Raw genomic sequence first — 144,179 nt, forward strand, 5'->3', positions numbered from 1 at the left:
AGGTACTAGTGTTTTTCTGTCACTTACAGCATGGTTTATTGTGCCTTTAGTTGATTCTCTTTTCATCCTTTCAGATTATTTCACAGAATGCTACAAATAACTATCGAACACAACATGAAGTTCATGAAAAGAGCATACAGAAATGGATCCGTGCAGAACATTGCTGATAACTTCTCCAAAAGTTTTCTTTATTTAGCGGACGTGTGACATGAAATAGATAACGAGGGCAGTTTTCATTGGGAATACTTTGCTAAATAGAAAATGTTCTGTCAACGGATATTTCTGCCAATTGTGCAACGAAAATATCTAGGTTGATAGGTGAATCACCATCACATAATGTGTTCGTTGGAAACAAGTCATGAGCTAAAATATTTTTAATACATTATCCCTTTTCTTTCGTTATTTCCATGTCACTGTATCCTTGTTAAAGTTGATTCTTTCCCATTAACTTAGAAGTGATATTTTGTGAACAATTGTGTGCATCAAAGCATGATGGTAAGTCGACTTTCAAAAGTAAGTCAGACAATCTTTGAAACAAATGTCTCCTGTTTAAACTGGTGGTACTGTTCTGATACTGAGAAAGCAAATCTTGACACTACCATTCACAAGTTGTTTAGTGAGAAAGCTGTCAAGTTGCACTGTTTTAGAAATCTCATAGGACATTCATAATATACATAAAATAAACAAGTCTTGACATTTGCATCAAAATACTGGTTACGATTGCCTATAAAGATAATGATGCGGGACACTCTCACAGTGATCCATTAAATGAGAATAAAAAGACCCCGAAACACATTGCATATCATTAAAATTCCATGATCCTTTAAATGCCACTCGGCTACATACTTTTTCTCCTCTGCCATGCGATTCCTCCGGCACTTTTCTGTGAGCGCTGAATCGTTTGTTCCAACTTTATATCTGGCTCACAGCATTGAATTTACCATTATTTTTCTTTTAACAACAAATTTACCTTGAATAAATATTTTCTACAGGTAGGGACACTCATTTTCTAGCGTCCTTATCCTCTCTATGTACCATGTTGTATATAGTAGATAACTGATGCAGTGAAATTCACGAAAGATTGGAAACAGTAACTCAACAGTTTGAACGTATAATTTGTAATTTTCTTCGCGATCAGCAATAATCAAGTGTTTTACAAGTGACACCAGTGAACGAAAAACTTCCCAATACCTGCACTGTTCCGATTTGTCATTACACCCCTTAACAAAAACTTCAAACATTGTTTTCAAGCTTTCAATATTTGTGCGTAGCGATTAAATCATTATTTGACTTTTTCCCTCATCCTTTGAGCCAATAGCATCCTGAACCATCTTTACTCAGGTCGCAGAACTTCTCTTGTAGTCTAAAATCAAAATCTATGATGATTCTCTCAAGATGCATTCTGCAGTCTTCACAGCTTCTTGTGAGCGAATTGCAGCAGCAAGTACTTTTGGAGATAAATGACTAGAAAAAACCAACAAAGGTTCATTCTTTCTGTCGGAAGCACAGAATGGAATCCTTTAATTATACGTTGTTACGAGAAATAGTTTTATTTCACTGATATAAACCAATGCATTTTCATCTACATTGAGCATCAATTCTTTTATTTCTGAAAGAATAAATCCATGCCCAGCATTCAAAAGAGAATTTTAATTATTTCATCTGCCTTTTTACACAGTTCAAATTTTGAGGATAGATGTTGCGCAGACTGTGTATTGGTTTCTCGCTCATGATTTGATTTGATGATTTGATTTTTATGGCGCAAGAGCCCTTGAGGGCTATATTGCGCCAAAGGATATTTTATTGTATGCCATTTATTTTTCATTCAAGAGTAAAGTAAATAAAGCATATTCTGAAGAAGAAAGCATAACACTTCAAGTACTAGTATTAAAAATGTGCAGCCGATAAAAACATATAAACGTTAAAAACATTTAAACAATTTGAAGATAAGGACAAAATGGATGAAACAATATCTTGAAAAATAAGGAAAGGACGAAATCACATAACGACGAGACAAACACTAAATTAAAAAGGAGAATCCAATCTCCTGGAGGAGTTTCTCGCTCATAGTTTCGAATATAAGAACTTTTACAGTTTGTATGTGCATTTAAATTCACAGCAGAAACATTCATATCGCTTGAAATACACCGCCAACTCAGTCATTCCAGCCGAGGACTGTAGTTTTGTGCTCATTAGCACTCGTCAGCCCGGCATAGAAAGTGACTGAGCTGGAGGTGGAAAACCTCTTAAGGAAGCCAAGAGAGCCAGAAATTGGTAGCTAATATAAAATTAGCACAGGTTTTCCACCTCTAGCTCAGTCACTTCCTGTGCCGGGCTGATGAGTGCTAATAAGCACGAAACTGCAGTCCTCAGCTGGAATGACTGAGTTGCCGGTGTATTTCATGTATTTCTGCCTTAGCCCTAGCTATAGGGCGGTAACTTACTGAAATTCCTATCGCTGTTAAAATCTGCTACTCCGTCAAAAACTTCGTCTTGATTTGGACCTCCTTCAGTACTTTCTGATTTTTCTAAAACTTTTGAAAGTGAAAACAAATAACTTTGCTGTTCACAGTTTGTTCCATATATATATTCCACCTTCTTACGACTTGAGAAGCGTGGAGTTGCAGACACTGGTTGATCAACTTCCTCCCCCATTTGTCATCTTGGGGGATTTTAATGGCCATAATCCTATCTGGAGGGAGTTCAGACTCCAACAGAGGATTAATAATTGAAAATTTTATTGAAGACAATGATCTATGTGTCATTAATAACGGTGAAACCACTTATTTTCATCTTCCTACCCAGACTTACCATGCCATCGATCTCGTAATATGCTCACCTTCTTTTCTGCCAAGCTGGGATTTCCATGTGGAGGGTGGTCTCTACACCAGTGGCCACTTTCCGATCAGGATAACCTCTACTGAACGCTGCGGCCATCAGCAGCATCAGCAAGCGAGACTTCGCATTGATCGAGCCGATTGGGCAGCATTTACCCAGTTAACAGAAATAACATCGGAAGATGTGACTGATATTGATGTAGCGGTAAAGCGAGTAACCGACATTATCTTAAACGCAGCTAACGCTGCTATACCAAAAACCACTAAAGGTAGGATCAAATTTCCTAAGCCTTGGTGGAACTTTGATTGTCAGGAGGCTCAACAAACAAAACAAGGCATGGAACACGTTTCGTCGTTATCCAACCACACAAAATCTCGTGGCACTTAAACGAGCTCGTGCTGAAGCTCGAAGGATTTGACGGAAGAGCCAGCGGGACTCGTGGCTGGCCTATGTCAGCACAATCACGACCTCCACCCCAACCAAGACTGTATGGGGTAAAATTAAAAAAATCGCTGGAAACTACAATACATCTTGTGCACCCACTCAGGAGAATAATTGTCAACATTTATCTGATCACAAAGAGGTGGCTGACTACCTGGCGACTCATTGGGCAGAAGTCTCCAGTGCAAATAACTACTGCCCAAAGTTTTTAACAATCAAATTACGCAAGGAACTAAGAGTTCTAGATTTTAATTCAAACATTTTTAATCAATACGACACAAAATTTACCTTTCAAGAATTAAATATTGCCTTCAAAAATAAAAAAACACATCACCTGGCCCTGACGAAATGCACAATAGCATGTTAAAAAATCTAGGCCGGTCTTCATTAGAAAATATTCTGCAGCTTTTTAATAGAATTTATTCTGAACATAGATTTCCAAAATCCTGGAGTCAAGCAATAGTTATCCCTATCCTTAAACCAAGTAAACAATCTGATAAACCTGAGAGCTACAGACCTATAGCTCTCACTAGTTGCCTATGTAAAGTCATGGAAAGGATGGTAAACGCCAGACTGATACACATTCGGGAGTCACACCATCTCATATCCTCATATCAAAGTGGATTTAGGCGTGGCAGATGCACAATAGACAATCTAATGCTTCTCGAAACATCAGTAAGAGAAGCATTTCTTAAACGAAAACATCTTGTGAGCGTATTTTTCGATATTGAAAAAGCATACGACCGTACCTGGAGGTATGGGATCCTCAAAACCCTGCGAGGGTATGGGTTGCGAGGTAAATTACCCATCTTTCTCTCCAATTTTCTGAATCATCGTTCTTTTCGTGTACGCGTCAAGTCTGTTCTGTCGGATACCTTCATTCAAGAAGAAGGAGTACCCCAGGAAAGTGTACTAAGCGTAACTCTATTCACAATAGCAATCAATAGCTTAATTGACCCATTGCCTCCCGCTGTAAAAGGTACCATGTTCGTGGATGATTTTCAAATTTCTTTTTCATCAACGAGCATGAGTATCGTTGAAAGACAACTTCAAATTGCAATCAATAAAGTAACCCAATGGGTAGAAGAAAATGGCTTCACTTTCTCTGCTCAAAAAACATTCTGTATCCACTTCTGCCGTAAAAGAAGGCTTTACTCTGATCCAAATCTTCTCCTCAATAACCAACCAATAGCTGTAAAAGATCAAGGAAAATTCCTTGGTCTCACACTTGATAATAAACTTAAATTTATACCACATATACAAGAGTTAAAAAAGAAATGTTCATTAAAATTAAATATCCTTAAAGTCTTAGCGAACACTTCTTGGGGTGCTGATACAGAGTCTCTGTTAAGAATATACAGGGTTCTGATACGCTCAAAACTTGATTACGGATGCCAAATTTATGACTCCGCTGCAAAAACCTATCTGAAAAGTCTGGATCCAATACATAATCAGGCACTGCGCATCTGCACAGGAGCATTTCGAACTTCGCCTATCAACAGTCTTCATATCCTTGCACACGAACAATCTCTAAACAATGGACGCCTCAAACTTTCTTTAAATTTTTACTTCAAATTAAAACCTTGCACCAATCACCCACTGCATCTCCATATTTTAAATCCATCTAATGTTACTTTATTTTTACACCGGCCTTCGATGACCCCAACATTTGGGATCCGAATGCGTCGGGTACTCTCAGACCTGCAGCTATCAGATTTCAAAACCGTCAACACAATAAAACTAACTGAACCATGGTGCGAAGTCATACCTTCTATGATCAATGATTTCTCAAAATTCCCAAAACAAACTACTGCTCATACAGTTTATCAACAAATCTTTCATGAGATCAAAAGCAATTATTCTGACTATAAACACATTTTTACTGACGGATCAAAAGCAAACGATCACGTCGGCTTTTCAACAATAATTAATGATCAAGTTACGGCAGAAAAATTAAACACATCTTGCTCAGTATTTACTGCAGAAATAAAAGCTATATTTTCATCTTTAGAATCAATAGCCCAATCCAGTTATAGAAAGTAGGTGATATTCACTGAATCAAAGAGTTCAGTGGAAGCCATCAACCATTGCGATAGTCATCCAGTCATATCTTTTATTCAAAATAATTTTCAAATCACCTTTTGTTGGATCCCTGGTCATGTGGGCATTGCTGGCAATGAGGCAGCCGATTCAGCTGCCAGAGCTGCAAGTATCCTGGTCGATAATAGTGTCCCTTTCGGTGATATCAAAAACGCCATCGTTGTAAGCCTCAACACGTATTGGCAGGGGACGTGGAATTCAGAAATCCAAAATAAACTGCATTCGATCCAGCCCTCCACTAGAGGTTTCGGATCATTAAATAACACCAGGAGAGAACAAGTCTTATTAGCTCGACTTCGCATTGGACATACCAGATTCACCCACAAATATCTCTTATGTCATGAACCAGTTCCAACATGCATTACATGTGATGTAAATCAGACAGTGTTGCACATTTTATGCAACTGCCCAAATTTTAATCTAATTCGTTATAAATATTTTAATAATTTTAACCCATCTTTGAAGGAGTTGCTGGGGGAGCCACCCCATCGCAATTTGTACTCCTTCTTCCACGAGATTGGATTCTCCTTTTTAATTTAGTGTTTGTTTCGTCCTTTCCTTATTTTTCGAGATATTGTTTCATATACTTACTTTTACTCTTTTAGCTTATACTTAAATAAAAAATAAATAATATATAACAAAAAATCGTTTGGCGCAGTATAGCCCTCAAGGACTCTTGCGCCATTAAAAAATAAGCAAACCAACCGACCAAAAAATCGTTTGGCGCAGTATAGCCCTCAAGAGCTCTTGCGCCATAAAAAATAAACAAACCAACAAACCAACCAAAATAACTTTGTGGCAAAGGGGGGAAGGGGCTTAAGAATGTGACATTATATATGTACATCCCCTTAGAAGATGCTGACTTTCAATTTCATCGTGTATTCGTATCGTGGTTTGGTTTCAGATTTCGTTTTCTTTTACCACCTTTCGTTGATTTTTAACTTTTCACCATCGAGTTTGCTGTAATGAGCTGCCAGTTCTAAAGCTCTGTATTGCATAATAAGGAAACCCTTTATGTGTTGATGCCCTTATTCTGTTCTTTTTGTTTTCTGATTTGTCAGAAGTTTCGGTTTGGTTCTACTGTATGATCTAATTTCAATGCTAATTGATGTTGAGGTCTTAATGTTGAAATTCAAGAAAAAATGATCTATGATACCTTATCTTGTGTCGATAGGTTTTATAACTGTGTATAACATATATTTAATGCTCAAAAGTTTACTTTTCACTTAAAAGTTACATTGCCTCTTTTTTTTTTTAAATGGGGCATTTAACATAAAATGAAAATGATTATTTTTTTGAAAAAAAATTCTGTTCTGTTTCATTCAAATAATCATGCTTTTAATTCTGTCCCTCTCCCCCCCCCCCTCCAGTTCTTATATTATCAAAATTAAAAACCAAATTATGGCTCAATGTTTCTGATTATGAGCTCAAAAATAATTTCAAGAAAAGATCATCATTACCCTTATCAACTTAATATAAATAAATAAAAAGGCAAATTGAGAACCAGAAACTGGTATTGGATTGTAAACTACTAACCAAGCTGGTCTTATTCATGCAATCTGTATGCATATCTGCCAGACAGCCTGGTTATACCACCCAGAGGCTGCTGTTTTGTCCTTGTTATGAACTCATCAGTTTGGAACAGTCAATAACCATGCTGGAGGCAAATATTCTCTTATTGATGCTCAGGGTACCAACAGACTGGCAGTTAAATTAAATTTAGAAAACCAGCGAGAAACCCCACTAATGGTGTTCTTGGGTATTAAGGAGTAAGTTAATGCCTTAAGTCAGAGCTAAGGCAGAACTAAAGTTAAACCTCTTGTTAAACCGTCCCTCTAAAAACAACCACAGTCGTAATTCGCCAAGAAAGATTATTTAAAAAAAGTTGTGTTAGAAATGTAATACAAATTCTCTCATTAAATTGCCACCCCGCTGTCCAAGACTGGACAACACCACAGTGTTGTTTTACCACAGTGTTTGTCCCAGTTATCTCTGGATGAGATAACTGGGCTATTGGTATATTGCATGTAGCACTCTTTCGAGATTTTTTTTATGAAAGCTGCTGAAGGATTTCATGAACATATATTAATAAACATATTATATATACATTTAATTGAAAGTAACTTGCCTTTGTATTGTAATTGTCCATTTAGCAGTGCATCCTGTATGCTTTGAATGACCATCCCCAGAAACTCTTCTGTCTGTCTTATGCACACAGCGATAGCTGATTTTATATTTATTCAATCCCTCTGGTTTTGAAACACGCCACGTACTTTTTGTATCTTCACTGTATTGCTGTAACCAGTTCTGTGTATAAAATAAACAAGCACATTTAAGTTAAATCTGTATAAGCCATTCAAAAGAGAAATTAATTCAATTTCTATTGAAACACAAATACAATCTAATAAATCTTTAACCTAAAAGGACCCAACATAGCAATTAAGTAAAGAACATGTAAGTACTGGTGAAAAAAACAACAAAACTTAACGAACAAACTAAAGAGAAAATTAATTTTAAAAAATGCTGCAAAACATGTGTAAATAAAACTAAGGTTGAATGTGTTCCCCCCTCCCCCCAAAAGGAAGCGATCACACCCCCATCACCAAAAAAAAAAAAAAAAAAAAACATTGGCATATATATATATATATATATATATATATATATATATATATATATATATATATATATATATATATATGTATGTGTGTGTGAGTGGTGTGTTTTGCAAAAATAAATAAATAAATAAAAAAACTAGAAAGCCTAGTGGAGTACTTTTGTAAAAGAGCTGTTCTGACATACATTTTCACACTATATATATGTACTCTCCTCCCCCACCCCCCGAATACTGCATATAATGTTATCTAATTGATATAGTTGTATCAATTAGACGTTGATTAAATTATTAACTACAGCGTAAGACCTATAGGCACATGGATTGTCAAATTTTTTTAAAAGTCCAACAATTTAAATCGGCTGTTCTGTCCCTTTAATAACATTTTTTTTCGGGATTATCCGCAATTAAATTAAGAAAAAAAAATTTAAAACTTACATTTGCAGCATTTTCTTCAGTGATTTCTTTTACTCTGAAAGTTAAATTTTCATTTTGATCGTTTGTAATATTAATATTTGAATAAGTAAAGCCGGACAAGAAAGTGCAAGTTATGATTTTAACCACTATAATTTTAACACATTAATGTTTGCATAGGAAAGTTTTAGTGCTGCCATCTAGTGTAGTATACAAAAATGAACAAACACCAGAAGAATACTGCTGCCATCTGTTAGTAACAATTCGTTCTTCATTTGTATATTACTGTTTGACCATGGATTGTATGGAATTGGCAAACATCCAGCTAAGGCGACTCCATCTGAATGAGGGGAAAAATAAAAATTTTATGCGAGTATTCCGTTCATTTGAATGAGACTCTGCTTAATTTAGAGGCTAACATACATATGCAATATCTGACATCCCTGTAAACTAATAGATGCTTCTATTTCCGCGTGTAAACCGGATGTTTGCCTTTCCATACAATCCGTGGTTAGACAGTATTTTCATTAATATTTTAGTGCCGGTTTAAGTTTTAAAGCAATGTTAGTCTCAATCAACAACAATTAAAGCTGCATTTGACGTAATCTAACCATTTTACTCCGCTGAACTTTCAGAATGTCAAATTACCTATTAAAAATCTCTCTGTATGAAAAAAAAAAAAAGAGAGAGAGAGAGAGAGAGAGCATAATATAGAGCAAAAATATAGAGATATGCAAACTTCAAACTTGTGTGTCCGGAGTAAACTCATCGAACCGATTCTATTGGTATTTAATGAGTTTGTCATTGTTAGTGCTGGGAAGGTTTATAGGCCGTTTCGAAATATAAAAAAATGCTGAATATATATATATATATAAACATATGTTACCGTTAAAGTGGGTAATATGTTATTAATTTGGCACTTTACCTAGTTATTCTATGAAATAACTAGGTATTCTATAAATTAACTGATGAGAGCCAGTTAAAGTGTAAAATAAACAAATTATCTAAAATGAAATTACTATATATATATATATATATATATATAGGTATTCTATAAATAAACAAATGATAGACAGTTAAAATGAAAAAGAAGCAATTTATCTAATATATGCAGCGTATAAACGGTATTTATGGAAACGTACCATAAAATCATTGTTACAACAAGGATTACGAGAATGACTCTTGGAATTACAAAGAGCATTATTTCTAAATCAAAAACATTTTTTGGCACACTGGGTTTTACACGAACATTTTTTTAATCCCTGATTAATACCTAATATGATATAAATTATTTTACACTTTAACGGTAACACACACACACAGACACACACACACACATATATATATATATATATATATATATATATATATATATATATATATATATATATATATATATATATATATATATATAATGAATGTTTGTCTGTATGTCATCCATGAACTCAAAAACTACCCGGCAGATTTGGCTGAAACTTTCACCGTTTGTTATTTTTGGTACTGGGAATGTTTATAGACTAGTTCGAAAAAAATCCGATCGATAGTTCCCTTTTTATTCCAATTTAAGTCACAATCCATTGGATAAATACGAATAAAATTATCGGCTGCAGAAATTAATTCGCGTGAAAGATCTCATTGATAAGAAGTTAGCTGTTGCCATTTTTCTTGAGTTTGAACAAATAAATTCTTTCTTTATCGTTTTATGGCTTTTCATGCAACGGGGGGATTTAAAACTTTTTCTATTTGATTTTTTAGCGATTGATTGATCTTGCAAACTGCGTGAGTACAAAATTCACTTGATACCTGGACCGATTATTATGAAAATTGCTATATATATGTATTTTTCCACGGAGAAGGTGCATAATATGCTCATTGAAGCCACTCGCCACCAGGTGGCACTGCAGAGTAGCAACTTCTGCCCCGTTCAACCAATTGTCATGAAAATCAGTATAATGATGTATTTTTTTGTTGGTGTAGCAACGCGCGTCAGGTACAGCTAGTATGTATGTATGTATATATATATATTATTCAATATTTAGTTTTAGGACTCAAAAAAATAGATTTTTCTACTCGAAATAATCATTTTATCGTCTCGATTTTAGTTTCATTACAAAACGCGGAAAAATACCCCTATGAACATGTTCTACCAACGGTGTAAAAGAACAGGGGTATCTCATTGACGAGGGAAGATATTACAAGGATTTTAAGCATGGGAAATCATCAGTTTTGAACCTGGCATTTGGATGGTTGCATTTTTGCTCAAATACGAAAAAAATGAAATGCTTCAACTTTTTTTAGTCTTCTCTGAAAAAGGGAATTTAAGAAGTTCCCCTTTTTATCTTTCTTTATTATCAAATCATGGTTTTTTAAAAAAATTATTTAACATCTATTTATTTGTTTGTACACAACCCAGAGAAGTTCGCAAAAAAAAAAAATTTTTTAAATGCATAATTGAAATTTTCATTTACTATTTTATTTAATGTAATCGAGACCTACAATTTATGGTTTTAACGTTATTTAAGTATAGCCTAAGCTGATGCAGATTTTCGATTTTGAATTCGACATTTGAAATCGTCTACGCCAGATATTGCATTTTTTATGCAGTGAATTTAGCTGAATACTTGTCATATTGTTGTCACTTCTGCTCAAATGTGGAAAAATAAAACTGTTCTACTGTTTTTAGGCTTCTTCCATAATGAGGGATTAAAAAATTTCCTCTTTTGATTATTTTTTGCCACATAAAATCTTTTTTTTTAACCTAGCAACGGTCGCCAAAAAAAAAAAAAAAAATTAAATTCGAAATTTCGTCATTGTTGTACCTTAAACATTAAAAGTCTTAAACATCCATCTATGTCATTGTCATTACTATTCCTGGTGACCAACATAAAACTGAGTATCGAACCAGGAATCTTTAGATTTCTTATTTTCCAGGCTACTTGTCCCCCCCGTGTCCGTTTACCTTGTCGTGGTGGGGGGGGCTTGCGGTGTGGTGAGTTCGGGGCGAGCTCTTGGGAGGAGTCGTGAACCCCCAGTTGCTCAAACAGAATATTGGCGGGAGGGGATTTTTTTCCCTTCCTTCCCTCATCACACTTGCCAAATTCGGACGAAAACCCCTAAGCCAAGGTGTGTCAACCGTGCCGATGGCTGCGTGGTACCGGGGGTAGTCGGTGCTTCAAACGGGAGTCTTCAGGGATAGCAGGCGAACCCTGTCGTACGCAGCCTTACCTCTGTGTAGGGGGGCTACACAGGGGCTAGACCCCACTTTTCCCCCTAGTTCCCAGGTTTATTTATGGATGATAATATAAATAACCCTTCTCCCCCCTGCGGGGAGCGTCAGAACGTTTTGTCGAGCACAGCTAAGTTTTTTCTTATTAAACGCAACGATCCAAACCTCAATTTAAGCAAAGTTTCCCCCTTTTTGATAAATAAAGCGCTCACTCATTTAATAGGAGAATATCAATCCGTTAAAAAACTACGCAGCGGTGAACTTCTAGTTGAAATTAAAGATACAAAACAAATTAAATCTATAATGGCAATCACACAAATTGGTTCATATCTTGTTACAACTTCAGAACATAAAACTCTTAATTTTTCACGGGGAATAATTTCCGAACCTGACCTTCTCTTTACACCCGAGGAGGAAATCTTGGAGGGAATGAAGGATCAAAACGTACATTCAGTCAGAAGGATCACCATCAAACGGAACGGCGAAATAATAAACACCAAACATGTCATTCTGACATTCAATACACCTGTCCTCCCGCAACGTGTTAAAGCCGGCTATCTCTCTTGCCCAGTTCGCCCCTATATTCCAAATCCGCTCCGGTGTTTCAAATGCCAGCGGTTTGGACATTCGAAGTTTGCGTGCCGTGGTACTGACACCTGTGCCAGGTGCGCAGAGCCCGGACACGACAGTAATACATGTAACAAGACCTACAAATGCGCAAACTGCAAAGGGGACCATCCTTCATACTCCAGATCATGCTCAAAATGGCTCACAGAAAAAGAAATTCAGATAATTAAAACAACACAAAAAATATCTTATCCAGATGCAAGAAAACTAGTTGAATCCCGCACACCAACAACAGGTGTTTCATATGCTTCAGCCGTTAAGAAGGTACTGAAGTCTGTATGCACACAAACAAATACCCAAACAGATGCTTCTACTAATGCCAAAACTGTAAACACAACCAAATCAAATAAACAAAATTATAGCCCCAAATCTTCTTTTAAGGAAACTAATCAAAATCAAAAACAAATACAAAAAACAAATACTGTATCTGTTACTGTTAATGAAAAGAAACCACTCACACAGAATTTGAAAAAACTTAGTGAAAAAAAGAAAAATATTCAAACGCGCGCAAAAATCGGGGTAGCCTCTAAACAGAGACCCCCAAAACTTTATAATTTTAAAAAAGAGGACTTTTTACTCTCTAGTAAGAAAGTAAAATTAACCAAGTCCCAAATTGAAAAATTCCAACAACCTCCTCCCCAGGAGGAGGACGAGGATGTAGATTTTGAAGATCTTCCGACATCCGACGATGAAGGGTGGACGGACCATCCTCCTTCATGAGCTGCTTTTTCTTCTTCTGGCCGTTTCTCCTTCCTTTTCTCTTCATGGCCCTGAGCATTCTTTCTTGGAATTGTCAGAGTTACTCGCATAATGTCACAGACATCAAAGATCTTGTCGAATATCACCAACCGGCCATATTTTGTCTGCAAGAAACTTTTCTGTCCCCTGCTGATAGACCGAGGTTGAAAGGTTTTGACATATACCGCAAGGACTGCTTGTCAGGAGACCGTCGTTGTGGAGGAGTGGCATTGCTGATCAACAATGATTATGCATCTAGCCAACTCAATATCAACACATCCCTACAAGCAGTAGCTGCGCGCGTTCACCTTCACTCGCTGTTCACAGTTTGTTCTGTGTATATCCCACCTTCTTATGACTTAAGAAGCGTGGAGGTGCAGACACTGGTTGATCAACTTCCTCCCCCATTTGTCATCTTGGGGGATTTCAATGGCCATAATCCTCTCTGGGGGAGTCCAGACTCCAACAGTAGAGGTTTAACAATAGAAAATTTTATTGAAGACAATGATCTTTGCATCCTTAATAACGGTGAAAACACTTATTTTCATCTTTCTACCCAATCTTACCATGCCATCGATCTCGTAATATGCTCACCTTCTTTTCTGCCACGTTGGGATTTTCAGGTGGAGGGTGGTCTCTACTCCAGTGGCCACTTTCCGATCAGGATAACCTCTACTGGACGCTGCGGCCATCAGCAGCATCAGCAAGCTAGACTTCGCATTGATCGAGCTGATTGGGCAGCATTTACCCAGTTGGCAGAAATTAAATCAGAAGACGTAACTGATATTGATATCGATGTAGCGGTAAAGCGAGTAACCGACATTATCCTAAACGCAGCTAACGCTGCCATACCAAAAACCACTAAAGGCAGGATCAAGTTTCCTAAGCCTTGGTGGAACCTCTATTGTCAGGAGGCTCATAAGAAGCAAAAAAAGGCATGGAATACGTTTCGTCGTTATCCAACCACACAAAATCTCGTGGCACTTAAACGAGCTCGTGCTGAAGCTCGAAGGATTCGACGGAAGAGCCAGCGGGACTCGTGGCAGACCTATGTCAGCACAATCACGACGTCCACCCCATCAAAGACCGTATGGGGTAAAATAAAAAAAATCGTTGGCAACTATAATATATCTTGTGCACCCATTCTGAAGAATAACGGTCGTATTTTATCCGATCACAAAGAGGTGGCTGACTACATGGGGACTTATTTGGCAGAAGTCTCCAGTGCAAATAACTATTGCTCAAAATTTTTAACCATCAAATCACGCAAAGAACAAAAAGTTCTAGATTTTAATTCAAACATTTTTAATCAATACAACACAAAATTCACCCTTCAAGAACTGAATGCTGCCTTACAAAAATCAAAAAACACATCCCCAGGTCCAGATGAAATTCACAATAGTATGTTAAAACATCTAAGCAGGTCCTCTTTAGAACATATTCTGCATCTTTTCAATAGAATTTATTCGGAACACAGATTCCCAAAATCCTGGTGTCAAGCAACAGTAATTCCTATCCTTAAGCCCAATAAACCATCTGAAAAACCTGAGAGCTATAGACCTATAGCTCTCACTAGCTGCCTATGTAAAATAATGGAACGGATGGTCAACTCCAGGCTGATATACATTTTGGAGTCGCATCATCTGCTATCTCCATATCAAAGTGGATTCAGGCGTGGTAGATGCACAATAGACAACCTATTGCTTCTCGAAACATCAATAAGAGAAGCATTTCTCAAACGAAAACATCTCGTGAGCGTATTTTTTGACATTGAAAAAGCATATGACCGTACCTGGAGATATGGGATCCTCAAAACCCTTCACGAGTATGGGTTACGAGGTAATCTACCCATCTTTCTCTCTAATTTTCTAAGAGACCGAATTTTTCGCGTACGTGTCAAGTCTGTTCTTTCAGATGCATTTATTCAAGAAGAAGGAGTTCCCCAGGGAAGCGTACTAAGCGTAACTCTTTTTGTAATTGCAATCAACAGCTTAATCGAACAACTGCCTCCCGCTGTCAAAGGTACCATGTTCGTTGATGACTTTCAAATATCTTTCTCTTCATCGAGCATGAGTATCATTGAAAGGCAACTTCAAATGGCTATTAATAAAGTAACACAATGGGCGGAGGAAAATGGCTTTACTTTCTCTGTTCAAAAAACTTTCTGTATCCACTTCTGCCGTAAAAGAGGTTTTCATCCTGATCCAACACTTCTCCTTAACAATCAACCAATAGCTGTAAAAGATCAAGGAAAATTCCTCGGTCTTATACTTGATAACAAACTCAAATTTATACCGCATATACAAGAGTTAAAAAAGAAATGTTTACTAAAATTAAATATCCTTAAAGTCTTATCGAACACTTCCTGGGGTGCTGATACAGAGTCTCTCTTAAGAATCTACAGGGCTCTAATACGCTCAAAACTTGATTATGGATGCCAAATTTATGGCTCCACGGCAAAAAGCTATCTGAAAGTTCTAGATCCAATCCACAATCAGGCACTGCGCATCTGCACAGGAGCTTTCCGAACCTCACCTATTAACAGTCTTCATATTCTTGCTCATGAACAATCTTTAAACAATAGACGCCTCAATTTTTCATTGAACTTCTACTTCAAAATAAAACCTTATACTGATCACCCTTTACACCTTCATATTTTTAATCCATCTAATGTTATCTTATTTCTTCATCGTCCTTCTGCAACCCCAACATTCGGGATCCGAATGCGCCGGGTGCTTTCAGATTTGCAACTGTCAGATTTTAATACTCTCAATACAATAAAACTGATTGAACCATGGTGTGAAGTAGTTCCATCTACCATCAATGACCTCGCTAAATTCTCTAAAGAGACTACCTCCAATACAGCCTACCAACAAATATTTTATGATACAAAATGCAAATATTCTGATTATCATGACATTTTCACTGACGGATCAAAAGCAAACGATCACGTCGGCTTTGCTACAATAATAAATGGTCAAGTTACCGCTGAACAATCACACCCATCTTGCTCTGTTTTTACAGCAGAAATAAAAGCCATATTGATATCTCTACAATCAATAACCCAATCCGCTCACAAAAAGTGGGTGATATACACTGACTCAAAGAGTTCAGTGGAAGCAATCACCCACTGCAACAATAACAGCCATCACATAGTCATTCAGTCTTATCATTTATACAAAAGTCTTACACAAAATAATTTTCATGTACTCTTTTGCTGGATCCCTGGTCACGTAGGCATTGCCGGCAATGAAGCCGCTGATTCAGCTGCCAAAGACGCAAATATCCTAGTTGATGACAGTGTCCCTTTAGTTGACATTAAAAACGCAATATCTGAATGTCTTAACACGCATTGGCAACGGACCTGGAATCTCGAAACACAAAACAAATTACATTCGATCCAGCCATCGACTAAAGGTTTCAAATCATTACAACTTACCAGGAGAGAACAAGTTTCGTTAACTCGTCTTCGCATCGGCCATACCAGGTTCACCCATAAATACCTCTTATGCCGAGAACCAGCTCCGATTTGTATTAGATGTAAAGTCAACCAGACAGTGTTGCATATCTTATGCAACTGCCCAAATTTTAACCAAATACGTTTTAAATATTTTAATAATTTTAATCCATCTCTGAAAGAGTTGCTGGGGGACCCACCCCATCCCAATATATACTCCTTCCTCCGGGAGATTGGCTTCTCCTTTTTAATTTAGTGGTTGTTTCAAACCCTTTCATAAAGTTTTTAATGTTTACAGGTTTTTTATTACTTGTTTTAAACTACTGTTGTTTATACCTTTTTCTCCAAAACATTTTTACTTTTATCATACCCTGATTTTTTATTTATGTATAAATTTTAAACTAAAAAATCGTTTGGCGCAGTATAGCCCTCAAGGGCTCTTGCGCCATTAAAAATAAGTAAACCAAACCAAACCAAACCAGGCTACTTGTTTGGCTAGGTTGCATAGCTATAAGTCGTCAATTAGCGGATGTATTAATTAAAAACCTCTTTTTCTTCCCGCTCCGATCTTCCGTCCTAAATCTGGTACAGTGAAACCTGTGTAAGTTGACCACTTGCGGTGCAGTCCTTTGGTGGTCAACTTAGACAGGTGGTCAACTTATGGAGGGAGTAATGTTTTTTTTTTTTTTTTTTTGGCATTTCTTGTACCATGTATTCATTTTTTTAATGATTGACACTTACTCTTTCTGTTTAACTCACTTTCATTGTTTAGCATTACTTTGGAACAATATTTTAAAATGTTATTCAAATATTTTTAGAGATTATTTTCTCAGAATGACGTATAATGTGTCATGCAAATTTAAAATTTCAGTAAATTGATCAAAAAAAAAAAAAAAAAAACTTATTGTTTTTGAAAAGTTACTCATTTGATATTAATAGTTCCTAAAAATTCATAGCTTCTCAAATTGCAAATTTTTCTCATATACATTTATAACTCCATGATGATCTACTTTTCAACAAAATAACTCCTTATTGAATTTGGCGCACTTACTAGACACTAGTTTTAGAATATTACTTGATGATTGGTTCTATTAGGTTTTTTGGCGCTAGATCCTTTATAGGCGCCAAACGATTGTTAAAAAGTAGAAAAGGGTGACAGAAAAATGATATTTATTAAAGAGCAAAGATTATAAAACTTCTAGAATTTTGAGAAAATTGTCGAAATAAACCCATAAACTACGTTTAAAATTTTGAAATAACTTGGTTTCAATTTGTCTTCTCATGCTGCTAATGAGTACCCCCAAGAAAACGAAATCATACTGGACGAACTTAGGACCGACGAGAGACCATGTCAATCTAACGGAAACTAGGACCAAACTGACAACAAACCAATCCGGAGACCAAACTGACAAGGAGCCCGACTTTGCTCTCGCCAGCCGTGAATGATCTAATACTATTGTTTGCCAAAAAGGGGAGGGGGCAGGGGGAGTTGAAAAAATTTTATGTATCTCAAATTTAATGTCAACTCTCATCAGAAACTAAAGTTTTAATCGAATAAAAAAGAAAAGTAAATATTTGAATCATTTGTTACGGCGACCATTTGATCTAAAGATACCCTAAATAAAATTCTAACTGCGGTTGTCATACAGTAACTTCATTGTTAAAAAAATCTAGTAATTAGAAATATGACAACTGAGCTATTACAGTTCTCATAATATCGACTCATAACGTAAGAGTCAATATACCGCGTACAGCAATAAAAGACAATGGGCTTTCCAAATATTGACATAGGTCAAAGTCACAGTTAAGAGGTCGTTAGTTTCCTCCAAATCTTAAAGTCCGAAGAGCTAGAAATAGCAAGACTTGTCAGTATCCAGAAAGTTCCATTTTAGACGATTTCGCGCGGATTCTTTTCTTTTCCCTCTACTTCTGATAGGGACTTTGTTTGAACAACTGTTTCCACATCAGTTGAGCTAATGTTTTCCCAATTGTGCATGACGTAGCTGGGGTTTTCCGTGAGAAAGTTTCATTACAACTGCGATTACGAAGTGTAATGAACTGATACTATTTTGAAAAGATAGCAATTGTTTATTTTAAATTTTGGGCGAAGTAAAATAAGTGCTTCCAAGAACTAACATTAGACAAAACGGTTGCATTTGAACTAAAATGCAAAATATTTCTCCTTAACCCTGTTCAAACCCCTCATTTCAATATCTTCAAAGGGGGAGGGCAAGAATGTTTACTCAACGTAAACTTTAGCGGAAAACAGTAAAAACCAAGCCCCCTTATGTGTAAAATCATCAATTTTTCAAAATTAGGGGGGGGGAATGGGGCTTTTTTTTACTCTCCAAGGTCCCCCCAGTGGTTAACCATTTGGATGGGATCAGGAAGACAGCTCTGATTTTTTGATCCAGATCAGAAGCCGAGCAATCCCTGGTTCAGCACCCCCCAGAGTTGGAGGACTTTGACCACGAGCATATTTAACGTCCCCCAGTCACCATCGTTGAAGACTGGAATTTCGATCGACTAGGATCGAAACCGGAACCCTCCGGTCACAAGTATGATGCCGGGGAATGGGGCAATTGCCTTACCCCCCCCCCCCAAACCCAGAGATGATGAGCCTAACTTTTTCATAACCTTTTAAATGCTATTATACAGCAAATGGAGGCGACATAGTTGACAGAGACTGAGATTGGTGCTCACAGGCCTTGATCCCATCAGACGCAGTTCCCCATTTTGGAAAAATGTATCATTTTGCATTTTAAGCTAGGGAGCAAAACTTCCCCTCTTAAATTATACTGAGGCTTTTGCAAGTTTCTGCAAGCAATAAAATATCATTTATATCTTACTTATATAGTTTTACGAATTAAGTTTCTGATGTTATAACTAAAATTGAAAATTCTTTAACTATGCAATATCGGTTTATTACTTCTTATTCTGATTTAAAATGCTGACATTTCTTTTCAATCATTTTTTACATTTGCTAATTCGAGGAAGAAAGATTTAAGGTTTATACAGTTTGCGGTTTGTTGTCTGATTTATTATTGATTGAATGTTATTATATCAATGTTACATTCACTAATAACCGAGCTGTTCCAATGAATGTTAATTCCACGTAAAAAAACAATCGTTTTTGAAGTTCACATATCATAAAGTAAAGTTACTCTATACTTTGGGCCCGATGAAGGAAAAAAGTTCAACTCACATTGGTAGACGAAATAGAGCCGCTATATAAGTTGCCTCCTCACGAAATTTCTATGACGTAAATGGCGTCATGAATTGGAAGCATTTGACGACAACTTTGAAATATTTTGAAAAGTTTGAAGCAAAAAATATTGCAAAAAATTCAGTGACTAGCGTACATAAACACATGAAACCATGTTTTTGCTTTCTTTTACACTTTTCTCGAAAAAATACAGTTGTTGTTGTAAAAACTGCTAACCAACTGCTAGTTGTATTGCTAAATTTTTAAATTTTGAAACCTGATAAAATATGCAGAGAGAGAAAAAAAAACATACCCATCATAGAAGTTAACTGGAAATATACAGGCAAATCAAATGTCCTTTTAATTTTCTGACGCAGATAAAGTAGTGCGAGCACCGCTAGTATGAAAATAAGATATTTGTTTGTGTGTCAGTTCAGGGTTAGAAATAATTATATACGCTGTTGTAAGTTATGTTAGGTATATAGCGGTGCATTAATGTTGAAACAGTACAAGGTTATTTCACATGGAGTAGTCTCTAAAGAGAAAGTTAGATAAATAGGGAGAGAGGTATATGGCTAGATTCAGAGACAGATATAGAGTGTTGGATAGAAACAGAAAATGTTTTCTTGAAATTAATAGAGGGTGTAGATTGATTAATATAGAGAGATAGACAAACATAGAGAAAGATGGACACGGATACAGATTAGTGATGTTCCGGATATCCGTATCCGTGGATATCCGAAGGAAAATAAAGATCTGTATCCGTATCCGTTACTTTTTTGACGGATCTTAAACGGATCTTTTCTATTCTAAAAATTCTTAAATACTTGAATAAAAGACTTAAATTCCGTTTAAATTAGGTTTTATTCGCTATATAAATCATAAGGTATCGTTTCAGAAGCCAATTAGTACCTCCCGTCGTGAAAAGGAAGGGGTAATAAGTTTTAAAAGTGTGTATCTGTGTGTCAATTTGTGGCATCGTAGCTCTTAAACAGGTGAACCGATTTGGATAGTTCTTTTTTCGTTCAAAAACTGTCTTTATCGAAAGTGTTCTTAACTTGGCCTCGATTTTGTAGATTTTTAACAACCGGAGATATTGATTAAAAACCGACTTAACGTTTTTCACAATTAAGGTAGTAAAAACTTACCCGTGCATTAAAAATATGGGCGCTAATTCATAGAACGAAGTTTTCTGCGTTTGATATTAGTTTGGAACTTCCAAGTTATACAGTAGGATCTACTATAATCTTGTTAAGTAAATTTTAAATGCAATTCTGAGCCTTTTTCACGCGTGATTGGTAGCGATTTCATAGTCGAAAGATAAGGAGAAAAAGCTCAATGATTTAATATTTTTATCTGCTGTTACTTCATATTTTTTAACAATGTGTGTTCTGACCGGCGAAATTCATCTTCATATGAGGTTCTTTTTTATGATGTTTAACTTAATATTACTTTTTGTTATTGATTTGGGGTTTCTGTTATTCTTCATTTTGGTTTTTCTCGGAACCTTCAAAAAAAGTGAGACTAAATACTCTATTTACTGATTGTAAAGGTGTTCCTGACTCTGTTATATCGTCGGTCGGAGTAAGTTGGGTGGATTGGGTCAGCACTGCATTTATGCTGAAATAAAATGCGAAAAATTATTTCTAGCCTATCTAGTAGCAGCTTATTACCACTCTTGCTCCTGTATCCTGCATCTACCGATCAAGCTAGAAATAATTTTTCACATTCTATTTAAGCATTAATGCAGCGCTAAATCAATTCCTTCCAGCTCTCCCTCAATTTTTACGGAGATTTCTTGAAAGAGTAATCTTGACTATATTTTCGCCGTAGATGACATTTTTTGAAGACACAGTGCCATTATTCTGACGGGAATACCCTTCCGTAACAAGCTTTACATTTGGATAGTTGAATTGGGTATTTTTTTAGATCCGTATCCGCGGATCTTGGCACTAATGATCCGTATTCCGTATCCGTATTCGCGGATCTACTTTTTTAACGATCCGGCACATCACTAATACAGATATAGTTACTGGTTGATACAGTGATAGATAGAAACAATAGATGCACACAAATATAGATATTGATTGAAATAACTTTTATACCGTCGCCAATTGTATTTAATTTGCTGCATAAATATAGTTGCGTAAATGGCGAATTGCTCAGAAAAGCGAACCGTTTGGCCACCGAAGGCGGCTAGTAATAAAAATAAATTAAACTAACTTCCTATAGTAATTTTGTGTGTAAGAATGAATGATAAACAAAAGCTGTTTATTTTTTACGGGCAGTCCATTTCGTAATGAAAGTTTTGTCACTGAGTCCTTTACAAGTTTAGAATAAAATGTTTATATTTTTAGCCAAAGCGTAAGCTCTTATTTGCATAATGATTGTTCAATCAAAACAGCTTTAGCACGTTATCGCAAAACGAACGCCAGCCCTTTATGACTGTTTAGATTTCACTCGATACTTGAAATAGTATCAGTCCGCCAGAATTTTCCCTCAAACATTACAGTTCTCGGCACAAAATAGTTTACACTCCTTTAATGGAGTGACGCAACATCTAAATATTTCTTCAATTAAATCTACAAAATAATAAATACATAATATTGACTACTCAGGAAATACAATAGAGCAACCTGCTACAAAGTGTGCTTCCTACAGCGAATGTCTCCCTATATCGAAACTTTGAAAGTCTATGTACACGGTGGTATTAATAGCACGGATGTCAATCGGGGCGGTAATTTGTAGTGTCACCCCTCCTCAATGTAAATAACTGAATAAATAAGTAAAATAAGTAGTTTTGTGTGAGGAACACATACATACACAAATGAACCTCCAATTTTATACATAGGGTAATTTTTTAAGCAGAAAAATCTTTCAACTTGGACGGTTAGAAATCTGATGTTTTGGCGAACCGGTGTCGGTTTACCGGACCACATGCTGGAATACCTGATGAAAGAACCAGTAAAATTTGCTCGTTGTCGGATGTTTCAAAATGGTTCTTAAGTCTTTTTGAGCAATAACGATTGCTTATTGTTCTCATTTGACAGTCCTTGACGTTACTGTTCCTTTTTCAGTTTGGACCAGGGCTGCAGCACCCATTGAGCTGTAACACTAAGAGGAGAGCGAACTAATCAGTCCGTTTTTTGCCCAAGCGAGTATGGCAAAAGAATCGCACTTTTAACATTTAAACTCAAGTTTTATCATGTAAAGTCTTTTGCCATGCAATTTTCAAATCCTTAATGTGTTCAAATCGTTGTGGCAAAAGAACCGGTCTTTTGCCATTAAACAAGATGTTTTATAATGCAATTGGTTTTGCCAAACTCGCTCGAAATTCAGACCGTGATCCTCAGTGTAGAAGAAGGGGAAGTTCTCTCTCCTCTTAGTGTTATAGCTCAATGGCAGCACCACCGTCCACCGGCGCGGCGGCGGCACGGCTGGTCCTGAGCACTGTCTACCGGAATCCACTTTTACTGGGCGGTGGCGTCCATGTCCCTCACACGCATGCTCATACACACTCGCCTACGCGCGCACGCCTTTACACACGCCTACGTGCACACACGTAAGCCTACACACACAACTATACACACGTAACCACCCAGGAGGAGGGAATGCTTGGGGGGGGAGCCATTTCTGGAAACAATAACTCTAATCAGTAGGGTCTTGTCGCAACTCGTGATTGCGAAAAACATAATTTAAAGTTTCCGGAATTCAATATAGAGTTATTTTTTTTCTTTCTTTTTTTTATTTCTTTCGCAAAAGTCAATGTTCATTTTAATTTTATAAAAAAGTTATAGTTGTTAATGATTGAATGTAGTATCACTTTCGTGCTCAAGTGGATATCGTATTGGCAAAGAGATGCCATGCATCCCAAATATATGTGTGCAGCATTTTTTTTTTTTCAGTTTTGCAATTAATCCTTCAGTTGTTAATTAGTGTTGAAATGTGTGTTCCTTGAAAAATGTATTCGAAGCTTATATTTGAAAGCTGTGTTTCAATAATTCTCGATTATCTGAACTAATGCACGTAAAACTTAAAAAAAAAAAAAAAAAAAGACATTTTTTCGACCCACGGATCGGCACAGCACAGCTTTTTGGAAAAAAAAAGAAAGTAAAAAATCGCGGACCGAAGTTTTTCCCCTTTCCTCTTTTAGTTTCTATGAAAAAAAAAAACGTTTCGACTCGAGAACCGCTAAAAACTTTTGAATGAAAAAAAAAAAAAATGGGGGAAAGGGGGGTTATAGAGAGGGTTTTTTGTAACAAAGAGAGGGGGTCCAAATTTGTTGAAAAAACAGTGTGACGTCATTTATGGACAGCGCCTCAAGTGATTTTCGCTTTGATCAACTAAAATATAATTCTATGAAACTTTTTCTTATTGGAAACCAATTGCAATGTGTTACGTTGCACCGAAGATGCCTTTGCGGGTCAAGGCTGCGAATCTAAAAAGCAGTGCTCAGTGTTTTTTTTTAAGACTTTTTTTTCTGATGGCAGCTTTTTTTTCTTTTTTCGCACAAGTCATACTAGTATTGATCTGTATTTAATCCAAGAATGTTTTGTTAATTGTCGGTGAACTACAAATAGAGTGAAAATAAAAAGAAAAGAGCAAACATTGCAACATATTTTGCTGAGCGCATCATCAGTGTTGCCTTTTGTCAACAATGAAATCCAGTTTTCGTCAAACATGCAAAACAAAAATCCGACCGATTCCAGGCGAATGTTCTGCGGTCAGATCTTCGATATCGGGGTGGACTTTCAGACGCCCGTTATCAGTCTGATTTCACTGTCGAAGTGAGGAAACCGACCCGAGGAACATAAAACGTTTCTGTAGCAGACGACAATTTTCATACGCTGCCGGACGTGTAACAAAATACAGTGAAGCACCGTTTATATGTTTCTCTTTTATACGTTTTAATCAAATACACGTTTTTTAATTTGGTCCCTGCAGAGTTTTAATACATTTTAATGTATCCTACTATACGCTTTTTTCATTTGTACACTTTTTTCATACAGTCCCTTCAGAAACGTATAAACGGTGCTTCACTGTACTATTCTTTTGCTACTCAGCAACCCTGTGGCACTGCCAGGCCTGTCAGACGAGGAGAACGTTCGATCCGCATTAAACACGCATAACTGTGTAGTGAACTATGTGAATTTTTTACTTAATTGAAATTAGTCCCATCTGGTGAGTCAACACCACAAGAAAGCGTAGCTGCAATGGATCCGATGAAATTGGAAGTGGTAACTGATGAAAGCACTCCTCTCCTCAGAACAGACAACGCAAGATGTTTCTCAGGTAGGCATATTTCACATTATTTCCTCAAGAATGATTCATTTTACTATGAAACAACATCTACAAGCATAAATGTTACCTAAGTAATTCAAAAATACTCCAAGTAATGTTTTAATTTCGGACAACTGACATGAAACCATGTACCATTGAATCACCTAAACGTTCATTTGTTTTAGAGGTCTCCAATCTAAGGCCTGCGGGCAAAAACTGGCCCTCGTGCAGATTTTGCCGGGCCGCAAAAAGCTTGCAAAATAAAAAAAAATCCAATTCTTTAAAAAAAAAAGATAAATTTTCTTTTACGCAATTTTAAGCAAAATTGAGCCCTGAAAATCTCAATAACCACCAGTCAGCGCTTAATTTGAAAAAAAAAAAAAAAAAAAAAAAAATGTTTGTAGGAAGCAGCTCTAACTAAACCATCTGAACTGAATTACATCGTTAGATTGTTGGCCCACTCTAAGACAAATTTACATGATGGCCATCGAGTTTAAAAAAATGGAGACCCCTGGTTTTGGAGACATCAAACAAAATCCAATTAATTTATTCTTTGTCAGATTTTGTACTTGGTGTTGTTTGACATTCAAGTAACGATTTTTTCTGCTTTTCTATTTGTACAAAGTTTAGGAAGTATTGCTTTCAAGAATTTACAAAATTTTCCTCTGAAGTTTCAAATTCAGTTTCTATTTTATGCAATCATGAACAAATTTTGAGTTTTTTATTTTGTGAAGTCTGCCTTTATAGCATTACTAGAAAATCGCCCGTCAAGGTATGACGGGTGAAAAATGCTTCATCATTTGGAACGAAGTAACTGCCCGTTTGATGATATTTTAATAGTTGAAATTTTAACCCTAACCCAGGTGGATGAACCCTAAACTCCAGTAGGTAGCGTTCATTGTTGACCACTTTTCCATTTCTTCATTCTCCTAAAACGACTGTTCTACCAGTAAAACAGTTAGTATACTGGATCCAGTTAAGCCTCTTCAAAATAAAGCATTACCCTGAACGTCAAACATTACCAAAAAACACAATCAAATTATCATGTCGTGGTGCGAGTTTCATTGCTGATGACGTCAGGAGCGTTACTCGATCATTCGCTATTATATAAGGATTGAGTAAAGAAGTTTTATAGTCGTAAAAAATTTCGGTTTACAGATTTCGTCGATAATCATTCTTAGTTATTAAAGAATATGCAACCGAGGAATTGTTCCCATCTGGTTGTCGAAATGAAAATTAAATGTGTGATATATGCTTTTGAAGTCAAGTACATCTCGATAGTCTGAAAAAAATTGTTAATTCCGGTTACTATGATTACACTCATGAAGCAATCTCTGACAACAGATTTTTTTTTAAATGTGTAGCTTAATGTGTTCCAAACTGCAGATAACATTTTTTAACTCAAAAATAACTACATTTTTCTCAAAAGAATTTCTTTAACTCTGTCTTCAGACTACAGATAAGGAAATGTTATTTTTATGGAATTACATTTTCGTCATCTCTAAAATTATCTTTGGCAACAGAAAACAAATTTCAGTTTATATAATTACATTTTTCTCCCCAATTTCACTGACACGAAAATTCCTTCCGCCTGTTTTTCTGTTTCCATCTAATCTTTTAATATATTTAAGGGGGGAGGAAATGTTCAATGTCGGCGAAATTGGGGGTAAACTGTCTTTCCATGTTTTCAAACAAATAAGAATTTTCAATTTAAATAATTACATAAAGTCTGAAATTAATGAACTTCAGACTTTATAGATGACAATTTTTTTTAAAGAATTAAATTTCCCTCATTTGTCTTCAAATATCTTGAGACTCTAAAATAACTTTTTTCGCATCTGTTTTTCGTAAAACTCTTGCTTCATACTAGTAATAACACTTTAAAATTAAAATATTTATTTTTTTCTCATTTGCCTTTCTTTAAATATCTCCAGGCTATACATTTTTAATTTTATTAAGTAAATTTTTTCTCAAGTGTCATTCTTTAACTCTGTATTTACACTAGAGATGCCAACTTTCTTACGTGCCTTTCTTGCATGCTTTTTTTTTTTTAATGTCTTAAGACTACAGATAACAGTTTTTATTTGAAATATTTTCATTTTTACCATGAATCGTTTCTAAAACATCTTTTCCATACATGTTTTCAAACAAATAAGAATTTTTAATTTAAATCATTAGATAAAGTCTGAAGTTAATGAACTTCATACTTTATACATAACAATTTTTTTTAAAGAACTAAATTTCCCTCATCTGTTTTTCGTAAAACTCTGGCTTCATACTAGCGATAACACTTTAAAATTAAAATATTTATTTTTTTCTCATTTGTCTTTCTTTAAATGTCTCCAGCCTATAAATTTTTAATTTAATTAAGTAAATTTTTCTCAAATGTCTGTAGACTACAGGTAACAGCTTTTATTTGAAATATTTTCATTTTTACCATGAATCATTTCTAAAACAACTTTAGATAGCAGTCAATTATAAATTTAAATAATTCCATTTTTATTGAATGTCTTCAAACTATAAATAACCGTTTTTAGTTGGAATACTGACATTTTCCTCATTTGGATTTTGTTAAAATATTTCAGACTATAGGTGACTTATTTTTATTTAAGTAATTAGTTTTCTCAATTGTCCTTAAATATCTTCAGACGGTAAGTTTTTTAATTTCAATTATTTTGATCTACATATCGTTAACTCTACCTTCAGACTGGAGAAAATAATTTCCATCTTAAACCTCTCCATTTTCCTAACGAGTCTTTCCTTTAGTATCTTAAGGTTATAAATAACAATGTTTAATTCAAATTAATGAGATTTATCTCGCCATTAAATGACTACAGATAACAAAGTTTTACTTAAATCATTTCATTTTGCTTATGTGTCTTTCATTAAATATCTCCAGGCTAAGATTTTTTAATTTTTAAAGTCCCATTATTCTTCAACATTTCACAGATTAGGATCATTGTAGAACTATTTTTTTGAGCCAAATGCTTTAAACTATGAAAAAAATACTTTTAGAAGTTATGATTAGGAATTCAATGAAAGAGATTACATTTGAAATTAATAACTTGCCTTTCAATCTGAATTAGAATAATGTGTGAATTTTGATAATATTAAAGCATTCATTCTTTAGAATAGTTGTTAATTTTTTTCTGAAGCAGGTAAGAATTTGGGTTTTACGCTAGACAGCTTTGTATTTCTTTCGTAGTTACTTATATATGCTAAACGGATATTTTAATTTAAGTCAAATGTTTCTTGGTCCATTTAACGTGGGGTTCAAAAATAAAGCTTTGTGTTAACTGAACCTGCAGGTTTAAACAGAGAAATGTTTTCAAACTGAAACTTCTAATTCATTTAATTCAAAAAATTTAACGAAATATTGATTAGCAGATGGCCCAAAACATATGTTTATTTTGAAAACTAAATAAAATAAATAAAGCAAATAAAATAAAGAGCAAAAGAAAACAACATTATATCATAAAATAGTAACACATTATTGATTACGTAAAAAAATATTAAAGTCTTAAAATCAGTTGGGTCTGGTGGGGGAAAGTGGTCAATGGGGTAAAGTGGTCATACGTCAAATAAATGGCTATAGCTTGGAAATGAATGTTTGAATGAATGTGAAAATTTTATTTTAGAGTAAGGCAGTTAGAAACTACATTTTGAATACAATATTTTACAACTGGCAAAATTTTGTTCGGTAAAAAAAAATATTTCGCGTGAACATGAAAATTTTTAAAATCTAAACACCTATTTTGACATCCTTGGGAAATTTTGTTTGTTAGAATTAGGAACAGATTGACTGTACAGGAAGCTTCCTACATGTCTCAAGAACTCTTACTCATTAGCAGTTAGCTGAATCTATTTTAGATAATTTTTTAGAACAATTTAAGTAAGATGGGGTAAAGTGGTCATAATATTAGGCTTAACGAATATTGTTCTTCTAATGTCACTTCATCTTTAGGTATGAGGCAGATACAAATTAAATATTAATTTTACTTAATATGTATTGTTTTTACAGTAAACGGGGTTAAATATACGAGTATATGCGTATATATGCGCATATATACTCGTGTAGACATGTACATAGACGTATTCACGTAAATGCGCCAATAAATACGTATATGGGTATCTGCAAGTATTTTTTATCAATACAGCCATACATTCTACTATACACGTATATGCTCGCTTATACTCGTAAACACGTATATATAAGAACACTTACGTACTTAGGTAGACACGTCTATACGCATACGTACTCGAGTAGACACTTACATACAAGCATATGATATAAAAGTATACAGGGTGAGCTTACATTCTTGAGCAAATTATTAAAAGGTGTTAGAGGAGAGGATAAGAAGTAGGAATCAATAAGGAACATGTGGTCACAAACACAATGCTGACGCGCTACATGCACGCAAAGTCAGAAATTGATGGATGCAAAAGGAGTCAAAAAAAAAAAAAAAAAAATTATATATATATATATATATATATATATATATATATATATATATATATATATATATATATATATATATATATATATATATATATATGTTACACAAATACAATTTTACACAACATTTTAGGACTTAAGAAAGTTTTAAAGCGATTGATGAAATTTGCGGCCTTCAACTGTAATACATGCGTCGCATTCACAGATCTCTCTCTGTTGCAATAACGAGACTTTTGAAAAACTTTCATCAGCCGCTGCGCCTTTGTTGCGATGCGTGTATTAGAGCTACTACAGGCCGTAACTTTTATCAACTGCTCTAAATATTTCTTAAAAACTAAAATGTTAGATAAAATCACCTTTGTGCAACAATTTTGTGCCCTGCTTTGCATCCATCAGTTTCTGGCTTTGTGTGCATGTAGCGCGTCAGTGATTATAACTTCCTTATGATTCTTTGCTTCTTATCCTCCCCTCTCACACCCCTTTGATTTTTGTCCAAGAGCTTAGATTCACTCTGTAAGCCGACATGTATATAAGCGTATATTCTCGTGTATACATACATATACTGGTGTATACACGTACGGCTGTATATACGTCTATACAGCTATATAATCGTATTTACACGTATACATGCGCATATACTCGTGCTTCCATATTATATGTACGTGAGTAGACACGTACCCAAAGACGCACTAGATGTATCCACGAATTAACTCGTGTATACCGTATATGTATGTATGTACACTTACATATGCGTATATACGTCTACTATACACATATATACTCAAGTATGCACGTATTTTCTCGAGATACAAGTGCATACGCGCATATGATGTTCGTTTATACGCATATATACTCGTGACACTTACATATACGTGGCACGTATATACATGTGACACCTACGTACTCATGTAGACACGTATACACTCCTGTAGGTAATCACGTATACACACGTATATACTTGAGTAGGCATATCTAATTTATTATGTATCTACTCATATAGGAACGTGTTTACTCGTGTATAACACGACACGTATATATTCTTGTATACACGCATGTACTCGTGAATATACTTGTAACTATAAAAACAACTGAAATATACAAGTATTAGGGTTCTTTATAATGGTTTTGCATCTATTTTTAACTATGACCACTTTACCCCATGCTATGACCACTTTCCCCCACCCCATGGGGTAAAGTGGTCATAAAAACATAGGGAAAAGAAAGTTCTATAAAACTAATAAAATCAATATTTTTCTTCCTAAAATTTAATGTACCGTGTTCTTTAATAATGCAATGTAAAATATCAACAAAAAAAGTTGAAGTTTTTAAAGAATTTGTTGCATTTATTTTCCACCTAAGTTGAAAACCTACGATTTTATGACCACTTTACCCCACCAGACCTAATGTTTTTGTACAAACTTTTATTCTAATAGTTTTTTTTTTTTTTTGCATGATCCATTGTACCATTTCTTCGAGGTGGTCAAAGAGTCGACACTCTTTACAACTAAACTTTAGCTTTAAAATGGTCGAAGACTAAAGCTCAGATAAACCAAGATTTAAAATATTCTTATTAATAAGTTATGGACGTCAAAAATGATCTATATTTATTCGATTTTTGACAAATTAAAATATTTAGTAGCTACTAATCTCTGAGAAATTATTTCATATTTCACATCATAGTTTCATAGTTATCTGATTATAATTTGTAATGTGTGAGTGGTCGAATAATTGATATGAATATGCAAAATGACTCATTTTTCACACGTGTGTGATGGAGAATTTATTTGAACTTTGATGTTTTACACCCTTTAATTTTTTACGTGTGTTTGGATCTTAATGATTTACACTAAACAAATTTTGAGATGGTTCGAAGGAAAGAATGAGGATATATTCTCATACCATATCAAGTAAAGGTCAGGCGTATGAATTGTATTATAATTAATTTTAAAATGTTGTCAGGTGGACACAATCACAAACCTCACAAATGTTTGTGAGGAGGACAAAACGGGGCGACATACCAGAGTCATGTCACTGGTGGAGCTAAGACTGATTCTTAAAACTATTGTAATTTAAAAAGAAAAATAGTTTCATATTCTTTAACTCGAACGAATAAGGCTGATTCTGGGTCCCTCGGATCCTGGGTAAATGATCAACTTATTTTTAAAATTCTTACTTTGCTCACATACGAATGGGTTCAGTAATTCAAGATTCGTTTCTATTTTAGTATTTCTCCAAACGAGTCCCGTTTCAGTTTTAATTTGTATTATAAGATAAAAAAAAAAACTTGCTGTGAAAGCTGGTATCGAAAACATGTTGAGCTTAAATTGGGACCTTGAAACATGCATGAAAGAAAAAAAGCACTAACTTATGTTAACACTTTTATGTCAACTTGCATTTTGTATTCAGCTGTCTGAGGAACTGAATGAAGTACAAGATTTCATTATAATGGGTTTCATGAAAATTACAATTGAATTTTTACTTAACTGCAGCATTTCAGTCAGTGTACGTTGACTGACACAATGTTATGACTACTCGAAGCCAAAACCAGTGAGCCTATACGGAGCCAAATGTATTCTTCTGCTTCGGCAAAGATTTGGCTACGCCCGATAGTGCCAATTACATAATTCGATGACAAAACATCACAAGATTTTACAAATCTTTGTTATTAGTTAATTTTTTCAGCATATTATTTTATATAAGTATCATAATGTGGTTTTGCTCTAACTTTTCATATTCCATTGTTAGAGCATTCAATTCTATGTTCGCTATGTTGATGACTGTTTTGTTCTTATGAACCACGATCAACTAAGCATTGATGATGCTTTATTTTAAATTCCATTGATCCTCATATTCAATTCTCTTGTGAAAAAGAACAGAATAATTGCCTTCCATTGCTGGATGTTCTCGTTTCTTGAACTGAGTCCGGTTTTGAAACTACGGTTTATCGCAAACCTTTTGCTGTTTCCTTACCCCCACATAGATTATCGTCTCACCCTCCTAATCAAAAATATTCAGCTTTCAACACATATGTTTATCGTGCAATGAATATTTGTTCTTCACCTGAGCTTCTTAATGCGGAACTTAACTATTTAAGAGCTGTTGCTGTTGATAGAGACTATTCGCCCACCTTAGTTGATTCCATTTATAAAAAACTTTGCAAAAAATCTCAAAATGTTGTTCAAAATAGAACTTTTAACACTAAGAATTTAGTTGTTCTGCCTTTCTTCCCTGGTATCAGTTTTCAGGTTGCTAAGATTCTGAAGCGATTCCAATTCCAAGTGGTATTTTCTCCTATTAATAAACTTTCTTTCTCTTCTCTTAAAGATTCTATTCACCCTCTTAATTGCTGTGGGATCTATAAAATTGTTTGCAATTACGGACTCGGATACATCGGACAGACCCGCCGTTCTTTGAAATTTCGGTTAAAAGAACATCAAAGCTATGTGAGAAAACAACAGCTGAACAAATCCAGTATTGCTCAACACTGTTGGGAATCGAATCACTCTTTTGATTTTAACTCTTATCAAATTATCCAAAAATGCCCCAATTCGTTGGATCTTGATTTTTGGGAATCTTTCCACATCCTGAGGAACCGTTCTAATTTAGTTAACGAGCTTACTGCAATTCCCTATTTTTCCTCTGTGTGGACTCCTTTGTTAAAATTGGTTTAGATTTTCTATTATTTTTATGTAAACGTCGTACATTTCTTACTTTCATTTTTTGCTTTCTTATTTCGTTTTGTGATTAACTAATTCCAATATGTTTATCTTTCAATCTGTTTTTTTTTTCTGCATTTCTCCCTTTGATACATTGCTTCCATACATAGTTTTTTCCCGCTGGTAAATTTATTGCTAATTTATTATGAGTGGTTTCATTTTTGGACTTTTTGCATTGTTTATGGGTTTTCTTTTAAAATTTATTACTTAACGGTTTTTTTTTTCCTGATGGAATTATATAATAAATTTTGTCTCCAGGTGTCATTTTATCTTTTTTGTTTTGTTTAATTTCTATTTTTTGATATTTATACTTTCTCCTGTTCCACCATGTTGCTTTTCTCGGATGACTTTTCATCCAAAAGCTCACACTTCTTTGCATTGAAAAAGGTGTTCCTTATAACACCGAAACACGTGTCTGCAATCATTTGCAAGTTTTGTGCTTAATAACGTTGGATTACTGACTTTTTAATTCTCTTCATCTATACTAATTATATAAAGCTGTAGAGTTTGTTTTTTTGAACGCACTGATCTCAGGAACTACTGGTTCGAATTGAAAAATTATTTTTGTGTTGAACAGTCCATTCATTAAGGAAGGCTATAAGCTATGTAACATCACGCTATGACTAATAGGAGTGAAGCAGCAATAAAAAATATTATGAAAACTGAATTTTTTTTTATCTATATATATAAAAATCAATGTCCTGAGATAACATATATATATCAACGCACAGGCAATACCGCTGAAGCCTCAGACTTGAAATTTGGCAGGCATGTCCACATGATTACGAAAGTTTCCACTAAGAAAGGATTTTTAGAAACATAAATTAGTTCGGGAGAAATTAATTAAAACCGCATAATTACTGTGAAATTAAAACATGTAATTGAAATTTAAATCCCTTATTTTCGAAGGCTTTCCTCCATTCAAATCTTTAATCAGTACTTCATCTCAACTTTTGGTCGATAGCGAATTTTAAATTTGATATTGTTTTTGTTTCCCACCTGATTCTTCGTGGCTTTTCTCAAGTCAAATAATAATGTTTCTGTCTTTTGCTTTCAATTTTTCAAAACTGGAAAAGAAGTTTTTAAGAACATCACAGATAAAATATGTAAAGCATTTAAGTTTTATTTCACATCGTAAAAGTAAATGAGTGATTTTTTGCAGTTTGTTTGCATAGTACTGATTTAGAATGTGAATTTTAATGTCCTCGGTCCTGTAAAATAGCCGCTTAGCTGGCAGCTTAATAATTTTAACACCAGAAAAAACCCACAAAAATGTTGTATACAAAGAAGTTCTTGCTTAAACATAGGTATAACAATTTAATGTGGATGGCCTGCGTTTGCAAAGAAAATCAATACTTCAAAACGATCGTTAATGACAGTTAAGGATCGGTTAAGGACAAGGGCACATATATAAGGAGTCCTGTGGCCCCGGGAGCCTCCGAAAATGAGAAAAAATATAGGTAATAAGTAACTATTATGAGGGAGTTTTGTAACTAGGTGCACCAAGCACTGTTATCCCCTGCTAATTCTATTACCCAAGCAATGCCGGGCACGGAAATGCTAGTTATAATATAAAATGCTTGGAACGCAGAGTATGTGTAGCTACCATGGCTCTACCTAAAGGTCGGGCTTCGCGATCCAGTGGGCGTAGGTTCCATCCATTAGGCAAATCTCGAGGGTACTTTTCGGAGAAAATCCTAAACGATGCTAAAAATTATTTGTGAAAAGGAAATATATATATATATATATATATATATATATATATATATATATATATATGCGTATTACTGTCTTATTTTTATTATTAATTAATTAATTAATAATATAAAGCTGAAGAGTGAGTTTGTTTGTTTGAACGCGCTAATCTCTGGAACTACTGGTTTGAATTAAAAAATTCTTTTTGTGTTGAATAGTCCAAATCATTGAGGAAGGCTATAGGCTGTGTAACATCACGCTATGACGAATAGGAGTGCAACAGCAATAAAAAACGTCATGAAAACGGGAAAATTTATATCTTTTCTAATATTATAAAGCTGAAGAATTTGTTTGCTTGAACGCGATACTCTCAGGAATTACTGGTTCGAATTAAAATTTTATTTTGGTGTTGAATAGTCCATTTATTGAGGAAGGCTATAGGCTATTGTTTTAATCAGATTGATAGAAATATTTGTAATTGCAAATTAAATGCTTAATTGTTTAGTTCTATGAATTCCTAATAGATGGCGTGGTAAGTTTAGTTCTATGAATTCCTAAAAAATGGCGGGGTAAGTTAACTCTTGGAGAGGGCGCTGGCCGACAGTGTCGATAGCCGTGAGGAACCATGCCCATGCTACGCTGTTGTGATCAGCGAACAGATTTTTGAATACGTTTTTTTTTCCTGTTCATGTACATAATTTGATTTTGTAGGATTTTTCTAATAAGTTTTGCTTTCCTTATTTCTTTATCGTTTGTTTTTGTTCTCATAGTTGAAGATAGTTACTTATCTAAGTACATAATTTGATTTGTCGTATTATTCAATTGTGATTGCTCTTCATAACGTTTTTATTGTAGCATTGTTTATTTGGTTTGGTTTGTTTATTTTTTATGGCGCAAGAGCCCTTAAGGGCTATACTGCGCCAAACGATTTGTTGGAATAAATTCTATAGATAAATATAAAAGTAAGCGTGTTTTCAATTGAAAGTTATAAACATGGGTAGTTTAAAATAAGTATTAAAAATCATGCTGGCATTAAAAACATTTAAATAACGCATGAAATAATATGTTGATAAAAAAAACCTTGAATAACAAGAAAAAGACAAAAATCACATTTTGACGGCACAAACACTAAATTAAAAGGGAGAATCCAATCTCCTGGAGGAAGGAGTATAAATTGCGATGGGGTGGGTCCCCAAGCAACTCCTTCAAAGAGGGGTTCAAATTATTAAAATATTTAAAACGTATTTGGTTAAAATTTGGGCAGTTACTTAAAATATGTAACACTGTCTGTTCACATTACATGAAATGCACGTTGGAGCTGGTTCGCGACATAAGACGTATTTATGAGTGAACCTTGTATGAACAATGCGAAGTCGAGCTAATAATACTTGTTCTCTCCTGGTAAGTTGCAAACATGTGAAACCTTTAGCCGAGGACTGGATGGAATGCAATTTATTTTGTGTTTCAAGATTCCACGTCAGCTGCCAATGCGTGTTAAGACGTTCAGAAATGACGTTTTTAATGTCATCAAAAGGGACAGTGTCATCAACCAGGATACTTGCGGCTCTGACAGCTGAATCGGCTGCTTCATTGCCTGCAATGCCCACATGACCAGGGATCCAACAGAAGAGAACATGAAAATGACTTTTTATAAGTTTTTTGTATAATTGATATGATTGCAGGACTATAGGGTGGCTGTTATTATTGCAGTGAGTGATGGCTTCCACTGAACTCTTTGAGTCAGTGTATATCACCCATTTTTTCTAATTGGATTGGGTTATGGATTGGAGAGATGTAGATACGGTTTTTATTTCTGAAGTAAATACAGAGCAAGATGGGTTTAACTTTTGTGCCGTAATGTGACCATCAACTATTGAAGAAAAGCCGACGTGATCGTTTGCTTTTGATCCGTCAGTAAAAATGTCTTTATAGTCCGAATATTTGCTTTTTGTATCATAAAATATTTGCTGGTAAGCAGTATTTGGGGTTGTCTCTTTAGAGAATTTAGCGAGGTCATTGATAGTAGATGTATTTACTTCACACCATGGTTCAATTAGTTCTATTGTATTGAGAGTATTGAAATCCGACAGCTGAAAATCTGAGAGAACATTGCGCATTCGGATCCCAAAGGTTGGGATTGCAGAAGGACGATGACGAAATAAGACAACATTAGATGGATTAAAAATATGAAGGTGTAAAGGGTGATGAGTATAAGGTTTTATTTTGAAGAAGAAGTTAAGGGAAATTTTGAGGCGTCTATTGTTTAAAGATTGTTCATGAGCAAGAATATGGAGGCTGTTGATAGGTGAGGTTCGGAAGGCGCCTGTGCAGATGCGCAGTGCCTGATTATGTACTGAATGGAGAGCTTTCAGATAGCTTTTTGCCGCGGAGCCATAAATTTGGCAACCATAATCAAGTTTTGGGCGTATAAGAGCCCTGTATATTCTTAACAGAGACTCTGTATCAGCACCCCAAGAAGTGTTCGCTAAGACTTTACGGATATTTAATTTCAGTAAACATTTCTTTTTTAACTCTTGTATATACGGTATAAATTTAAGTTTATTATCAAGTGTGAGACCAAGGAATTTTCCTTGGTCTTTTACAGCTATTGGTTGATTGTTAAGGAGAAAATTTGGATCAGGGTGAAGCCCTCTTTTACGGCAGAAGTGGATGCAGAAGGTTTTTTGAGTAGAGAAAGTGAAGCCATTTTCCTCTGCCCATTGTGATACTTTATTTATAGCGATTTGAAGTTGTCTCTCAATGATACTCATGTTCGATGAAGAGAAAGAAATTTGAAAGTCATCAACGAACATGGTACCCTTGACAGCGGGAGGCAGTTGTTCGATTAAGTTGTTGATTGCTATTACAAAAAGAGTTACGCTTAGTACACTTCCCTGGGGAACTCCTTCTTGAATGAAGGTATCTGACAGAACAGACTTGACACGTACTTGAAAAGTTCGATCTCTTTGAAAATTAGAGAGAAAGATGGGTAGATTACCTCGTAACCCATACTCGTGCAGGGTTTTGAGGATGCCATATCTCTAGGTACGGTCATATGCTTTTTCAATGTCAAAAAATACGCTCACAAGATGTTTTCGTTTGAGAAATGCTTCTCTTATTGATGTTTCGAGAAGCAGTAGGTTGTCTATGGTACATCTGCCACGCCTGAATCCACTTTGATATGAAGATAGCAGATGGTACGACTCCAAAATGTACATGAGCCTGGCGTTTACCATCCGCTCCATTACTTTACAAAGGCAGCTTGTGAGGGCTATAGGTCTGTAACTCTCGGGTTTATCAGATAGTTTGTTTGGTTTAAGAATAGGAATTACTATTGCTTGGCTCCAGAATTTGGGGAATTTGTACTCAGAATAAATTCTATTAAATAGTTGCAGAATATTTTCTAATGAAGACCTGCTTAGGTTTTTTAACATACTATTGTGTATTTCGTCAGGGCCAGGTGATGTGTTTTTTGATTTTTGTAAAGCAATATCTAGTTCTTGAAATGTAAATTTTGTGTTGTATTGATGAAAAATGTTTGAATTAAAATCTAGAACTCTTTGTCCCTTGCGTGATTTGATAGTTAAAAATTTTGAGCAGTAGTTATTTGCACTGGAGACTTCTGCTAAATGAGTCGCCAGGTAGTCAGCCACCTCTTTGTGATCCGACAAAAGTTGACCATTTTTCTAAAGAATGGGAGCACAAGACGTATTGTAGTTACCAGATTTTTTTTTGATTTTACCCCACACTGTCTTAGATGGGGTGGACGTCGTGATTGTGCTGACATAGGCCTGCCACGAGTCCCGCTGGCTTTTTCGACGAATCCTCCGAGCTTCAGCACGAGCTCGTTTAAGTGCCACAAGATTTTGTGTGGTCGGATACCGACGAAAAGTGCTCCATGCTTTTCTTTGTGCCTTATGAGCCTCCTGACAATCAAAGTTCCACCAAGGCTTACGAAATTTGATCCTACCTTTAGTGGTTCTTGGAATTGCAACGTTCGCTGCTGTCAGTATTATGTCGGTTACTCGGCTTACGGCTACATCGATGTCGATGAATGCGAAGTCGGGCTTGCTGATGCTGCTGATTGCCGCAACGTCCAGTAGAGGTTATCCTGATCGGAAAATGGCCGTAGGAAGTATTCTGCGTAGGAAGATGAAAATAAGTGTTTTCACCATTGTTAAGAATTCAAAGATCATTGTCTTCGATAAAATTTTCTATTGTTAAACCTCTACTGTTGGAGTCGGGACTCCCACAGAGAGGATTATGGCCATTGAAATCTCCCAAGATGACGTATGGGGGAGGAAGTTGATCTACAAGTGTTTGCAATTCCACGCCTCTCAAGTCGTAAGAAGGTGGAATATATACAGTACAAATTGTAAACAGCGAGTGAAGGTGAACGCGCGCAGCTACTGCTTGCAGGGATGTGTTGATATTGAGCTGGCTAGATGCATAATCATTAGCGATTAGCAAAGCCACTCCTCCACAACGACGGTCACCTGACAAGTAGTCCTTGCGGTATATGTCGAAACCTTTCAACCTCGGTTTATCAGTGGGCGATAGGAATGTTTCCAGCAGACAGAATATGGCCGGTTGGTGATATTCGACAAGAACTTTTATGTCCGTGACATTATGCGAGTAACTCTGACAATTCCAAGAAAGAATGCTCAGGGCCATGGAGAAAAAAGGAAGGAGGAACGGCCGGAAGAAGGGAGAGCGGCTCATGAAGGAGGATGGTCCGTCCACCCTTCATCGTCTGATGGCGGAAGATCTTCGAATTCAACATTCTCCTTTTCCTCTTGGGGAGTAAGTGGGATTTAGTAAATTTGACTTTTTTGCTGGAAAGCAAAAAGTCCTCCTTTTTAAAATTATGATATTTTTGGGGCCTCTGTTTAGTGGCTACCCCAATTTTAGCGCGTGTTTGCATAATTTCCTTTTTTTTAATAAGTTTTTTCGAATTCTGTGCGATTGGAATGTTTTCATTAAGAGTAACAGATACAGTATTTGTTTTTTGTTTTTGTTGTTGATTTTGGTTAGTTTTCTTAAAAGAAGATTTTGGACTATTAATTTGTTTATTTGATTTGGCTGTGTTTACTGTTTTTGGATTAGTTGAAGTTTCAGATTGGGCATCTGTTTGTGTGCTTGCAGATTTAAATACCTTTTTGATGGCATATGAAAGGCCTGTTTTTGGCGTGCGAGATTCAACCAATTTTCTTGCGTCTGGATAGGATATTTTTTGTGTTGTTTTAATCACCTGAATTTCTTTTTCTGAGATCCATTTTAAGCATGATCTGGAGTATGAAGGATGTTCCCCCTTGCAGTTTACGCATTTGTAGGTCTTAGAACATGTATTACTGTCGTGACCGGGCTCTGCACACCTGGCACAGGTGTCAGTACCACGGCACGAGAGCTTCGAATGTCCAAACCGCTGGCATTTAAAGCACCGGAGCGGATTTGGGATATATGGCCTAACTGGGCAAGAGAGGTAGCCAGCTTTAACACGTGGCGGGAGGACGGGTGTGTTAAATGTGAGAATGATATGTTTGGTGTTGATCATTTCGCCATTGCGTTTTATGGTGATCCTTTTTACTGCAATTATGTTTTGGTCCTTCAATCCCTCCAAGATTTCCTCCTCGGGTGTAAAGAGAAGGTCAGGTTCCGAAAGTATCCCTTTTGAAAAATTAAGAGTTTTGTGTTCTGTTACAGTGACAAGATATGAGCCTATTTGTTTTATATCCATTATTTGTTTTATTTGTTTGCTGTCTTTTATTTCAACTAAAAGTTCGCCGTTGCGTAACTTTTTAACAGATTTATATTCACCAATTAAATGCGTTAAGGCTTTGTTTATTAAAAATGGAGAAACTTTAGTTAGATTTAAATTTGGATCATTGCGCTTTATTATGAAAAATTTTGCAGCATTTAACGATACGTTCTGACGCTCCCCACAAGGGGGAGAAGGATTATTTTTGTTATCTTCCATAAATGAACCGGGGAACTAGGGGGAAATGTGGGGTCTAGCCCCTGTGTAGTCCCCCTACACAGAGGTAAGGCTGCGTACGACAGGGTTCGCCTGCTATCCCTGAAGACTCCCGTTTGAGGCACCGACTACCCCCGGTACCACGCAGCCATCGGCACTGTTGACACACCTTGGCTTAGGGGTTTTCGTCCGGATTTTGATAAGTGTGATGAGGGAAGGGGGGGGGGGAATGAGACAAAAGTCTCTCCCCGCCGATATTCTGTATGAGCAACTGGGGGTTCACGACTCCTCCCAAGAGCTCGCCCCGAACTTACCACACCGCAAGCCCCCCCCCACCACGGCAAGGTAAACGGACACGGGGGGGGGGGCATTGTTTATTAGCACGTTAAGCCATAAACCAATGTAGTTGAAGAATAATTTTGGGTTTTAAAGCTACTGTTAATATTTTTATGTGTTTTGGCGAATAGTTTTAAATTCCAAAGAGGCTTTAATACGTTTTTTGAAAAGGTGTGTACGCATTTTAGTTGAAGAAAAATGACACTTTCACATCAAAAAGTGGGCGGGGGGGGGGGGTGTGTGGATTTTTTTTTTTTTTTTTTCAACGAACTTTTAACTTCTTAGCACGGGCATCGCCATGCAGTTACTGCTAGTCAGTGTAAAAACGTTCGTAATCCATTCATTTAATTATCAAGCACAAAGGTATTTATTCGTGTTATATATATACTCTTACTCGTTTTTATACTGCTGTTAGAAACTTTAGTTCTTATACCCATCATGCATTGTTTTTTTTTTCTTGAAATTATATTTTCACAAACCATTGTACGTTTCTTCACACAGCGATTTCTTGTTCACTACGTCTTTCACACGATTAAAATATTCTTAATACTGTGCTATTTTTACTATTAAACTTAACCTTTGTTGATGATCTTTTTTGCATTTTTACCCTCTATCCGATTTTTGAAAATAACATTTTAGTTTTCATCTGTCATTTTAGCTTCCATGTTTTCTAGCAATCCCAGCGAGGTATATCATAACAGTGTGCGGCTTCTTGGGCAACTTCCTCTCCTACGCCTTGAGGATGAGTTTGATCGTCGTTATGGTTGCCATGGTACGCAAGACTATTCTAGATTCCCGCCCTGTCGTTCCGTCTGAAGGAGGGCCAGAAGTCGCCTGCCTCAACCTCCTTACCCTACAACAAAGTACAAACTATTCCAATGTAATGCTATCGTCTGTAAGTACACAATTTTTTGTGTGTGACACCTTTCCTTCCTTAAAAAGGTTCCCAACCTTTTTAAGAGTATTACCCATGAAGTGGGTAAAATATTTGTTATAGTTTAGTCTAAAAAAATTAACTATTGCATTTTTTAAATTAAATTTCGAAAAAGGAATACTTTAAAACAAATTTTAATCATTAATACAAAGACGCTACTTGATTTTTAGCAACTTGTCACGAAATAAAGAAGTAGCCAATAAGACGATTGATGTTGCTCAGTTCTGAAAACTCGTTTAATATTTGGTGCAATTTCGGTTAATGCACATCATTAAGTATTCGAAGTGCATCGCCTAAGAATTTCAATTTTCTAATGTAGGGGAATGTGGGGCAAAGTGAAATAGTTAGGTTGATTGAGCTTTTTTAACATAAAGAAATTGGAAATTTATTTTGAAAATTCCAGTACGTAAAAATGAACATTCTATTTTTTTTTATAAAACTTACATTTTTTTTTTTTTTTTTGCAGTAAATTCGCGCCTCCAAAAAAAGTGTAAAATTTTCGTTTTTTTTTTCTATGAGGCACAGTGAAAAATAAAATATTTTTCTAATAAAATATTTTCTATTCAATTATAGAGAATATTTTTGATCAAGTGAATCAGTAAATAAAAGGTTTAATGAATAAATGAAAAGATGCTGAAACAAGCTGAAAATTAAATTAATTAATTAATGTATGAAGAAAAAATAAGTGACCTAGTAAAAGAGTGAATGAATAAGAAAATAAGTGAATGAATGAATAAATATCATGGAATTACTAAATGGAGGAATGGAAATGAATGAATAAAAATTCAGGGATTTTCAAAGGGAATTCTGTGATTAGGAATTGGTACAGGTCAGTCCTTCCGATGGCAAAGATGGGTAATAACCGTCTAAAAACTGTCCTAATACAGGGTAATAATAACTTAAAATAACTGTCTCATTTATAAGTCATGATCGTGACATTATGGAATGCAAGTTTCCTTGGGAAATATGGCCTTCTAGGTTGACTGTGGTTTTAAACGTTTTATACTTTTTGCGGAAAACCCGACTGTATTCTGGCTGGTCTACTGTGGCATATTTACCATGTCGCAATTGCAAGGGGTCCTCACGAACAAAGGGGGCTCGAACAATGAGAAGGAATAATCTTGTTGCAAGGATCCCAAGTCATGTGATACATCTGAAAGTAAAGAATGAGAAGAAATCAGGTTTCCTCCATTCGTTTCATGTAAAACGTGTCTTTCATTTGTCAAAGTTGAACCATGTGCTTGATATCTTTGCCTCACCTTTTCCTAAGATAATGATTGCACTTACCTCCTCCAGTTACTAATACCAGCTTTAAGGCCTCGAAGGTATTCAAAAACGCACATGATAAATATTTTACATGGTTCTGTGTAATAGATTTCTGTGATTCTGTGCGTGGAACAAAGGGGTCTCCACAAATGTACTGTGACGAGCCCCTAAATCCTTAAACCCACCACTGCTGATCTATAGAGCTTTGAATAGGCGTGGCCTTGCGGCCAAGAAGTTTAATGCACATAATGAATTGGGAATGTGAAAAGAGATTGAATGTACGTTTTTTCTTTTCCTTCCAGATTCGCAAGGAATTCGACTTGGACTCGGACACTCAAGGACTGATTCTGAGCTCCTTTTTCTACAGCTACGTTGTTACACAAATACCTGGTGCCATTGCTGCTAAAAAATGGGGCGTTAAGTGGCTGCTGTTCGGAATAGGGATTCTCTTAACTTCCATCTTCACTCTGCTCACCTTTCTGGCAGCCCGGTGAAATATCTACGCACTTATTCCTGCAAGGTTCATACAGGGACTGGGAGAGGTATGTTATTGTATGAGTCTCAAATGATAAGTTCTAAGTCAAGTAAGCGTCGCACAGAGGGTTATTTAAGCCAAAACGCTGGCCAAAAGTCGAAATGTTAACTTTGCTGATTTGTGTCTGCCTTAAGTCTCAAAATAGTTGGATAAACATGCCATTATGTGGAAGTGTTCTTTTTCATTGAAACTATCCATAAAAATTTGCCAGCAGTCGGAACTTAGCACATTGATGATTCGGTTGTCTTTGTTTACTACATTCGAGATTTTCAATAAACAGTTAAAGTCTTATTTTTCGCGTTAAAATTATATCAGGAGAAAAATTTATCATGGGTGCGCTTGGGAAAGCTTTGTATTCAATTATTTATCAATTTTTACTTTTTAAGACTAAGTATTTTTTAAATGCAATTCTTGAAGCCCCACAAAAATATCATCCATTTTTGGAAATTTTTTATGTAATGATTCATGTTTTTAAAAACTGTACTCATTTGCACTACTTCTAAGCTACACCATATGTTACTTTACAATTTCTACTTTGATAATCTGCAGCAAAAGTTTGCCCGAGTTTGCCCGAAAAAATTATAAAGCTATAAATAGAACACATTATTATTTTCATAATTTTGAGCTTTCTCGATTATTTTTAGATTATATGGCTTCAGTCATGAGTACTACTCAAAAGCAACTACACAATATTATAAAAGACAGTACATAAAGGCTATTTGATGCAAAGTTCAAGTAAAAAGAATTGGAACTAGCTGAATTTATGGATTTCTCTAGAAAATATCGAAATTGAAAAATATCACCCAGTTTCATTTCTGGGTCTGACTTTGAATTCGGTCAGTAGCATCAAATTGTCTTTCTATAGTCTAATTTATGATATCCTGTAGTTGTTTTAATTTATGCACCAGACTGAAACTTGTGAACCCAAAAATAACCGAAAAAAGAAAAATTTATGAAATTAATAGTTTGCACAGAAAAATAATAAAGCTAAAAATAGAGCAACCTCGTGCAAACTTTTGCTGCAGTTTGTCAAAATAGACAGTATTATAGGAAAAATTGGCAGTAGTACAAATGAGAACAGAATATTTAAAAACATTGTCTTACAAGAAAAAAATTGAGGCTTGAAGAAAGGCATTAAAATAAAAAATAAAAATATATACATATAAACTGATGAACAATAGAGTACAAACCTTGCTCGAGCCCTTCAATAGAAAATGTTTCGTCTAATATCACTTTCAACGTGAAAAATAAAACAATGAAGGTTTGTTGAAAAGCTTGAATGGGGGGGGGGGATCCCAAACAAGGACAATTGAATCATAAAAATGTTAAGTTCTGACTGCTGGTAAATTTTTATGGTTAGTTTCTGAGCGAAAAAAAGAACGTTTTCACATACTGCCATGTTTATTTACCTATTTTGATGCTTAGGACCGACAATAACCAGTAAAGTTTGCAATTTCGATTTTTGGCCATCTTTTTGGCCCAAATACCCGTTTGTGCGATTACACTAGTTTAACTGGCAACAGATTGAAAAAAGAAAACTGAAAAGGCAATTAAACATATTAACTGTCCTAAAAATAGCTGTAATATGCCAGTTTAAATGTTATTAGGGCTATCATTTGAATATTGAAAAGCCTTAGTATAGTATGTATGTTAAAAATTAAAAACTTTTTTTAAAATAAGAATATTGCTTTCGCTTCGTTTTCTACTCCAAGATTTTTACTGATAAATATTATCGGGACTTACTACAAAATTTAGACAAAGGTAACAGAATACTAAATACTTCCCTTAGCTCAGAATTTCCTTTAACTGTTTTTGTTGCTGCATATATATGTCTTAAACCTTAGTCCATTTTCTATCTAAATGGCTGTAAATCTCCCTCCAGATTGTATCGTTGTTTGTATATTTAAGTTATTTATTTTCCAGGGTGTAACATACCCCGCCATGATTTCACTACTAGGACGCTGGGCTCCCAAGTGCCAGCGAAGCTGTCTCGCTACCCTAGTCTACGGTGGTGGACCTATGGGGACCGTAGTTGCCCTAGTTTTTTTAAGGTTACCTTAGTTCCTCAAATTTCCTTAGCGGTTAGCCTTCTGTCTTTTACGTCTTCGGTTAGTTCATTAAATATTTCAAAAAAATTATTCATAGTAAAATATTCTTTTCAAACATTTTTATGTGCTAATTAGGTAGAGATATAAACTACTAAATTTATTGAATAAACACACTGCAGACGTCTTTAACAATATACTGTTGCTATGAATATTAAACTAAATATTCGACTTTTAAGGAAACGTAAAGCTCCATATTACTACCTCAGGCATACCTGAAAATTTAGGTTTTTAGTTAGACGCCAGTAGTTGGAAGACCTTTTTAGTTTGACTGACAAAATAAGTGGCAACTAAATTATCCAGAATTTTTTTTTTTTTTTTACGAAACCAAAAAACATTTTCTAGCTTTTGCTTAGATGTGCAGTAGAAGAGTGACGTGAATATAGTTGATTGGTTTGGAGTAGAAATGCGACGAGCTACAAGGAGTGACTTTTTGATCAAAGTTTTTGTTTTTCATAACTAAGATTAAAATAAACATGATAATGGATTATGTCATTTGAAGGAAAAAATATCTGGTTTTAGTATTGTAGAGTATAGAATGTATAGTACCTTTAAAAAGTTCTATAAATATGTTTTATAAGTTGAAAATTGGCCTAATGAAAAATTCACATCAGTAGCATATCACATCACTTCATTTGCTTGTTTTTTTTTTTTTTTATTATTATTATTCTTTGGCGATACTATGTGATCGTTCAGAAACGCTTCTACGTCAAAAACTAAGAAAAAAAAATGAAATGACTTGTTTTGAAAAACAAAACAGTGAAGTGGTAATTTATCTGTGGTCGGTTAGATTTTTAAAAAGTGGTGGTTTGACTATTTTATTTAGTTGCCAAAGTAAGACATGCAGTAGAAAGTGGTAAGGGTTTATTTTCAGGTCTAGTGTCAGACCCCTCTGTCATCACACGTTCTCTAATCTTCGAAAAAATTCCGACATTTTTCTTAAAAATGCAACATACTCAAAGTATTTTTTTTTCATTATAAAAAAGTGACTGTATGAATTTTCCTTCCAAAATCGAATAAAATGAGTGTGCATAGTCAACAGAAGCTTATGTCAGTAATACTACATTCTTAGAACCAGCGGATATTTAGGTCTCGATCAAACTTTAAACAGCACAGATCAAGACGTTCTTTTATTAATAAATCCCACTAAAATATAATTTAATTCCTTGATAATTCCATGTTTTGTGTAGATAAGTTTCTTTAAGATCCTGATTTATGTGTAAAGAATTTTTCGTGATTTTGGTTAGAAAAGCTACATCTCCGTTGTTGTTGCGCAGGTACTTTAGGATGTTTGTGGTTTTTCTTGTGGATCATTGTTGCCTACGAAAGCCCAGATCAGCATTCTCGCATATCAAAGGAAGAACTGAGGCTGATTCGTTGCGGACAAGACAGACAGGAAGGTGTGGTGAGTTTGAAGGCATGAAATTAATATGAAAGATAAAATACAAATAGCCACGGGCGTATCTGGGGGGGGGGGGGGGTCGGACAATTTGATATATTTCCAAATATAACATGACTTTAGAAATAGCCATAACCTCTACCTGAGTCCTAAAGTCTTCAGACTTGCGAACCCCTTCTCGTAGCAATTCAGCTTGCTTGTAAGAGAAAGTTTTGACTCAAGATCTCTTGACTGGATCGTAAGGTCTGTTGGTGGGACTCCTGTTATAAGATAGAGTTCCAGGTTCAGCAGTAGGCTCCAGTCACTGTTAGAAGAAAAAGTTTTTGTATTGCTTTGATATTCTTTAATCTTTAAAGCTCTGCTGTGCATCCAATTCACAAAAACTGGCACTGTGTTGAGAATTGAAGTTTCTACTACGTTGAAATAAATCAACCTTAAATAGTTGTTAAATGGATCTTTTAAGACAATAAAGCTCAAAATCCAGGAATATTTCTCGAAATAACAAAAATTCAAGATTTCTGTCGAAATCCCGAGATCTTGGGGGCGGGGGGGGGGACTCAAGCTCTAGAAGCTCTGCACAAGACTTTCCATAATAAAACTCTTTGAAAATGTCAAATTGTTAGGTTTGACTAATTCTTCCCTGACATGTTAAAAACCCTTCTTCAAAATCCTAAAAAAATTCAACCAGAATTCCTGGACTTGTTTTCACATAGCACACCCGTAGACGAATAGGGGTATATCTAAAAAATTCAGAATTCTGAACACTGAAGATTATTTAAGAGGGCTTGAGATTCAACTAGGTTTGTTTATTTTTGGGATACTTAAAATGAAACTGAGCTGGAAAGTTCCTAATTAACAACTAAATAACTTCTTATTAACTTGATGTTTCTTATTGTTTCAATTAACAGTTCCTTTCTCTGCCCAAACATTAGTTCATGTAGTGAGAAACAAAAGGATGTAAGTGCCACTATTAAAAAATTTGGAGATGACCAGTAAAACTGTTAGGTGAACCTCTCCCCTGTTTTGGGGCAAGAAATAGTACTAGTAGCCCTGGTAGGTGCTACTACGTAGCCCGATTTAGAAAAACTTTTAAATGAACGCCTACTTAGGACCGGAACTTCAAGCGCCTCAAGACCATTGAAAATATCCACGTGCATCCCTTTGCTTCTCTCTGCCTCATTTGTCATTGAATCATAACGGTGTTCTGTTGAACTATACATATTCGTGCTTCTCTCATCTGAGCACTTTGCTTGTTTTACAGAGAGCACCTGTTACTTGGAAAGCAATCTTGTCTTCAGGACCGGATTGGGATCTAGCTATCACACATTTCGGAAACAGTTGAGGCTATTACACTCTCCTTACAGAGCTTCCCAAATACTTCTCAAACATTTTGCATTTTGATCTTAAAAAAGTAAGAAACCACATATTATATTTTGGAAACTTATAAAATGTTAGGATGCTTTGATAGTGTCCCAGCATTCAGCTTTGTCTCAATAAATGCAACTGGACTTTTGCATTTGATAAAAGATGAAGAAAATATCCTCTTAAATTTGCTTAATCTAATTTTTGAGGACCATTTTGGAAAAAAAAATTCCTATAAAAGAAAACTTCACTCTTTGAAAAGCCAAATATTTTTTTTTCTTCTACAATTGTAACACATTGTAGGAGAATTTTAGCACCTTTATTTCTGATTAGACTTTTACTTGTGTTCAGTTCTGAGTAGAGACCTAATGTGCATTACGCTATAGGCTTCTATTTATAAGTCAACATTTTTTTTTTTTTTTGGTTAAACGTTTCTCAAGCCACATTTTTGTGGGTTCACGAATATCGCATAACTGAAGCGAGTGGCTGAACAACGGAGCTCGCGTTATTTCGACCCTCTTTGGTCGACTTCGAGTTTCCTGTCTCCTTTATCGACAAATGAGACAGCAGGTTAAATGTCTAGTAAAATTAGAAAATTTTAGTCGAAAATTAGAAATCTCACTTTTTACATACGTTTTACGCTAACTATATTACTCCTTTACTACATTCTTAAAGAAAAATATAACCAACAAGCCTTACAGTAATCTGAGTTTTCACACTCTAAAAATCTTGTGTTTTACATTTCTAAATATAAATTTTTTTCAGTTTTCTATAAGTGATTGTTTTCATCTTTTTAGAATGGAGGTCTCTTTGCCCTTCCCTACGCGACGCAAGCAGCTTGCGGTATGATTGCTTGTTTACAGCTGACAAACTGAGACAGCACTCCAATTTACGCATTACCACCATTCAGAAGATCGTCAATTCTGTTGGTGAGTTTTTAATGTCAAGAAATACTCATCATCCCTTTAGTCACATCCTCTATCCGCGTTTTAATCCATCGGACCCCCTTCTTTGAGGATGTTCCCTTTTCCCATTTTTTGTTTTGAGGAACATCCCCTTCGATGACGTTTTACTTGGTTTTCTGCATTTTCGCATACTGGTTCAGCGTCCTATGTATTTTTCTAGCTATTCTATGCAATTCAAGGCTAATAAAATGCAAAAGAAAATATTTTTGTTTGAATTAGCTTGAAATCGGGGTCCGATTAGAATATTGGCCAGAAACTTTCGCTTAAAATGTCAGATGTTAACTAAAACAATGTTAGCCACTTGGCACCCCTCAAAATCAGGGACCCTAGGCCACGCCCTAGTTCACCTATTCAGTAATCAGGCTCCGTTTGAAATTATGCTTGGAGTGTTAAGGCTAATTAAATTTTTACGCACAACGCTACCTAAAACAAGTAAACCATTATACCTGCATAAGGCACGAATGTTTCATGTCAGGGGTTCCGAAAAAATCCAATTCATGAGTTAGTACTTGATGATACCGAGAAATTTATTTCAATTTCCTATAATGTTTAGTTCAGTATTAATCAAACCAAACCCAGTAGCACGACAGCCCATGGGCACCAAGGCCTACTGTGCCCATCTCAGTCTTCCTGACCAAGGGTTCTGGGGTGCTAGGAATATGATCCGGTTAGGTGGTCAGATAAACACGGAACCCCCAGTGTTTAGTTCAAAAGCACGCTTGATGCTCATTTTACTGACCCACTGAACTAAGGGGGTGATGGACTGAGTCCACAATGTCCGATCCGGGAATAGAACCCGTGCCTGCGGCGTGGAAGCGCAAAGCACTACCACTGAGCCACTGGGATTTACTATTAATCGCATACAATATTCTATTCAGTAATGCTATAACGTTATTTATATTTAAAAAAAAGCAAGTACCTTGTTTAAATATTGGGGCAAATCCCAAACTGAACTTTTGAGAGGGGTCAAAATAGTAAAACCATCCGTCTTATGCTGTGGGAAAACTTATTGTTTTTCAAATTTCACTAATTTAGAAAATGTATCAAATGTTGATTATCCCCCGTCGGCCATTGATAGAAAGTAATTGAAATGTATGAATTGAAGTGTATGAACAAAATTGATAGTATTTTCTTTGGCTTTTATAGTTAAAATTTTCACATTTTTTTGAAGATTTTTGGAAACTTTTTAGCTATTAATTTTTTTGCTATCAAGTTTTGAATCTAATTCGTACATGTTCTTGGTCGTAGTCTTTAGCTTCATTTATTTGCACTAAAAAAAAAATAATATTTGTACCTCTGAAATGTGCACATAAATTTGACTGAAATTTTCAGGATTAACGAAATTTGTCAATTGAGAACGGGGACTCTAGGAATTCCACCGATTCGAACACACGAATCAGTTTCTAAAACAAATTTCAAATGGCAAAAAAGTACGCATTGATGTAGTTTAATACTTCTAATACACTCATGATTGTGAAAATTGCAACAACATGCAGGACTCATTGGAAAGGTATAAAATTTATAGCACATATTACTGATAGTGCTACTAATAAACGATCAAAATTACAGATCAATGAAATGAAAATAACTGGCGTAAATTAATATCGAATGTAGCTACCCCCGCGCAGCTATGCGAGGCTGTACACGTTTCGGCATCTAATCATAAAGGTGCTGAATGTCACGATTATGAAAAGCATCCCATATGGCTTCAATCTGAAGCCAAAATTCATCCATACCAACTGCCGGACGAGACACATGGGGGAGTCACCAATCAATGCAAAGCGAGACATGGTTGACGGGCGTCATATCCGGAGAACGGGCAGACCAAGGAAGTAGCGTAACCTGTCGTGAACCGAAGAACATTTGTACGTTACTTGCCGCATGTATGCGTGCATTGTCCTGCTGAAACACTGCAACAGGAATGCTCTCAAGAAAGGGTAGTACCTAGGGCGTCACAGCGTCCCTGAAGGAGCGCTCGCTAATGAGTTTACCTGTAATTCGGACTAGATGGGACTGCGCTTGATATTCAATAGCGCTCCCAGACCATGGCGCCTGGCGTTATGCCGGTACGACGTCGGATTACACAATCTGGGAGGTGACGTTCCCATGTGTAACGTCTGACGCTTACACGTAGATCGTTAGTTCAAATTAAGTCTGGATTTCTCCAAGAAGACGGCCTGTTGCTAGTTCGCACGCCATTGGGTGTGTTGGTGGGCCCATTGAAACCGGAAGTGACAATGGTTGAGGGTAAAGGGAATCCTTTCATGCAGGGCTCTGACGCAGCAGACGTCGATCAACCGAGGATGCAGCAAGTGTGACCCTGTAGCCATACTCCAACATTCTGCTAACGCACGAGAGGACGCTATACGATCCATCACAGTTAAGGCGGGTGCGGTGTCGATAATCTCGTGGCGTCGTTCGGTTGCTTGCGCAAATCCTTCGGCTAATTTCATCATCCTCTGTCCATCTTTTACAAATACGCATCACAGTTGAGGCATTACGCCACGTGCGGGCACTGATTTCTCTGTACGTAAGTTCACCCTCACGCATGCAGATCATGCAGCCCCATTCGAACTCCGTTACTCGTCCGTCAGACGCTCTGCGTTTTGGACGAGGCATATTGCGTACTAGAGAAACATCTACCATCCGCAAATAATCATACAATGATTCCAAAAAAACTTTTACGACGCTTTATATAGAGTCTACGTCGCAGTTCAGAGGGCGTAACTCGGTCCGCACATGCCCGACGTCTCTAATTCTAATCATTTGCATATCTTATCCTGCTATACATTTCCTGTGAATTTCAGTTCATTTTCATAATTCCTTCTTGGTATTGCAATTTTAACAAACATGACTTTTATTATTGGTTTTGTGCCAAAAAAGTTACTGCTGGCTTTGTATTTTTGAACAATTTTAAGCGCACTGAAAGTTAAGCACCAGGGCCGGCTCTAGTAGTTTCGCCGCCCCAGGCGATGTGAAGTGTTGCCTCCTTTGTCTTAATACTATATGTATATTTTTGAAATTTTCGAACATACTTTCTGGTATTGCTACACTTACAGTTGGAAAAAGAAAAACTGAACAAATTTGTGTTTTTCTTTTTTTTCCCTCCTTTTGTTTCTTTACATTTCGCTACTCCTAAAATCTGCTACCCTAGGCGGTGGCACAGGTCATTTACCCCAGGAGTCGGGCCTTTTAAGCACAAATGAGTAGTTATGAAATGTTGCAACCTCCTGGTCATATGAAGTGAAACTAGAGTCGACGAGTAACAGCAACACGAAATTAAGTAATCTCTAGATAAACTGACGAGTCAACTTCAAGACTGATTGCAAACAAGAGCAATTAAGATTTTTAGATCATTGTCGTTTGATAACAATTTTGTAAGCAGTCTGTACAGTTAACTGGGGTAACTCTGGCATATTTTGAGTAACATTGGCCCCAAAACAAAAATTCAATTAGTATTTGCCGTCAACGATTAAGTCAAGTCGGTGCTGCTGTGACTGGGCCCTTGAAACGAATGAGTGATAATCACTCTCAATTGTCTCATAGTTTAGACACTCTCTTTTCGTTTGTTGGGTCAAAGTAACTGGCAAAGACCAAAGTTACTTCATTTGACGGTATGTAAAATAATTGGCTTTTGTAGTTTGCCGAGTGCCAAAAATAGTTCGAGACGATAAAATTAACGAGCAGATCGTGGCTATTAAAAAAAGAAAAGAAAAAGAAGTGCAATCTAAATGGTGGTTTGTTAGAATATCATGAGTTACCGCCATGATCCTTTTGGCAAAATGTAGGAAATGGCAGTAGCAGTAGGGAAGTCGCTAGGGAGTGGGAAACGGGGACACATCACCCTTTGAAAAATAGAAAATTTTCTTTTTGTGACCATAAAAGAGAACTAAAATCAATCTTATGCGCAGAGGGTTATGGTTAAGCTTCGGAGAGCTCTCCGAGATTTACCTATACCTATATCCAATTTTTATTTTCTGGCAAAGTCACTAAGTTGCATCACGTGTGCATTGAAATAATGCACAAGACATGGGACTTCTGTGTACCTTGAAGAAACAGACATCGCCGAAATATTAGAATATTGAACAGTGTTGTTTCGTTTTAGCATTCTACGGTCCCGGCTGGCTGTCGCGTTTGTGGGTTGCAACCTTGCAGTCATTGTAGCTCTGCTCGCTTTCTCGGTGGGTTTCAACGGGTTCATCTTCTCGGGATTCAACGTGACCGACGTTGACTTTAGCCCAGAATTCGCAGGTAAGCTCGATTCATTACTGAAGATTATTCTAAATTCGATTGAACTTTGAAATCTTTAATCTACTCTAGACATTTATCTACTGTGTGTCAGCTTTTCAATATTATCAACTTTACGCTTTGTATTTCCAACAGCATTTCAGAAATTGACAGCGACGAATATTTTTTTCCTGAAGAATTTAGAAAATATTGTATTTGAATATTTTGTTACGTTTTAAATACAAATTTTAAATTATTCTAAATGTCAAAATTAAATCAATACGTATCTTTTTCGTGTTAAAAATTCTTCCTTTACTATGTAAAAGGAAGTAGTAAAAAAGAATGTCTCATGAAAAAAAAATGATGGTATTGAATTCGTATCAAATTCAGTTGTACTAAAATTGTTGTATGATTTGTTTTTCGGTACATTTTAACCGTTAAAGACCAACCTTTCTATTTGGACCATATTCAGACCCACCACACCTGTTTTGCCCAATGTTTAAGCGTACAATTTCATGAAAGGCAAAGCGGAGAACAAAATTACGAAAAATATTAATATTTCAAACTTGAATACGTAAAAAATAAATCAACAAAAAAATAAAGTAGAAGCAACTCTTTAACAAACAAAAACAACAACAGCTTTTCTCTGTTCAAAAAAAAAAAAACTTTTACTCAATCTATTTGGTAGGAAAATAATACACCTCGAAAAAAATAATCTCAACAATCTCTATTTCACAACTAGCCGGCTTCGGCACCTGGCTCGAAAGTTCAGACTCTCTGAACTTTGAGACATTTTATTTTGTATATATTCGAGTTGAAGGAACCATTAGGTCTAATCTGAAGTACAAAGTTTTTCAAAAGTTTTCTCTCATAAGACAAATAATGATTTCTATATGTTGCGGGCGTGACCGTGCAGTCACACCCATAACACGTTTTCAGTTACTCATTTTGTTTTCATGTTAATACTCCATATTATGATACATAATGGTTTCTTATGTTCGAAATATCACAATGAAAAGCCACATCTTAAAATTAGAGGAGTAAACTGAAGATATATCGGCAAAAATATTGATCAAGTTAACCGCTATTTAACACGAAAACTAATTCTGCCTTATAAATTTACTTTAGGGACTTTGATGGGAATCACAAACTGTGCTTAGCCAATATCTCTGGTTTCTTGGTGCCTGTTTTCGTAGGATGGGCTGTCAGAGATGGAGTAAGTATAAAATCCATTATTTTAAAAGAACTTCGGTGAAGCAACTTGAGATTTTCTTTCAGAAGAAGCGCATAAAAAATTGTTTCGAAAGATTAACAAAAAATTAAGAGACTATTCTGGTTGTCCTAAATGAAATGAGTCTAAATGCAGGGGGATCAAAAAAAAAAAAAAAAAAATCCATTATCAGTATGTATAACGACGAAAAGAAATACATGCATAGAACAAAGAATATCTGAGCAATTCTTTAGAAAAGTATAGTTTCTTGTCCCGCGTTCATAGCAATCATAGAAATTCTTTTCCATTTTTTAAACATTATTTATTTGTCCCCTTCTGAAAAAGAAGATAACAGGCATTTAACAGTGCAAAATGATAGTTATTTTTGTTGAGGCTTAATATAAGAATTAAAATGACATTACCAAACCACTGTCTCTGATCAAAAGTTCTATCTTTCGTGGCCTGCCTAGACAGCTGTATAACTGATTATTACAATGCTTCAAGTATCCTAATCTGAAATCAAATTTCTTTTTTTTCTTTATTTACATTAATGTGTTTTACCCATGGTTAAGACTCGTACCCATTAATTTGCGTCATTAACATCCAACAGTTTTTACAGTTTTGCATGACCCCCTAGGTGCAACTGTTGGCTCAAATAACTTTCTGCTTTAGTAGCAGCTATCATAACTTTGATGGCAAAATAAGAATTTCGTGTGTAGAAATTTCCAAGTTTCTTGATAAAGTGTATTTAATTTTAGAGTAAATCGAAGGAAATGCGTCAGTTATTACCATCCTTCCTCAATATGAGTTACATATGATTTTGTAATTTTTACACAATAATTTTGCATAAATATATACCAGTTTGATCCTCAGTATCTCTAAAGTAAACGAAGATTATTTGTAAAATTCTGAAGCTTAAAGAAAATATATATCCTGCATTTAAAAAAAAAGAATAAAACAAAGGTCCCCCTAGTGAAAAGTTGAAAAATTTGGAGGTCAAAATACCACCTTTCTAGAGAATTGGCCATATATGCATAGGAATTCAATAAATTTCAACATATCCTGTACTTCACCAGCTATGATGTTGCGGACTGCTTCGCGTAACTAGTGCAGCCTGTACAAAAACAATTTACTTAAATCCAAAGGATTCATTTAAACCCGTTGCCGTTATTACGTAATGTCAAGCAAGTAAAGAAATCAAAAAGCGTTAGATCAGGGGTTCTTAACCTTTTAGGCGCTACGCCACCCTTTGAACACTGACGGGAGCTCACGCCCCTCCTCCCCCCCCCCCGTCAATACGAGGGCACAGTAAAAATTTGAAACTGAAGCTAGTTGGGATAGCTGAAGGAGGTTATTAAATAAAAATATTGATAATTTCGTAAACAAATTTAGTGCATAACTTTTTTATTAATTGGTTTGTAACCACTGAAAAGCATTTAGCTATAGCTGGGGAGCTAAACGACCAAAATCAATGGAAAACTGAAAATTGTGATAAGATGCCACTAGGTAGGAATGTTGTTTATGACTATATGAAATTGAGACCCAGAGTCACTTTCAAAAAAATTTTAATTCAAGATGGCGACGTTTTTCAAAATGGCTTCCCACATTATCGTTTTTTAAATATATGTCATACAGAAGAGGTTGGTTGGTTTGATTTTTATGGCGCAAGAGCCCTTGAGGGCTATACTGCGCCAAACGATATTTTATTATGTGCTATTTATTTTTTATTAAAGAATATAGTAAATAGAAGCATATTTTGAAGGAGAAAGCATAAAACTTCAAGTGTCAATATTAAAAAAGTGCATCCGATAAAAACATTTAAACAATTTGAAAATAAAGACAAAATGGGCGAAAAAATATCTTGAAAAACAAAGGAAGGACGAAATCACATAATGACCAGACAAACACTAAATTAAAAAGGAGAATCCAATCTCCTGGAGGAAGGAGTACAAATTGCGATGGGGTGGATCCCCCAGCAACTCCTTCAAAGATGGGTTAAAATTATTAAAATATTTATAACGAATTAGATTAAAATTTGGGCAGTTGCATAAAATGTGCAACACTGTCTGATTTACATCACATGTAATGCATGTTGGAACTGGTTCATGACATAAGAGATATTTGTGGGTGAATCTGGTATGTCCAATGCGAAGTCGAGCTAATAAGACTTGTTCTCTCCTGGTGATATTTAATGATCCGAAACCTCTAGTGGAGGGCTGGATTGAATGTAATTTATTTTCGATTTCTGAATTCCACGTCCCCTGCCAATACGTGTTGAGGCTTACAACGATGGCGTTTTTGATATCATCGAAAGGTACACTATTATCGACCAGGATACTTGCAGCTCTGGCAGCTGAATCGGCTGCCTCATTGCCTGCAATACCCACATGACCAGGGATCCAACAAAAGGTAATTTCAAAATTATTTTGCATAAGGTTTTTGTATAAAAGATATGACTGGATGACTATAGGATGGCTATTATTATTGCAGTGAGTGATGGCTTCCACTGAACTCTTGGAGTCAGTGAATATCACCCACTTTTTGTAGACGGATTGGGTTATTGATTGTAGCGATGAAAAAATAGCTTTTATTTCTGCAGTAAATACCGAGCAAGATGTGTTTAGTTTTTCTGCCGTAACTTGATCATTAATTATTGTTGAAAAGCCGACGTGATTGTTTGCTTTTGATCCGTCAGTAAAAATGTGTTTGTAACCAGAATACTTGCTTTTGATCTCATTAAAGACTTGTTGATAAACTGTATCTGCAGTAGTTTGTTTTGGGAATTCTGATAAATCATTAATTATAGAAGGTATGACTTCGCACCATGGTTCAATTAGGTTTATTGTGTTGACGGTTTTAAAATCTGGTAGCTGCAGGTCTGAGAGTACCCGACGCATTCGGATCCCAAATGTTGGGGTCATCGAAGGCCGGTTTAGAAATAAAGCAGCATTACATGGGTTAAAAATATGGAGATGTAGTGGGTGATTAGTGCAAGGTTTTATTTTGAAGTAAAAATTTAAAGAAAGTTTGAGGCGTCTATTGTTTAGAGATTGTTCGTGTGCAAGGATATGAAGACTGTTGATAGGCGAAGTTCGAAAGGCTCCTGTGCAGATGCGTAGTGCCTGATTATGTATTGGATCCAGACTTTTCAGATAGGTTTTAGCAGCGGAACCATAAATTTGACATCCATAATCAAGTTTTGAGCGTATCAAAGCCCTGTATATTCTTAGCAGAGACTCAGTATTAGCACCCCAAGAAGTGTTCGCTAAGACTTTAAGGATATTTAATTTTAATGAACATTTCTTTTTTAACTCTTGTATATGCGGTATAAATTTTAGTTTATTGTCAAGTGTGAGACCAAGGAATTTTCCTTGATCTTTTACAGCTATTGGTTGATTATTGAGGAGGAGATTTGGGTCAGGGTGAAGGCCTCTTTTTCGGCAGAAGTGGATACAGAATGTTTTTTGAGCAGAGAAAGTGAAGCCATTTTCTTCCGCCCATTGGGTTACTTTATTGATTGCAATTTGAAGTTGTCTTTCAACGATACTCATGCCGTTGATGAGAAAGAAATTTGAAAATCATCCACGAACATGGTACCTTTTACAGCGGGAGGCAATTGGCCAATCAAGCTATTGATTGCTATAATGAATAGAGTTACGCTTAGTACACTTCCCTGGGGTACTCCTTCTTCTTGAATGAAGGTATCCGACAGAACAGACTTGACGCGTACACGAAAAGAACGATGTTTCAGAAAATTGGAGAGAAAGATGGGTAAATTACCTCGCAACCCATACTCGTGCAGGGTTTTGAGGATCCCATACCTCCAGGTACGGTCGTATGCTTTTTCAATATCGAAAAATACGCTCACAAGATGTTTTCGTTTAAGAAATGCTTCTCTTACTGATGTTTCGAGAAGAATTAGATTGTCTATTGTGCATCTGCCACGCCTAAATCCACTTTGATATGAGGATATGAGATGGTGTGACTCCAGAATGTGCATCAGTCTGGCGTTTACCATCCGTTCCATGAGTTTACATAGGCAACTAGTGAGAGCTATAGGTCTATAGCTCTCAGGTTTATCAGATTGTTTATTTGGTTTAAGGATAGGGATAACTATTGCTTGACTCCAGGATTTTGGGAATCTATGTTCGGAATAAATTCTATTAAAAAGCTGCAGAATATTTTCTAATGAAGACCTGCTTAGATTTTTTAACATGCTATTGTGTATTTCGTCAGAGCCAGGTGATGTGTTTCTTGATTTTTGTAAAGCAATATTTAGTTCATGAAAGGTAAATTTTGTGTTGTATTGATGAATAATGTTTGAATTAAAATCAAGAACTCTTCGTTCTTTATGAGATTTAATAGCTAAAAACTTAGAACAGTAATTATTTGCGCTGGAGACTTCAGCCAAGTGAGTCGCCAGGCAGTCAGCTACCTCTTTGTGATCAGATAAAAGTTGACCATTTTTCTCCAGAATTGGAGCACAAGATATGCTATAGTTTCCAGCGATTTTTTTTATTTTACCCCATACAGTCTTGGACGGGGTGGACGTCGTGATTGTGCTGACATAGGCCTGCCACGAGTCCCGCTGGCTTTTCCGTCGAATCCTACGAGCTTCAGCACGAGCTCGTTTAAGTGTCACAAGATTTTGTGTGGTCGGGTATCGACGAAATGTGTTCCATGCTTTTTTTTGTTTCTTCTGAGCTTCTTGGCAAGCAGAGTTCCACCATGGCTTAGGATATTTGATCCTGCCTTTAGAGGTTCTTGGTATAGCAGCGTTCGCTGCGTTTAAGATGATGTCGGTTACTCGCTTTACCGCTACATCAATATCAATGTCAGTCACGTCTTCCGATGTTATTTCTGCCAAATGGGTAAATGCTGCCCAATCAGCTCGATCAATGCGAAGACGGCCTTGCTGATGCTGCTGATAGCTGCAGCGTCCAGTATATGTTATTTTGATTGGAAAGTGGCCACTGGTGTAGAGACCACCCTGCACCTGGAAATCCCAAAGTGGCAGAAAGGAAGGTGAGGATATTGCAAGATCGATGGCATGGTAGGTTTGCGTAGGAAGGTGGAAATAGGTATTTTCACCGTCGTTAAGAACACATAGATCGTTGTCTTCAATAAAGTTTTCAATAATTAGACCTCTGCTGTTAGAGTCTGAGCTCCCCCAGAGAGGATTATGGCCATTAAAATCCCCCAAGATGACAAATGGGGGAGGAAGTTGATCAACCAATGTCTGCAACTCCACGCTTCTCAAGTCGTAAGAAGGTGGAATATATATAGAGCAAACTGTGAACAGCGAGTGAAGGTGAACGCGCGCAGCTACTGCTTGCAGGGATGTGTTGGTATTGAGCTGGCTAGATGCATAATCATTGTTGATTAGCAATGCCACTCCTCCACAACGACGGTCGCCTGACAAGCAGTCCTTGCGGTATATGTCAAAACCTTTCAACCTCGGTCTATCAACAGGGGACAGAAATGTTTCTTGCAGACAGAATATGGCCGGTTGGTGATATTCGACAAGATCTTTAATGTCCGTGACATTATGCGAGTAACTCTGACAATTCCAAGAAAGAATGCTCAGGGCCATGAAGAGAAAAGGAAGGAGAAACGGCCAGAAGAAGAAAAAGGAACTCAAGAAGGAGGATGGTCCGTCCACCCTTCATCGTCGGATGGCGGAAGATCTTCAAAATCGACATCCTCGTCCTCCTCTTGGGGAGGAGGTTGTTGGAGTTTTTCGATTTGGGACTTAGTTAATTTTACTTTCTTACTAGAAAGTAAAAAGTCCTCTTTCTTAAAATTATAAAATTTTGGGGGCCTCTGTTTAGAGGCTACCCCAATTTTTGCGCGCGTTTGAATAAATTTCTTTTTTTCTACAGTTTTCTTTTGTTTTTGATCAGTTGGTTTGTTCGAAATTAATTTAGTTGAGTAACTTGTACTTGGGATTTGTGTACTTTGTACTTGAATTTCATTATTATTTTTTTGTGGAGGCTTAGGAGTATTGAGCTGTTTATTTTTTGATTTAGGAGAGTTAGTTGATTTAGTGCTGGTTATTGTAATGATTTGAGGATCTGTTTGTGTACCGGTGGAATTGAATACTTTTCTTACTGCTGCAGCATATGAAAGTCCAGATAGAGGTGTACGAGACTGAACTATTTTTCGTGCGTCTGGGTATGATATGTTCTGAGTAGTTTTGATAACCTGTATTTCTTTTTCGGAGAGCCATTTAGGGCATTTTCTAGAGTAGGACGGGTGATCTCCTTTGCAGTTGACACATTTGAATTCCTTTGAGCATTCATTGCTATCGTGGCCGGCCTCAGCACATCTGGCACAAGTTTCTGTGCCACGGCATGACAGCTTGGAATGCCCAAAGCGCTGGCACTTAAAGCACCGTAGCGGGTTAGGAATGTATGGTCTAACAGGGCATGAGAGATATCCAGCTTTGACACGTGAAGGGAGGATAGGCGTACTAAAGGTCAGAATGACATGTTTCGTATTCTGCATTACGCCATTGCGTTTAATAGTGATCCTTTTCACTCCACTTACGTGTTGGTCCTTCATTTCATCTAGGATTTCCTTCTCTGGTGTGAATAGAAGGTCTGGCTCTGAAATTACTCCCCGAGAAAAGTTTAATGTAGAGTGGGCTGTAACTGTGCAAAGATAAGGACCTAATTGTTTAATAGCTAGTATGAGTTGAACTTGTTTATTATCTTTTATTTCGACCAAAAGCTCACCTGTTCGTGTTTTTTTTACTGATTTAAATTCGCCGATTAGATTTACAAGAGCTTTGTTGATTAGAAAAGGAGATACAGCAGTAAATGTAAGGTTTTCATTTCTTTTGATAACGAAAAATTTTGCGGAGGTATACGATTCATTCTGACGCTCCCCACAAGGGGGAGAAGTGTTCTTTGAGTTTTCATCCATAAACGAACCAGAGAACTAGGGGGAAAATATGGGGTCTAGCCCCTGTGTAGCCCCCCACACAGAGGTAAGGCTGCGTACGACAGGGTTCGCCTGCTATCCCTGAAGTCTCCCGTTTGAGGCACCGACTACCCCCGGTACCACGCAGCCATCGGCACGGTTGACACGCCTTGGCTTAGGGGTTTTCGTCCGCATTTGGTAAGTGTGATGAGGGAAGGAAGGGAGAAAAATCCCCTCCCGCCGATATTCTGTTTGAGCAACTGGGGGTTCACGACTCCTCCCAAGAGCTCGCCCCGAACTCACCACACCGCAAGCCCCCCCACCACGACAAGGTAAACGGACACGGGGGATACAGAAGAGGTTTTTATGACGATTTATAGATTCTTCAAGTCAAAGATTTTGTTTTTTGTATTGAAAAAAGAGCCAAAGCCAATATAAGACCATAAGTAGTATTTGTTATTAGTTCTCAGGCGGTTTTTAAACACTAAAAAAACCCAGAAATCCAACAAAAATTTAATTTTTTAAATTGTTTTAATTTTACTGTAAAACTACATTTGTTTGTACATATACTGCCCTACGCATGATAATTCAGGTAAAATATGCAGTATAACTAACTACTTTGAAAAAAATGAAGCGTGCCCTGTCTTCCAGAAGAGTTTACGGTAGTGAGACCAACATTTCTTTCTTCAAAAGAACCTGATATTATAATTTGTTCCCATCATTCATCTTGTAAGACAACTACACCTAATTTCAAGACTGGATTTTCACACTTTTACCACTATTTTACGAAGATTCATTATTAATAGTAATGATTCAGTATGCTATGAACTTATTTAACCAGTTACGCTATTTCTTAATGGAAATCCTGTCATGGCATTGGATCAACAATTGTTTGCCCAAGCAAAATTAATTCTGTAGAATAACCCAGAAGTATATGGTGAAAAGAAATTTTGCATCATGTTTGGTGCATTTTACAAACTTTTCTCAAGGCGCTGGATCAATTGGATGTAAGGAAGTGGATGGAGTAGTGCAATTACTTTTGCTGATATTGCAACTTCAACAGTTGCGGAAAGTTATTCGAAAGTTAAGCACGTTAAGAAAGCTAGAGCAAAACTGCTGTTACCCTGTATCACTTGCTTTTTGATGCTTATGAAGAAGCAGATTCCAAGCTTGAGTTTCAGCCATGGTGTAAAGAACGAGCTAAAGGGAGTAACGCTTCGTTTAAATATTGGCTAACTTGTCTTAATACGGAAATCCTGTTGCTCCTGTTTGTTCGCTCAATCAGAGATCGAAACTACATTTGTTCCGTCAGTGCTTGAACGGAATGATTCCTTGTTTTTATTTATATTCATTTATTTTATTTTTGCTTGATCATCATCACTACGCACGTTGGTTGTCAACACATCTAAAAGACCTTTATGATGCAGAGATTGAACTACCAGAGCTAAATTGATCATTAATTTTTGGACAGTTTGTGATAAGAAAATCTAACAGATTATTCTCAGCAATCAGTATAGACCATGCACATGAACACAATGAAATAGTTAAAGGGGAAGAAGATGCAAAATAGGATCGACATAGGATCCATCTCCACTAAAGAATGGTTTCTGGACCAGAAATAAGATAAATAATAAACGAGTTTGAGTGTGATATTAAGCTAAAACATGGAACAAAATAGTCGGCTTCATCTTGAGCAGTACCACTCATTTCAAGTTAAATTTGTTACTAAGGTTCGAGCTCTTTATAGCACTTTGAAAAAGCTTGGAAATCCAATTGTGAAAATTACCAGGATCTTATCGTAATCGATAGCAGGGTTATTGTGCACAGTGATGTCAATGCTACAGTTCATGCAGCCGAGTCCACTGGGAATTCAACTATTCCATCATTGAAGAAAGACTTGAAAAAGACCAACGTTCCTTTAGAATGATACTACATTTTCAAGACATGTTAGAAAACGGTTTCAGGAATAATGTCATTTGCACTGCTAATACAGATGTCTTAGTTTTAGCAATATCTTACTTTTTTCCTTGTCAACATCGGATTATTTATGGAACAGGAAAGAACTACAGATTCATTCCAGTTCATTCTATATATGAAGCTATTGGGAAAGAAAATGCATTAGCTTTTCAGGATTTTATGCCTTTACAGGTTGTAACAGCATTCTCAGCTTCCCTGGGAAGCCTAAAGAATCGACTTGGAAGTCATGGACGATATTCAAAGAAGCAACTGCGGCATTTTTATTTATTTCGCAACCTCAGAGTTCTTTACCTCATGAGATTTTCGACATTTTTGAAAAGGTACGTAGTTCTACTGTACTGTTCCACTAGTTATACCGTAACTATAAATGATGCAAGGAAAAAGTTGTTTGACAAAAAATCGGCCACTTGAAAGTTTGCTACTAAAAAAGGGTGCCTTACAGCAACAAGTATTGCGTAGTGCTTTCCAGGCTGGACATATTTGGGAACAAGCTGACAAACATATCATACGTGCTCCATCTCCAAGTGAATGAGGATGGCTCTTGGATGACAAATGTTGGCAGCTGAAATGGTCGAAATTACCGGAAGTTTCTGACTCGTACACTGAGCTCATTAAGCGCGCGTGCATAATCTACGAAAACAAGTGTAGCTGCAGAAGTCTTGCTCTGTCCTGCAAAAAAGTATGCAAATGCAAAAATGAATGCCAACAATGAAGCAGTGTTTGACTAACGACATATTATTAGTATTTTTGCACATGTATGCATTTAATATTTTTCCTATTTTTACATTGGTACTTTGAAAAGCATGTAATCTCTTTTGTAAGTAATTAAATTAGATTTATTAAAAAAGCACCAAAATGAACATTTAGCTTATTTTCAACCTAGAAAGCGAAATCTGTGACTTGAGAAACCCATAATTCGATGTAAAAACCTCTTTTGTACGACATATATTAAATGTACTCAAAAATGGGTAGCCATTTCGAAAAACGCAGCCATCTTGGATTTAAACGGTTTTTGGAAGTGCCTCTGGGTCTTAATTTCATTGTATAGTTATAAACAACATTGCTATCAAGTGGAATCTTCTTATCATAATTTGCAGTTTTCCATCGGTTAGCTCCCCGACTACTACGTTGAGAAAGAATTTTAAAAATTATTTTCTTGCTGACGAAAAACTGATAGCAAGTTACGAGGTGGTTAGAGATCCATTTCATAAGATTCCCGAAGGACTATCCATTGATCAAGAAAAATTCAGACTAAACGACAGGTTGCGAAACCAAATGATAATTTTATAATAAATCATTATTTGAATTTTGGTTACGAGTAGAGGATTCATTTCCCATACTAAAAAAACAAGCATTTCACACTCTATTACCATTTTAAACTTAGTACCTTTGTGAAACTAGATTTTCTGCTTTAGTTTCTTTGAAAACAAAATTTAGATCCCGGCTAAATATAGAAACAGAACTGAGAGTGGCTATTTCTAATACTATGTCTTCCTTCGAAAAACTCAGTTCTTCAAGACATGCCCTAGGAAGTCAATAATAATTACTAATTTTTATTTTTTATGTGGTATATTTTTATTAAGTAAGTTTTGATTCAGAAATTGTTTATACTTCAATAAGATAATTATTAAATATGTTGAAATGCATTTTCTTTTCTATATGTCCGCTTGCCCAAAGGTTGAAAATCACTGCGTTATATGACTAGGTTTCATTAGATTGGAGGCGTTTTCCGCATTTTCGCAGGTAAAACTGACCATCAGCTTTACACAGCGAAGCAGCTCTTCATGGGTTTTACCACCCAGCTTCCAGGGAACCATGGCCTTTCTTTCGTCCAAGAGCATTTCTTTAACCAGTTTGAATGGTAGGAGAGCCTCTTCCTGTTTAGGGGGTAGGTGCGGCCAGATATGAGGATTTGGAACGTTTTTTTAATGAAAGTCTAACTAGGATTAGGATCTAACTTAAAAGGCGTTTTACACAAAACTTTGACACTTTTTGAGCAGCAGTGAGTACAGTTCGCTTTTCCCGATTCTTTCTTCCGATTGGCTTTCTTTGAAGTAGGCCTATTTTTCTAGCACTTGAGTTAAATTTCGCCTTCCAGATATGACAACTAGTAACGCGAACGTCTACATTTTTCTCTGCTTTGCAAAATCTCTTGCTTTTAGCAGACAGTGATAGAACTTGAAGGCGCTTTAGTGCATCGAAGTTTAAATATTCTTTTCGCTTTTGCTTCCAGCATGAAACTGTTTAAATATTTTTTATTGTTTTGAGTGCAAATAAATATAGCTTTGCTATTTTCACACTGCAGCAAACATTGAAAAACCGGAGTACCGTTTCCGTGACCACATCAATTGTTTACTTCATCACGGGAAGCATGTACAACTACTTTGGATCAGCTGAACTGCAGCCATGGGGATCTTCAGCCAGAAACATGGAGCCTGAAAAAATTCTCCAAGACCCTGAAGACGAAGAACCCAAAAATAATAAACCAATGTCATACCCATAAACAGTTTGATTGCATTTTCGGTAGAAGGTCCGATGCTACATTTTGGGGGAGCGATTAAAAGAGTTTGCTGCTTTTTATTTCGAAAAAGAACTGAAAACACTGCACAGTTCACCGTGTAACAGTTACTGTAAAATGGACTATTTAGTAGCTGTTTTTAAATGTTGACTTGAAGTTGCCGAGCTCTTGTCCTACCTTTTAATTCTGTGCAATATAATATATACTAAAAGTATTGTGATGCTATGAAATAAAAATGAAAACTTTTTTAAACATTTAGACTTTTTTTTTCTTTTCAGAATTATTTACTTTTATTACAATTATTTATTTTACACAGTGAAATTCCGTTACAACGAATATAATTTGTTGCACTGCTTAAATATAAATAAGCCACATGGAATCTTCAACAGAAAGCTCGATGAGCCAAGTCCGCGCGAGATTGCCAAGTCAGTGCAGTAGCTGCTATGGCAAATGATTTAAATTCAAGATCGAATGTTTGTTCTAAAGTTAACAGCAGCAACAGATTCGCGCGACACAAATAGTACTAAAATAGTCCGTCCCCTGCTCATTTCGCTCTCCAGCCCCCCCCCCCCCCTTCAATTTCAATGCAACCTGTGGAGGGTGACAAATTTCATACGCTGCCGGATGTGCAACAAAAGACTATTCTTTTGCAACTCAGCCGTCCTGTGGCACTGCCAGGCCTGTCAGGCGAGGAGAACGTTCGATCTGCATCAAACACGTATAACTGTGTTGTAAACTGTGTGAATATTTTACTTAATTGAAATTAGTCCCATTTGGTGTGTCTACACCACAAAAACGCGTAGTTGCAATGAATCCGATAAAATAGGAGTTGGTAATTGATGAAAGCACTCCTTTCCTCTCAGAACAACAACGCAAGATGTTTCTCAGGTTGGCATATTTCACATTATTTCCTCAAGAATGATTCGTCACTTTACTGTGAAACAACATCTACAAGCATAAATGTTACCTAATTAATTCAAAAATACTCCAAGTAATGTTTTAATTTCGGGTAACTGGCATAAAACCATGTACCACTGAATCACTTAAACATTCATTTGTTTTAGAGGACTCCAATCTACGCCCTGTGGGCCAAAACAGGCGTTCGAGCACATTTTGCCGGGCCCGCAAAAAGCTTGCCAACTGAAAAAGAAAATCCAATTCTTCAAAATAAATGATAGATTTCCTTTAACGCATTTTTAAACAAAATTGAGCCCTGAAAATCTCACCAACCACCAGTGACCGCTTAATTTGAAAAAAAAATCGTGTGTGTAGGAAACAGCACCGACTAAACCATCTGACCTGAACTGAAATATATCGTTGGATTGTTGGCCCCCTCCATGATAAATTTACATGATGGCCCTCTAGTTTAAAAGGCTGGAGACCCCTGGTTTTTAAGACATCAAACAAAATCCAATTAATTTATCCTTTGTCATATTCTATACTTTGTGTTTGACATTCATGTAACGATTTTTTTCTGCTTTTGTATTTGTACAAACAAAGTTTAGGAAGCATTGCTTTCAAGACAAAATTTTCCTCTGAAATTTCAATTTCTATTTTAAGCAACCATGAACAAATTTTGAGTTTTTTTATTTTGTGATGTCTACCTTTATTACAGTACTAGAAAATTGCCCATCTAGGTATGACGGGTGAAAATTGCTTCAACATTTGAACGAAGCAATTGCCTGTTTGGTGATATTTTGATAGTGGAAATTCTAACCCTGAAGTCCAGTAGATAGCGTTCATTGTTGACCACTTTTTCGTTTCTTCATTCTCCTAAAACGACAGTGCTACCAGTAAAAGAGTTATTATAGCGGATCCAGTTAAGCCTCGTCAAAATAAAGCATTACCCAGTATGTCAAACATTAACAAAAAATATAATCAAACTGTCATGCCGTGGGGCGAGTTTCATTGTTGATGACGTCAGGAGCGTTACTCGATCATTCGCTATTATATGAGGGTTGAGTAAAGTAGTTTTATGGTCGTGAAAAATTTCGTTTTACAGATTTCGTCGATAATCATTCTTAATTATTAAACATTATGTATACGAGGAATTGTTCACAACTGATTCTGAAAATTAAATTTCCGATATATGATTTTGAAGTCAAGTACATCCCGATAATCTGGAGAAAAATTGTCAATTCCGGTTACCATCATTACACTCCTGATGTAATCTCTAACAGAATTTTTTTTTTTTTTTTTTTTTTTAAATGTGTAGCTTAATGTGTTCCAAACTGCAGATAACATTTTTCTCAAAAGGATTTCTTTAAATCTGTCTTCAGACTACAGATAAGAAAATGTTATTTTTATGCAATTACACTTTCCTCATGTCTTTTTTAAATTAGCTTTAACAACAGAAAACAAATTTCTGTTTAAATAATTACATTCATCTCCCCAATTTCACTGAAGCGAAATTCCCTTCCCCCTGTTTTTCTGCTTCCATCTAATCTTTACATAGTATAAAATGAAGTCCTGAAAAAGCGTCTGTGTGTTTGAACTCGCAAAACTCGAGAACTACCCGGCCGATTTCGCTGAAATTTTCAGTTTGTTCCTTTAAGTCCTGAGAAGGTTTGCCGATCAGTTCGAAAAAAGTTCGATGAATTGTTTTTTTTAATTCTAATTTAGGCCCAATTTTCACATAAATTTCCGAATATGGGGGTAAAGAATTACTTGCACATATTAATACTATGTGTCGTTGGAAAGAGCAGAATTTTCCGCGTTCTACGCAATTTGTTTCAATGATCTAACTTAATTATGGCGGGAGTTATTTACGTTTTTAACTCGAATTTGTTTAGGCTTAGCTGAAATTTAGGCACTTCTTTCTTCATTAAATTTATCAATGAAAAGTGAAGGAAGAATTGTCCTACAGTTTTCTTTTTGACACCATTGAAAACAGCTGCTTTTTTTACTCCAGATCTAACTCGACCTATGTTCGAAAGTTTAATCCTCTTATCTCCATTAGAAAAAAAATTACAAGCGAATTAAATGAAGTTCAAAAATCTGTTCTCTATTCAAGTTTCTAACCATTTCATTTTGCGTTTCCACAGTAACGCTTTTTGAATCCATTATTTCCATCTTTCTCATTTTCAATTCAACTTATTTTATTTTGTGTTTCCATGGTTACGCATTTTAAATCCATCTTTCTCATTTTATTTTAATTTCTTATAAGTATTTTAATATCTGTCGTCATTGCTTGGAGAGAAGATGGTATTTTTTCTTTTATTTATGCCTGATTGTTGAATATACGCCACTTGGCACAATTTTAATTTTCAAGGTAGACCGGGCAAAGCTGGGCAACGCAGCTAGTCGTTTAATATATTTAAGAGGGGAAGAAACCTTAAATGTCGGCGAAATTATGGGTAAACAGTCTTTCCATACATGTTTTCAATTTAAATAATTACATAACGTCTGAAATTAAGGAACTTCAGACTTCACAGATAACATTTTTTTAAAGAATTAAATTTCCCTCATTTGTCTTCAAATATCTTGAGACTCTAAAATAACTTTTTTCTCGTCTGTTTTTCGTAAAACTCTGGCTTCGTACTAGCGATAACACTTTAAAATTAAAATAACTACATTTTTTTCTCATTTGCCTTTATTTAAATATCTCCAGGCTATACATTTTTAATTTTATTAAGTAAATTCTTCTCAAAGGTCATTCTTTAACTCTATTTTTACACTAAAGATGTCAATTTTAATTACATTTTCATAACGTGATTTTTGTTAAATGTCTGTTGATTACAGAAGACAGTTTTTATTTAAAATATTTTCATTTTTACCATGAATCATTTTTAAAACATCTTTAGATAGCCTCCTATTATAAATTTAATTAATTCCATTTTTATTAAATGTCTTCAACTATATATAACCGTTTTTAGTTGGAATACTAACATTTTCCTCTTGTGAAATGCTTTCAGACTATAGAGATGACTTTTTTTTATTTAAGTAATTATTTTTCTCATTTGTCCTTAAATATCTTCAAACAATAAGTTTTTTAATTTCAATTATTTTGATCTGCCTTTCGTTAACTCTACCTTCAGACTGAAGAAAACAAATTCCAACTTAAACCTTCCCATTTTCCTAAACAGTCTTTCCCTTAGAATTTTAAGGTTATAATTAACTATGTTTAATTCAAATTAATGAGATTAACCTCACATTTCCTTCATTAAATGACTACAGATAACAAAGTTTTACCTAAATAATTTTATTTTGCTTATGTGTATTTCATTAAGTATCTTCAGACTATGTATAAGACTTTAAAATTTTAATAGCCCCATTATTCTTCAACATTTCACAGATTAGGAACATTGCAGAACTATTATTTTTGCGCCAAATGCTTTGAACTATGAAAAAATACTTTTAGAAGTTATGATTAGGAATTAAATAAAAGAGGATTACATTTGAAATTAATAACCTTGCCTTTCAATCTGAATTAGAATAACATTAAAGCATTCATTCTTTAAAATAGTTGTTAATTTTCTTCTGAAGTGGGTAAAAGTTTGGGTTTTACGCCAGACAGCTTTGTATTTCTTTTGTAGTCACTTATATTATGCTAAACGGATATTCTAATTTAAGTAAGTCAAATGTTTCTTGGTCCATTTAACGTGGAGTTCGAAAATAAAGATAAGTAATACAGTAAAACCTCTTCGGTTGGTTGATTAGATTTCTATGGAACAAGAGCCCTTGAGGCTATACTGCGCAAACGATATTTTATTATATGCTGTTAATTTCTCATTCAAGAAAAAAGTAAATAAAAGCATATTTTGGAGAAGAAAGCATTAAACTTCAAGTACTAGTATTAAAAAAAGTGCAGCAGATAAAGACAAAATGGACGAAATAATATCATGAAAAATAAGGAAAGGACGAAATCACATAATGACGAGATGAACGCTAAATTAAAAAGGACGAATCCAATCTCCTGAAGGAAGAAGTACAAATTGCGATGGGGTGGCTCCCCCAGCAACTCCTTCAAAGATGGGTTAAAATTATTAAAATATGTATAACGTATTTGATTAAAATTTGGGCAGTTGCATAAAATGTGCAACACCTTCTGATTTACATCACATGTGATGCATGTTGGAACTGGTTCATGACATAAGATATATTTGTGGGTGAATCTGGTATGTCCAATGCGAAGTCGAGCTAATAAGACTTGTTCTCTCCTGGTGATATTTAATGGTCCGAAACGTCTAGTGGAGGGCTGGATCGAATGCAATTTATTTTGGATTTCTGAATTCCTAGTCCGCTGCCAATAAGTGTTGAGGCTTACGATGGCGTTTTTAATATCATCGAAAGGGACACTATTATCGACCAGGATACTTGCAGCTCTGGCAGCTGAATCGGCTGCCTCATTGCCTGCAATGCCCACATGACCAGGCATCCAACAAAAGGCGACTTGAAAATTATTTTGCATAAGGTTTTGTATAAAAGATATGTCTGGATGAGACTATAGGATGGCTATTATTATTGCAGTGAGTGATGGCTTCCACTGAACTCTTCGAGTCAGTGAATATCACCCACTTTCTGTAAACGGATTGGGCTATTGATTGTAGAGATGAAAATATAGCTTTTATTTCTGCAATAAATACCGAGCAAGATGTGTTTAATTTTTCTGCCGTAACTTGATCATTAATTATTGTGGAAAAGCCAACGTGATCGTGTGCTTTTGATCCGTCAGTGAAAATGTGTTCATAACCAGAATAATTGCTTTTAATCTTATGAAAGACTTGTTGATAAACTGTATCGGCAGTAGTTTGTTTGGGGAATTTTGAGAAATTATCGATTATAGAAGGTATGACTTCAAGCCATGGTTCAATTAGTTTTATTGTGTTGACAGTTTTCAAATCTGATAGCTGCAGGTCTGAGAGTACCCGACGCGTTCGGATCCCAAATGTTGGGGTCATCGAAAATCCGGTGTAGAAATAAAGCAACATTAGATGGATTAAAAATATGGAGATGTAGTGGGTGATTGGTGCAAGGTTTTATTTTGAAGTAAAATCTAAAGAAGTTCAAAGCGTTTATTGTTCAGACTTTAGACATTGATCGTGTGCAAGGATATGAAGACTGTTGATAGTCGAAGTTCGAAAGGCTCCTGTGCAGATGCGCAGTGCCTGATTATGTATTGGATCCAGAGCTTTCAGATAGGTTTTTGCAGCGGAGCCATAAATTTGACATCCATAATCAAGTTTTGAGCGTATAAGAGCCCTGTAAATTCTCAACAGAGACTCTTTATCAGCACCCCAAGATGTGTTTGCTAAGACTTTCAGGATATTTAGTTTCAATAAACATTTTTTCCTCAGTTCTTGTATGTGCGGTATAAATTTAAGTTTATTATCAAGTGTGAGACCAAGGAATTTTCCTTGGTCTTTTACAGCTATTGGTTGATTGTTAAGGAGAAGACTTGGATCAGGGTGAAGCCCTCTTTTACGGCAGAAGTGGATGCAGAAGGTTTTTTGAGCAGAGAAAGTGAAGCCATTTTCCTCTGCCCATTGTGATACTTTATTTATAGCGATTTGAAGTTGTCTTTCAATGATACTCATGTTCGATGAAGAGAAAGAAATTTGAAAGTCATCAACGAACATGGTACCCTTGACAGCGGGAGGCAGTTGTTCGATTAAGTTGTTGATTGCTATTACAAAAAGAGTTACGCTTAGTACACTTCCCTGGGGAACTCCTTCTTGAATGAAGGTATCTGACAGAACAGACTTGACACGTACGCGAAAAGTTCGATCTCTAAGAAAATTAGAGAGAAAGATGGGTAGATTACCTCGTAACCCATACTCGTGCAGGGTTTTGAGGATCCCATACCTCCAGGTACGGTCATATGCTTTTTCAATGTCAAAAGGGGACTCTCCCCTAGAATATTTTCGGAAGTGACGTTCTTGAAACAGCAGCTATATTTCATCTGTGATGTGTGGGGAAGGAATGGAATTCGGAACTTCTCTTTGGAATTTTAGAAGCAATGGTTCCAAAATACGATTTGTGTCGATTTTTGATGAAGTTAGGAAGAGTTATGAAGTAGAGAAGAAGGTTTGGGGAAAATGTTTCGAAACATTAGTACTAAAAATAGTATTTTGAGGTCATCTTTGGTAACGATGCGGTTCAGATACTTTTACGGGGTAATTTTTAGAAACTAAATGTCTAAAACTGCAATTTCAAACGATCTTTAAGTTAGGTAAAGGTTAGGGATGTCCCCAGAAAATTTGAATTCTCAGTCCTAAAATCTCAGTCGGCCTGCTGCGATGACGTTAGGGGGGAAAATTGGGATCTGAGCATTTCCCCGAAAATTTTCGGATTTAAAGTTCTGAACATAGAACTTCAGACCGCCTTTTAGCTATATTAGAGTTTAGAAGAAGGCGAGTTTGATGGCTTTCCCCTGAATTTTTTTTCAAATTAAAATACTGTAAGCTACAGTTGTTAACGTTAGGGTTGGAAGTGGAATTTGGGTTTCTCTTTAGGAAATTGTTCGAAATTGGAAGTCCTAGAAATGTGATTTTGGACCGCCTTTGATGACTTTATTAGGAGAGAGAGTGAGTTCAGTACTCTTATAACGACATTTTTATAAAAGTTCTCAAAACGCATTTCAGTGTATTTTGTTGACGTTATGGAAAGGGGGCTGTGGAGACTTTCCCCGGAATTTAACATTTTGACAACCAGATTTTAGCACTTGGAACTCTCTAGAAACCTTCAAACAGCAGAGGTAATGTTGCTATGGAGCCACCACACATCTCTTATCTTTAAAACAATTTCACTGCATTCCAAATTTTCCAGCGGTATGAAACTAGTAGCAACTTCTTAAAAAGGTTACGAAAGGTGCTCTGTCAAATGTTTTCAAGAATGGTTCATCAACCTACTGAAGCTATGACTCTACTACTTGTTTAGTGTGCATGATAAAACTGAATATTATACATATTCTAAATGTAAAATTCGAATTTCAACCCACGACATCAATATGTTCTTAAGTTATCAGAGATGTGTAAGTACACACGCATGTAGAAGAGCCAGCCGATTGCAATCAAATAAAGGATATTTACGTCTAAGAATTCCTAAATAGTTTTTAACTTATTGCAGCAAGCTGCTTTTGAGTTACAAGAGATACAAATATAAAGAACGCACCCACAGAGGTCCTGATCAGCCGCCAATTTGTAAACAAAAGGATGGGACTCAAACTGAAGTCATAAAATTTCTAAATACAAAATTTTAATAAAAAACAGCAAACTGTTTTTGAGTTGCCATAGATACAGTTTTAAATGTGCATGCACGTGCAGAATCCCGAACGAACAGCTGATTGCACTAACAGTCATAAAAAATCCTTAATACAAAATTCCAGCGCAAAAAAGCAAATTGTTTCAGAGTTAAAAAAGATTCAGATGCAAATACGCAAACACATGCCGATGCCCAGACGAACAGCCGATTGCAACCAAAATAAGTTCAGTACTAAATCTCATAAAGGTATCAAATACGAAGTTTGAACTATCTACACTGCAGCTTTTTCAAACTATGTGAGATGCATACTTACGCACATACAGACAGATGTTATGACTAAACTTTCCACATCGAATAAGGGATGGTGTAATAATGAAACCACCTTAGTGAATTACAAAAATAAACAGGGTAAGCATATTTAAATTTACGGTATTGTCAAACCGAAAGACTGTAAACAATTTGAGCTTTTAACAATGTTAAAATATTCTAAAATGTGTTTTTTTTTTTTGAACATAGCTTTCCTTGTGTTATTTGAAATGTAAAATTATTTTCTTGAATAATATTACAAAAATATCAATCCTTTAACTGTACAATTGCTTTAACATTATCAATATTCACAGGAATTTAAAAAGCATTTCAATTGAAACACATTCAATCAGAAGGAAGAATGAACAAGCTTACACATAAAATCCAAATAGCCGTATTCTGGAACAGACTTCAGTCCAACATTGCGAAATGAATAAAATTAGATGCTTTCTGTATCAAATGAAATCTAATTATAATTATCTTTAAGAAAAATCTAAAAGATTCTTTTCATCTTGAAAATAGCTGAAAAATTCTACAAATAGGAAAATCGAAAAAATTATAAATCCATCTGGCCTGGCAATTTGTTTGAAAGATAATAACAAAATAGTAAAAACCTGCATTATTCGAAATGGAAGGAACTATCTTTCAAAGGTGATCACGAGAACACAATGATGAAACTTCCATCATACGCACTGGAAGGCAATAGCATCAAGTCCTACTTACGCATTTTTAACGGCGGCTAGAAACGCACTGTATCACTGCGCAAGAAATAAAGTGCAGGATTGAAACGTTTTTAACTCTCAAGTTTGTACATTCAAATAAAAAAGAAAACTTTTAAAATTTATGAAAACATTTATTGAATCATTACATAAAGATTTAATTTCTTGTTATTTTTTTTTTTCTTTTTTTATTTTAAGGAAGTAACACTTCATTTGCTAAGCATTTTACCTGTCGTACAAAATTCATTGTATTTTTATTATTGTCGTATTCGTTTATTTCTTTGTTTGTTTTAACTTCATTTCATAGTCTTTCCTTTTTAACCCTCGGCACACAAAGGAAGAGGGTTGTAAGTTTGACGTGTTTGTGTGTCTGTGGATCTCTAGTGCCTAAATAGTCTAACTACCAAAAGGCACTACCTTCAAGGTCACGGATCTGGACGAAACTCTGGATTTATGTTCATTCCCACTAGATATGAGTCCAGGTAAAGCGGTTTGACTGCATAGGTCCTAGTTCGGCCGTAATGGACGTCTAAAGTTTTTAGTTTAGCTCCAGGATGCAATGGTTTTTCCTTTGAAATTAACCTTTTTATTAAGCACTTTTTTATACTTGGCCTGATTTTCACGGAGAAATCTGAGGCCTGGTTTTGCTTATATCTCTGTAACTAGACCACTTAAAGACTTCGGGATTTCACTAAATGATTTGCTTAATCTTAAGGTACAACTTAGCTCTGAAAAATAAAATTCTAAAATAAAATTATTATTTCAGTTAGGATGAAAAACAGCAATATTCACACGGTGACTGACGTTACAATTTGATTCATTTTTAAACTTATAAACTCAGCACTGTCTTGAAATTAAATTTTGTTTCTTCTGAATTTGATATAAAATATCATGATATGGTTCACCACTGCCCCCAAACTTGTTTTCAGACTTGGGGAAATTTTTTTGTATGAAATTAAGGGGAATAATAAAACGTGACTGATGTTACGCAGAAAGATATTGAAAAAAATGACTTATATAAAATTTGAAATACTCTTCAAACTAATAACGTAAAATCTTAAAAGATTTCTTCCCCTTAAACAACAAAAACCTCGTTACAACGAACAAAATTTCTTGTAATTTGAAGTTCCTTGTAACAGGATTTCATTGTACTCTATAACTTGAGTCTCTAAAACACAAAGCTAAAACAAACAACTGCGTGTAAAACTTATGAAATTAGCTCTTGTTGTTGTCTTGTGCCAGCTAGGCTGGCAATTTGGGGAGCGCTACTTAACTTTTCCAACTGTACCGTAATTTGGTGTGAAGTCCGACTTCCACCGTACACACATGCCATAGAGACCCGTTTATAGGGTAGGCAACCATTCACAACATAACAACACATTCACACAAAGAAAGGACAAGGACAGGAGAGAGAAAGTACATCCATGCTCGAGCCGGGATTCGAACCCGGGACCACCTCATCGCAGTCAGACTCCTCTGACCACTAGATGAAATTAGCTGTAGCGGCCATAAATAAGGAAAGTTGCTTTCCTCCTCGGTGGTCAGCGTTAAACAATAGCTAAAAAATCCCAGTCTTCTTAGTGCTTTCGACCCCCTAGAGAAAGGAAAAAATTACGATTCCCAGAAAAATGGAGTTCTTAGACAGGGTCTTGTTAGGGATTTCGTTAAAATGACGTCGTTAATTTCGTTAAATTCATCCTTTCTTTCTTTCTTTCTTTCTTTCATACACACATATTGAGGTTTCTGCTATTCCACTAGGGAAGCTTATACCTCTATTAATCCACACAATGTTTCCAGAATTTTGTTTTCCAGGACAGCACACAGACAACACAATAGATGGTGGTGCCATCTATGAACAGTTCGAGAGACAATTTAGAACCAGGCCAGGAGCCGAATAACTTCCTAGTCTGGCACCCCCAGAGGTATCTTTTCACTTGGAGGACATTGTGACCACGAGCATATTTAACGTCGCCCAGCCACCATTAATGACGACGGTGGGTCTTCGACCAGTGAGGATCGAACCCGAGACCCTTCGGTCCCGAGTCCAATGCCTTACCGATCAGGCTACCACGGCCCCATTCATCCTTTTATGGCTCCTTTCTGCAGTGCAAAACAGTGTTTTGTGGTTGCAGTAAAAGTTTTTGAATTTAGCATGTCGCTACCATACCTTAGAAGTTATTTTAAAAGGAGTTTTGATTTGCAAAATAGGTACGTCTACTAGTCCTCAACCAGATATTTTTTTAAGAATTGCAGGATGAATGGTATTGATTAGAAGCAGATCAAAGCAAGTATAGAAGATTAAAAACGATCAAAGCAAGTATAGAAGATTTAAAAAAAATTTGAAAAAAAAAAAAAAAAAAAATAGAACCGACTTTAAAATGCTCTAAAAAGTGAAATATAATTTTATTCTTTAAACACCATCGATAATACTTTTAACAATAATTTTTGAAGTTGGCGCAAAAACAAAACGTAAAATCCATTGTAACCATGCTTCGTTCATATTGCTATCAAAAAATCATCCAAAGTTAAGAACGAAACATTTATATCGTTACTCAAATATGCTGTCATCAATGCGTAATGCATGTGGTAGTGAAGAAACTGGGCCTGATTTAATTTATAGTTGTAACTGAGTTATGGCTGTGAAAGATTTTATCGATCGTTTTTGCGCCAACTTCAAAAATTATGTTTAAAAGTATTATCGATGGTGTTTAAAGAATAAAATTATTTTTCACTTTTTAGAGCAATTTCGAAGTCGGTTCTATTTTTTCTTTCAAAATATTTTTATTTTATTCTTTTTAGTGTAAATGTATTTCAGAAATATTAAGAAGTTACTATAACGAAACTTTACCTTATTTTGTTCATAAAAATGCTCCATACTAAAAAAATAAAAACACGCCTTAAACTTTAAGCGATTGACAATAAAAATTTATCTTTGTTCCTCGCTGGAATTCATTTGTGTGTTAATTTAATTATAACCATTTAAATATTACGTTTTCCCTAACTAATTTACATTTCACAGCATAGTTGCTTTTTGTGCAATCCTGTATCTCCTTACTCAGCCCGAATCATCTGTTATTGGCATACTTGATAACGATAAAAATACTTCTATAGTTGAAGCAAACCTAACCTAGTAGCACTGTGAAGGCTAAGCAGATCCTAATCACTGCATAAACCTCGCTTCCACGTTAGGTTTACCCCCACTATAGAGCAATGACACTGAAGAAACTTGATGCTTGCTTCAGAGAAGCCTCCATTCAAAATTATCACCACAATTACTATTAATATTATTGTTGTATGGCACCAAATTGTTGAAACAACGGGTTTTATGTTTAATCATTTAATTGGGAAATTGCATGAAATTTACTGTTTTTTGACCATAACTTTTTTTCTAACGAACAAATATGGTCAAACAAAATAATGGGACCTTAGTTGAGCCACCCCCTATCCATTAAAAGAAGAATCATCAAAATCGGTCCTCTAGGTGAGACGCTGTGAGTGGACAAAACATACATACGGTATGAACTGATAACCGCCTCCTTTTTGAAGTCGGTTAAAAACAAAATAAGCAATCCTGGTGAAATTTCAAGCTTTCTTTTTTAGAAATTTAAACAGTAGCAACCTAGGGATGATTAAAGGGAATTCATTAAAAATTTGCGTAATTTATTTAGGGAGACTTTCTCCAAGAAACGTTACTTTTCGAGTACCTGGTGCTATTCATCACACCAGATGGATGACAAAGGCCATATGAGACAGTGAGAAGCAAAAAGATGTAAGTAGACTTTTTGAAGTTCCTTATAAAACGCGTTTAAAGTTCAGATCCTAGGTAGACTTTCATTGAACTTTTTTTTCTAAATCATGCTATATAACACTACATAACATAAGCTACTAGTACCAGATTTTGCTCCTAAGCAGAGCAGAGGTTGAGGTTCCCCTATTGTTTGTAATGATTATCTGCAAAATTTTCATTTTGTCAATTACATCCCATTGCTTCTCACTGATTCATATACTCTTTAGAAATATATCTTTTCATGGATCAGCTTTCCTTAGATTTAGAGACAAAAGGTATTGAAGATATTTGGTTGTTTATCATCAATATTTATGGAAAAGTATGGTTTATTGTCTGCGATCCAGATTTAGCCCCCAACCAAGATCTACAGTTGGTAAAATCTTTGGTTCAATACAAGAGTATTTATGAAGATGATGTAGGCACGGAACTACCTAAAATAGATAACCATCTTTTTTCCCTTAACTCAGAGAAGGTTGCATTTTCCTTTTTACTTCCTTTTACAAAAAAGGAAGTATTGTATTCGCGAAAAAATTTTCACTCAAAAATTGACCTTAATTTCCATTTTACTCACCCCCTAATGAATGTTTAGTTTTTTTTTTTCGACTCGACCACACGTGGATAAGTGCCTAAGAACGTACAGACACGCGAAATATCCATTTTAACGATTCCAGAGTTAATTACAACGAGTTTTCTCGTGACGTCTGTAGGTACGTATGTATGTACATTTGACAAAAAAAGTATTAGAACAATATGAAATTCGTACTTTATAAAGTAATAAAATGAATTCACAAGAATAAAAAAATTATATTACGTGAATTTCTTACAAAAATATCCTATTCTCTAATAAATAAAAGTTTAACATAAATAGAACGTTTTAAAAATTACAATAACTAAGTTTCTATTGCAAAATAAGTATTAGAGCATTAAGTTGTTGCATGGTTAATCAAATAGAAAAAAAAACTAATTGAAATGTATTGTTAGTATTTATTATGCAGAGAGAGTCCCTTAGCTGCAATTACTGCTTCTAAGCGTCTCCGCATAGATTCTACCAAATCATTTGTTACTATGAAAGACATTTCGTTCCACGCCTTCTGCAAAGCCTGTTTCAAACTTAATTTGCTTGTAATCGAGTTTTTTCTAATTTTAACATCTAATAAATTCCACAGATGTTCTATTGGGTTCAGAGCTGCTGATTATGGTGGAGTTATTAGTCTCCGGGGAGCATTATGTAATAGCCACTCTTGGGTTTTTTTGGCGGTATTGCTTGGGATCTTGATCTTGTTGAAAGAGGATTGTATTCTCTAGTCCTAATTTTCTGGCACTACTTTTCAAATTATGCACATTGATGTATGACAGAGCTGTCATTTTCTCATCAATGGGGAAATGGATGTTTCCAACCCCATTGTGCGCCATACATCCCCAGACCATGACATTACCTCCTCCATGCTTTACCTTTTTCCTTAAGTTTTGCGGGACACTTGTCTTGCACCTTTTTTTCTCCAAACAGTGAGTATGTGCTTTGGTTTGAAAATTTCAAACTTACTTTCGTCGGAAAAAATAACACATTTAAAGAAATCTATTGTGTTTTACTTTTATATTTTTTAGCAAACTCGAGTCGTTTGATTCTGTTGATTTCTGAAATAAATGGCTTCTTCTTGGGCGTCTTCTTTTTATACCAGCGCTATGCAAAACATTTCTTACTCTCTGAGCTGTTACAATCTTTCCGGATATTGATTCAATATTAGCGGTCAACATCTTTGCACTTCCTGTTGGATTTTTTCAAGCATCTTTAACCACTGGACGCCTTTCTCTTGCAGTCAACTGGGTTGGTCTCCCTGATCTGTCTTTGTTATCAACAGTACCAGTTTTTTTTTTCTTTTTAAGAATGTGAAGAATTGAACACAAGGACTCATTTAACATGCTCCTTATTTCACGGAAGGTATTCCCACTTCTATACAGATAAACTATCCGGTCTCTTTTCGCAATTGGAACCTCTTTTATTTCCCGTGCCATGCCAAGAAAATCTCACAGAACCGATTTTAAACTACTTGCAAGCGGGGTGTATGGTAACCCTCGGTTTTCGCTTGAAAGTTTTTCGCTTTATTGGCGATAAATTTTGATAAATCTCTCTGTCTTTCTTTCGTGCGTTTCCTTTCCTTTTCTCTTTTATTATTTTCTATTGTTTAAATTCCATTTAATTTCATTCCGTTTTAAATTTTTGCGTTTTAACTTTGCAAAAAAAAAAGGAAATTTTTTTTATAATTTCGATATAAAAAGTAATTTAATTTATTTTTGCACGAAGGAAAGATTTATAGAAATATATTTTGCAGCTAAACTTAAAATGTACTTTTAAAGGATCACTTAGAATTAGTTAAAATTTCAAGACATTTTTCATATTAATAAAGAAAGTATTAATAATGTTTTCATTATGCTTAAATTGCAAATAGTGATGTTTTTACCCCTTTCTATTTTCATTTAATGCGTGGGATTTCAGTTCCTTTGTTTGTTTGTTTGTTTGTTTTTTTTTTTTTTTTTGAATGTCTCATATTATTATTCATTATGTATTTTTAAAAGTGTTATGATTTTTTTTAAATCTTTTTCGCCATAATATGCAATAATGAGCTAACCGGGAGGGAAAAACACCGGCCCCGCTCATTTTCTTTTTTCTTTTCAAATTAATTCGCAGATGTTAAAGTAGCAGTTACTATTTATTTTTGACATGTATTAATTTTTTGAAGGGGAGGGGGGATTTTTCGTGGGCGCAAAGTTTGTATGCACCAATTAATGATGCTACGAAATCGTGTCCAAAACTTACGATTTTTCTTTCTTTTTACAGTCTAAATAAATAAATAAATGAAGCATTACAGATAATATTCATATTAAAATAAATTACAAAATATATCTTTTGTGCTTAGTAATGTTCCGAACATTTGTTTCAAAATAAAAAAACCTTTTTGTAATAAATGATTAAAAAGAACTAACTTATTCTTTTCAAAATAAACTGTTACTTGTCCTACTGACAGGATTGCCACTGAGTTCCGCTGCTAAAAATAGTTGCTTTAGCAGCCTGTAATATGAAAAAGTCTCTAAATAATCGCCAGATGCAGAAAAGAATTTCCTGACTTGGGTCAAATCTTTTTAAAGAAACTTTCTGGTATGATTTCTTGAGTCTTACTTTTAATAAAAAACATAAAACTGACAGCATAAAACGAAATAGAAATGCAGCATTCGCGATATTTCCAATCGCGTAAAAATTAGCTCTTGTTTCAAAAAAAAAAAAAAAAAAATTCTCTTAAAAAGCTAAAAAAATTAAAAAACAAAATTTTACTGACATTCATTCAGAATGCAAACAATAGTTAGTAAAAATAGTTGCAGCGGAAATAAACTTTTATAAAGAAACCACGATCGAAAAAAACATTCTTTCAAAATATGAAAATCGCATATTTTTAATCGTGAATATGTTTATTACATTTATTTTTTCTAGTTTTTAAAGCGCCTATTTTCAAAAAAAATGAAAGCGGTAAAATGTTCCTGTTTTTTATTTTCTTTTTCGCCCCGGAAACTGGGAGGTGAATTTGCAAGCGAATTTTCAACTCGTTTTCTGTAAGGGAAAAAGAGAAGAATTTCTATGTATTTTAGTCGTTTTTTCACTAAAGAAATCGCCGCGTTTTACAACTGATGGCAAAATAATGGTTTTGGGCAATATTTTGGGTGAAATAGTCGCCACAGTCACCTTTGCTTCAAAATAGTAGCTTTAATCGCCACTGGCAGATCAGTATTGCAAATTTAATTATAAATTATTCATTGCGTCTGCTACATTTGTTATTAATTATTCTGCTCCCCCCCCCCTCCTTCGTGGGTACCCGTGGGTGCGCAAAACTATGCTACGATAAAAGGTAGCAGCTCTGCATATAACATACCACTTTTCAGGACCGTCGCCAAAGGGGGGGGGGGCTGAGGGGGTGTCTCACCCTCCCAGCGATTTCATCCAGTCGGCAAAATCAGTTTAAGTCGCCATTTTCAATGTTTCGGAATTTCAAAGTTTTAACTGACGGAAATTTATAAAAAGTTAGCATATTAGTTAGCAAAACAAGCAACAAAATTAAATAACTGTATAAGGAAATATAAAACAACAAAAATGCGAGTCCCTCAGGAATCAATATTAGGTCCTTTCCTTTTTGTAATACATATTAATGACACATGTCATACATTAAATTATACGGTACAATTACTCTATATGCAGATGATACAGCATTAACATATTGTGCAAGGAGCACTAATGATATAAAGAACCAAATAGAACTTGATTTAACTGCTATAAATAAATGGTTAACTGACAAAATGTTATCTCTTAATATAGAAAAAAAAAATATATATATAAAGTTTGATTTAAAAAAGAAATAAATTAATAAAATTGATTTAGGCATAAAATATTACGAACCAACATGTGATTGCACAAATAACTGTAACTGCTCTACCATAGAAAGAGTCCAAAATATGAATTATTTGGATATAACTTTTAGTGAAAATTTAAAATGGAAATGCCATACTGATAAACTTGTCAAGAAATTAAGAGGTAGAATACACTGGCTTTATCTATTGAGAAATATAGTTGGGAAAAAGATTCTTAGACGTTTATTTTATGCCTGGATAAACTCAATAATTTCGTATGGTAATTGTGCATGGGGAGGTAATTATGAAACAGATCTTACCAATTTAAATAGAACTTATGCAAAAATTTTGAAAATAATTTATGGATCTAAACGAGAATTTAATAAAAACGATACTATTTTACAAGAATCAAAGAAAATCTATAATATCAGAGAAATATATGCACAGAGAATATTGTATTTTTTACATGACAACAATCACTGGTTTGAAATGAATGAAAAACAATATAATACTCGAATTTCAAGTAAACAATATAAAGTTATAAAAAAAAATAAATAAAACGATTATTAAAAAGCAATTCTTTTTCTTGGCACCACGGCTGTTTAATGAACTAACGGAAGATGTTAGGAATGAGAAGAAGTTCAAAAAATATAAACAAGGGTTCAATGAATGTATACAAAATAACGACATTCTATCAATAATAAACTTTTAGCTGATAAAATATACTGACTTGCCAACCGGGGGGGGGGGGGGATTTTGTATTGTACTTTTTAAAATATAAAATGTTTCAATGCGAGTTACTGTGTTTTTTTTTTCTGGAGTCAAACAGTCAAATTATTGTTCTGTGTGAAATATTTACTACTTGTGTACAATTTATTTGTAAATATTATATTATTTAATACGTATTTACATGTTTGTACTCCAAATTAAACCGATTTAATAATACTGCGGACAGTGCCTTTGGCGCTCTTTAGTGTTGAATTTTTATTACTAACTCATGTTGAACTATAATCAAGACGTTTGTAATCTGTGTTTTATAATTCACGTTGTATGTTCTAACTTTATTTTATTTTGCTTACTGTTTGTTATGTATGTGTGTTTTTGTTAATAAATCTTATCTTATATTCATACGAAGTTATACATCTAACCTTTTGATACTTTGCGCAAGAGAAAATAATGAATGGGATCTCCGTTTACATTCATTTTTGTTTTGCTCACACTATGCCGATTGCTTAGTTTGCGACTACTCATTTTGCCGAGACAATAAGCGTTCACTCAGAAAATCCAGCTAGAGTCGAGATTTTTGCTTTTTCAGTTGATTCTATATTCTAAATATTTGAGAATAAAGTAGTATGTAGCTTGACCATGTGCACATTTTCACTTTTTAATGAAATAGGAAAATCCAAAAAACTTGTATGGTTTGCTTAGGCATGTCTGGAGTGCCTGTGATCACTGACGACTATTCATCTGAAAGCCCATCTGAAAGATATAATCAATTTACCGATTGCTAATTGCAGAGTATTCTCAATTTACCGACATTTACTTGAACAAAATTTTATTTTGACGACACTATCCAGGGATACCCCGCACTTAAATTTTTGCGGAAAATTCTCAATTTTCCGAATGATAGAATACGGTATAATGCACACATGAGAAGGGACATTCAGAAAATTTAAAAAAATGCAATAATGTCTTAAAATTTGCCGAACCATCTCAATGGGCGCCGACTTCTTGTACTCAGTCGGCAATTTCAGCTACAATCAGTGGCGTAGCTAGGGAGGGGCGGAGGGGGCGGTCCGCCCCGGGCGGCACTTTTTTTTGGGGGGGGGCAATTTCACACTTTTAATGCGAAAAAAATCAACACATTTTCCCAATGCGGAAATCATGCTTTTGATCTATTACTGGAGGCGAAAAAAAGTCTTCGAATTGTAAGGTTTTGGTACGACTATGATAACAAAATTACTCTAATACAAAGTTATTCTAATAATAGTGTTTTTCCAAAGGACATCTCAGCACTATTGTTTTATTTTTGATGCACAACTTTTTCTTCTCATGAATCACAGTATGGTCAATCGAATGTAAAGGGTCTCTTTATCTTATCGCCCCCTATCAATGAAAAACAGAATCATCCCAATTTGGTAATATAGCAGTACCGGATCTAGAGAAGAGGAGGGGGTAAGCATTGAGAAGAGATAAAATGGAGGGAGTGAAGACTTTCGTTCGTGAATTCAAGGTCCCAATCGCGTCATAGATTTTAAAGCAAAGCAATAATCATCCCAATTTGGTAATATAGCAGTACCGGATTTAGAGAAGAGGAGGGTAAGCATTGAGAAGAGATAAAATGGAGGGAGAGAAAGACTTTCGTTCGTGAATTCAAGGTCCCAATCGCGTCATAGATTTTAAAGCAAAGCATTGGAAGAAAACAGGTTTCTTTCGTTTGTTTCACGCAAAACGTTCCTACCAATTGCCATTGTTGAGTCACGGGACTTGGGGTCTTTGGGTCACCTTTTGCTAAGCCAATGATAGGACTTGCTCCCTCAATTTACTAATTCCTGCTCTAAAGGGGATATCACACGAGAGAAATTACAGGACATCGCAACCGCAATAGCAACCGTAACGCTATCTGGGGAACCGGTTTTTCTACTCACTTCCACTAACGATCGCTCCAAAATACTCGTGTGCTATTGAAATTCGCAGTTGCTCGTATAGGGGCAAATTTTTTCCTCCGCTAGAAAAAAATTGCCTTATTTCTAGGCAAGTTACGAAGGAACCAATCAAGGCGCTGGGATTTCGTGACGTCAGGCAGCGTCACTGTAAAATACATTTGCAATCGTGGCGACAGAAATGTGGGAATTCCTTTTTAATTGTTCTATTTATTTTGTGTTTCACAAATTTTCAGTTACACTTTAAAAAACGGATGAGCGACATTTAACCTCTGGTTCTGCATGTGATTTTGAATTTAAATTGCTACTTATATGTTAGTTAACATCAGTGCGAATTTTATGCATTTCTTAATTTATATTGGTGTTTTTCGTTTCATTGGGTTTTTGAAAATTGTTTTGCACAAATGTTGCAATGGGGTCGTTTCCAAAATTTTAAACGTATTTTTTTCTGAAAGAGCATGCTTAAAAACATAGGATCTGACCATTTTTTAAATAATTTGTTTTTGTTTAATATTTTTAAAAAATTACTTAAGTCATTGCGCTTTCATTGTTTACATTTCTGTCGTGTGACGTCACAAATGATGAAATGCCATTCGTGTTGCCATTCACAGAGCAAAATATTTAATTCGCATCTTTACTCACGTGTATTTGTGACGTCATCAAGACCACGCCTTGTTTGAAAAATCGGACATTTAAAAAAATTAATTAAAAAATAACGGTTGGGAAAATGAAAGTATTTTTGGGTCCAAGCTATTATTATTATTTTTTTTTTTTTTTTGCTTATTCTATCAATTTCAGTGACTAAAAGTACTACTTATGACTGTAGGAAACCACCCCATTCTGATACTTGAAAAATTACAGTAAATATTTTCCTTGAAAAAGTTACGTGAAAATTCCTTTTTAGAAATCATAGCATTGAAGCTGTACTTTTTTTAAAAATTCAAACTGATGGGTACATGCAGTATGTACCATTTAAAAATACTTGCAATGTAGGAGAATGTGAGGCAAAGTGAAATGGTGAAATATTTACTCTACTTTTAGCTCCACCTATTTAGTAATATTTTGACTGTGTAGTAACACGTGTACTCTATTCCAGTCAAGAGAAATAATCCCTCTGAAAATCAAAGAATATGATAATACAAAGAATTTTTTAAAAATGATACGCACATTGTAATGTTTAGTTGAGATGTCAAAAATTATGTTTGGCATTATTAAATGATAAAGTAATTTTTTTAACATTTGAAATATTGATTGAGACGTACTAATATTCAATGCAGTGTTTATTTGCTCAGTATTAAGATTATTTGTATTATAAATGCTTGTATAGTTAAGCATGTCCATACGGGGCAACGTGAAATAGTTCGTATCATATTCGGTCTTTGATCAAATCACTTACGTATTCATTTATTAATAAGTTTGTTTACATTCCTTCTACAATACTTCCCTTATTTATTCACTTATTGACTTATTTTCTTAATAATTCGCTATTTTATTCACTCATTAATTTATTTTCATTTATTCATTCTTTCTTTTATTTACACACTTATACAAACTTACTGCGAAAAATAAACTAGTATGTTGTGACCATCACGAAACTTTCTTCTATATCTTTCTTATAATTCTGATCCCTCCTCATGCTTGACGAGGAAGCAATATTCCCAACAGAAACAAAGGTACGCATGCAAAAACTTGACGACCATCCCAATGTCTGAATTATCGCGAAATCAAAGCAAAGAGCGAGAATTGAAAATTATTTTAAAAGATCTTCTTAAATTAATTACACATATTTTATTTGTTAACGAACATAAGATGGCAACAGTTAAAATTTTTAAATCATTTTGAGATAATATTTCCGATTATTTCCATACAATTAAAATCACGAGAAATACGCAGACGACAGTTTATAACGATTCATCTTTCTTATTGTTGCATTAATGAAGCTATTTTTATTCGCAAAAAAAAAATCAGCACCTTTAGGAGCGATTGGCTGCAAAATTGAACCAACGCCTATTTACATATGGATTCACACTTAATCGAAATTTCATCGAGAACGTAGTATTACTTCTTGAGATATGGCACTCACAATGGAAAAAGAGAACGTTCGATTGCGCCACCCCCTTTTCAGCTGTTGACACCAAAATAAAATCAGCTCTTATAGCCTCTAAGGGCTACTCGTCGATAAATTTTTGTTTGATTCCGTTCGTTATTTCTTGAGATACAGCAGTCACAATTGGCGACAAAAAACGTTCTATGACTCAACCCCCGTTTGAGCTATTGACACCAAAATTGAATCAGCACCTGTTCCTGTATGGTCCTGTATACCAACATATGGACCAAATTTTGTTTGATTCCGCCAGTTACTTCCTCGGCAATAGCAAGCACGCATAACTCAAAATGAAATTTCCAGCGTACTATACAGAATGGTGTATAGTAGCATGTAGGGCAAACATCTATTGTACAATAGATATCTAGAATATTATGAAAAGTTTTAATTTTCTCAACTTTTTAACGTTACTAGGCAAGGTTCTCATTGTGTTAAACAGTTTTGCAGCTCAAATTATGAAAGTTCAGTCTGCAATCCCAGTTATTTACGCGTAGCATATTTAACTGAAATTTTAATGATTTTATTAATCGACTAAAAGAATGTTTTTAAAAAGTTTCAAAATTGTACATTAAATAATACTGGCTTTTTTGCGCTTCATCGTTTTATTATTTTTTTAAAGCGTCATTTTATTTTTAAATGTCTGGAACCATTTTAATAAACTCGGCCACACATTTTCCTGTGTGCAATATATATCTAGTGGCGTTATAATTGTGTAGGTTAAAGTGTTAGCACATCTCCAATATATTTATGAACTCGAAGTTTAAAAAAATAACTATGAAAGGCATATTGATCAGAGTTTGCTGGCTTTTTTTTTTTTAATTTTTCATATTTGTTTTTAGCTATGAATTTAGGTATAATTTGTTAGAATTAAAATTTCTTTTTACCTGTCAATAAGTGACTAATAATTCCTATCTAAAATTAAAATTTAATTTAGTAGTTATGGGAAAAAATAAGCCTAGAGAAGTCATATATTCTGTATGTCTTCTTTAAATGTAACAAGAGTATCACTTCAAATCAAACATTCAATTAATAGTAATAAAAGTTTTCTGTTTTTCTGAAATTTTCACCACAAATTCTACAAATTAATGTTAAAACTCAAATATGAATTTAACAGGAGGAGCTTTGGAGACTGCATGAAATAATAATTGATGCTCTAGCTCTGAAATCATTGCCTTGATCATTTCCCTTTTTTTTTGCCATCTTTTCACAAACCCACATACAATTAAAGCTGCAAGAGCTGCATTAAGTATTTGATTACTAATTTCATCCATAAGTGTCAAATTAAAGCGACGCAGTGTGATAACCAAATGCGGAATTGACAAAAAGCGATGAACAAGCGCAAGCACATGGATGTAAACTAAAAAATGGTAGCCCCCCAGAACATCATATACAAGCATAAAAAGACAGCAGGTATTTATAAAAATTAATAAATAGCAAATTAAATGATCGGTCTGTAGGTAACAGATTTTGGACATCATCATACTGTAAGTTTCACAGTTTTTGAACTTTTCCAATGAAAATTTTATCTATTTTTACATTTTGCAATGAAGAATAAAGGATTTAAAGTACTTGAATGACTTTAAATACCGACCTTTAAATAATAAAATGTTGTTATGGTTTTGTAGAATCCGAAAAAAAAAAAAAAAAAAACCCAACTATTTTGCCAGCGCAGGTGATGAAGTCGCCAAAACTGACACTGTTGGCGAAAACCGGTATTCTGGCTGGTAACCCTTCGCTTATCGTACGTTGTGAGTTGTCGCCAATCGGAATTTGCTTGGCGATTTTTGTGCTGTTTTGTTTACTTAAATGTGTTTCGTAACGATCAAAACTTGCGTTGCTACAGTTATTAATGTAATGTTAAATGCATAACGTATTAATTGTGCAAAATGTCAATGGATTGAAGGAATTAACATTATATTAGCCTTTTTTTATTAAGATTACATGACAGAAGATCATTTATAATAATGCATAAATGGACAGAATTATCGGCGTCTAGATCGTAACATAATTTGGACATCTTACAGGTATGTTTAAGAAAAATGATTTTGCTTCAAAGATAAATTGGTTTTGAGGATCGAAAAATACCTTTAAAACATATAAATCATATATTTAGTTCTCAAATAATAGCATTGTCTAGATCGTAACTTTTGGACATACATCAAACTTCCAACTTCCATTTTTTCTAAAACTGTTTACAAAATAAATAATGTCTTTAATTTTTTAATTTATGGAAAATATTATCAAAAAATTATTCAGTTTGAGATTCATACCCTTATTTTTTTTTTTTTTTAAACGTATGGAAATAATTAAAAAAAAAATTTTTTTCGATGGTACATTTGCTCAGTTAACGTTTTGGTATGTCCAAAACTGTGCCTTTTAGCAAAGAAAATATTTTTTAAAGATATTTGAAGAGCATTTTTTCCATAATTTATGTCAATTCTTGTCTCTATACAGTATTATAATTTAACTCAAAAATTTTTGAGTTAATTAAAAGGAAAGTTATTTGGTGTTGAAGCTTCAAAGTTGAGGTCTGTGTTTACTCCCACCTATTGAGAACTGCCCATAACTACCTTTGAGAACCAAAGAGATTCTAAATTTGCGTTTCTAAAACTTTAAATTAAGAAAATTTCTTCGATCTTTACGCTCCTTCCTCTACTGTCACAAAGCTTAGAATGCATATTCCGGACTTCAATTTTGAAGAATTTCCGGAGAGCCACTTACCATTTCTTTCTACCTTAACTTGGCCAAAACATAGACCAAACTAGCGTTTTTGAAGACTTCATTTCCTCCCCCCCTCCCCTTCGCTGTCTAATGTTGCCAAACATAGCTTTAAAATGTGTTTTGAAGCTGGAATATTCTGACCCACTGAAGACAGCTTAAAACTGCGTTGTTAAACCCTCAATAAATGTCACAATTTTCAGGAAAAGCAACCGAACCTTCCTATCTCTTAACGTTACCAAACAGCCCAAAAGTGCTGTTTTAGGCTTTGTGTCTCGGAACATTTCCACGGAATAACGCTCCCCCCATCTCTTCACATATCATCTTTTATCCTAATATTGAGTTTTTGAAACTGAAATACCAACAAATTCCTGAAGGCAGTCAAGCACTTTCTGTAACGTGATTAAAAATAGTCTAAATTGTGTATTTAGGACATAAACTTCGAACATTAAAATCCTCATCTCTGTCCAAACTTCGAACATTAAAATCCTCATCTCTGTCCAATGCTCCAAAAATAGCTTAAAGTTGGGTTTTTGGAACTTCAATTTCAGAAAAATTCAAAGGTATGTGCACGAAATTACCTAACGTCATCATTGTTGGCTCCTAATTTCGTTTTTTGAAATTTTTGAGGGAAATCCGTAAAGTCTTTTTTTCCTCAGTGATGAAGAGCTTAAAATGAGCAACAGTTTCGAAAAAGATTTCGGATGGGAAACTCTCCCCCCATCCGAACTCTCTCTCTCATAACGTTGTTCGTCAAACAACCGCTAAAATCGCGTTTTTAGAACGTCATTTTCAAAAAAAAAAAAAAAAAAAAGCTCAGGTGGAGACGGGAGAGCCTTCTGACTTCCCAACATTTTTGAAAACAATGGGACCCCCGCTTACGCCACCAAAGATAGCCTACAATTGCGTTCTTGAAACTTCGTCATCGAAAAGTTTCCAGAGAGCTCCCGAACGTTCCCTATTCTCTTTACCGTCATCAAAAACAGCCTGAAATTGATTTTAAGTTTGAAAATATTTTGGGAGGAAAATCCAGTGTTTGTTGGAGTTACACCACTACACCACTAGATATACTTGCCTACACTTACGTGTTTTTCAGTTTTGTTGAAAAACTTTAATCACATCACCCCCCGAACCTTCCACAGTATCTTCACGTATCCAAAGACAGCGCAAAATTGCTTTTTTAACACTTCAATTTCGGAAAATTTCGTTGAAAAGTCCCGATCTCCTAACGTCACCAAGGAAAGCATAAAACTGATTTTAATTTTGGATAAAAAACAACATCTTGAGGGAGCTCCAAGCCTCTTTTCTATTAGCGTTGCTAAAAAATGTCTAAAATTCTGAATTTTGACAACTTTTGGAGTTTTTCCGTGGGGCTCTGAATTCCTTCTTTTTCTTCTGCAAGAAAAATATGAAGAAAAAAGTTTCGTTTCTTTTTTGTTAAAAACTTATTATTACTTTAAATACTTTTGACTCTTTAATGTATTAGCTATTTCCCACCAAAAGGGCGGCAAATTGAGGAGCCGCCCCGAGCGGCAGACTGTACACTGTTATAACCAGGGGTTCCAGACGAGTGAATATATTCCCCCTAAGGTGAAAGCATGGCGCCCAAGGGTGCCATGCTAGCTTGGAAATAGAGCAGGGGTGCGAAAACAGCAGACAATCGCAGACAGGGGTGCCAAAACAGCAAGCAATCGCTAAATGACTCGCTGGCGCATGCGCTTCCGGCATACATTCACCATTCAACCACTTCAATATGGCGGACGAATGATAGGTTGCATCTATGTGTGGCCTTCTATGTCTTTCACATTGAATGAAGTACACTAATGGATTAAATCCCAACTTTTCTAGGATAATTCTTTAAAATAACAAGTAAGTACAGCTTTTGATCACTTTGTAGCTTTTAGGGCTTTCAAACATAGTTAAAAGTACGTTTACTGCTTTTCAGTTACCGTTAGTCCGTTACGATACCGTAATACCGTTAGTTGTTTAGTTTCAGTTTACCGTTACTGTTGGGAAATTTCCATCATTCAAAACGCTACTAAATATATCCATCATTATTTTCTTGATTACTCGATAAGCAACATTTAATCACCAAAATAATAACCGCAATAAGATTATCCATAATCAACAAGTGAGAACCTAAATAAAAAATGATTCTTGTGCTTCGTAGATTACTACAAAACAGCAAGCGCAAAAAATAAAAAAGAAATCTCTCTCCGTCTAGCTTTTTTTTTTTTTTTTGCTTTTTCATTCAAGTGTTTGAATCATTTCTTGTTAGCGGTTAATGTTTCACTAGCATTAGGAATTTCTTTAGGTTTTTAAACTGTCGAAAATTTCATATGTGCATTTTATTTTATTGTTACTCTTGATTAAAATTTCGAACGTTCGAGAAACGATTTTGTTTTTCCGTAATTTTAATATCCCTGAATATTTTTGGCGCTTCATGTAAATAATTCATAAGTACCCCTACACTTTACTTTCGGTGCGGTTATTTCTCACAAATGATCATTAACTTAATTATGATTATTGAAATAATTACTCGTCTTTAACTTTAAATATATTTGTGACAAATCTTTGATACCAAGTAAAGTGGGTAGACATTCATTGTTTTATTCATTTTTAATATTACTTTGTAAAAAAAAAAGTTTTTAACGACCCGAGAGTTATTATAATTATTATTATTTATTTTTAAGAAAAGGATAAAAATTTCACAGGTCCGCAATGTTTTTCATTTGCTTTTACCGACCAGTATGTCAAAATAGGTTGAGAAACACTGAGTTAGAGCACGATCAGATGAATTAAAGCAATGAGCTCTTCTTAATTATGTTGAAAACTCTGAAATATGATCAAATGCTGTAGTTACAAGTTTTAATCATTTCCAGTACTGAATTCATTCAATGTGAAAAATATGATGCAAGTGTATTCTGACACTTGCGTTTTGTAAGTGGAACTTTAATTATAATCACCCATATATATATATATATATATATAAAGAAACACTATCATATATTGTATTTAAAATCTGGACAAGTCAACCAAAATGAACTCCACTAAAAATGAGCTTCACTACTCAGTTCAATAGGCGCCACAAGCTGCTCTATGATACTGGTAGACAACACATTTGATAGCAATATAAGGATTGAACAAGAACGAAAAATTCTTTAAAAGAAGGAAAAATGAAAAAATCCCAAAATACCCTGGGGCCTCATCAGGGGGTACTCCCCAAGGGTAGGAAAAAACCATGAGATGTTTCGTGAGTGCTGCTGGCGAAATTGCCTAAAAAAAGCAGCACTAGTCCCCGACATCTCACAAAACAAGCATTTGGGGTACTGAAAGTCCAGAATATCAGCATGACATTAAATACAAACATTGAACCTTTTACAAACGAAAAATACAAGTTTTATCTAAAGAAAATAGATAAAACTTTATAGATAAAACTATTTTCTTTAGATAAAACTTGTATTTTTCGTTTGTAAAAGGTTCAATGTTTGTATTTAATGTCATGCTGATATTCTGGACTTTCAGTACCCCAATTGCCTGTTTTGTGAGATGTCGGGGACTAGTGCTGCTGTTTTATTACGCAATTTCGCCAGCAGCACTCACGAAACATCTCAAGGTTTTTCCCTACCCTTGGGGAGTACTAGTGATGTTCCGGATATCCGTATCCGTATCCGTGGATATCCGAGTGAAAATAAAGATCCGTATCTGTATCCGTATCCGTTACTTTTTTGACGGATCTTAAACGGATCATTTCTATTCTAAAAATTTTTAAATATTTGAATAAAAGACTCTTAAATTCCGTTTAAATTAGGTTTTATTCCCTATTTAAATTATAAAGTATCATTTCAGAAGCCAATCTGTCCCCACTCCCTTGTTGCAAAAGAAAGGTGAAATAAGTTTTAAAAGTGTATATCAGTGTGTCTTTTTGTGGAATCGTAGCTCCTAAACAGATGAACCGATTTCGATAGTTCATTTTTCGTTCAAAAGGTGACTTGATCAAAAGTGTTCTTAGCTTGGCCTCGTTTTTGTAGAACTTTAATTACCGGAGATATTAATTAAAAACCGATTCAACGTTTTTCACAATTATGGTAGTAAAAATTTACCCGTTCGTTAAAAATGTTGGCCCTAATTGAAAGAATTAAGTTTTCTGCGTTTGATATTTATTTGAAACTTCTAGCTTATATACAGTAGGAGCTATAATCTTCTTAAGTAAATTTTAAATGCAATCCTAAGCTTTTATACGCGTGATTGGTAGCGATTTCATAGTCGGAAGATAAGGAGAAAAAGCTCAATGATTTTAAATTTTTACCTGCTGTCAGTTCATATTTGTTAAAAAATGTGTGTTCTGACCCGCGAAATTCATCTTAATATAAGGTCGGCTTTCTGGGACATGTTTTGTTCTTTTTATTTTTAATTGAATATTAATTTTTATTATTGATTTGGGGTTTCTGTTATTCTTAATTTTTGTTTTTCTCGGCATCCTTCAAAAAAAGTGAGACTAAATTCTCTATTTACTGTTTGTTAAGGTGTTCCCGGCTCTGTATTTCGTCGGTCGGAGAAGTTCGGTGGAATGGGTCAGCGCTGCATTTATGCTGAAATAAAATGGGAAAAAATATTTCTAGCCTGTCCAGTAGCAGTTTGCACTCTTGTTCCTGTATCCTACATCTACCGATAAAGCTAGAAATAATTTTTCACATTCTATTTAGGCATTAATGCAGCGCTGAATCAATTCCTTCCAGCTCTCCCTCAATTTTAACAGAGATTTCTTTAAAGAGTAAATCATAGTGTTGATTATATTTTTGCTGCAGTCGACATTTTTTGAAGAAACTGCCATTATTCTGACGGGAATACCTCCCGTAACACTTTATACTTGGAAGGGGGGAATTAAGATCCGTATCCGTATCCGGTATCCGCGGATCTTGCCACTAATGATCCGGATCCGTATCCGTATCCGCGGATCTACTTTTTTAACGATCCGGCACATCACTAGGGAGTACCCCCTGATGAGGCCCCAGGGTATTTTGGGATTTTTTCATTTTTCCTTCTTTTAAAGAATTTTTCGTTTTTGTTCAATCTTTATATTGCTATCAAATATATATATATATATATATATATATATATATATATATATACACAGTAGACCTCGATTATCCGAGCTAATCGGGACCGCTACTGCCTCGGATGTCGGAAATTTCGGTTAATAGAAACTTTCTACAAACTCTTGTCAAGATCGCAAATTTCAAAAAGTATCAATAAAAAACACAAAAGAATATTCTTAAAGGATGAAAATAAACGTTTAAAAAGGAATGTTTTACAGTTAAAAAACTAAAAGTGAAAATAACTTGTAGTAAGTTTTATAAAGTCAATAAAATATTTTTACAATATCAAGTTAAAATCAGAAAAAAACAAATTTCCGGAAAATATTTTAATTTTAAAATTAAAAATTCATTATTTTATTAAATGTACATTCTTGTTTTGAAAAAAAAATGCATAAAACACCTGAACAACAGAGAAATGAAACGTCTTTATCTTTTGTCGGGGCTTACCTATCTACAAAAAATAGACTTCATTATCGGCTCGGTTAACAGAAACCTCGGTTAATCGAAGCTTGTTTTCTACTGACATATCGATCTATCTATCTATATATATACATATATATATATATATATATATATATATATATATATATATATATATATATATATATATATATATATATATATATATATATATATATATATATATATATATATATATATGTGCGTACGTATGTATCTGTTAGGTCGGCAAAATCGGTTTCAACACTCCCCCCCCCCAAACAAATGTACCTGGCGACGGCCCTGCCACTTTTTCCTAAGATTATTTCGTGGAACGCTAACAAAACGTTTTCCGGGATTTCTCCTTGAACTTGAAGTGCATTGGGGTACAAAACAATACTTGTAAGTACCAGTGCTTGTCATATTTAATCATAGAAACAAAGGCAACTTGAAGTCAAAAATCACAAAGTCACTCCTCCTCAGGCGCGCTATTGTTAAAACTCTTGCCGCGCTTTCAGTAGATTATCGCCAAACTGCCAAGTGCGTCTTAAACGAAGCCAACTGCACTTCAAACGGCTTCGTCTTGTCAGCTAAAAGCGCGGCGGAAGAGCGGATGAAGTCACTTCCTCTTCCTTAGCTAATCGACGTCACACGCGTTTAACTTTAAACATTATTTAAGAAAAAAACTACTTATCGTATCGCAAAATTTTTTTCACCGATGATGTTCCTACATGTTATTCTATCATATAAAAATAAAATTGAAAAATCGAAAACTTCCCTATTTTCATACGCTGCCGGATGTGCAACAAAAGACTATTCTTTTGCTACTCAGCCACCCTGTGGCACTGGCAGGCCTGTCAGACGAGGAGAACGTTCGATCCGCATTAAACACGCATAACTGTGTAGTGAACTATGTGAATTTTTTACTTAATTGAAATTAGTCCCATCTGGTGTGTCAGTACCACAAGAACGCGTAGTTGCGATGGATCCGATGAAATTGAAGGTGGTAATTGATGAAAGCACTCCTTTCCTCAGAACAAACAACGCAAGATGTTTCTCAGGTTGGCATATTTCACATTATTTTTACATGATTCGCCACTTTTGTGTGAAACAACATCTACGTTATTTAATGTTAAGCATAACGTTAAGCATAAACTTTATTTAAGTAGCTCAAAAATACTCCAAGTAATGTTTTAATTTCGGATAACTGGCATGAAACATAGTACTATTAAACCACATAAACATTGATTCATTTGTTTTAGAGGCATCAAATAAAATCGGCCAATCAAAAGTTAATTTATCCTTTGTCAGATTTTGTACTTTAATTATGCTGTTTGATATTCAAGTAACGATTTTTGTTTTGCTTTTGTACTTCCTTGTACGGAGTATAGGAAGCATTGCTTTAAGGAAAAAATTTCCCTCTGACATTTCAACTTCAATTTCTACTTTAAACAATCATGAATAAATTTTGAGATTTTTTTTTTGGTAATGTCTGCCTTTATCACATCTTCATCTATATAATAGCCAATTCACTGATCGAGTAACGCTGACGTCACCAACAATGAAACTCGTGCTGTAGCATGATAATTTGATAATATTTTCGGGCAAAGTTTGACACAGGGAAATGCTTTATTTTGACAAGCCTAAACTGATTCCGATAACCTAACTGTTTTACTGGTAAGACTAATTTTAATAGAATGAAAAAAAAGAAAAAGTGGTTAACAAAGAGCGATATCTACTGAAGTTAAGGGTTAATCCACTGGAGTTAGAGTTAAAATTTCATCTATCAAAATATCACCAAACAGGCAAATACTTCCTTCAAATATAGAAGCAATTTTCATCCGTCATACCTTGACAGGCGATTTTCTAGTTATTGATTCAAGAAGTTTTATAATTGTGAAAGATTTCGGCTTACAAGAGTTCGACGAAAATCATTCTCAATCATTAAATAATATGCATACGAGGAAGTGTTCACATCTGATTGTCGAACTGAAATTTAAATTTCTGATATATATGCTTTGGAAGTCAAGTACATCTTCGATAATCATTGCACTCCTGACGTATTCTCTGACATCAGAATTTTTTTTACTGTGTTACTTAATATGTTCAAACTGCAGATAACATGTTTTAACTTAAATAGTTAAATTTTTCTTATAAGTATTTCTTTAACTCTGTCTTCAGACTACAGATAAAAAAACATATTTTTAAACAATTACCCTTTTCTCATGTCTTTCTGAATTCTGTTGGGCAACAGAAAACAAATTTCAGTTTAAATAATTACATTTTTCTAATTTGTTTTTCCCGGTGTCCCCCAATCCGTTTCGCTGACAGGAAATTTTCTTCCCCTCTGCTTTTCTGTTTCAACTTAACCTTTTAATATATTTAGGGGGGAGGGATCTTAAATGTCGGCGAAATTGGGGGTAAACCATCTTCCCTTACATGCTTTTAAACAAACAACAATTTTTAATTTAAATAATCATATCTACCTTTTGTTAAATAACTTCAGACTTTATAGGTAAAATTTTTTTACTTAAGGAATTACATTCCCCTCGTTTGTCTTTGAGACTCTAACTATTTCTTTATTTTGAAACTCAAAATTTATATTTAAAAAAGGCTTTTCGCGTCTGTCTTTCGTTACAACTCTGGCTTCACACTAGAAAATTAAAATAATTACATTTTTTTTCTCATTTGCCTTTCTTTAAATATCTCCAAACTAAATTTTAATTTTAATAAATATATTATCCTCAAGTATCATTTGTTAACTCTGTATTCACACTAGAGATGATAATTTTAATTACATTTTCTTAAGTGTTTTTCTTAAATGTCTGTAGAGTACAGACAACAATTTTTAATTGAAATATAATTTAAATTTTACCATGTATCATTTCTTAAATATCTTCAGACATTAGCTAGTTATAAACTTGAATAAAATTCTTCTTTAGTGTCTTCAAACAATAAATAGCATTTTTAAATTTAAATACGGACATTTTTCTCATTTGTTTTTTGTTAAATGCTTTCAGACGATAGATGACTATTTTTTACCTTAGTAGTTACATTTTTTTCTCATTTGACTTTCTTTAAATATCTTCAGATAATAAAATTTTAATTTCAATAATTATATTATTTTCATCTGGCCTTCGTTTACTCTGTCTTTAGAGTGGAGAAAAGAATTTTCAACGCAAACAATCGCATTTTCCTAATGAGTCTTTCCTAAAGTAACTTCAGGTTATAAATAACAATGTTTGATTCAAATGAAACAGATTTACCTCATATTTCCTTCATTAAATGACTACAGACAACAAATTTGTACTTAAATAATTTCATTTTACTTATGTGGTCTTTCCTTAAATATCTTCAGACTATATATAACATTTTAAAATTTAAATAGCCCCGTCATTCTTCAAAATTTCACAGATTAGGAGCATTACAGACCTTATTTTTGAGCCAAATGCTTTGGAAGTTGAAAAAATAGTTTTATAACAACAGTTATAATTAGGAATTAAACAAAAGAGAATTGCATTTGAAATTAATAACTTGCCTTTCAATCTGAATTAGAATATCGTGCGAACTATATAATATTTGAGCATTCATTCTTTATAATAGTGTTTACTTTTTCCCCTGTAGTAGATAGCAATTTGGGTTTTACGCAAAAGAGCTTTGTATTTCTTTCTAAGTCATTTATCTATGCTTAACGGATATTTCAATTTAAGTAAGTCAAAAATTTCTTGGTACATTTAACATGAAGTTCAAAAATAAAGATAAGTAATAAGCGATTTTCCTGTGTGTTCAATGAGCAAAAGTTTCTTGCAGAATAAGAGGTATCATTGCAAATTATGTAGCTCAGACTTGAAATTAAATTCGTGAAGACTTTTAATTTCTTTTGCAGTTTATGTAACGCAATAGAGAAAAAACAGATGAGCAAAGAAATGCTGTTTTCTTTTAATTAATTATAACAAAAAATAAGCTAAATAGTAGAATGCATAATTATTCTTTGGTTTATAAGAGGAGTAATAACTCCTAAATTTGTATGATTTTTATTTTAGGGCTGAATTTACGAATATTTTATTTATTGTTTTAATACCATCTATTAAGTAAGTCTTCACTTTAGTTAGCTTTCCAACTTTGTTAAGATGAACCAACAAGTAGGTAAAAAAATGCATAATATTTTCACGTCAAAGTTTTCTAATTCCCTTTAGTTCCAGAAATTGAATGAAAATTTGACTAGTAGATTGCCCTAAACATATTTATTTATAAAACTAAATAAAATAATTAAAAGAAATAAAATACAGAACAAAAAAAAGCCATGTTACATCGTAAAGTAGTAACACATTATTAATTGCATAATAAATCACTAAATTCAAACTTCAAAAAATCAATAATTTTTGGTGTCCAAACTTTTAATCCTAATTATATTTTTATTTATTTACTTATTTTTTTGTACGTTGCATTGTCCTTAATAACATTTTTCTAGTTATCAAGGAGTTAACACTCTTTACAACTAAATATTAGTTTTAAAATGGTCGAGGACTAACGCTCAGAAAAACCAAGATTTAAATAATTCTTACTAATAAATTATGGGCGCCGAACAAGATCTATATTTATTTGATTCTTAACGAATTAAAATATTCAGTAGCTACTAATCTCAGGAAAATTACTGAGTACATTACATCTAGAGTGTCATAGTAATCTGATTACAATTTTTAACGTGTGAGTGGTTGGATAATTGACTTGAATGTTTGTTCTACTTTCATTCTTCATTCGTGTGCGATGGAAAATTGATTTGTGAATTTGATGTTTTACACCTGTTCAATTTTTCACGTGTGTTTGGACCTTAATTTTTTACACTAAACGACTTTTTAGATAGTTCGGAAGAAAGAATGAGGACATATACTCATGTCATATCAAGTAATGAAAAGTGTGAATTGTATTATAATTAATTTAAAAATGTTTTCAGGTGGACACAGTCACAAACCTCACAAATGTTTGTGAGGAGGAAAAACTGGGGCGACATACCAGAGTCATGTCATTTAGCGGAGGTAAGACTGATTTTTAAAACTTCTGTAATTGAAAAAGAATAATAGTTCCAAATTCCGCACTGACAAATGAATGAGTTTGATTCTGGAAAGCTGATTTCTGTTACTGAGGGGATGAGGCTGATTTCTGGGACAAGTGCTGATTTTTTGTAGTCGATAGACTAATTTAAAAATTCTTTCTTTACCTACACACGTATGGGTGCAGTAGTTCAAGATTCGTTTCTACTTTAGAATTTTTCTAAACGAGTCCCGTTTTAGTTTCAATGTGTGTGATAAAATAAAAAAAAACTTGCGGTAAAGCTGGTACTGAACTATATTAAGTTCAAATTTGGACCACGAAATCTGGGTGATAGCTCACAAGTTAGTACTTTTTGTTCTAACTTATGTAAAACGCTTTTATGTCAATTTCTATTTTGTATTCAACTGTCTGATGAACTGAATGCCGCACAATATTTCATGATAATGGGTTCCAATAAAAATACAAACGAAGTTAAACTTATAACTGCAGCATTTCAGTCTGTGTATGTTGATTGACACAATGTTAAGACAAGTCGAAACCAGTGAGCCTACACTGAGCCAAATGTCTTATTCCGAATTGCCATAGATTTGACTACGCCCATTAGTGCTCTGGCCAGTAACATAACTCGGTGCCAAAACGTCATGAGGTTTTGCAAGTCTTTGTTATTAGTTAATTTTTTTTAGCATGTTATTTTTTATATATCTAAGAACCATAATGTGTTTTTCCTGTTACTTTTCATATTCCATTGTAAGAGCATTCATAGTATTGAGTAAAATACGACAAAGTGTAATACCAGCACAAATAGGAGCAATAAAAAAAGAGTTAACATCTCAGCTAATGGCTGTTTCAAGGCTGTCTAAAAGAAACCTCTTCATCAGTGCTTAAAGCGTTGATAGTTCATTGAATTTTCAAGCACATAGATATTTATTCTTTATATATTCTCTAACTCGTTTTTGTATTTCTGTTAGAAACTTACTTCTTTTACCTACCATAAATTTTTTTGTTAAGTTATTTTTTTAACATACACTGTTAAAAATTCAGAAAACTTTTATGATAAATATTATTGTAAAATGGAGTGTTTGCAGTACAGTAAAATAAATTATATTAAATTGCACCGAAAAATAATAAACGATTGCTGCGCTAATTGATACACCACGTGACTTACAGTGCGAATCTCGTAGAACCGTACTTCCCCCCACACGATGTGTCCCAATTGGTATGGTGGTCAGCAAAGCCGCCTGCCTATACGAAGGTCCAGAGCTCGAACCGTTTTCTCGCATGTTGTGTTTTTTAACTCTAAAATTTTACAGCAAAATATGATTTTACGGTAAAAGTTACTGATCAACATGGATGCCAGTAACTTTTACCTTAAAATTCCAGGATTTTTTTTGAACAGTACTATTGTAAGTTTCTTTATACAGCGATTTCTTTTGCTCACTATGTCTTTCACGCTATGAAAATGTTCTCAATACTGTGCTATTTTTGCAGTTAAACTTAACTTTTGTTGATGATCGTTTCTGCATTTTTTCCCCTCTATTCGATTATTGTAACCTAACATTTTAGTTTGCATCTGTTGTTTTAGCTTCCATCTTTTCTAGCAATCCCAGCGTATATCATAACACTGTGTGGCTTCTTGGGCAACTTCCTTTCCTATGCCATGTGGGTGAGCTTGAGCGTCGTGATGGTTTCCATGGTATGCAAAACTATTCGGGATTTCCGCCCTGACGTTCCGTCTGAAGGAGGGCCAGAAGTTGCTTGCCTCAACCTCCTTACCCCACAACAAAGTACAAACTATTCCAATGTTATGCTATCGTCAGTAAGCACACAATTTTTTGTGTATGACATTTAACCAGCGGTTCCTAACCTTTTTAAGAATATTACCCATAAAGTGGGTAAGATATTTGCTATTAGTTTGGTCTAAAATAATTGGCTATAGCATTTTTTAAATTAAATTTCGAAAAAGGAATACTTTAAAACAATTTTTGATCATTAATACAAAGAAACTACTTGATTTTTAACAACTTGTCAGGAAATCAAGAAGTAGCTAATAAGACGATTGGTATTGTTTAGTTCTGCAAACTTTCGGTCTGCAATTTCGGTCAATGCACATTATTAAGTGTTCCAAGTGCATCGCCTAAGAACTAAAATTTTCTAATGTAGGGGAATGTGGGTCAAAGTAAAATGGTTAAGATGATTGAGCTTTTTCAATATGAACAAATTGGAAATTTATTTTGAAAATTACAGTACATAAAAACGAACATTCCATTTTATAATGAAACTTACTTTGAAACAATATTTTTTACTTTTGGCAGTAAATTTGCGCCTTGAAAAAAAAAAAAGTAGAAAATTTTCGCTTTTTTTTCCTATGAGGCAAAGTGAAAAAAAATATTTTTCCAATGAAATATTTTTTATTCTATTATAGAAAATAATTTTGATCAAATGAATCAGTAAATAAAAGGTTTAATGAATAAATGAAAAAATACTGAAACACACATAATAAACTGAAAATTAAATTAATTAATGTATGAAGAAAAAAATGACCTAGTAAAAGAGTGAATAAATAAGAACATAAGTGAATGAATGAATAAATCAGTGAATTACTAAATGGAGGAGTGGGAAATGAATGAATAAAAATTCAAAGATTTTCAAAGGGAATTGTGTGGTTAGGAATTGGTACAGGTCAGTCCTTTTGATGGCAAAGCTGGGCTTAAAATAAATGTCTCTTTTATAAGTCATGATAGTGACACTACGGAACGCAAGTTTCCTTGGAAAATATGGCACTCTAAGTTGACTATGGTTTTAAATGTTTTATACTTTTTGCGGAAAACCCCGACTGTATTCTGGCTGGTCTACTGTGGCAAATTTACCATGGCGCAATTGCAAGGGGTCCTCACAAACAAAGAGACCTCGAACATTGAGAAGGAAGAAAAGGTAGAGAGAGAGTAAAGCCTTCAATTCTTGACGCAAGGATCCCAAGTCATGTGATATATCTGAAAGTAAAGTATGAGAAGAAATCAGGTTTCTTCCATTCGTTTCACGTAAAACGTGTCTCCCATTTGTCAAAGTTGAACCATGTGACAGTTACTAATTCCTACTTTAAGGCCTAGAAGGTATTCAAAAATGCACATGATAAATATTTTACATAGTTCTGTGATAGACAAAGGGGTCTCCGAAAAGGTACTGGGACGAGCCCTTAAATCCACCACTGCTGATCTATAGAGCTTTGAATAGGCGTGGCCTTGCCGCCAAGAAGTTTAATGCACATGATGAATTGGGAATGTGACAAGAGATTTTATGCACGTTTTTTCTTTTCCTTCCAGACTCGCGGTGAATTCGATTGGGACTCCGACACTCAAGGACTGATTTTGGGCTCCTTTTTCTACGGCTACGTTGTTACGCAAATACCCGGTGCCATTGCTGCTAAAAAATGGGGCGCAAAGTGGTTGTTCGGAATAGGGATTCTCGTCACTTTCCATCTTCACTCTGCTCACTCCTCTGGCAGCCCGGTGGAATGTCTACGCACTCATTGCTACAAGTGTCATACAGGGACTGGAAGAGGTATGTTATTGTATGAGTCTCAAATGATAAGTCAGAAGTAAATTAATCGTCGGTTGCTGCGATTACACCAGTTTAACTGGCAATAGATTGAAAAAAAAAAAAAAAGCTCAACAGGCAATTAAACACATTAACTGTTTTAAAAATAGCTCTGATGTGTCAATTTAAATGTTATTAGGGATATCGTTTGAATATTTAAAAGCGGTTAGTGTAGTATGTATGGGTAAAATTTAAAACCTTTTTTAAAATGAGAATATTGCTTTCGCTTCGTTCTCTACTTTAAGATTTTTATTGATAAATATTATCGGGACTTACTCAAATTTTGACGAAGGTACCCAGAGCACCAAATACTTCCGTCAGCACAGAATTTCCACTAGCTCTTTTTGTTTGCAGCATACAGTGGCTCCCAAAAGTGTTCGTACACTTTGAAATTTTTTAGTAAAACCAAAATAACTCCAAATTGAATTCGAACATGAAGTCCAATATTTTTCACATCATTTCTATGTCATTCTAAATACAACACATTGGTTTTTTCAAAATATTGACGGATCTTCTTTTTGAAATGGGTCAGAAAACGAAGAGACAGAGAAATAACACGCCACAAAAGTCATCGTACACTCAAATGTTTTCGTATAAATTAATGATTAAAATTATCATATGCCGTTTTATTAATATTTTCGCATTGTGCTGACCCTTACAAGTCATTTGGCTTTAATTTTTTGTTTATTTATTCCTTAATATTGTGCTTATTACTCTAAAATGGCTGGTATTCGTAAAAAACTGCAAACACCATTCACAATTTGAATTTTTTTCCCACAGTAGTGGTAAATTGGTTTGAAATGTCTCTAAATTAGTTAGTTTATTTGTTTGTATTGTAAAGTGCTTGATAAAATGCTTTAAAGAAAGGAATCGGACGGAAAACAAGGTAAGAAAAGGTCAACCGGCAAAGTTGACAAAACGTGATAGGAGATTTAAAGTTAAAAAATTTATGTAAAATATACATTTGATTGCTGTAAAAGTTTCTGCAGAGTTAAATGAAACATTTTATATTTAATTTTCACCTGAAATTGTTCACCAAGTTCTGTGATTAGCTGGATTAAATGGGACCTCTTCCCGCCGAAATTTTCTTGGTCGTGCAAAAAACAGAAAGCTTACGCTTTTCGTCGCAAAATCAATGAGAAATAAGCTAAAAACGTTTTAGAATCACGTGTAACTTACAGATAAAAATTAATTTAACATTTTTGGTTAAATTGTTGCATAACTGTTAGTAGAAAAAAAAATAGGAACTTAATCTTAAGAACTTATTTGGATCAGTTAATCAGGACGGTGGAGGTGTTCTAGTGTGAGGGTGCATATCAGCATCAGGACTTGATAGTTTGTAATTTTTTGATGAAATAATGAATCATGCTGTTCTTTTAAATATTTTAAAAACCAATTTTGAACTCTTAACCAAAAATTTGGTTTTTGGAATCAACTTTAGTTTTTATTAAGATAACGATAAGAAGCGCAAGGTTTTCAACGTTTGCGTCTAGTGCCTCGAAAATTGTACTAAAGTTTAGAAAATACCCCCTCAATCTCCAGATTTTAACTTAATGTAACGTATTTAGAGATATCTGGTGGCTAGATTACGAAAATAGGGCTCTAAAACGAAAATAGAGCTAGAAACAGTAAGATTCGAAGTGTGGTTGAACACTTACTCAGAAATTACGCAAAAAAAAAGAAAGAAAAATAATGAAATTTATTCCCAGACGTTTAAAAGGTATTATGAATACTGTATGATATTCTACTAATTAATAAATTAATCAAAAGTTAGATTATTCAATAATCCATAGACATTTTATAAAGTGTACGAAGACTTTTGTGAGATAAAATTTCCGGCACGTTTTGGTTTTTGATTTTTAAAAAATTAAGTTTTAATATTTTTTAAAAACTTCTCACGTAGTTTTGTTAAAAAATGATCATAGATATTATAATTAAATACCTATTCCGAAATATTAATTCTAACCAATGGATTGGGGACTACTTCGTTGAAAGTCGTAGGTGTACGAAGACTTTTGGGAGCCACTGTATATGTCTTAAACTTATACCTTAGTCCAGAGGTTCCCAAACTTCAGATCTCCGCGGACCCCCTCCGGAAAAATTACGGACTTCGCGCCTCCCCCCCCCCTCCCGCCGCGTGAAAAAAAAAAAAAGAAAATGATTTGACACAGTTACATCTATTTTCATCTAATATATTTTTACTCTTTTTTTTCCCTCTTGAATTTATTTATTCATTGTTCTGTACATTTTCATTAATTCCACTTGCATCTGTGTTACAACTCTTCTCAACGCTCTTGTTCATCAGTTCAGTTCACCACATACTAACTACATCAACAGTCCAACAGATGCGAGTTCAATATAGTACGAAATATGCTAATAATATCAATATATTCTGAGCACTAAATATTTTAGGCCTTGACGATTTGGCCAAAATGAAAGGATGATTGCCTAAAATTTAGTGACTGTATGAAAATCTCAAGAGTCAAAAGTTAACTTTCACTTCATATGATATTGCTGACTTAACGCAAGCACAATATGCAACAAATTTATATAACAGTGGTACTCCATAACCATCAAAGTCGACTGCAAACTATAGCATTTGGTCTATTTCAGCCTTTGCTTGAAATTTCGAACGTTGACTATTAGATTTAGTCTTGAAAATTTTGCAGCAAAAGTTTTATTTGAAGTATAATATCCGAGCTGTACGCATGTGCCTCAATGTTTGCATTTTACTTAGTTTTGTTTTGTAACAATATAACAATATGAACTTCGTCATGTACACAAAATTAATAAATGCGTGGAGTATTTACTCCCGAGGGTTAGGAGGGCGGGGGGCTGCTGCGTCCTGCATGTACTTAAGCAAAACCTTTTTTATTCCTCATAAATAGGCTCTTTTTTAATTTGAAATATCGTTACTCGTCCTTCAATCTCATTCATATTTAACGTTTTAGCTGGGTAGCACCGCGGATCCTCTGTCATGGACTCGCGGATCCCCGGACCACAGTTTGGGAAACTCTGCCTTAGTCAATTTTCTATCTAAACAGCTGTAAATCTCACTCCAGATAAGATGTCGTTGTTTGTCTATTTAAGTTATTTATTTTTCCAGGGAGTAACATATCCCGCCATGAATTCACTACTAGGACGCTGGGCTCCCAAGTTTCAGCGAAGTTGTCTCGCTACCCTAGTCTACGGTGGTGGACCTATGGGGACCGTGGTTGCCCTAGTTTTCTCAGGTTACCTTAGTTCCTCAAATTTCCTTGGCGGTTGGCCTTCTGTCTTTTACGTCTTCGGTTAGTGCATTAAATATTTCAAAAAAATTATTCATATTAAAGTATTTTTTCAAACATTTCTATGTACTAATTGGGTAGAGATAAGTCACTAAATTTTTTGAATAAACACATATAGATACACTACTGCAGACGTCTGTAGCAATAGACTGTTGCTATGAATATTAAACTAAATATTCGACTTTTAAAGAAACGTAACGCTCCATATTACCACCTCCAGCAGACCTGGAAATTCAGATTTTTAGTTAATCGCCAGTAGCTGGTAGACCTAAAAAGGTCTTAGTTGGTTTAGTTGCCACTTTTTTATCATTAGTAGTCAAAATATCCAGAAAAATTTTTCTTTTATTTTTAAGAAACCAAAAAAACGCTTTCGAACTTTTGCTTTGATGTGCAGTAGAAGATTGACGCGAATATAATTGAAGGGCTAGGGGCCGAGATGTGACGAGCCACAATGAGTGACTTTTTGATCAAAATTTTTGTTCCTCATAACTAAGATTGAAATAAACATGATAATGGATTATGTCATTTGGAGAAAATGTATCTGGTTTCAGTATTGTAGAATATAGAATGTATAATACCTTTAAAAAGTTCTATAAATATGTTTTATAAGTTGGAAATTGGCCTACTGAAAAATTCACATCAGTAGCACATCACTTCATTTTTTTTTAAAATTCTTTGGCGATACTATGTGAGAATTTAAAAACTGTTTTACATCACAAACTAAGAACAAAAAAATTGAAATGACTTGTTTTGAAAAAAAAAACAGTGAAGTGGTAATTTATCTGTGGCCGCTTAGATTTTAAAAAAGTGATGTGGTTTGAGTATTTTATTTAGTTGCCAGAGTAAGACTTGTAGTAGCAAGTGGTAAGGGGTTATTTTCAGGTATAGTGTCAGACCCCTCTGCCATCACGCGTTCTCTAGTCTTCGAAAAAAATCCGACATTTATCTTTTAAAATACAACATACTCAAAGTATTTTTTTCATTATAAAAAAGTGATTCTATGAATTTTACTTTTAAAATTGAATAAAATGAGTGTGTATAGTCAACAGAAACTTATGTCAGTAATACTACGATCCCAGAACCAGCGGATATTTAATTCTCAATCAAGTTTAAACAGCACAGAATAAGACTCTCTTTTTTTAGTAAATCTCAAACTAAAATACAATTTGATTCTTTGATTATTCTATGCGTTGTGTAACTTTCTCTTTAAGATCCTGATTTATATGAAGAAATTTTTCGTGGTTTTGGTTCGAAAATCTAAATCTCCGTCATTGTTGCACAGGTTCTGTAGGATGTTTGTGGTTTTTCTTGTGGATCGTCGTTGCCTACAAAAGCCCAGACCAGCATCCTCGCATATCAAAGGAAGAACGGAGGCTGATTCGTTGCGGACAAGACAGACAGGAAGGTGTGGTGAGTTTAAAGAAATATGAAAGACGAAATACAAACAGTTATGGGCGTATCCAGGGCGTAGGGGGGGGGGGTTGCAATTTGCTTTATTTCATTTGCTTTATTATGGATGGTAGGATAAAATGATACTAACTGCATTTCATCTAATATTTAAGATGCTCTTTTTTAGCTATGGATGCTTTATTCTACACTGTCAAAAATGAAACGCTCAATTTTGACGATTCGGCAATCCTCGAGCACTATTTCGTTATTTTCGACGATCCTTTCGTCACCGAATCACGTGATATTTGACGAAACCAGAAATCTCAAATTTTTGACGAAATTATTTCGTCCCAATTTCGTCATATTGCAGTGCATTCTGGGAATTTTCGTTTCAGTCTTGTACTTGCTCGTTAAATTATCTTACGGAAATTATCCTACAGGATTCATAAAAAAGGTTAGTATTTATTGAAATTTGTATGTGCAATGTGCCTTCTTTTATGTATTGTTAGATTTTTGTTTAGTGTTGTGTTTATTGTTGTATTTAAAACACATTAAAATTGAAAACGAACGGTTCGATTAGGTTTAGAATTCTGTGTGTTGTTAACTTTGAGTCACCTCCACGTTAGGCTTAGCTAGCGTTATTTTTTTTTATTTGAAAAAGAGAATATTGGTTTGTTGACATTTATTTCCAAAAACGTACTTCCTTTATTTCGTTAAAAAAATTACAAACATGACTAAAGAATTTGTACGAATTTAAACTTACAAAAAAAAAAAAAAAACACTCCACCGTAGCTAAACTAACACAGATGATATACAGCGCTTTTATAAATGGCATAGAACTTTGAAGCTTTTAATTTCAACGTGGAATATATTACATGGTTATGTGTTTTCATTCTTCTCCATGAATTTTACAAAAATAATTCTGTTAAACGAAGTGTATTTTTTAGTTTAATAGTTCAAATTTGTTTCATTCCGCATTTTTATTTTCTTAAAAAAATACTATGTACCAATCCCCCAGTAAGTATTGATATTTTTTCTTCTTCCACTCTACATTTAATGTTTTTTTCAATATAATAATTTATACAGTAGTTCCCAAAAGTGTTCGCAAACTTATCATTTTCAATGAAATATTGCTATACCCATTAGTAAAAATTAATATTTTGGAATGGGTAAACAATATTACAAAACTTCATGAAATATTTAAGTAGCAAAATAAAATTGATTTTGAAGAAATTAATAATCAAAAAGTATCAAGAACTTTATAACACAAAAGTGTTCGTAGAAAATATTTTAAAATAATTGTTTAGCAATCTTTGAATAAAATCGATGAAACTCGAGGAAAAAAAAAGCGCTTGATGCAATAAAAAATAAATGCAAACCGTTTATATCAGCTTTTGGATCCGAAATGATACCGTCTTTTATTTTGTTAAGCTCGTAGACAAGACTTTTAAATGCTTATCCCATGTTGTTTATATAATCTCTTTCCCTGCAGCAGATGTTTCTAGCAATAAGTGCTTATGTTCATTATTTGTGGAGCCTTTTTTTTTTTACTTGCATAAAACATGAAGTAAAGTAAATATCAATTTAATACAAATCATTTTAAGATAGAGAAAATATTAATTTCCATAAAGAACTCTATCTTTGTGCTTGATATTTCAGCAGAATATTTTCAATATTTTTAAAAAAATTTCCGCAAATTAAAATAAATTATTGAAAGTAGAGTTTTAATGTTTAACCTCGATTTAAAAAGAAAAGATAGTATAGCAGCATGTTTGAAAATTGTAATAACAATAATAAGCATTTTTTGTTTATTTTCCCACTTCATACACTAAATTTATAGGTTTTTCTATGTCAATTTGTGTTACATGATTTGTCATAATTATGAATTTTTCCATTATACATAGTTTCTACAGCTAAAATAAATGCAGCATTAATTTTATTGCCATATTTGCCGCCTGAAGGTATTGTCAACAAAAAGTGAGAAATCCCGGTTTACATTAAATCAGACTAAGAAGCATTTTATAGATGAACTTCCAATAAATCCAAATTTTTTGTTGGAGCTGTGATTTTGCTGGATACAAAGTAAAATGTCTGAAAATTTAACCGAACTTCAATTGAAAAATTGAAAGGATAATGAAAATATATGAAAAATTAAAAGGATAATGAAAATATATGAAAAATTAAAAGGATAATGAAAATATATGATAAGAAGTAACAAGCTTTGCTTGTTTGCACCACACTGGTCCCTATTTTCATTATAAATCTTTGGAAAAAAAATCCATTGATATCAGTCAATTAGTTCTCAAGACACAAACAAACAAGGAAATGCACTTTGTTATTGGGTTTCCCCTATCTTTGGCAGCTCTTCTCCCTTGGCGTTTTTTTTTTATTTACTGCGTGAAAATTGCATATTTTAAAAATCAAATATGCTTAGTTAAAAGGTGATACTCCCTTCGTCTCCGTCCCAAACTAGTAAGTAGAGCTACGTTTGAATATTTTTGTACTAGTGATTGATTCACATGATTTTATGATTTTGTTCGAATATTTTTTAAAGATTTCAAGGTACTATACTATCAATTAAAAACTTTACTTGGCAAGCATTCCCTCTTAAAATCATTACCAGCTGAGTTAAAAAATCCGAAGTACACACGCCCTTAAGCTACGCCCCATTTTGTAAGTACTCTACCCCCAGTATAGCAGAAAAATCAGTTTTTTTTTTCTACTAAATCCCTATCCATCAGCTAGAAGGTAGCTTTATGTAATTATTAGTTAACTTATGAAATGGAGCTTGGCTTCGAGTGTTGGAGCCCTGGGTTTTTGACTCGAATTTGATAATGGTTTAAGGAGGTAAAGCTCGGTAAGTAAATGTTGTTTATTGATAACATAGCACAATAAAATCTCTGAAAAAAGTGCAAATAAAATCATAATCACCAGTTTCAGTACTACTTAATTCATAAGTACTTTATTGGAACTAATTTGAGTAGGGGGAGAGAGTACTTCAGAAAACATTCGTGAAGAAAACGGAACACGAAAATCGAAAAAAAAAAAAAGAAAAACGGTGTATTTTGGCTATCGGTTAAAATAAAAAATAAATTTAAAAAAAAATCACAGATCAACAATTTTCGCACTTTTGATTTTTTTATAGCTCAAAAAAATGAAAATTCACGACTTGATGTGCAAAAGAATTAACTCGTTTAATGGCTAAATAATGCTGATTCTCGATAAATTGAAGAAACTCTAATTCTAGAATATTATTCAGAAATTAATTTCAGAAACTAACTGAGAGTCTATCTGCCTAAATAAAAATTTTGTTCATCCGCTGTAAAAATAACTCATTCTTGCAATCTGCTTGAAAAAAAGCTGTCAGCATTGAAATCATCATATATTTTGAAAAATATGAAAATTAAATCATATGCTTTTCAAAGTCACAAGCGAATCGTAGCTTTTTAACTTAAGGAAAAAAAAAAAAAACTCAGATTTTGAAAGATATCGTGAAAACATGTTTTATTTCAGAAATAAACTGATGAATTTAATCGTAAAACTTTCCTCGAAATAGAAAAAAGATCCATGTGCATGAGGGCATACACCTATGGACTTAAACCTTTACTTATTATGTTATATATTCTCTTTTTAAAACTTTTTTTAGGATGGATCCAACATCACGGAGATAATTGGAACAAGGACAGACGAAGACTTTTTCATAATTATAACAATATTCTAAATGTTCGTATATTATACATTGATTTCATGTTACACATGTTTGGAAATAAAAATAAAAACTTAGGGGTGAAAAGCAAAGGTATATTTTTATAATTATTTAACAAACATTACACTAAATTAATTTTACCGAAAGATTTATTTCACATCTGCATTTTTTTAAGATTTATATTTTCAAATACCTTTTGCAATTTTGGCAGAGAATTGTTTTCAAAGTATGAAGTATGAAATGCATGCAATAATAAAATTCCTGTATTAAAAAACAGGAATTTTATTATTGCATGCATTTCATGTGGCCAAATAAACATTCTACATACAAGCAAAATTAATAAAACAAATAATTAATTAGAAAAAGAAAAAGGTAAGCTTTTTCTTAAGATTATCTAATTTTATTTTCTGTATCTAATTTTAGAACAAATATGTACTAACTTAAAGTTGTCCAATTTATTGTACTTTTCTTTGAAATTTGTGGTATAAGTTGGATAAAAATCTTTTTTTTTTTTTTTTCTGGAATTTTTCATGCGATGCAATGAAGAAACTTCTCAGCAATTTTCTCCCGAGCATATATCGATCTAACTGTGCATAAAAGTGGCACATGATTTATTTTTCCAGAACCCAATGTCTGCTGAGGAAGTAGCACTTTTATATTCCCAGTAGGGGCAGGGCGATGTAGGAATTTCAACATCGTGATGCATCGCCGTCCTTACATCGCGATGTAGCGATGTAGTTCAAACAGTTTGAAATATTCTTTCCGCTTTAGGGGCACCCCCCCTCCCCAATTAGGGGAGTTTTCCTTACAAAAATCCAGGCTTTTGTCAGATCTTTTTCTAATTTGGCACATAGGTTCTTTAATCACATGGGGTAGTACCCCATATGAATACTACCCCATGGGAAACTATCCTATGTGGATTTCCAGCATCAAAGGATATCTGGGCCGAATCTGGAAAAGATCCGACGAAAACTGGATTTTAATAAGGAAAACTCCTATGGGGTTTGCCACACATAGCGGGGCGAAAACTACACTATGAGAATGCCGAAACATCAAAAGACAAATGTACCAAATTTGGAACAGATCAGACAAAAACTGGGTTCTTTTAAGACCCCCCCCCCACACACACACGTGGTTTCCCACTCCATAGCGGGACGAAGACGGGAATTTCCGAGCGTCAAAGGATATCTGTGACAATTTTGGAAAAGGCATGATAAAACTGGTTTTTTGTAAGAAAACCCCTCATTTGGTGGTTGTCCCCCATAGCGGGGCGAAAACCACCCTATGAGAATTCCTGAGCATCAATGAACGAACCTCTATGCCAAATTTTGGAAAGATCCGACAAAAAATAAATTTTTTTCAAGGAAAACCCCATCGGGGTTGCCCCCCCCCCACCCATACATTGACGAAAGCTAACCTCCGTGAATTCCTGAGCATCAAAGAACCTCTATGGCAAATTTAGAAAAGATCGGAAAAAAACTTTTTTTTATATAAGGAGAACCCCCAATGCGGTGTTGCTCCCCCCCCCCCATCATGGAGGGTTGAAAACTACCATGTGTGAATTCCCGAGCATCAGAGGACCTCTGTTCCAAATTTGGAAAAGATATGATAAAAACTGTTTTTCTATAAGAACCCCTCCCGTATGGGGGTTGCCCCCCATAGCGGAAAGAAAACCACCCTATCAGAATTCCTGAGCATTAAATAACGAAACTCTGCCAAATTCGGAAAGATCCAACAAAAACTGGATTTTTTGTAGGAAAACTACCATAGGGGTTGCCCTCCCCCCCATAGAAGACCGAAAACTACCCTGCGTGAATCCCCGTGCATCAAAGAGCCTATGTGTCAAATTTTGGAAAGATCCGACAAAAATTGGATTTTTTCAAAGACCCCCCCCCATCGCCCCCCTCCCCTTATAAAGTGATGAAAACTACCCTGCGTGATTCTTGAGCATCTAAGAACCTCTGTGGCAAATTTAAAAAAGATCGGACAAAAACTTTTTTTTTAATACGGAGAACCCCCAATGTGGGGTTGTCTGTCCCCCCCCCACCCCCCACATAGAGGGACATAAACGACCTTGTGTGAATTCCCGAGCCTCCAATAACGAACCTCTGTGCCAAATTTGGAAAATATCCGACAAAAATTAGATTTTTTGAAGGAAAACCCCATTATGGGGGGGGGGGTTAATTAGATACCATGGGGAGTTTAATCTGCAATGATTTGTTTTACCTTTTTTAAGAAGTTGTTTGTTTGCATTTTTACATAAATAAAAATTCGCTTGACATATTTTATGTGCCTCTTTTTTTAACAATTACTTGTCTTTTTTTTGATGGGGGGGGGGGGCTGCAGGCCCGTTGTTTCAATTTTTTCCCAAATATGACAAAGAGTCTGTACTCAATAAAAATTTTACAGAAAACGAACTAAAACAACGGCCAGTCATGTATAAAAACATGAATGTTCAAAAATCAAGACGGGAGGGGGGGGGGTCAATTGACCCCCTGACCTCGTAAATGACGGGCCTGTGAAAGTGACTATACGTAATAAAGTGGGAAACTACGGTGGTAAGATTCTGAAGTTAGGATTTGATCACACGCACACGAATCTTATAAAATACAGTCGAACCTCGTTATAACGAACTTAAAGGGACCATTAAAATCGATTATTATAAAAAGTTGGTTCGCTTTATCCAAAAAACAATAAACAATAAGACAAAGATTGCAAAAAAGTTCATTTCAGCAGTTATTTGTTTTAAGCGTGTTCGAATTAACGAGGTTCGACTGTATTCTCAAAAAAAAAAAAAAAATAATGTGCTCAAAGAAAAAAAAAAAGGAAATAAATTTTCTTAAAAATTTACGAAATTAACGTCCTCATATATGACGAAATTAATTTGACGAAACTAATGCTCTCAAAACTACGAAAATGATTGTTAATTTGACAAAACTAGAATGAAGAAATATTTCGTTACATTTGACGAAATTCGCATCCTCAAACCACTAACAAAAGCAGTTTCTTCAATTTGACGAAATGTTCGCTCGGAGCATATCCCTGGAAGTGGTTTCGTCAAAAACGAAGAAAATTTCGTCAAATTTGAAAGTCCATTTCTGAGAGTGTATAGGTTTAATCGAAGCTCATTTAAAAAATTAGTTGAGTATTTTTTTCATTTTTTTTTTCAATAATTAGCATTTTTAGTTTCTTTTTTTTGTTTTGTCTTTTTGTTTTAAATAATAAATTTAATGAAGTACTGATTAATCAATTGATTCCTAAACTAAAATCCAGAAAAACTAAGGGGAAAAATGCATTTATAACATTTTAAAAATTTACAAGTTTAACCATCAATTTTTCTAAAGTAAGTGAAGATTATTTGTAAAATTCTGAAGCTTAACGAAAATACATATCTTGTCCCTTTCTTCAAAAAAAAAAAAAAAGAAAAGCAAAAGTCCCCTGGTCCCCTTGTGAAAAGTTGAAAAATTTGGAGTGCAAAATAACACCTTTCTTGCCCATATATGCATAGGAATTCAATAGTTTTCATCATATCTTGTAGCTCACCAGCTATGATGTTGCGGACTGCTTCGCGTAACTGATGCAGCTTCGGACTTCTGTACAAAAAGAATTTGCTTAAATCTAAAAGGAATCATTTTTAACCCATTGCCGTTATTATCTAATCCCAAGCAAGCAAAGAAATCAAAAGGAGTTAGATCAGGGCTCTTTTAGGCTCTACGCTCCCCCCCCCCTTTGAACACTGACGGGAGCTCATGCGCCCCCCCCCCCTCCCCTTCAATACGAGTGCACAGTAAAAATTTGAAACTGAATCTAGTTGGTATAGCTGAAGTAGGTGATTAAATAAAAATATTGATAATTTCATAAACAAATTTAGTATTACTATTACTGCATAACTTTGTTTTTAAACTTTCATTTTTAAACACCAGCTGTGATGTAGCTGACTGCTACCTGTAACTGAAGCAGATTGGGGCTTAATCTCTGTACACAAAGTGTTTATTTAACCCTATTATCATGTAACCCCCAAGAAAGCTAAGAGGTCAAAAGACGTTAGATGACTTGGGTTGGTTAGATTGGAGGTGTTTTCCGTATTTTCGCGGCTACAGCGGACCATCAGCTCTACGCAGCGGATGCAGCTCTTCATGGGTTTTACCACCCAGCTCCCAGGGAACCGTGGCTTTTCTTTCGTCAAAGAACAGCATTTCTTCAAACACGTTAAACGTTACTCTCTGAATACGTTAGTGCTTCAATGGAAATGCTGCTTTTTTTTTTTAGAACACCCTGTACTCGACTTATGTTTTGGCAAGAACCAAAAGACAAAACATCATATGAGGCCGGGAGAAGCAAAGGGATTTGAATACCAAAATAAATAATTTGAAAATAACCAGGCAGAACTAAATCCAGACTGATGAGTTCTAATAAGAACGAAACTGCAGTCTCTGGATGCGAGAACCGGTTTGTCGGGTATATTGCATGCTGTAAAACTATGTTTTTTTTTTAAATTGTTTTTGCTAAAAATAAATATAACTTTTCTATTTGCACAATGTAGCAAACATTGAAAAACTGGAATACCGTATTTGTGACCACATCAATCGTTTACTTCATCATGGGAAGCGTGTACAACTATTTTGGAGCAGCTGAACTGCAGCCATGGGGAGCTTCGGCTAGGAGCATGAAGCCAGAAACAGTTCTCCTAGACCCTGAAGACGAAGAAACCGAAGATACCAAACCAATGTCATACCCCTAAAGCATTTTGATTGCCTTTTCTGTCGTACTGCTAGTGGATGGATCTTCCACATAAAACACATGGACATTAAAGTTTACTTAAAATGATAATGAATATTCTAAAAGGTTAACGGGTGAGCTTAAGGGAGTATTCTAGCAACCGTTGTTCGCAACCGTTAGTACTAGGTACATACTCATGCAAAATGTGGTCAAAATAAGATGCAGAGTTAGACATTAAAAGTTTGAAGCGAAGAAATAATTTTTTTGAAAAGACACGGGATCTAACATTTTGTACTGTCTCTAGTTCCCCTAACTTATATTTACGGAAATCTCAAATGAAATTTGAGAATTTGAAAATTTAATATCATTACGTAACTTTATCATTACGTGAAACCTGGACAAAACAAAAACTCAAAAGTAAAAAATCCAGGATTACAATGAAATTTCCTTCGAAAACTTTGATTTAAAGCCATAGAATGTATAAATGTTGCCATCAGTGATTGCTAAATATTTTGTTTTTGAAAATTAATGAGAAACATTTAAATGCACTGCTGGACAAAATTATAAATTAAAGACCTTTTTCATTTTTTCAATCATAATTTAACCCAGTTTAATTTTACTTTTTATTTAATAAAACAAATAACGCAGTTTAAATGCTCAACTTTAATATATAAATAAACTTTAAGGGCTTTTGTATATTATATGCTACACTGCAAATAAACCTGCACAATTTGGAACGCTTTGTTTCAGAAAAAGTGATCCGAATATGTGAATGAGCACTATGACGTATTCTGAATATGCTCCGTCAGAAGGAAAATGTTTCAAAAGTGTTCCGAACGTATTCTGGATACTGAAATCTCGTGTGCCAACACTCGAGTCCAAACAACGTATTTGAAAGCATATTTGGTCACACTTGTGAAATCATTGCTTTCTTTGCTGCAACGAGGATGGCTAAATAAAGATTGGTTGGTTGTACTATATACTGTATGTATACACTATTAAAAAAAATGCTGTTGTTTTTACTGCAAATTTTGTTACATTTTTTCAACCCCTCACTCATAAACTTATCTGAAAGAACTTTGTGCTACGAAATTGTAACGTATTTCATCACATGTGCCAAATTCTGCGAAGCTACGCAGGAAGTATTAGTAAACATTGATGTCGATTTCAAAATTTATCTGTAACTGTTTTGTCTGGTTTGGAATATTTTTAATGTAAATTACTTACTTCCATTACTATTCATTACATTATGCTTAAGCATTTGAAAATTGAATTAGCACTCGCAGATCGTTGAGCTCCATATTCTGGGTACATTGTGCGTTAGCATTTGTACATTAAGCATTTGTACATCTCTCTGAGCATTCACATTTTGTTTTAAATAAACTTTTATTCATGATACTGTTTAAGTTGTAGAAGAATCTAAATCACTAAATTTAAAAATTATACAACTGTAATCCTGATGTTTAACTATCGATTATGATTGGAACAAGGATCCCTAACCTTTATTATTATTTGTTACACTTTATAAACTTATGAAATTTGAGTCTCACAATTTAAATTTAACACAAATGCATATTAAAGCAAAAAAATGATGTTTGATTTTCTAATCTGAGCTCAAAATATATGCAAAAAGTTATATCAGCTATCTTGATCTGAATTCTAAAACTGCTAAAGCTTATATAGGCTTGTATAAATGTATGTGTGTCTCAGTATATATATCGGGCCTGGAATTGTTCAAAAATAGGACTGGGAAACAAAAGGTTTAAAACCACTGGTTTAGAAGATAATTCTGAGAAATTTACCTTTTTTTTGTCTTAATTTAAGTCGATTTTTCCATTTGCTGTTCGACATGTTAATAAAAAAATTTCTATTTTGAAAAATGACCATGTCCTATTTATAAAAAAAAATGTACAACTTGATGAACTAAAATTAAAAAAAATATATCATGAAAATTTTGACGAAAAATGTGTATTTATTGGATAAGTAAAAAGTGCATTCTGTTGCAGTTATTAAAGAAATATTTCAATAATATACATATATTTTATGCAATCTATTTAACACTATAAAAGAATAGCTCAGGGGACCACAGACTGGGATAGTCTGAATTTTCAGGGCTTTTAATTAAAAAAAAACTCCGATTTTAGCTTTAATAACGCAATTTTAGGCCTTTTTTTAATGTTCGGGCTAAGGTGTAGGGATACCTTCCCGAGATATTTGCTGAAGCTGATGTTTTGAAAATTACGTTTAAGCTGTCTTTGGTCATGTAAAGGTGAGAAAATGGAGGGGGGAGGGGGTTGTCTAGAAAAATGAAATAAACTGGAGTTTTAAAATTGCAATTTTAGACCGTCCTTAGTAAACTATAAGGGTAAGAGGTTTCATGAATGATCCACTCCGAAAACGACTCAGAGGTGAAAAATTAAGAACATCTTTAGCGAACTTGAGGGTATATTCAACCTCAATGTTTTAAAATTTAATTTTAAAAGTACAATTTTAAGCTGTGTTTGAAGACGTTAGGGGAAGGAGACTGAGAGAATCTCTAGGTGTAAATTAAAAAAAAAACTGATATCTTAAAAACATTTCAGCTATCTTTGATGATAAATGGGAAGGGAGGAGGGGGGGTCTCATTCTAGAAAAATATTATCAAGAGACTTTAGTGTATATAAAGGGGACATATATTATTTGTGTTCAACTAATAAAGTTTACAAATGTAAAAAAATAGCTTTTATAAATTACCTTTTTATGGAATTTTGAAACAGAATCGGCCTACATGTAAAAATGAGGATCCTGCAATACAACTGTCCAGGAATGTGATGTAAATTTTAAAATGTATATATGTGTCAAATAAATTGATTTAAAAATATTGAGTTTACTGACTATTTCGTAGTAAAACTGTCGACTATTTCTGCAGATGCGTTTCAAGATCCCCTTTTATTGAAAAGAACTGAACATACTTTTTGTTCAAGCTCGAGTTATGTAATACTGTTTTTCCTGATGATGTTTGTATTTAAATTTTCAGACATTTGAAACCGAAATACTTTTTTTTCGTATTTTGAAAAGCCTTGAAACAATGAATCCACTAAACTAAATTAAACGTTCGACCGAAACAAAATAAGTCTTAGTTGACCAACACTCAATTAATTCAACTTTTGCCCAAAGACCGATGAGGATTCCGCAATACTACTTCCAGCAATGTGATGTGAATTTGAAAATGTGTATTTATGTCAAATAGATTAATTTAAAAAATATTGTGTTTAATAAACTTCAAAATAGAGAGGAGTTCAGAGGTTCTCAGTGCGGAAGTTTAAAATGTAAATTAAATACGTGTTTTAATTTTTAGCTGCATTAGGGAACTTATTTCTTCCTTGAGACAAGTTAACTTTTTAAAAAGCACTCTATATTTCAAAGTATAATTAAGCCAGTTTGACGAGGAATTTCTGTGAACTCGTGTTTTTATTTAAAGAAAATCTAATTATTGAAAAAAATCAAGTACAACTGAAACTTTTTACATTGAAGTGGCACATTCAACTCAAATAGAATTCGATCGAATCGAATACAATTGTATCTACCAATAGTGCAGCCAAAAATTTGCATTGCGTCATCCAGTTGAAAATTTTCACTACGCTACTGGTAGATAGCATTCCATCGAATTGAACACAATCGAGTTGAATATGCCATTAAAAGAAAGCAAGTTACGTTGAAAAACTTTTAATCAACCTAATAATCGAATTTTCACAAAATTTTATTCCAGAAGTAATTTTTCCGAAAAATCATTTTGAAATAACAAATTAGAAACAGTACCTAGTGAAATATTTTGTCGCTCAATTTGTCACCAAGTGGTCGTCCATTCATAACATCATTTCAGGGGCAGATTCAACTCTAACATATTGATGATTCGATTCGAACGAATTCTATCACCCAAAAGTACATCCAGAAGTTTCCTTTATTCTACCCGAAAGAAAATTTCTCGCTACGTGACTGGTAGATATAGAATTCAATCAAATCGAACATAATCGAAAAAAAGATACTTCTTAGTCGTCATTGAAAATTACACCGATTTGGTTCAAAAAAAGAAAGGGTAAGAAAATTAAATTCCGCTTTCACACAAAGCTGGCCAGGAATCATTAATCAATTATTTCTCATTGGCTGGAACATTTACGAATTCACCTCTGATACATACGTACATACTGACGTCACGAGAAAACTCGTGATAATGAATTCAGTAATTACCAAAAATGGGTATTTTGATTGCCCGTACGTTCATATGCACTTGCAGACGGGTCGAAAACACTAAACATACATCTGGGAATTAGTAAAATGGAATTTTTAGGCCTAATTCAAACTTTTTTTTTTAAATTAATACATTTATTCTTGTACTTCGCACAAGGAAGAAAAACTAAATACTAGTTAATTGGTAATTCCAACTTAGCAGTGAAGTTTTACAGAAATGATTAGTTATTATAGAATTTCATTGCATTTTAATGGTTTAAAAGAACACTACTTATTTTAATGATCATTGATCATAAACCGAGCAGTGGACTGTACTAAGTAGCAAAGTAGTAGGAACGTAAACAAATAAGATTTATAGACAGTAATAAAAAAGATTTTGTTCTTGAGGAATTTTTTTTTAAAATTAATTTATGTAACCATTTGTTTTTGAAAATATTTTGTTTATATTTTACATTATTGATAGACTTTGAAAACGTGATTATGGAAATTTATATTTCAAATTTAGATGTCATTTGTGTAGTAAATATGATGTTGTACTACAATTTCCTGCTTATTTTTTTTCCTCGTTTGTCATTTTGATGTAAACTATTCAATTGATTTTGAGATGCCATTAGATTTTATATTTTCATAGTAATAAAGCAGATTAATAATCATATTCAGTCAAAGATTAAACTCATCATCAAGCCTGCAGTCTCAATAAAAGTGAATTTAGTGCGTATTTTTTCTTTTTAAAAGCTTATTTATACCTGTGATCCAACAGGGGATCCAACAAAAGAGAACATGAAAATTATTTTGTATACGATTTTTGTACAAATGATATGACTGAATGACTATAGGGTAAATATTATTGCAGCGAGTGATCGCTTCCACTGAACTTTTTTAGTCAGTGTATATCACCCATTGTTTGTGGTTGGATTGAGCTATTGATTGAAGATATGCAAATATAGCTTTTATTTCAGAGGTAAATACTGAACAAGATGGGTTTAGTTTTTCTGCAGTGATTTGACTTTTAATTATTGTGGAAAATCCGACGTGATCATTTGCTTTTGATCCGTCAGTGAAAATGTCTTTAAAACCAGAATACTTGCTTTTGATCTCATGAAAGATTTGTTGATAAACTGAATCGGCAGTAGTTTGTTCGGGGAATTTTGAAAAGTCATTGATTACAGAAGGTATTACTTCTCACCATGGTTCAATTAGTTTTATTGTGTGGACAGTTTTGAAATCTTGTAGCTGTAGGTCTCAGAGTATCCGACGCATTCGATTCCCGAATGTTGGGGTCATCGAAGGACGATGTAGAAATAAAACATTAGATGGATTAAAAACATGGAGATGTAGTGGATGATTAGTGGAAGGTTTTGTTTTGAAGTAAAAATTTAAAGTTGAAGGCGTCTATTGTTTCGAGATTGTTCATGTACTAGAATATGAAGGCTATTGATAGGTGAGGTTCGGAAGGCTCCAGTGCAGATGCGCAGCGCCTGATTATGTATTCGATCTAGAGCTTTTAGATAGCTTTTCGCTGAAAAGACTTAAATTTGGCATCCATAATCAAGTTTTCAGCGTATAAGAGTCCTATAGATTCTTAAGAGAGACCCTGTATCAGCACCACAGGAAGTGTTCGCTAACACTTTAAGGATATTTAATTTCAATAAACATTTTTATGTTAGCTCTTGTGTGTGCGGTATAAATTTTAGTTTTTTATCAAGTGTGAGACCAAGGAATTTTCCTTGATCTTTTACAGCTATTGGTTGATTATTGAGGAGAAGATTTGGATCAGGATGAAGGCCTCTTTTACGACAGAAGTGGATACAGAAGGTTTTTTGAGCGAGGAAAGTGAAGCTATTTTCCTCTGCCCATTGTGATATTTTATTGATAGCGATTTGAAGTTGTCGTTCAATGATACTCATGTTTGATGAAGAGAAAGAAATTTGAAAATCATCAACGAACATGGTACCTTTTACAGCAGGAGGCAATTGATCTATTAAGCTATTGATTACTATTATGAAAAGCGTTAGGCTTAGCACACTTCCCTGGGGAACTCCTTCTTGAATGAAGGAATCTGACAGAACAGACTTGACACGTAAGGTTCGATCTCTAAGAAAATTAGAAAGAAAGATGGCTAGATTACTTCGCAACCCATACTCGTGCAGAGTTTTGAGGATCCTATATCTCCAGGTACGGTCATACTTGTTTTTACTACATCAAAAAATACGCTCACAAGATGTTTTCGTTTAAGGGATGCTTCTCTTTCTGACGTTTCAAAAAGCAGTAGGTTGTCCACTGTGCATCTAGTACGCCTGAATCCCCTTTGATATGAAGATAGATGATCCGACGCCAGAAGGTACATTTGCCTGGCGTTGACCATCCGCTCCATTACTTTACATAGACAACTAGTAAGAGCTATAGGTCTATAGCTCTCAGGTTTTTCAGATTGTTTATTTGGCTTAAGAATAGGAATTACTATTGCTTGACTCCACAATTTTGGGAATCTGTGTTCAAAATAAATTCTACTGAAAAGCTGCAGAATATTTTCTAATGAAGACCTGCTTAGATTTTCGAACATGCTATTGTAAATTTCATCTGGACCTGGTGATGTGTTTTTTGTTAGGCAGTATTTAGTTCGTAAAAGGTAAATTTTGTTTGGTATTCAGGATTGTGTTGCGTCAGAATCTCCACAACGACGGTCTCCTGACAAGCAGTCATTGCGGTATATGTCAAAACCTTTCAACCTCGGTTTATCAACAGGGGACAGAAATGTCACTTGCAGACAAAAAAAGGCCGGTTGGTGATATTCGACAAGATCTTTGATCTCCGTGACATTATGCGAGTAACTCTGACAATTCCAAGAAAGGATAATCAAGGCCATGATAAGAAAAGGAAGGAGAAACGGCCGAAAGAAGAGAGTGATTCAAGAAGGAGGATGGTCCGTCCACCCTTCATCGTCGGATGGCGGAACATCTTGAAAATCAACATCCTCGTCCTCCTCTTGTCGAGGAGGTTGTTGGAGTTTTTCAATTTGAGATTTGGTCAATTCTACTTTCTTGCTAGAAAGCAAAAAGTCCTCTTTTTTTAAATTATGAAATTTTGTGGGCCTCTGTTTAGTGTATACCCCAAATTTCGCGCGCGTTTGGATAATTTTCTTTTTACTTCCTTTTACAAAAAAGGAAGTATTGTATTCGCGAAAAAATTTTCACTCAAAAATCGGCCTTAATTTCCATTTTGCTCACCCCCAAATGAAAGTTGAGTTTCTTTTTCAACCCGACCGCACGTGGGTATGTGCCTAAGAACGTACAGACACCCGAAATATCCATTTTGACGATCCCCGAGTTAATTACGACGCATTTTCTCGTGACGTCTGTATGTGCGTATGTATGTCGCATAACTCAAGAACGGAATGTCCTAAAAAGTTGAAATTTGGTACGTAGTCTCCTAGTGGGGTCTAGTTGTGCACTTTCTTATTTGGTTGCATTCGTATGCTCCGAAAGGGGTCTTTTGCCCCTTTTTGGGGGAAATCATTGTTAATTACGATGTAAAATCACGTGGTGTTATAATTTGGCGGACACTTGGCGATATATTGCCAGTCTTTTGGTCGCCAACTTGGCGACAAGTTTGGCGATTTTTAAATTTTTTTAAATTAAAATCTGGTTTCAATTTGGCCACTGTAGGTGATATTTAGAGAGTAAACTATTGAATCATATTACTAGAAGTTCCGTCTAGAACTATACGAGCCTACTTTCCCGTATACTCAAACTACTTTCTAGACCTGATCAATATTCTCAAAAATAGCTAAAATCGCAAAATGTTTCGAACATATTTTTCCAATATTTTAAGCTAATTTCTAGGAATAAAATATTCCTCACTCATCTAAAAAAATTAGATGCGTAAAAAAAAAAGAACAAATAAAATAACAGCACCTTTTAAACAAAGCAACTAATACACTTTTTTCCATTAAAAAAAATCTAAACAGCTTTCAAAACGAAAAAATATTAATTAAAATTAATAAGCTCATTAAAATAAATACATCATATCAAAAAAAAAATCGTTTCTTTTTCCCCTGTTGCCAAAAATAATTTTTTAAATGAATTTATGCACTTACCAAGATAAATAAAAACAATAAAGTGTCAACTTAAAGAAATACTTTTCATTGTCAAAAAAAAAAAAAAAAAAAAAATCTGCGCATATCTTTATGTAGAAACATAAATGACTTCGAGTTTATTCGCCGAAAACTGAATACCTAAATTAAAACTTTAGCGTTAAAATAAAAACAAGTCATACCAACAATAATTATTTCACAGTCAAAACCATAGCTGCGGAGTCGGAGTCAATCTCATTTTGGGATAAAGGAGTCGGAGACGAATATCCAAGAATCGGAGTCAGTCATTTGTCCTCCGTGTATAAATTTTTGCCAAAGCTACGAAGTCAGAGTCGAAGTCCGATTAATTGTCGGGCACAGGAGTCGGAATTCGGAGTCAGGTGCCCCTAAATTCTTGGAGTCGGAGTCTGGAGTTTGAAGTCAAAAAATTCGCCTTCAAGTACGGAATCTACATTGACTTTCAGTTTCCCCGTAGGCGCTAATGTTAAGGGATTTGAATTGTTCAAAATTGAACAAAAAATAGTTCAAATCAAAAAGTGAAATATGGGAATGAGGTGTCCTCGCCGAGATCTTTCGAACAAAAAAAAAGTTTGTTCGAATCGGACTATTCATTCAAAAGTTATTAGGGGGGGGGGGACAGACCGACAGGACATTTTTCCCCATCTCAATACCCTACTTTCCAATTTTTAATTTTTAGATATTTCTTTAATTATTTCATTTGTTTTTGACTTTTTGTGTTTTTCGCGATATTTTTAAGATGGATACTTATCTTCTTCCACGCTTTTTTCTTCTTTTTCCGACTTTTACTGGGAAAGTAGGTAAAAAACTGTCAATAATGAGAAAATGAGATTGATTGAGTAAAAGGAAGTCATGTGATTCAAAAGAAAACAGTGGAAAACGAGCTGATGTGCGCTTTTGCTCAGTTGGTTTGTTGGAAATTAATGTAGCTGAGTAACTTGTGCTCGGATATTGTGTAGTTTGTATTTTAATTTCGTTACAATTTTTTGGTTTTGGTTTAGGAGTATTGAGCTGGTTTTTTTTTGTTTTTTTGATTTAGGGGAATTAGTTGATTTAGAGCTGGTTATTGTGTTAATTTGAGGTTCTGTTTGTGTACTGGTGGAGTTGAAAACTTTTCTTACCGCTGCAGGATATGAAAGTCCAGCTGAAGGTGTACGAGACTGAACTATTTTTGTTGCGTCTGGGTATAAATATTCTGAGTAGTTTTGACTAGTTGTATCTCTCTTTCAGAGAGCCATTTTGGATAGTTTCTAGAGTAGGACGGGTGGTCTCCTTTACAGTTGATACATTTGAATTACTTTGAGCATTCATTGCTATCGTTGCCGGCCTCAGCACATCTGGCACAAGTTTCTGTGCCACGGCATGACAGCTTGGAATGCCCAAAGCCTGGCACTTAAAGCACCGTGGTGGGTTTGGAATATATGGTCTAACAGGGCATGAGAGATAACCAGCTTTGACACGTGAAGGGAGGATAGGCGTACTAAAGGTCAGAATGACATGTTTCGTATTCTGCGTTACGCCATTGCGTTTGATAGTGATCCTTTTCACTCCACTTACGTGTTGGTCCTTCATTTTTTCTAGAATTTCCTCCTCTGGTGTAAATAGAAGGTCCGGCTCCGAAATGATTCCCCGAGAAAAGTTTAATGTTGAATGTGGCGAAACTGTACAAAGATATGGACCTTATTGTTTGATAGCTAGGATATGTTGAACTTGTTTTGGATGTTTTATGTCTATTAATAGTTCACCAGTACGTGCTTTTTTTTACAGATTGAAATTCACCGATAATATTTACCAAAGCTTTGTTTATTAGAAATTGGGAAACAGCAATAAATGTGAGATTTTCGTTTCATTTAATAACAAAACATTTAGCGGATGTAAGCGATTCTGTCTGACGCTCCCCACAAGGGGGAGGTGTATCCTTTATGTTATCATCCATAAAATAACCTGAGAATTGAGGGGGGAAAATGGGATCTAGCCCCTGTGTAGCCTCTCCTGCACAGGGGTGAGGCTTCTACACCAGGGTTCGCCTGCTATCCCTCACGTCAACCGTTTGAGGCACCGACTACCCCCGGTACCACGCAGCCACGGGCACGTTAGACACACCTTGGCTTAGGAGGTTTTGTCCGAATTTGGTAAGTGTGATGAGGAATGGAAGGGAAGAAAAGTCCCTTCCTGCAGATGTTCGGTTTGAGCAACTGGGGGTTCACTACTCCTCCCAAGAGCTCGCCCCGAACTAACCACACCGCAAGTCCCCCCCCCACCACGACAAGGTAAACGGACACGGGGGGGGGGTAGAAATGGCTATTTTCCCTGTCGTTACGAACGCATAGTTGATTGTCTTCAATAAAATTTTCAATTATTAAACCTCTACTGTTGTAGTTTGGACTCCCCAGGGTTATGGCCACTAAAATACCCCAAGATGGCATATGGGGGAGGAAGTTGATCTACAAGTGTTTGCAATTCGACGCCTCTCATGTCGTAAGGAAGTAGAATATATACAGAACAAACTGTGAACAGCAACTGAAGTTGAACGCGCGCAGCTAATGCTTGCAGGGATGTGTTGATATTGAGTTGGCTAGATTCGTAATCGTTAGAGATTAGCAATGCCACTCCTCCACAATGACGGTCGCCTAACAAGCATTCCTTGCAGTATATTTCAAAACCTTTCAACCTCGGTCTATCAACAGGGGAAAGAAATGTTTCTTGCCAAGATCTTTGACGTTTGTGACATTATGCGAGTAACTCTGACAATTCCAAGAAAGAATGTTGAGGGCCATGGAGAAAAAAGGAAGGAGAAACGGCCGGAAGAAGAGAGAGCAGCTCATGAAGGAGGACGGTCCGTCCACCCTTCATCGTCCGATGGCGGAAGATCTTCAAATTCACCATCCTCGTCCTCCTCTAGGGGAGGAAGTTGTTGGTATTTGGTCAGTTAAACTTTCTTGATAAAAGGTAAAAAGTCCTCTTTTTTAAGGGGAGTCAGTACCCTAAATACTTTCAAAAATTCGATTTTTTGATTTTTATACATTTTGAAACTCCATTTCAATACCCTTTTAATGATACAAACATCTTGAACGTGCTCATATTAGAAGTAAGTTAAAATAAGCTTTAAAAAATGTAAAACCTATTTTGATGAGGTATGATTTTCCCCTTTAAATTGCAATATCTCGAAATGGTATTTTTGAAACTAAATGTTCCTTTTTCTCAGAAACTAAATTGTGTTAGGCTTTGAAATTTTTACCACCTATTCCATACATCTAACTGCGTATACTGAAGTAAACTTTTTCTCATATTCGAAAATTATTTTTTATAGAGCTGATTTTGTGTGGCAAAATGGTATTTTTTGAAACAAATACAGTCACTTACACATTAGAATTTTTTACAAAAAAACTAAGCTTTCTTTCTGTAAAATTTTACTTCAGTATAGAGAACAGAGTCTACTTGAAGTACAGAAAAAAATTCATACTTGTATCTTTAATAGATTTTCAGAAAAAGGTACATGAACCTGTGCAAATTAACATTGACGGTATAGGAGGTACTGACTCCCCTTAAAGTTTTGAAATTTTGGGGGCCTCTGTTTTAGAGGCTACCCCAATTTTTGCGCGTGTTTGGATAATTTTCTTTTTTTCAATATCTTTTTTCGAATTCCGTGTGAAAAGTTTGTTTTCATTAACAGTAGCCACTGCAGTATTAGTTTTTTGTACTTGTCGGTTTTAATTAGGTTTCTTAGGGGAAGAATTTCGGATATTGGTTTGTTTGCTTGATTTGTATGCATTTACAGTTTTGGCTTTAGCAGCGGCTTCTGTTTGGGTATTTGTTTGTGTGCTTACAGACTTTAAAACTTTTTTAACGGCTGAAGCATATGAGAGACCTGTTGTTGGTGTGCGAGATTCAATTAATTTTCTTGCATCTGGATAAGATGTTTTTTGTATTGATTTAACTATCTGAATTTATTTTACTGTGAACCATTTTGAGCATGATCTGGAGTATGAAGGATGCTCCCCCTTGCAGTTTACGCATTTTTAGGTCTTGTTACATGCATTACTGTCGTGACCGGGTTCTGCACACCTGGCACAGGTGTCAGTAACACGGCACGCAAACTTCGAATGTCCAAACCGCTGGCATTTGAAACACCGGAGCGGATTTGGAATATAGGGCTGGCATTTGAAACACCGGAGCGGATTTGAAATATAGGGGTGAACTGGGCAAAAGGGATAGCCAGCTTTAACCCGTGGCGTTTCGCCGTTACGTTTTATGGTCATCCTTTTTACTGTACTTTCGTTTGATCTTTCATTCGCTCCAAGATTTCCTCCTCGGGTGTAAAGAGAAGGTCAAGTTCAGAAATGATTCCCGTGAAAAATGAACCAATTTGTTTATAAGCCATTATAGTTTTAAGTTGTTTTGTATCTTTAATTTCAACTAAAAGTTCACCGCTGCGTAATTTTTTTACAGACTGATATTCCCCTATTAAATGAGAAAGCGCTTTATTTATCAAAAAGGGGGAAACTTTACTAGAATTGAGGGTTGTATCGTTGCGTTTAAGTAGAAAAAATTTAGCAGTGTTTGACAATACATTTTGACGCTCGGCTCGAGGGGGAGAAGGGTTATCTATGTTTTCTTCCATAAATGAACCAGAGAACTGAGGGCGAAAGTGGGGTCTAGCCCCTGTGTAGCCCCCTATACAGAGGTAAGGCTGCGTACGACAGGATGCGCCTGCTATCCCCAAAGACTCCCGTTTGAGGCACCGGCTACCCCCGGTACCACACAGCCATCAGCACGGTTGGCACACCTTAGCTTAGGGGTTTTTGTTCGAATTTGGTAAGTGTGATAAGGAAAGGAAGGGAACTAAAGTCCTTTCCCGCCGAAATTCTGTTTGCGCAACTGGGGATTCACTACTCCGCCCAAGAGGACCACACCGCAAGCCCCCCCCCCCCACCACCCCCACGACAAGGTAAACGAACACGGTAGGAATTATGTATTGGATCCAGGGCTTTTAGATAGCTTTTCGCTGCAGAACCATAACTTTGACATCCATAATCAAGTTTCGAGCGTAAAAGAGCCCTGTAAATTCTCAACAGAGACTCTGTATCTGCACCCCAAGAAGTGTTTGCTAAGCCTTTAATGATATTTAATTTCAATAAACATTTTTCTTTTCTCAGCTCCTGTATGTGCGGTATAAATTTAAGTTTTTTATTAAGTGTGAGACCAAGGAATTTTCCCTGATTCTTTACAGCTATTGGTTGATTATTAAGGAGAAGATTTGGATCATGACGAAGATCTCTTTTACGGCAGAAATGAATACAAAATATTTTTTGAACAGAGAAAGTGAAGCCATTTTCCTCCGCCCATTGTGATATTTCACTGATAGCAATTTGGAGTTGTCTTTCAACGATACTCATGCTCGATGACGAGAAAGAGATTTGAAAATCATCAACGATTATGTGGGGCAATTGATCAATTAAGCTATTGATTGCTATTATAAATAGAGTTATGCTGTTCCCTGGGGTACTCCTTCTTGAATGAAGGTATCCGACAGAACAGACTTGACACGTACGCAAAAAGAACGACGTAGCAGAAATTTGGTGAGAAAGATGTGTAGATTATACATCGCAGCCCATACTTGTGCAGGATTTTGAAGATCCCTTACCTCTAGGTACGGTCGTATGCTTTTTTCAATATCGAAAAATACGCTCACAAGATGTTTTCGTCTGAGAAATGCTTCTCTTATTGATGTTTCGAGAAGCAGTAGGTTGTGTATGGTGGATCTGCCACACCTGTATCAACTTTGATTTGAAGAAAGCAGATGGTGCGACTCTAAAATGTACATGAGTCCGGCTTTGACCATCCGCTCTATTACTTTACTTTGGCAAATTGTGAGAGCTATAACTACATAACTCTCGGGTTTATCAGATAGTTTGTTTGGTTTAAGAATGGGAATTACTATTGCTTGGCTCCAGGATTTGGGTAATCTGCGTTCAGAATAAATTCTATTAAATAGTCTCAGAATATTTTCTAATGAAGAACTGCTAGATTTTTTATATCGTCCAGACCAGATGATGTGTTTTTTGATTTTTGTAAAGCAATATTTAGGTCTTGAAAGGTAAATTTTGCGTTGTATTGATAAAAATGTTTTAATTAAAATCTAGAACTCTTTGTTCCTTGCGTGATCTGATAGTTAAAAATTTTGAGCAATCGTTATTTGCACTGGAGATTTCTTTTAAGAGAGTCCCCATGCAATCGGCCACTTCTTTGTGGTCAGATAAAATTTGGCCATTTTTCTCCAGAATTGGTGTTCAAGATGTATTGTATAGTTTCCAACGTTGTTTTTTATTTTACCCCATACTGTTTTAGAGAGGGTGGACATCGTGATTGTGCTGACATAGGCCTGCCACGAGTCCCGCTGGCTTTTCCGTCGAATCCTCCGAGCTCGTTTATGTGCCACAAGATTTTGTATGGTCGGATATCGACGAAATTTGTTCCATTCTTTTGTTTGTTTGTTCGTTTGTTTCTTCTGAGCTTCCTGGCAAGCAAAGTTCCAACAAGGCTTAGGAAGTTTGATCCTACCTTTAGTGGTTCTTGGAATTGCAACGTTCGCTACCGTCAAGATCATGTCGGTTAATGCAAGAGTTTAGGTCCTACCGATTTGGATTAGACATTGCACTAGCCACCAATGCAAAATTCAGCACATCTATTTTAGTAACTGGCATAGCTCAATAGGCAACGTACTGAATATTGTCCATTACACGAAAGAATACGCATACATGCATTATCCAGTCTCCCTCTATAGTAAACACCCGCATAATCTGAACACTTTTATTCGGTTCCATTCGTGTTCAGAATAGAGAGAGTCCATTGTATTAGCCCTATCCAGGTAGATATTTTTAAAGTGATGGTTGACGTTGATGGAAAACTGTTACCATATTTTATCAAGGGTTTATAGAGGCCTTTTTATTTATTCCGATGCGGACTTAAGCGAAATTTTTTTATTTTCTATTAGAAAGTTTTGGGAGGAACTATTGTCCCCATTCTAATTGGATTATCAGGAACTGTTTTCTTTATGCTGACGATAATTTTTAACTGAACCGTTGAACAGAATCATTGTCCTCGATCTAATTTTGCTTTTTTGGGATTGTTGCGCTCACACTAGTGACTTTTTTTTTTTTTTTTTCAAATTAAGGTCGGTTTAGTTATGAGAGTTTTTTCGCGTTCTCCTTTTTTATAACTGTTGTCCTCCTTTTGAATGACGATGTTTCAAAACTATTGTCTTTACTTCAATTCCACAATTCTAGCGATATTTATCTTTATTTCTTCAGGAGAATATTTTAGGCATGCGTCACGTGACCTCAGTAATACAGCGGGATAACGGCTTTACTGCAATAAGGTTTTTTAGGAATTGTTGTCATTATTGTGAAGTAATATTTTATCCTAAATTTTTCTTTTTTTATACACGACTGATGATTGAACATTTGACACTTGACCTCGCTTATATTTTCGAGGTAGACCGTGCAACACCGGGCGAAGGTGCAGATATTAGTTTATAAAAGCACTCAAAAAAATAAAAATACAAAAAGACTACGAAAGTGACACAATTTAAAGTTTAGGAAAAACGTACTAACTATTGATTTAAAATCTAAATTCAATGCTGTTCTTTTGAGTGGTGTCACTTTGGTTGTTGGGACGCGATATGTTTATGAGTGTGCATTTCTTATAAGCTCTCGAAAGTTGATAACCTAAAAAGCTTCCAAAAATGCTCCAAATCTACATCAAGACTCAATGAAATATTCGAGTTTTTCTTTTGAAATGAAGATTTTGATAAATAAACACCTCGGTATTTTGCTTCAAGGTTAATAAACGTGCCACTGAAATGAACAATTTCCATCTGATAATACTTTATGGTTCGTTTTATTAGGTTTTTTGGCGCTAGAGCCTTTATAGGCGCCAAACGATTGTTAAAAAACAGAAAAAGGTGCCAGAAAAATAATATTTATAAAAGAGCAAAAATCATAGTACTTCTAGAATTTTGAAAAAATTGTCGAAATAAACACATAAACTACGTTTTTAAATTTTAAAATAACTTGATTTCAATTTGTCTTCTCATGCTGCCAATGAGTACCCACAAGAAAACGAAATCATAGTGGATGAACTCAGGTCGACAGAGACCATGAAAGTATAACGGAAACTAGGACCAAACTGACAACAAACCGACCCGGAGACCAAACTGACAAGGATTCCGCCTTTGCTCTCGGCGACCCTGAATGATCTAATACTATTGTTTGCACAAAAAAAGGAGGGGGGGGGCAGGGGGATTTTAAAAATTTTCATGTATCTCAAATTTAATGTTAACTCTCGTTAGAAACTAAAGTTTTAATTGAATAAAAAAGAAAATAAACATTTGAATCATTTGTTGCAACGACCATTTGATATAAAGATCCATAAATAAAATTCCAACTGCGGTTGTCATACAGTAACTTCATCGTTAAAAATTATCTAGTAATTAGAAATAAGACAACTGAGCTATGACAGCTCTCATAATATGAACTCGTAACGTAAGAGTCAATATACCGCGTTCAGCAATAAAGAACAATGGCCGTTTCAAATATTAACATAGGTCAAAGTCACAATTAAGAGGTCGTTAGTTTACTTCAAATCTTAAAGTCCGAAGAGCTAGAAATAGCAAGACTTTTGTCAGTGACCAGAAAGTTCTATTTTAGACGATTTCGCGCGATTCTTTTCTTTTCCCTCTACTTCTGATAGGGACTTTTGTTTGAACAACTGTTGCCACATCAGTTAAGCTAATGTTTTCCCAATTGTGCTTGACGTAGCTGTGGTTTTCCGCGCGTGAGAAAGTTTCATTACAACTGATTACGAAGCGGAATGAACTGATAATATTTTATAAAGATAGTAAATGTTTATTTTAAATTTTGGGCGAAGTAAAATAAGTGCTTTGAAGAACTAACAATAGACAAAACGGTTGCATTTGAACTAAAATGCAAAATATTTCTCCTTAATCCTGTCCAAACCCCTCATTTCAATATCTTTCAAAGGGGGAGGGCAAGAATGTTTACTCAATGTAAATTTTACCGGAAAACAACAAAAACCAAGCCCCCTTATTTGTAAAATCATCAATTTTTCAACACCAAGGGGGGGGGGAGCGGGCTTTTTTTTTGCACTCCAGGGTCCCCCCCCCTGGGGTTAACCAATTGGATGGGACCAGGAAGGCAGCTCTGATTTTTTGATCCAAACTAGAAGAAGAGCTATCCCCGGTTCAGCACCCCCAGAGGTATCTTTTCACTTGGAGGACATTGACCACGAGCATATTTAACGTCCCCCAGTCACCATTAATGAAGACCGTGGATCTTCGATCGGCTAACATCGAACCCGGAACCCTCCGGTCACAAGTCCGATGCCGGGGAATAGGGCAATTGCCCTTAACTCCCCCTCCCTGAACCCAGAAATGATGAGCCTGACTTTTTCATAACCTTTTAAATGCTATTATATAGCAAAAGGAGGCCACATAGTTTGACAGAGACTGAGATTGGTGCACACAGGTCTTGAGCCCATCAGACTCAGTTCCCCGTTAAAACTATATCAGAAAGTTAATAAATCCGACAAATTTAAACTACATGACTCTAATATCAGTAACTATGTTTTCCTGGTTTTGGGACTACTTATTTGCCAAAATAAACAATTAGATTTTCTAACATTTTCCTAAAATAAATGAAGAAATAAAAGAAAAAAAATTCTAACCTTATCTTTACTACTTTTCAACCTGAAAGTTTTTCTGTCAAATATTTCATTTACATTTTAAGTTTTAGGTCATTCGAAAGTGTTGAATTTTCTGCATAAGATAAAGTTTGTTCGAAGTTTCTACGACCATATTAGGAGTGCTATTAGGAAACATTTAAAGAAAACCAGGATTCAAGGATTACCTTAAGCAAGCCAAACGTTTCTAAATGATCAAGCGAGACACTAAAATAATTTAAAAAAAAAGATAATTGGAATTTATGTTTGGAAACGGAAATTGTTTTGTGTGTTGTTATGGGTACATCTTTCAGGTAGTTTGTTTCGTTATTTGGAACTCCAGAGCTCGAATACGCCACCTTACGGTAATTTAGAAAATTGCCGAAAAAGGTAAAATATTGCGTTCCGTACCATTTTGGGCAAAACAAGCAGTTTGTTATGCGTATTTTTATTTTATTTGCGTGATTCATCATTTGGAATCGGCATCCGCAAACAGCGTAGCATCAAAAATTTCTGCTTAAAAACAGTGAGTACACATTTTATTCATCTTGTTCTCAGCGAATTTGAATAAATATTAATTTTTCATTTCGATGAAAAAACCCAGACTTAATAACATTGGCTGGACACTAGGGCCATGCTGAAAAATTACTGCATTTTCTTAACCTAATTCCAAGTAATTGATTTAAATAACCTTATTACTACATTATCTAACTGAAATGGACAGTATGCAAATAGTTATTCTTGAAAATATTTATCGCAGAACGGATTGAAAAATCCAGAAAGAACGTTAAAAATTTGAACAATAAAAAATAAAAGCTTGGACCTTTAGGGTTATTGTTTTAGTATTGTGTGAAAGTATAATGTATCTTGACGAGATTTCACTTATCAGTTAAATTATCTCTATGAGGAATGAATTAAATGTATAAAGATTTAAAACAGAACTGCCACTTCATATCCGTGAGCATTTTTTAGATGATTTACACAGCATAGCATGACAGAATTTTATCATTTAGTTGAAAAATAGAAACATATGAAACGGCGAGAATGGGGTTGTTTCCTTCGGTCAAAAGTATTACTTTTAGTCATTGCATTTGATAGAATGAGCAAAAAAAAAAAAAAAAAAAAAAAACATGGACCCAGAAAATACTCTCATTTTCCCAACAGTTATTTTTTAATTAATTTTTTAAAAGGGTCGATTTTTGAAACAAGGCGTGGTCTTGATGACGTCACAAATGATGCAGTTTGCCGCATCTTTCTACCGCGATTCCACGTTATGATAATCAAGAAGCGAATTAAATATTGTGCTCTACGCTTGCTATCAACCATATCGTTGCCAATACACGTGAGTAAAAGATGCGAATGAAATATTTTGCTAAGGGAATGGCAATACTGAATGGTATTTCATCAGTTGTGATGTCATCGGCAGAAGCGTAAACAATAAAAGCGCACCGATTTAAGTAATTTTTTAAAAATAGGTCAGATACTATATCTTTAAGCATCCTCTTTCAGAAAAAAATACTATTAAAACTTTGGAAACGACCCCATTAAAATAAACCGATTCGAAGAAATAACTCAATTACATAAATAAAACAATTTGCGCCTGCTAAATAAAAGAGCGAAATATCATCTTCCTCTTTTGATATTCAATCATAGTCATAGAAATAAATTATCTAACTGAATGTTACTGTTGTCAGTTACGTTCACGTATGTGCACAATGTGACAAAAATGTCAACAAATGCCGGAAATGTCACTAAACTGGACATAACAAGTACTAATATATAGAAGAAAAAAAAAACAGTACAAAATGAAAATGTTGTTCGAAGTGAAACAAAAATTTATGAATATCGAATGTAACATTATGAAAATGGCTGCTTCAGAACAACTTACTGTGTGTTTTGCATTAATTTTATACTTTCGTTATACTTTTTGATTTCTCTCATCTCTTTCTGCATGGGTCAGAATAACCAAACGACTTTGAAAAATCTTTTCAGAAGAATGAAGAACAAAAAAATCATACATACGAGCAAAAATTTCTGTCGTTTAGTAAGCTTAGAAGCAATTTATACGTTACGGCGTGCGTTTGTTTTACTTTTTTCATCTGCCATTAGACAGTGGCTGCAGCATCCCCTATAGTTTGTCGGAGTTGCGAATTATTATTGGGTTTTTCCTAGGCTTGCCAGATTGTTGAAATGCTAAACCGGGACACCGGAATGCTCCGCCCCCCCCCCCCCGCCCGCCACATTGTCGAGGGTATTCATCGTTGGCTGGTTTTAGAATGTAGTTTTTTCTGAATGCTATTTAAAAAATGGTCCTAATTATTAACTTAAATTAGGGGTAATCACAAATGACTCAAGCTTTTTCATTTAAACATGAATTTTTTTTGTAAGACAATATTTACAAATTACTTAAACAAGAAGAAGTAATTAAAATGATTGGGGGAAAATGTCAATATTTACAAGTATTTTTCATTGGATAGGACTTTTTTCAAAAATTGATATTTTATTTAATCTTCTTGTAAAAATCGGTGCAATCCAATCCGATAGTATATTTACATGTAATTATGCGCACATTCCTTCATGAAACCCCATTATCAGACCATGCGCTGTTCATAAAAGAAAATACTCTTTCAACTGGGCAGACTTATTTTTTCTCTATCCTAAACGGCTGACGCCGAGACCTGCGTTTTCACTTTTCATACACTGCAGTGAAAAAAAAAAGAAAGTAATTATTCTAAATAATCCTTCTTAGTTATTATTTTTAAACATTTTTGGTCGTGTATAATCAGATTATTTTTTTTCCGGTACACCAAGTAAAACCGCCCGGGACACCGGGATTTTGTCTGAAATCCGGGACTGTCCCGGTCAAACCGGGACGTCTGGCAAGCCAAGTCATTCCATATAAAATCAACAAATTTTCAGAAATTTTCGTTTCGCACCATTTTTTATTTTGATGAAATTTGGTAGGTAATATGTACCAATATTCTGTACCTCTAAACTGTTTTATTTTTTTCTTGGAAAAATTTTATTCCTGAGATGTAGCTCTTTTTTTGCTCCGCGGATGAGTAAAATTTGTCATTTTTGATACTTTTCCAAAAACCTCTAGTACATTAAGGTTAGTAAGAAGGCCTAACACGTCTTATTTTAAAGGTGAAAGAATAAACTTTTATTCGTGCGTTAAAAAAAAAGATTTAATTTAAGCCTAATTTATACATTTTTGGTTGTCAAATCATGGTTGAAAAAGTGTCGTTTTCGTCATTTTGAGCCTAAAAAAGTCGATGAGGGACTTACAGTAGAAGGCTAATCTTTTTTGCCGTTATATTTAGTTATGCATATTAGAAGCACAGAAAAAAAATTAGGTTGATACTAGTAGTCCTTCGTGACGAAAAAGTTGCTTAAACTTAATAAAAATGAAAAGCGGGCTTTTTCACTCCCCAAAAAAGGCATGTATGCTAAGTGAGAAAAATTTTTAAATGTTAGAGTAAGAAGCCGTTACATTGCCTTTTAAGGCGAAAGAAAACTGTCTTTTTTTTAGGTGTAGAAGAGATATAAACCTCTAAATAAAGCATTTGTTTTTCGTAAAAAAAAAAAAAAAAAAATATGTTTTGTAAATATAGTTCATAAAAATTGAAAGCTATTTGTTATTTAAAATTACATTTTCCAAATGTATTTCAATGAAACATGGTTATTTGGTATTTTTAAAGATATTTACCTAGTCTACTTGGCTTTTTTAAAGCAATCTGCAAAAGTTATTATTGTATTACTTTAAAGGCTGTATCTCTTCTACGCCCTAGAAAAACAAGACAGTTTTTATTTTGTTTCCAAAGGCAATGCAACGGCTTCTTACCCTAGCATTTTCAAATTTTTATCATCTACCCCACAGGTCAATTTTGGGGAGTGAGAAAACCCATTTTTTCAATTTTTCTTAAGTTTAAGCAATTTTTTCATAATAAAGGACTGCCAGTATCGGCTAAGTTTTTCTGTACTTCTAATGTGCCCAATCAACTGCAACAGGAAAAAAAAATAGTTTCCCACAGTAAGTTCATCATCGGCTGTTTTAGGCTCGAAATGACGAAAACGGTCTAATTAGAAATTTTCCGTTGTCAAATCGTGGTTGAAAAAGTGCCGTTTTTGTCATTTCGAGCGTAAAAAAATCGATGAGGGACTTTCAGTAGGAAGCTAATTTTTTTTCCCGTTATGGTTAGTTATGCATACTAGAAGCACAGAATAAAATAGTCCTTCATGATGAAAAAATTGCTTAAACTTAAGAAAAAATGAAAAACGGGCTTCTTCACTTCTCAAAAACGGCATGTTTGTTGGTGATATAAATTTGAAAATGCTAGAGCAAGAAGCCGTTACATTGCTCTTTAAAACGAAATAAAAACTGTCTCGTTTTTTTAGGTGTAGAAGAGATATAAACCTTTAAATGAAGCATTTGTTTTTCGTAAAAAATTATGTTTTGTTGTATAGTTAATAAAAATTAAAAGCTATTTGTTGTTTAAAAATACATTTTGCAAATATATTTCAATAAAACATGGTTAGATGGTAGTTTTAAAGGTATTTATCCAGTCTACTTGGCATCTTTTAAGTTACATGCAAAAGTTATTATTGTACTATTTTAAAGGCTTCTATCTCCTGTACGGCCTAGAAAAAGAAGACAGCTTTTGTTTTGTTTTAAAGAGCAATGTAACGGCTTCTTACCCTAGCATTTTCAAATTTTTATCACCTACCCAACAGGCAGTGGCGTAGCTACAGTGTTTGCCGCCCGGGGCGGTTCCTCAATTTGCCGCCCTTTGGTTGGGAAATAGCTAATACATAAAACTGTCAAAAGTATTTAAATTAAAAGTAGAAATGCAATTGAAGAAAAAATACGAATTAATTATTCTCTATATTTTTCAAAACAAAAAAAAAATAAAATAAAATAAGGGGGATAAGGGCCCACACTTGGAGAAAATTGCTAAATTTAAGTCAAAAACTGCAATTTTAGTAAAGTTATTAGAAAGAGCTCTTTGGGTTTGCTGCCGATTTTTTTCAGAATTAGTCTCTTTTAGTGTTTCTTTGTTGACGTTAGGGGATCAGTGGGCAACGAAAGGAAATTTTACGAAATTTTAAAATGCAGCTTAGGCTACTTTGGAGAAGTCAAGGAAATCCGGAATGGTCGGATACTCAATGCGGCATGCGTATTCTAACGCAGTTGTAGGCATTAGGGGTGAGAAGGCTGAGATTTCTTACTGAAATGTTTTTAAAATTGAAATCAATTTTTGGGTATCATTGGTGGTTTGGTTGAATTGGAAGGTTCGAGTTCTTTCTTTGGAAATTTTTCGGCACCGAAGTCTCGAAAACGCAATTCTAGGCTGTCTTTGTTGACGTCGTTGAGGGGTTCCCTAATGGCATAAAAAATTATGTGAAGCCAGGCGGCTCTCTCCTGAAAAATTTTCGTAGTTGACGTCCAACTTTGGGCTTTGTTTTATAATGTTAGGAGGACAGAGGGAGGTTTCCCTCTCAAAATCATTTTTAAAGCTGAAGTTCATTTTAGACTTTCTGTCAGAAGGAAGCGTTAGCGAGCTCTCCTACTCACGCAAAGTTCTAAGAAAGAAAATTATGGGCTACCTTTGGGGAAGTTAGGAAAAGGGGTGAAGAGTTCTTCCCTAGGAAATTTTTCAAAATTGAAGTTTTCAAAACGCAGTTTTAATTTTTGGAGGCGTTAGGTGAGAGGAGAAAGGAGATCAAGATATCTCGCTCGAAAAATTTCCCAAATTAAAGTCCTAAAAACGTATTTTAGGTTATATTTGATCACGTTAGGGGATAAAGACACTTATGGTTCAATGCTGTTTTCACAAATTGATATTGAAGTATCGAAGCTTTAAAAACTTAATTTTAGGCTAGATGTTGAGACTTTAGAAGTGAGAGTGGGAGTTTTCTCCAGGAATGTTTTCAGAATTAAAGGCCTAAATATATACTTTTTGGCTGTGTTTGCTACGTTAGAGGAAACGGCAGGGGGATGGACTCTGTCCAGAAATTTTTCAACATTGAGGTCTAAAAACGTATTTCTAAACTATCTTTGGAGATATAAGGACAAGTGATGAGATATTAAAGCGCATTTTTGACTATGTTTGTATAAGTAGAGGGTCCACACCATACGTTAAAAATGAAATTCGCTTACCTTCCATATCCATTGTCGGATAGATTATCTGCTCTCAAAAGCGAGAAAACGAAAATCCCTTGTACTTCGTTTGAAGAAGAGATTTCTTGTAAAGAGTGGGAAATTAAAGCAAACTCTAAAACATATAAAGTGTGATGAGCAATAAATAGTTTAGTGTAACATTTTACACCTCCCTCTCGTTTTCTTATTCTTGTCATCATTTTTATGAAGTAAAAAAAAAAAAAGTTTTTGTTTTACAAGTAGGCTTTCAAGAAACTCTCTTAAAATACTGTTTTAGCTCTTTCTTATAACAAAAATTGGAAAAGTAAATTGTTTTCGACTTCCTGAAGTAAACCTCTACAACAGTCTAAGTAACAGATTTTTTAAAAAATACTATGCACTTTTCATAATGCACTCAAAGAGGCAAAATAACTTTTCTTTGTTTGAATGGAACATTTAAGTATTCTTTTAGTTTTCAATTCTTCCAATAAAATGACACCACAAACGAAGAAAAGTATGGCTGAAGTCAGGTAGAGAATTTCTTATTATTATCAAGCTTTCATTCATAAATTTGAGTGTTTAAACACGCGTATTTTTCTGGATAAGTTTGGTTTGAAATGACTTGAGCCGCACTTTTCTTCATTTGTGGTGTCACTTTCTTGGAATTATTGGAAACTACAGGAATACTTATGCCCCAGAAAAGTTATTTTGTCCTTTTGAGTGCTTTAAGATTCTTTTTACCTGCACTAATAGATTAAAACCATAATTTCCTTATCTGGAAAATCAAAAGGATCAATTTGCCGTCCCTAGAAAAGTGACTCCCGCCCCCCCCCCTTAGCTACAACTATGAGCCACCTTATTTTAACTTAGAAAACACAGTGAAAACACCATCTGACCTATTGTTGTCTGAGACTACATGTTGTCCTCTGCTTGAAACTGTATAAAGAATTTTTTTATTCCATTATTTACCTTTTTCTTTTCATTTTTTTATTAATCATCATTTGTCGTTTTGAGTGATTAATAAAGTTCAACATGGTAAACGTACATAACGTTCTTTATTATCTGCCTACGTCTTGACATAGAAACATTTGAAAACTAGAAAAATCTCACCAACTAAAGGTTAGGTACCTATACATAGGTCTCAGAAAATACGTAGGTCTGACAAATTTTAAACGAGATCAAAAAAAAAAAAAAAAAAATTAAAACTAAAACGCGAAATTGCATTTCTTATTCCAAATCTCATCAAAATTAAT

The 144,179-nt window shown here is 34.8% G+C and overlaps 1 pseudogene; it reads left to right on the forward strand.

Annotated features, from left to right (window-relative positions):
* The first annotated feature begins 24,494 nt into the window (after positions 1 to 24,494).
* LOC129229288 (sialin-like) lies at positions 24,495 to 118,684 on the forward strand (annotated as a pseudogene).
* The last annotated feature ends 25,495 nt before the right edge of the window (positions 118,685 to 144,179 follow it).

The sequence above is a fragment of the Uloborus diversus genome, chromosome 9 (genome assembly GCF_026930045.1).
Source record: "Uloborus diversus isolate 005 chromosome 9, Udiv.v.3.1, whole genome shotgun sequence".
Lineage (NCBI taxonomy): Eukaryota > Metazoa > Arthropoda > Arachnida > Araneae > Uloboridae > Uloborus > Uloborus diversus.